We start from the raw sequence: 137,099 nt of genomic DNA on the forward strand, positions 1-137,099 counted from the left end.
CGCATATTAAAGGGCAAGGAGAAATCGCATAAACTTCTCTATTGAGGAACTTAGAGAAATGAAAATGAGCGGACGTTTAGAACACAATTCTTCAGTTTTCTTTGCCTCACTAAACAACACACCGGTTCTCAGTTTTTCCACTTTTTTTTTGCCTCAGCGGACTCCTGTTTTCGTCGTTGAAGTAGAAGATGGCTCTTATCTGAGCCCGAATTCAGTCCCGCCGGCGCCATCGTTCCCATTCCTTCCCCTACTTTATTGACTGGGAACGGTGCCAAGCAGACTGCTTCCAAGAAACGTCTTGAAGGTCTTAATCATCGGGTGATTAGTTACGCGAAAGGCAATTTGTGGTCATCACAACACCAATATGCGAGGTTTTTATTCATTGCCTTTCTTTGCCTGGAGGGACTGGGTGCTTCCCCGCACGAGTTTGTTTCGGACGCCGCAGAATGCGCGTGCAACTTTCGTGCCATTGCGTGTGCAGAAAGGTTAAAAAGGTTGGTCATGTCAAACGCCCACCGCACGTGATGCTTACTTTCTGTGATGTTTGATGCTATAGATAAACGCCTACTATGAAGAGCCAAGCATTTACGTCGCTGTTGAATAGCAGCGTGGAGCAAAACGCCGTTCAACTTTCAGGGCACAGGAAATACGCGGAGAGAATGATGCTATGGTTCTTTTTTAAATTATTTTTGTGTGCTGCTCTTTAACATATGACGTAATTGCTGCACATACCATGTACAGGCGCCCAAATCTTTAGCTGGCGTGCGCGAGCGGCGACTTTTCTGTTCGTCAGCGCCGTATGACGGAGCGAAGTTGGAAATAGGATGAGGCTAAGCGCATGCTCACAAAGCACGCTCAGCTGGGGCCGTCGTCTGCTAAGCTGTTCCTTCTTAAGGACGTCACCCCTTATTATCGCGTTTCGACTAGCAGACAGCGTGAGTAGGCCAACGGTTTTGCTCGCATTTTACGCTGCGAAGAACAGCGTTGTAGCAACCAAGCGACGAAATAAAACTGAAAGATATGCCGAACACGCCCAATCATGCGATGAGCCGGAGAACATGGGTCGTTATCATAATGAATGGAGAACATGGGTCATTATCGTTATGAAAGGGTTATCACTAGCTCAGGCAACAATCTGCAAATCTTCTTCTTTTGTTTTCCTGATGAGGTAGCGAGGAGCATATTCGATCCGGCTTTCGTCCCAGTAGGCACGTATGATTCTGCCCACTGAAGTCCCAGCCACTCCAGTTGCTTTAGCATCTCCTTCTGCGATGAGCCGCCCAAGGACATCCCTATAATTCGGAGTCTTGTCGCTTCACATACACGGAGTGGAATCTTGATAACTGTTCCGAACTTTTCGAGCACGGCTGCAGAGCAGCTTCACTTCAGTTTCACAGCGGCCTTTTAGTTTCGTCGCCACGCTGAAGCATAAAGCACGCTGAGTGTTGATAAGCGCCCTTCGTTCAGATGAAAAAAAGCTTTCGCGTCAGCAAGTAACACATGAACGATCCATGTTCTCCGGCTTATCGCATGACTGGGAGTGTTCGGCCTATCTTTCGGTTTTATTTCCTCGCTTGGTTGCTACAACGCTGTTCTTCGCAGCGTAAAATGCGAGCAAAATCGTTGGCCTACTCACGCTGTCTGCTAGTCGAAACGCGATAATAAGGGGTGACGTCCTTAAGAAGGAACAGCCTAGCAGACGACGGGCCCAGCCAAGCGTGCTTTGTGAGCATGCGCTTAGCCTCATCCTGTTTCCAACTTCGCTCCGTCATACGGCGCTGACGCACAGAAAAGTCGCCGCTCGCGCACGCCAGCTAAAGATTTGGGCGCCTGTACATGGCCTTACAGGTTTCAGATTGCCTTTTACGAGCATTGATTTATTCATAGTGAGAATTTAAGACACTGGTTGCAGAAGCAATAACGTGACAAAAGACTAGATTCACTATATTCCTAGAGAAACCCGCGCATCTCATGACGGAAGGGTAAGGCTGCGGCGAAAGGAATTGTAGATGAAGGGCAGCTGTAGAGAACGCCTTCGGACTAATTCCGGTGACCTGGTGCCGTTTAGCGTGCACTCATACTGCATATCTCTATCTACGTTCCAACTAAATGCGGACTCTGCTGCCGGGATTCGATCTAGTATCCTTTTGCTTACCAGCTGAGAGTTAAAAAGCCACAGAGGCTCTGTATTATCAACAAAACTCTGCTTGGCTACCTTGAATGGAGCCTAAACACTGTACATTTTTTTCTGCATTGAAGGCTTGCTCTCGTGTCAATTAACTAGTGTAGTGGTAGCTTCAACGATACCCAAGCAGCTCATGCAATCGGTCCAATATTGCAAATGGATGGCTCCACTCTGTGCCTTTTTGGTCCCGCCTTTGCCGTTACGTTTCCAATATTGCGCCAATTAACTGTGCTGCTTGGGTACGTCCCGCTTTTATACAGCAGTTACGGGCTTTCGAGCCAGTACCTCAGTATTTCTCAGGGACTCTATGTGTAGCACTTGCGACGCACACCACAAGATGGACCGGTGCGCCTGTAGACAGCTTCGACTTTAAAAGTTTCTGCTGCAGAATTCTTCTGAAGTAGAATGCTGCGGAATAACCTAAAAGAAGCATTTTCTTTTGTTTACTGATGGTGAAAGCTGCTAATGGTATAATGCAGGATTATTCATCGAAAGATATAGTGTTGTACATGCTTTCACTTCTTAATGTATTAAGCTGCACTCCAGTGAAATGAAATATAACGTCCGTTTAAACAAACGCCTAAAAGATTGCAAGACTAGGTCGTAGGCCCGCTAACCCTTCACTGATGTTGCACAGTTGAATGGGATTTGTTTTTGCAAAATGAGAGCAATGCGACTGCAAAGCGCAATTTTCTTGTTCCCTTGGGTACTATCAATTGAAAGTGAATGGCAAGCTTAACATGGCAGAAGGTTTCTCTCACACCGCTGCTGGCCACAGTTGAGCTGCCTTTCCTCCTTTGTAGTGCGCTTGCGCATCGGGGGTGACCCACCGCAGAACTTAGGTTGTGTATGCTGCAGCTTCTGAAAGATAAAATGATTAATGGTTGGGTCTTACCCATCTAATTTTACATTTTTTCCTGTTTTGCCACTTTTCCTAATCCCCTTGAATCTCTCTTTGCGCCTTAAACGCTTTCGTGGCGCATCCACTACAACTTAGCGCAGGTGATAAGAGCATAAATTATTTGCTTAATATGCGAGGTTTTACACAATCTCCTTACAATTGATAGAACTGTTTAAAGCTTAGAGATTCAGCAGGCGATGTGAGGTTAGAGGAAGCTTAAAATCATCGCTTTGTTCTCAGTTGCGGCGCTTGAAGGCGACTTTATTTTTCTATTAGAAGCTAATAATACACCTTTTGCGTCCTTTTTTTTAAATCAGTTTTTGGTTACCCCTCTACGCTGGAAGAGAACTGACCACTTCTGTTCACAGGCATATCCGTTTATGGTATTACCAATTCTTTTAACATACACACTACAAATGCGTCACAGCCGCCGCGGTGGCTCAGCGGTTATGGTGCTCGGCTGCTGACCAGAAAGACCTGGGTTCGATCCCGGCCGCGGCGGTCGAATTTCAATGCAGGCGAAATTATTGAGGCCCGTGTTCTGTGCGTTGTCAGTGCAGGTTAAAGAACCCCAGGTGGTTGAAATTTCCGGAGCCGTTCACTACGGCGTCTCTCATATCCTGAGTCGCATTGTGTCGTTAAACCCCATAAACTAAACTAAACAAATGCGTCACTGCCACTCGGAGAGCTTATGCATTGTAAGGCGAAACCCCTTTAGGACTTGTCGCCTTCCTCGCTTAAAGAAAGCGAAGGCGGACGATGCATCGTACGTCTCACGAATGCACGGCCACCTAAGCCCTTGCAACATATCGCCAAGAAAGGGACGGGGTGCAACCAAGCTCTTAAATGACAGCAGCCGCTCCCCGGTTACATTTTCTTGTCAGTAAACAAAGCTGCTAATGGGGCTACTCTGGGAGGCTCCATGGGGTTAAAACTGTGGAGGTGCATAGAACTATGACTGCATGTGAGAATGACACACAGTGAACAGGAGCAGAAGTTATTACAGATGGCTAAAGAAACTCAGAGCGTTTCGTTTGATGTCTTCATGAACGCTGCAAAGAAAATACTAGTATTCAGTTATCACGATCATCTTTTGACAACGTATCTGCCCGGAATTCCACGCGTCCTCGTGCACATTTCTCGGTGCGAGCTATGCGTTTGTTGTAGCTGTGCTTCAAAAATAGCTGAAAAATATTGAAAAATAGCGGTCACGTTTAAGTTTGTACAGCTCAGTTAACTATGAAGTGATGTTTTAGCCGCAGTCTTGCGCTTCGCGCGTTTTGCATATCATGCTGAATTTTCATATCTAGGTCTTATATTTAACTTGATACTTGCTGAGTTGTTTTTCCTTGTTGGTTACTATGTCCTATTATTCATATGTTAGTCTTCTGCGGTCTAATATGCCCTGTTTCTTTTTAGGTAGTTTTTGCACCTCCTGCTTGCACCCATCTTAGGCTCTGCAGTATTCTTTAAATGAAATAAATAAGTAACTATACTAATTCTTTGAAACTTGTGAGATGCCCCGTTGCGCTGCAGCGCTCTTTCAAAATGTGTAGGACGCTCATAAGTTCTGCTGTAGATCTGAAAATTTTCTCCGTGCTTGTGAATCCAACATCGCATACAAAGTTCTCATGAAAAATTTTGCGAATAAGATTTTAAGAACCAAAGTGTGGATGTAGATGAGGAGCTGTGTGGATTATTTGACTTCAAAAGCTGAGGAATAATGGGGCACACAGGCAACTGGGATGACGTATTTCTTTGGTGCGGAGTCTCATGCGAGCAGCGCTAGTAAAGGTGTCATTACTGAGTGTTTGTACACCAAGTGTTTGTACACCAGTTTTTAAAAGTGGGGTTTGAAGCTGAGAGAAAAATTTTACGACATAGTAATGCGAGACCAGAAAAGATGTAACCAATGTTGCTTTAAACTGATTAACTAAATTCTAATAATAATATTTTTTACTATTACGCCTAGGCTCCGATTGTAATTAGGGATTTGTGGCCGGCCGTCAGTAACAGCGATATCTGTTTTTAAAACCTCGAAAACGCAAATATCCTCACCTGTGTGGCTCAGCAAATTTGAGCCATTTCTAGAGCACCATTCGAAAACTGTGCGCCTGCGGGAAGCAAAAAATGACGTTGGTTAAATCGAGGCATGTGTCGTACTAGCAAGTGTGCAATAACAGTCACTGCCGTACCCAGCTGGAGAAATGAAATGGGGAGCAGCGAGGAAGAGGAAGATGAGGATGAATATTTTTTTGAGGCCAGCACTAAGGCTTAGTGAAGAAGAGTTCTTGCTCCGCCAATGCATGCTGATTATCTGCCGAACCCGAGTGACGCCAAGCACTCCTGCAACGACGGGGAGGGTAAGGCAAATAAGGGGAGGTATTGGCAAAGTTACATGAGTACAGTTTATGCTCTGTGTCGGACGTGATCTCTGGACAGTTGGGAAAGTGAGCTATGTCACGCGATCCGAAGTTGTAGAGCGTTAGTGGAGCGAGTAGAGCCTTGGTTTGATCTTTCCGAAGAACATATGCTTATTTCGTGTTCATTGACGGCCGCGGTTGGGGTAGAATTGCGTAATTTTACCGGGTCTTCTAGTAGTGTTCAGCTATTTGCTGTTTGTATGTGGCGGCGTCTTCCACTGGCGTTGGATTCGGCCAGGGGATTGCAGGCACCCGGATGTTGATTTCGCGGGCCCGTTGATGAACAAAGTAATTTCCTTCCATCCCACATGACAGGTGTCGTGGAGCAACGAGGTGCATCGCAGCCTCCGAGGGGAGGAAAGGGGGGGGGGGGGGCACAGATTATCACGTGGTATGTGCGCCACGGAGTGAAGCAATTTGATAGGCGACGGTTAACGCTTTCGCGAGGCGCAAGATTTTCGCGGCGGGAGGAATGGCCAAATTTGTTGAGCCCGGTTTCAGGAGTAATAGTATTTTAGAATTGCTGTTAGTAATGGCCTGCTACAAACCTCTAATAGCAATCAGGCGGTTATCGGTAAGAGTTAATAAGTTGACTATGAAAATTTTGCTTATAACTTTGAATCCAATTAGATTGATCACTTTCGTTTGTTACAGTATACCCATGAGCAGAAATTACATGTAGAAATTCCTGATAACAACTCAGTAGGATACGACCTCCGAATCCACAGAAAGTTTATTGCTAAGTTTCGAACATACTATGGCAAACAAACACTAATTTACCAAGTTCCCTTTGTTCTCAATAGGTTCAAACAGGACATTGTCTTTTCTGTCAGCAATGCTACATTTAAAAAAATTAAATAATTCCTAATTGCCAACAATGTTTAATTCCGTTCCCTCTAAAACTTCCATCGGATGACTTTGTTCGTGAGTCAGAGTAGGACCCCGATCCACCCACATATATGTACTAATTGTGCTGTGATGTATGTTTTGCGTCTATTATTTTACTCGTCTTCTCTGCCAAACTGTTAGGGTGCCTAGGCATCGTCAGCCTTTTCAGCCTTTTGTCTCGGCTGCTGCTTCTTTCTGTATAAAGAAAAAAATAACGACAAAAAGTTAACAATTTCGCCTGATTTATGATGTCCGCCACCACTGGTGTTTTTGTGGCGCGAACAGGTGCTCTTTGCTTCGAAAATACACTTTTAAAAATTAGTGGCGGGCTTGGCTGAAACACGGGGTATATATGGTTGATGGCACATAAGGTGAGTTTTTTAGAATTTCGACTTTTTTCCTTGGCGGCCGGATGTAGAAGGCGGCGCTACTTTAAACACCAGTAGGAGGATGACAGGTAAGGGCGAAAGTATGCCGACGATACGTAGCAGCGCAATTCCAAGTGTATGGCTTTCATACATTGTTCTTATGCTGTGTACCGCGACGCCGTTACAATTGCCTTGTGCCGCTAATCCGATCACTGGAGTCGTTTAATTCTGTAAGGTACGGCGTTCAATGCTTACTGGGCGCGTAAGTGCTCTATCGATTTCCTCGGATAGACGCGGACGCACGCACACACACACACACGCACAAGGTTTTCCTATAAATGTTTGTGTGTGCCCTAGAGATGACTCAGATATGCAGGGTGACGACATGTGTTTTTGGTTTCGTTCAGCGTTTGTTTACTCATGGGCTGGTTCCATTCATGGTCTTTATTTGCCACAATGAATTGTTCCGTTGGCAATAGGCCCTGTCTCCTCTCTTATTTTTTTTTGTTGCTATATATTTCTTTGTTTGACACCAAAGCATCCTTGAACTGCTCGTGTCGATCGAGTAAATCTACTTCCTTGTGATGCGAATACACGGGTAGCAGGCCTACGCGCTTCTTTCCGAGTTTCCTCATGCATTAGGACTCCATTATCTCTCTCTTTAGTGTTATTCACTTGTGGCGTCGGGGTCCGGGCACGTCGCTAACTGCATCAAATTGCAGATATTCCGCTAATACTACGTTGGGAAAACTTCGGAGGGCTGCCGTTGCAGTTCGCCGCTCAACCACGGGCAGGTTCGTCTTCGCGCAATCTTTTTCGTGGACCACCTGCGCTGGCAAAGCTGCGCAGTTTGAACCTGAATGATTTGCAAGGAACAGACAGCTTTTATTACAGCAGTGAAATTCGTCAGCCATCGTCACAAGCAGTCATCGCAATACATTTCATCAGTTTCACCCTGGTAGTGAAAGCAAAGGAGAGACCGCAAACCGCTAACTGCATCCATTGGAAGGGTGAGTCAAAGTTTTTCAGTTTTCTGGGCATGTCTTTTATACCATAGCCGAATACAACTCAAGAACAAAGCACCTTTTCCCCGTCAGAGGACCCATCTCCAGCCAATGATGTAGGCCGATTGTAATGAGCCTGGAAGCGTGACAATGCAAGGAGTGGCAGATAAAAGGGGCATATTCTCCTCCCTGCAACGTCACGCCGCTCCCTTCATTGTGTGTCCTTTGACCGGGAAAAGCCGCTTCGTTCTCGAGTTTTATCGGACTGTACCGCTGCTGCTCAAATCACTTTATCAAATGCGGTGGTGTGCTACATTCGTGGCAAAACGACGAAGTAATGAAGCTGAGAGGTTGCTCGCAGCGAAATTCATTATGCATGTCAAGTCAGTAAATGTTCTCGCACAGAGGGCTTGCGTATTCCTTGTTAAGAAAGTACCAGGGATAGTACTGAGCATAATTATGCAAGATGCAATGCTGTGCATGGCGCAGCGGTTCTTCAGTTAGAGTGAACAGCACGATGAATAAGGCAGATCCAGTGGTGCTGAAATGAGAGTTATCTATGCAATGATAATACCGCTATCGTATTCTGATTTCAAAATTTTTCAAAATCTTCTTCAGTCTTGCACTTTCTTAAAGGAGGCGTGAGTAGTAATGCAAAACTATCGGGAAATTGATTGTCGCTAGTAGCGATAGTTTTCTTGAAACTATGAGTAGTGTAATATACTATCGATAGTGCTACTATCGATAGTATTATCGACAGTAATACTATCAACTCTACTATCGATAATAATAAAATTGATAGTAGAATCGATAGTATTACTATCGATAGTATTTCATTTCATTTCGCTTTATTTTTCGAGAATGTAAGTTACATCCTAGAGAGATGCAAGGGCTAAAAGCTGCTAAAAAGCAGCTTGACGGGGCCCAAGCACCTCAAATGGCAGTACACGACAGAACGCAAAAAAAAAGGTTTACAAAGATATATAGGTTAGAACAGGCAAACACAACGAAGCAAGTGACATATTGATTCAATACAATGAAAAACAATGGCAGTTTACAGACGCATGAAAACAAAGAAAGGACCCCCCCCCAAAAAAAAAAAAACTCATTGTGCATACATGGCACCTGCAGACAAACACACGCACATAAAATGCAACCTGGCTATATAATAACAAAATACATTTTTAACTCACCTTATTTAACACCAGCCAAAACTTTGTACTTATTAAGAGTGGTCGGTAAATTGTGTTCAATCGTTTGAAGCTTATAATTATTTCGAAAATATGGAATATACCAGGGATCGGTGTTTCGGGTGTGGGTTCGATTCGAAGCGGTCCTTACATGGGCAGTATGTATGAGGAAAGCTCTATAAGCACGAGAAGAATGGTAAAAAAACCTCAAAATCCGAAAAACATACATATGTTCAAAACGAATTATTTTATGATTAATAAAGGCACTTCTTGATGGAGAGAGATAAGGAAGGTTTGCAATGTAGTGGATCATTTTCTTCTGCAGAACCTGTATTTTTATCACATTTGTTTTTGTGGTAGTTGCCCAAACAGAGTTACAGTAATTCAAAACGGAACCGAAAAGAGCATGATAAATTTGAATTTTCACGTGAGTGGGAAGAAGCCATCGACATCGTGATAGAACACCTGCTACTGAAGAGAGCTTTTTACAAATATTTTCCACATGCTGATCCCAGCTGAGATGCGACGAGAAAGTAACTCCAAGGATTTTGTGGTTGTCAACAATTTTAATTTCTTGACCTGCGTATTTAGGAGCGCGTTGTAGTTCGAATGGCTTGTTCCTTGCACGGAAAATTATTATTTTAGTCTTTGTAGGGTTTATTTGGAGGCAATTAGAAGAGGACCAGTTTTCTAGTTTCGTATTAACTTGTTTATGTCGTGACCAGATATAAGTATACTGCTATCATCGGCGTATATGATAAATTTCGCTTTATCATGAATGTGCACAATGTCATTTAAATAGATGTTAAAAAGCAACGGGCCCAGAATGCTGCCTTGAGGCACACCATTTTGTACCGCCAGAAAAGAAGACTGATGCTTGTCGATATAGACGGACTGTTTTCGATTTTGTAGGTATGATTTGATCAGGTCTAAAGGTGTTCCACGGACTCCGTTTTGAGAAAGTTTATGTGTTAAAATTTCATGGTTTATGGAATCGAAAGCCTTACTAAAATCAATGAAGAGTCCGACAGTGAGAATACCGGCTTCAATGTTTTGCAGGACACATTCCTTCAGTGATAACAGTGCTAATTCTGTTGACTTGCCTTTTCGGAAGCCAAACTGAGCCTCAGACAGGATTTGTTTTACAGTGAAAAAGTTCACTAGACGGGAAAAGATTACTTTTTCCAAGCCCTTTGAAAAGACTGGAATCACAGATATTGGTCTATAATTGGACACTATATCTTTATCTCCACCTTTAAACAGAACTGTCACTCTTGCTTTCTTCATTTCTTCCGGGTAAACTCCCGTTTCAATTACCAAATTGAAGATGTATGCAAGCACGGGTGCAATAAAGCATAGTACATATTTGACTGGTTTTATCTGAATATTGTCAACATATAAGGCTTTGCTATTATTTAAATTCATAAAGGTTGTACATACTTCGGTCTCATTGGTGGGCTCAAGGAAAAGGCTTTCGAAAGGGCTACAAGATGAAGGAACTTCAGGTAGATGCGTCATAGGAAAATGGGTAGTTAAAAAATTGCTGTTAAAATGGTCAGCAAGAGCCTGACCGGATAATTCAGAGCCCTTATAGATTATTCGTTGAGGTGGCGCATTTTTCGTATTGCGATGTAACAAGTTATTGACAACTTTCCAGACAGCGTCTGAATTTTTCATTCTAACATCAGAGAACAGTTTTTGATGATACACAATCTTAGCACGCCTAAGCTCAGCATTTTTATTTTTATTTCTAGTTTGTTTTTTTTTAATAAGCTTAGAGATTCTAGAGAGCGGTTATTTAAAAAGGCATGGTACAACTTGTTTTTGCGCTTTATCATTCTTTTGAGCTCTGGCGTGATCCAGGGCTTTCTTATTCGTTTAGACTGCTTAATGTTCTTGAAGGGAAAGTGCTTAGAGTATATGTCTACAAAAACCTTGATAAACTCTGAATATGCATTATTTGAATCTTTTATATCGAATATAAATGACCAGTCGTATAAACCAATGTCGCATTTGAAAGATTCAAGAGCCTCGTCTGATATGTACTGCACTGTGTAGGTTTGAGTTTCGTCATTTTTGTATTTTGTTTCTCCTTGATAAGAAATAAAGATGGGGCAGTGATCGCTAAGATCATTTGCAATTGTTCCAGCATCTGAAATATTGGATTCAATATTTGTAATCAAGAGATCGAGACATGATAACGTAGACACTGTGATCCGAGTAGGGGACGTTATTAAGTTAACAAAACCAGTTGACTGAAGTATGGCGGCAAAATTGCGTGCTGTGGCCGTATTATCTAACATGTCTATGTTAAAATCTCCCCCGCATAACAGCTGTAGTTTGTTTATGCGAACATAATCCAAAAGTTTTCGAAGAAGTTTAAAAATTGGGTAATATTCCCGTCGGGAGGTCGGTACACTACAGAGATGATTTCTGAATTAGCTTGTATTGTCAGTATTTCATAACTTTCATTTACCGTGGAAAATTCAGGAATCATATGACATTCCAGGCGTTTGTCAATGTAAATAGCAACACCGCCTCCTCGCCTATTAGTCCGATTTATAAAGAAATTGTTGTACCCAGGAAGATCTAGCCTTTCACTGTGACTGTTATACCATGTTTCAGTAAACATGAGAATGGTAAAGTCGAAATGGAATTGCTTAATAAAAGCATGAATTTCGTCATTTTTATTTTCTGCAGAACGAGTATTTAAGTGCAAGAGTGAAATAAGTGACTGTGGTTTAAGCCTGAGACGGTGGGGAAGAATGAGATCATGGTACCTCATTCTGAAGGACTAGTTAAATTTGACTCCTGAAATTCGGCAGATGCACCTCCGCTTATCTTCAAAAGGTCCCGTTCTTCGGAAATGTATACCATTGTTAGTCCAAACCGACTTCCATTTGTATTCGTGCTTCCTTTTCACAGCCATTCCGAGAAGTTTCTTTTGAGCTCCACAAAGATGCTCATTTACATAGATAGGGGTCATGTCATTCAGTCCTACGTCACTGTTGTTTAGTCTTACTTTCTTGGCCTTCTTCAGAGTTGAGTTTCTTTTTGCCCGTGATTTAAATTGTACAACAATACTCTTTTTGTCGGAATTCCGCGCAGGCACCCGGTGGCAGACCTCAATGTCGGATTCGCTGATGGGCTCATTGATTGCAGTTCCAATGTGAGACAAAATGTCAACAATGCTTTCATTTTCGGTTTCAACGACCCCCTGGATTTCAAGATTTGAATTCCGCGAGTATTGTTCTAAATGAATCAGTCTTTTTTCCATGTCCGACGTCTTGGTTTCTAGCATCTGACATTTAGAACTAAGTATCTCGTTTTTCAGTCGCTCAGCTTCGAGTAGCTTCTGAAATTCCTCGATTTTCTAGTGCGAAAAATCAAGGCTGTCAGTCATACTCCGCTGTTCTGTGCGCAGCTCTCGGATTTCGTTTCTCAAGTCTCTCTCCATTGCCTCTTTAAATCCCTTCATTTCCTGTCTATGTTCTTCTTTATACTTAGCAAACTCAGCCTTTAGCTCCTCTTTCAACTTCGTAAGCTCTTTCGACATCCCTGAAACACAGTGCGGGAACCGTTCCAAACAAGCAAGAAAAACTCAAGAAAAAGTAAGAAAACTTGGCAGCAGCGACGACCAAAAAAAATGCAAAAACTGATAATTCAGAAATGTACTGACACCAACCTGTAGCAAAGAAATGCAGCACGCTGTTAGGCGATGTTGCTTGTACGTCGTCGCTACTGCCAAGTGAGAGGAGCAGCAACGGTGGCTTCTTTATGTAGTCCAGTGGCCTGCTGATAAGTCGTCAATCGCAGCGCGCTGATGGCAACGCCTCCTGGGCAGCTGATCGGGCGAGTCTTCCTCCAGGCACGTGCAGATGATTCTTCCGTTTCAGGCGTTAATGCAGGCTGCGCATGCGTCGATGCCAACACCACACCAACACCAACACCAACCTGTAGCAAAGAAATGCAGCACGCTGTTAGGCGATGTTGCTTGTACGTCGTCGCTACTGCCAAGTAGTGATAGCTACTATTACTAGTGATAGCTATCCAGCTATCGATAGCTAGACTATGGATAGTGAAACTGCCGATAGTAAGACTAATGACAGTAACAATATTGATATTAGGCATTTGCTGACCAGCGATATAACCAAAACATTTGCAGTATCTGATTGGTTTCACGGTGTCATGCGGCTTAACGTCCCAACGAGACTGATGCCGTACGGATGCATCCCAACAGATGCCGTAGTGGAGGTCTCCTGGTAAATATCAACCAACTGTGGTTCTTTAACGTAGCACTGGGACAGTTCGAATAAATACCTCGAACTGCATCCGATGAAAGAAAAAGCACTGTAACAGTTCGGCAAAATACCTGGAATTGCATCCGACGAAAGAACAAACTGCAGAAGTTGTGCTGGCTTACACGACACTATCGTGCACTGCAGACGTCGTCTTGCTGACGTAACCGCTGAAGAAATGCTTTTCGCGCACATGCTTCGCGACTAGAACATTCGCACGCTACTTTTTACCCAGCAACTTTCCGTAGGGGACGTCTGCAGAGCTCGGTGACGCATAGGCCGCGAAAACGAGCGAGTCTTGTCAGTTACTTATACCATCAGCTCCATATGACACATTCGGAAAACCTAGTTTAGGATGCAGTGGTTACGCGTGGTTGACTTTATGGAATCGATAGTACTATATACCGGGCGTCCCAGCTAAATGTAACCAAACTTTTAAAAAAGGCGAAGTATCCTAGTCCAGTGATACCAACTGATGGTTGTTCATAGTCGCGTGGCCTAGTCTTGAGTATTTCTTTCGCTCTTTAAAGTTAATTAATTATTGAAGTATAATTGGCTAACGTTCTAATTATTGACTTCGTGAAGGAAGTGTCAATGAAATAGTTTTAGATCGCCCAAAAAACGCTAATAGTGCTGCTTCCGTCAAGTTACGATTTACGTAGCTCCATTTATTGGCCTTAAAAGAAAGTTATCACGTGACCAGCTGCTCGCTCACTTCTCTGCCCCAATGGGCACCTAAAGTCTCATCGAGGAGAGGACGTCAGAAAAAACGGATTTTATTCTTTAAGGCCCGTCTTGGGACCCTGAAGTGGCACAGTTGTCATGTGGAAGCTTTTTCTTTTTGTGCGGGTTATGGTTAAAGGCCGGTAAAAAAAACTACTTTGAGTAAATATTACTTTGCTGCAAATGTCTCAGTAAGCTGTTTCTCAAAGCGATCTCCAACTTTTGCATTGTCACTTTGTTCCTCAAGTCTATAATTAAAAACGTAGTTAATTAAGCTTAACTAATTAGTCAACGTTTAAGAACGAAAAAAATACTGCAGACTAGGTCACGCGACTCTAAAGAACCCTCATTTGGTTTCAGACGGCTATGACATCCCGTGTTTTTTAAAAGCTTGGTTACATTTAGCTGGGACACCTGGTATAACAAGTAGTACAGATAGGGCTATCAATAGTACCATCAATAGAAATATGGAAAGCACTATCGATAGTACTATCGATACTACTATAGAAAGTACTAACTCTCCATAGTACTATCGATAGCGCACTCTCCATAGTACTGTCGATAGTCTTTTTTACCATCGATAGATCGATAGTGACTCAACTATTGATAGTATCGATAGTACTATCGATAGTTTTACATTACTAGGCGTGAGGCCTACACTGTCCCTCAGTGCGAGTCAGTAACAATCAACTAATTCGGGGCTTAGCTTCATCCTGGGTGATTCGACGCCAAACGTCCCAGACGTTGCGTTTGACCATTTCCAATTTGTTCAAGAAAATACGCGGATACTTATCCCAATGTGCGTGATCAAAACCTCGCATATTTTTGCCAACAAAAGTTTATTCGCGTGGCGAGCGCAATTTGAACATTTAGAAAAGGCCAAAAACTAGGCACTGCACAATAATTAAGAAAAATTGAATATTTAAAAAAACACTCCACAACTTTATCCATGACATCTACACAGCTTCTGGCTTTCGATATAGTTCTGAGAATGCAGCTTTATATAACACAATTATTTGAAAAAAAAATGTCATGTGAAAATGTTTCATTTTTGCCATTTTTTTAACGTGAACTTTCTCTCGGAAATTCAGGAAGAGCATTTTTGCTTCTCTAGATGTCTAATATCGATAACAAATGTTACAGTTGACGAAACTGCGAACACAGAATTGAAAAAATACTAAATTTGCAAAAAAGTTCGTTTTGAGCTAAAAACGTTCGTAAATTTCACCCTGAGATGTTCCTAGTAAAATACAAACAATAGCAGGTTGCGTGAAACTGCTTATTGCCTTGCATTTGTGAAATTTTAATCAAGGAAATTTTTGTTTAAAGCGAGAAAAGAATTTTTGAAGTTGAGCTCTTGGTCCACAAGCTGCGTCGTGTTTTCACGCCTCTTTAACACAGAGCACGACACTTGGCATAGCGCGATACTTATGGCCAGATAACCACTTCAGTTAGCCATCGCTTGCTGTCGTTCATTTTTACGGCTAAAGCTAAACAAGATTTCGCGTAACATTCGGCGGGGAGTGGTATGCAGTAAACAAGATTGTTTTCGCTTTTGTAGTTCGAAGTTCGAAGAGACTCGCTTTGGTGCCGCGAAGCCAAGAGAAGAAAAACGACGGTATTCAGCGTGCTGTCTCGCATGGACCACGAGGAGGGAACGGCCAGCCAGAATTGCAGGAGTATCACAAGTGTTTTATTTTTATCCGAATAAGATCCCGGAGCGCACATGACGGTGCGAAGTACGCACCGCTGCGGCGAGTAACGCGAGACTCGCTGGCGGTGAGCGCGGCCCGCTAGTGCGTAGGCGCGTCGCTCGCATGAAGGCGCTTCACCAGCCTGGAGGCTCGACTGCACTTGCAGTCGGGTCTCTGCTAAGCAAGGAAGTTTTTTTCTGCCCATGGTGCACTAAGGTGATAGCTTGCGTTGCTTAAATCTAGGTCTACGTATTATGTCAGCATTTACTCCTGCTTTACGTTTTTTTCGTTTTACCTTTTCAGTGAGACAAATAAAAATAAGAACGCTGCTCGCTGTAGAATGAAGGCTCGTTCGTGGTATATGAGACACAGACGGACACAAGTTAACCAGCGCAAGTAACCATTTAAAGGCGAATGCAGTTACATTATATAGCTGAGCTGTAGAGTCATATATGTATTGCGTAAAACTTCCATGTGTCAGACATCTATCGGTAAAGGTGTTTTCATACGTGCGCATGAATTTCTGTTACGGTTATAGAAACCGAACGCCCTCCGTGCTCGCTTGATCCAAGTGGGTGCCACATGCTAACACAGATCAAGAAACGTTCCCTCATCATTTATGAAAAACTCTCACACACACAGGCGACTTCTTTCTCTGCGCTCAGCGCGACAACAAGGGGCCATCAATACCTCGCGTGTTCATCACTATCAAGCTTTCCTTAAGAAGTATTCATCGCTGATTGCACCTAAGTGGTGTTCTAGCCCTTTCTTTAAAAACAGAAACAACTACCGTGGAACCAAGCTCATAACATTAGCTCTGGATGACGCACACCCCAATTTTATTCTTATTGCTGGTAGCCGACTTTGCTAGGCATGCTGGCGGCATTGCTTCAGCTTGAAGAAGAGTGGTAGCTGTGGCGCACCTCGTCATGCTCGCGATGCCCAGTGTGAGCCAGATGATGTCGTGGAGGAATTTGAAGCTTGCAACGACGTCCTTGCACCCATTGGAGAGAGCCCGCTTCAAAGAATACGTGGGCGAAAGAACCGGGAAACCTATGCGCAAATGAAGGTTAGAAAGCTTAAAGCGAATACGAAAAATAGTATTTTTAAATCATTAGGACTGCCCCACAAATCAAGCCTCCAGCGAGACCGGAGCGAAAGTTTTGTTCTGGGCGATTACGTGAAACTTCTGCAAGATGTCAATGACAAGTTTCACCTAGAAGGAAGTCGAGAAACACGAGTACAACTTCTTACAATGGCTCCCTCGTCTTGGTCTCGACAAAAGATGATGGACTTTTTCAGGGCCTCCGAACGGTAAGCACGTCAAGCTGTGAACATGAGAACAAAAAACGGCGCATTACGCACCCCAACAAAGCGTAGAGGCCGCCCGGTGAGTGAAGAGATCAAGGAGTCCATCAACAATTTTTATGAAGATGACACTGTTTCGTACTGCCTTCCAGGTGTCAGCAATCAAAGTGGCCGGACTCATTAGAAACAAATTGGTTTAATTGCATACACGAATAAAGCAAACTGGATCATTAAAATTTAAGGAGGTTCGGAGGATCTACAGAACGTCGGAGCACCGTGCTGACGCGTCTCGTTCCGTTTGCGTCTCGTTCGTCTCTCCTCGGACTCGCTCGAAGTTTGGTCGCTTGGTGTTCTCCCCAGCGCGCCTCTCAGGAGATCACGTTCTTCTCGGAATTTCTACCTCGTTGCCCACCTGATGCCGAGGCTTGGGGAGTTTAGGAGTCGGGAGTCCGAATGCGGGTGCGGGTACGTCTCTTGAAGCGTAGTTTATGTGCCGGAGCGTCGAGTGCCCTGGTCCGCGGAGTCTGTGTTTTGACAGGCTTCAGAATGAATGGGCAGCCGATTCCCAGCCCCCATGCGTTGTTTTGCTCGGCGCTCACCGGAGAGGGAGTGGATATGGGGCGCATCGTGGTCGCTTAGCAGGAGCGTTAAATGTCCTGTGCTGACATGTTTGGACCGCATGGCTTGTAAGAAATGCTAATGCTGACACAGGAAAGAAGGACGTGCTAAAGGGTCGTCAGAAGGGCCTCTTGCTGCTAAATCTGAAGGAAATGCATGAGGAGTCGAAAAAAAGTTCTGACTTAAGGTGCGGCTTCTCGACATTTGCTAGTCTTCGACCTTGACATTCTCTCCTAGCTGGAGGGAGCGCCATTCACAAATTTCGTGTGTGCATGCAGCACAAAAACTTCAAGCTAATGCTCCAGGCCGCGGGTTTAAAGGATACTGCCAAAGAACTTCTAGCCACTGCTGTATGTGCACTGGGCGATGATGAGTGCATGCTTTTTACGTGTGCCAAGTATCGGGGAATCAACTGAGTAGATACTTTGCTCCGCAGCCCTTCAGTTCTCGACTCGGAACAAACAGACTACAACCAAGGGAAACAGTGGATTTGCGGAGTGCGTTTCCAACTTGAGACAATTCTACTAACACCAGACGAGTTCTGTGATAAATTTTTAGATATGTCTAAAGAGCTGAAGGCCCGCCACTTTGTTTGCAAGCAGCAGGTGCGCTATTTGCGGGAGCTTGAACGGAAGATCGGCACACATGAGGCAATAGTCCTCATGGACTTCGCCAAAAATTCTAGCGACTTTTTGCAAGACGTTCCACAGTCCTATCAATGGGTGGATACTCGGCCTCAGTACGTTCTGTTGTAATTTATCTTCGTGGGCACGAGTACACCGCAGAAGTTTCTGTAAAATCTTTCAGCTTTATTTCTGATCGTCTAGACCACGACACGGTGGCCGTTTCTGTATTTCAGAATAAAATAATTAGGATACCGAAGCAACACTTTCCACAAATTTCGAATATTCATTACATCTCTGACGAAGCATCATCCCAATATATGAACAAGCAGAATTTCGCAAGCCTTTGTCAACACGAAAACGACTTCGGAATTTGCGCTGAGCGTTTTTTTTTTACGATTTCCCATGGAAAGAGTGCTTGCGATGAAGTTGGTACCGTGAAGCGTTTGGCAGCAAGGGCGAGCCTTCAAAGCGCCCACAACAACCACATCATGACACTATGAGTTATTTTCCTCTCCCAAAAATAACATCAAATGTGCTGTGATCCTTTGGGTGGCAAAAGAAATGGTTGAAGAAAAATCAATGCAGCTCGCTACAAGATTCCATTCAGCGGTGCCTGTCAAAGGAACATCGAGTTTTCATTATTTCAAGCCGACATCACCTTTCAGGCTACGAGCTGGCCTTACGTCCTACTTATGCACTGTAGATTTTGTAGTTATAAAGCCGATTTCTGCGCTGAAATATTAAGGCAGAAATTGCACCATTTAAAGCAAATAAAACCAAAACAATCGAGCATTAGCCTCTGGCGGCCGCAAGGGTCAGGTATCACTTGGTGCTGCTGCATCGCGGAATGCTTCAACAGTGGACCGTTCTGGTCATATCCAGATCGGCGTCTCAGAAGCTCTTTGCTGGTGCTTACGCTTGTCATGGCGCTGACAAAAATGACTTAGTGTGACAGGATCATACCGAACAACTAGCTCACTGCAGCATGTTCTGCCCCGGAAGCGTTAATAAAACCTTTTCCCTCGCATACCGTTAAAACTACTCAACGTTCCCATGCTTGCCTGCAGAGAAAATCTCACTTAAGAACAAGAACTCTGCGTTAACGTAAAAGTTGGGGTAGTTGGCACGCATTCATGGTTCATGAGCGCAAAAAGACGAAGGCGAAGGGAAGAAGACGAAAGCACGACACAATCGCTCACTCGTAACTGAAGGTTTTTTGGGAAAAAAAAAACAGCGATATGTTCACAAAAAGGCGAAAATACAAAGAAGCAAGAGACTAAAGTTCAATGACGCCGCACCAGAAATCCGTTCCTGATTAAGGTTCCTAGTGCGGCGTCATTGAACCTTAGTTTCTTGCGCCTTTGTATTTTTGTCTTTTTGTGTACATATTGCTGTTTTTTCCCAATAAACGGTCAGTTGCGAATGAGCGCTTGATGTTGTTGTCCTCAAAATAATGGCGCGTACCCACTGCAGGGGATTGGCCAAGACACAGGCGGCGACTGACAGGTGCTCGAAAAGTTAAACAATGAAATAAATCACGGAAGATATATAATGGTAATAATGAAAATAATAATAATTAGAAAATAAATAAAAGAAATTCAGATTTGTAAATTAAAGTAAGCTAGACAAATACTATGAGATCGGTGTGTCTTGTGGTCGTCTTCTTCTCTTCGTCTTTTTGTGCTCGTTAACCATGAACTCTGCGTTTCGTCTGGCCACAGTGTCCAACTCTGTGTCGAAGAGGCGTTAAGACACGACGCTGCTTGCGGTGCAAGAGCTCACCTTCAAAAATTGTTTGCTCGGTTAAAACAAAAATTACCCAGATTAATATCTCAGAAATGCAAGCCAGTGGAAAGTTTTACGTAACCCACCATTGGTTGTATATTTACTAGGACCACCTAGGAGTAAAACTGGCGAGTGGTCTTGGCTGAAAACGCACGTTTTTGCAACTTCAGACCTTTTTTTACTTCTATATTCGCAGTTTCGTCACCTGTAACGTTTGTTATATATGCTAGACATCTAGAGAAGCAAAAAGGGTATTTCTAAATTCCCGGGAGAAAATTCATATTAAAGAAACGACAAAAAGTAATCATTTTTACATTTTCTTTAAATTAAAAAAATTATATAAAGCTGCGCACAAAGAATTATACCGAAATACAGAGTCTGTGTAGATGACATTGAAAAAATTAAGCAGTGTCTTCCAAAATATTCAGTTTTTTTCATTACTTACTCAGCAGTGCCTAGCTTCTCGCCTTTTCTAAATGCTCAAATTGCACTCACCACGCGAATAATTTTTTTGCGCCAAAAAAATGCTATGCGTTGATTACACACTTTGGGATAAGTTTCCGCGAATTTTCTTTTACAAATAGGAGATGGTCGAGCTCAAGATCTGGGACTATTGGCGCGGAACGACCCCCCAGCAATTGTCGAAGGGTGAAAAGAAAAAACATCGCTATAATAGTAACTGTGAGGAGGGAAGCCTACAGCCGGTGCTGCCAAGGAAAAGCACAGGAAGCGTTGTTTTTGCGTGGTGTTCATGGGTTTAAAACTAGTATTGTAATCATTCATTAACGGAAAGACCTGGACGATAGTTGATAATAAACGAGAAAAACAACCACATGCCGTCAGAGAAATCTGAACACACGACCTCTGCGTGTCACGTCCGGAGCTCTACCAACTGAGCTACGCCAGCGCTCTTCAACCTTCTAAGCACGAGAGAAATTTTGTGGCGGGTAGCCTAACCTTGAAAGTTTTCACCAAAACCACCCTCGATCGTAGCGGCTGGTGTGGAAAGTCAGAGAGAACCACTTTTTGATTGTACCAAGAGCTACAGCGGTTTATGAAGTAAAGAGCGAGAAACCGATTTGAATGAGTGTACTGAATAGTGCCGCCGTTCGTGGCTTTCGTGTTTTTGGTGACGAACTCAAGCTGTTAGCAAATGCGCATGATGTCACGTTTTTCTCTGATGACAATCCAAGCACCGAAAAATTCTTCGCTTAACAGAGGAGCACGTATCAGTTGTAAAAATTGTGGTTGGTAGTTGGTTATGTGAGGATCTACAGGTACTAAATATGCCGGTGTTGCATGGACGCGTAAGACGACCAACTACATTGGATCTCGACTGAATGCCTTAAACAGTGAAATCACCGCAAAGAGCACGTGCGAACTCTGCAGTGCTACGCGCAGACTTGCTTCCCATTTCGTATATCGACCATCTTTAGAACAACGGGCTATATCCTGCTTCTGGCTGCCGAAAATTAAGACCTTTTCCAAATTAATCTGTTTGCTGGAGTTCATATAGAGCGCTTTCACAGAATGTTGCATACTCCTGTGTGGGATTCGCTTTTTGTGTCTATGAGACGCTGTAGCCTTTTCCGCCCTGTCATTGTTGGTGGTCTGACTTTAGTGCAGCCTTATGCGTTCTAGATTGTTTCGCGTTTTGTTTTTTAGAGCAAAACCTCTATTACCACTTGTCTCCCAAGATCAAACTTGATGCGCGTTTGACCTTGGGGCCCGGAGCGCAGGTAAGCCACGTCACTCGCCAAGCAGAGCAACTGCTGGGCGCGCTTGTCCGCTCTGCCGCTATGATACCACGTGATTAAGAGAGGGCAGGCTGTGAGAGGTGCTGCTGCGCGCCCTAGCCGCTTCACTATTGTGATACCAGATGACTAGGAGAGGGTATGAAAGTTCCTACGTCGTCGGTTTCTCCTTCAGTTTCGCCATGAATGAGGCGCGCCCGGACCGAGTGTGTCAATTCTTCGGCGTTGCCGCCGCCGAGCCGCGTCCGATGATGCAGTCGATGTAGTTCACCGAGAAGTTGTACTGCAGGGGACGCGAGCCACTGAAACCGAGGAGCAACGAGAGGCCAGAATTGCGAAGCAATGCAACAGACTTTTCGTTCTTTACAACTAGGCTTAGAAGAGTTAAATCTCAGCAGTTTCTTTTCCGATCGAGGGACTTCACACCTGATAGTTTCTGCGTTCTTCCAAGTCAGTTTCTTTAACGTTTGGGACGCTATTATTGCGTCATCTAAGAATAATCGTCCTTGTTTAGGGGCTTAAATGCATGAAGTATCTCTGGCTATTTGTTGTCTATTGGTTTGTTTTCCGTGGCAAGAGAGTGGCAAAAGCAGTTCCCATTCCTCTACTTCTATCTTGCCGCGAACTCATTAAACATTTGCCGCCTGAGTGGTTTCTTGAGTTTCCTATTGAAGACTAGGCTCATTCCAGACCTCACCATTCTGTCGGCGCTTCAACTCACCTTTACGAGGACCTCCAAATCCTGCACCATGCCACAGTGTGCGTCCTGTATTAAGTCTATTTCACATTGTGGAACAGGCTCCTACTTGAGGAACGCACCCAAAAAATAGGCACTTTCAGTCTATCGCAGACCTCCCGTGTCCACTTCTGGGTGTGTTATGCTATGTGTTCTGGCAGTGCGGAAGTTTTCCACTTTCTTTTTGGCTGGTCTGCAACTTACATCACTTCCTGCCGTGGCAGAGGTACTAAGGCAGCAGAGCAATGTCTACATAGCAATTCGAGTAAGGGTGCCACCTGCTCTCTGTAAACATATCTTCTAGAAATCACTTACTCAAAGATTTACTTTCAGGAAATTCGTTCCAGGTATGTTGCCTACGCTGTAATTGTAGCGCTTCCTACTGATATCAAGCTGCGGTATCCTCGGTGTGAGACTGCTTAGTCTTAAGCAGAAAAATGACATGATAAGCTTTTGATCGCTGTCTCTAAAAACTTCATTGCAATGAGGTAGTCACCGAATTTCTGCGTAACCCAAGACCAGAGAGAGTACGCCTCCTTCCCTATCGGCACGTGCCGCTTTTTGGCATTACTCAGAAGCCGAGAGATGAAGCCAATGACCTGCGATGTACAACTCAGCCTGCCAGTGGCGATGAACGGTGTCAAGTCTTAAGTGACGTTAGTACTATTTTGCTGGCTCGTAGAAGACAACAACTGCTCTGCTTGACAGCAGCTTGCTCCACTTGACGAAGGCATCATGTTGCGGTGGGCTCCTTTAAACTCCTGCATTTTGTAGCGCAACATTGCAAAATGCTGCCGATATGTGGAAGCTTTTGAACTAACTAGTAAGACATGTCGGCACGCCAAGTATCCATTGCAGCCTAGTTTTTCTTCGACGACTTTACTTCCGTTACTTACTTAGCTTTTTTTATTGGTGCGTTCATTTGCGTAAATCACTCACCTTTTTTTGGCGGCTTCACTTCCGTAATTGCCGCAGTTTTGTTTTATTGCCGGCTTCACTACTGTAATTGCCGTAAGTTTTCCTTGTGGGGGCTTCACTTCGGTAACTGCTTTCGCTTCTTTTTTTAATGGCCTAACTTCGGCAACTGCCCTGGATGTATTTTGTTGGTGGCTTCGCTTTCGTAACTGCCTTAGTTTTCAGATCGAAAGCTCTACTTGGTGAACAAAACTGCAAAAGCCGATTAATCGCTGAAGCCTTTACATTGACTTTGAATAAATGAATAAAATCATCACTGCGCGATTAGGATTCGAACCCGCATAGGCGCGAACAGCCAGAAAGCACTATGATATTTATTTATTTATTTATTTATTTATTTATTTATTTATTTACAATACCCCTGAGGGCCCTCGTGCGAGGGTATTACATAGGGGGGGGGGGGGGGGCGATACAAGCATAAAAATATGGCACAGGCACTTGAAACAAAAATACACGTAATATTGAAATAAAGATAGTAATGTACACAAATAACACAACAAAACAACGTAAAATAAAATGCTCAGTAAATGCACATAATACAAGAAAAATACCAAATCTGTTAGTCCATGGTTTGTTGTAACGAATGCTAAAACAATTGTAGGTTAACCTCAGTAGCTATGTGTGATGGCAAGTTATTTCATTCTGTTATAGTGCGAGGAATGGACGATTTAGAGCAATGAACGGCATGTGATGCGTTTTATTTTGTTATCGTGGTCGCGGCGAGGAAAGACTGCAGGGTGTGGCAAAAAGAAGTCATCGTGGAGGGTGGGATGGTGATGCAGTTTGTGAAGTAAGGTTGAATTGAATTGGCTTTTTGTTTGCAGGAAACAATACAGATAAATATCCCTGCGGGTGGCGTAAGGCTAAAGGCTTAGAAGCCTGACGAGGCCTTAGCCCCCTCACATCAGTTACAGCCTGCAGCAGCAGACACACATTTTCTGAATTTAAGCATGTACTCGGTTGCAATACGATAACATGTTCACGCTTTTCAATTACAACACAATGAAAACGAGAAATACACAGTACAATGCCGCAATATAACTAAAGTGCAGTTCGAAAGTTTTGAGCAGGAATGACGGTACATATGCATCCATGTACACATGAAAAGAAACTAAGCCATAACTTGCGTACGTTGCGTACGAACTGGCAGTCAAGAAGTTTTTCCCTCTTTCTCTCTGATGTTGATGTTGTTGTTCTTGATGTTGATGTGGAGTCGTAGAGGGCGGGTCTCGTGAGTGACCCTGGGGACGTACTTCGCTACGGGTGAGATCAGACAGGTGTGCAGGTCTTCGGATGATAAGGCACTTGGAAGGCTTTCTTAAAAAAAGTATTTATAACAAATGTATACACAACTTATTTACATATGCCGAATGATTTCGACCTCTCCACTTTAACTAAAAATAAAATTTCAAAACTTCCCCGACTGCGGACCACCCCTGGCCACCACACGGCCAACCCGTCCGGCAGCCGCTCAACTAACTCGCGTCTCCAACTCTACGCTCTCGACCCCGGGACCACCACCGGCCGCACACGACCGACCTGTCCGGCTGCCACACACCCAACCTCAGCGCTCTCCTTCGCGCGCCCCCATCTCGTCACATTCGCGCCCAAAACCTCCATCCTCAGCCAATAGACAATCCTCCAGCCAAAACTTACTTTTTAGCCAATAGATGACTTTCTCGCCATCGTTTAGAAGCAAGAGATCACAAGGAAATAGACAAGTACACAGTATAAAACACACGCCTCGCTGTAAGCCGCCGTGGCTAACTAGAAGCTATTACAACAAGAAGAAACAAACACAGTTTAAAACACACGCACCACGGTTAGTCGCTCTGGCCAGCCAGCAGAAACGAAAACAAGCACAGCACGTGTCCATCCCAGCCGTTCTGTCGCCGTCTCGGGTTTCGAGCCGACTTCCGAGAAGAAACCATTCCCCACTCGCTGGGGCCGAGAAGCACGACACTCGCACTCGACGTCGTTTTCATTCTTTCCCCTTTTGTCTGCGCATTCCCCTGCTCCCCTTCGGCGGCACTCCTCCCACTTTACCACGACGCACGCTAGTTGCGGCGTGACACTGGCGTTGCGTACAAACTGCAAGTTTCTAATAACACAACTGAGCAGAATTGAGCATTAGCGTATATCACAGTCTAACGAAGAGCAGTACGAAAGGGAAACAAAAGAACAAAATTAGGATAATAGTTGCAAATGCATGATAACCATGGAGATGTTTACTGTATTTGTAATGCGTTTATGGTTCTAAAATTATATTTGAGGAGAATAGGAATGCTCGATAATTTCGTTTGAAGGCTCTGAATGGTTGGTGAAGCCAACATAAGATTCGTGTATGTTAAGCAGTCTAACTATTTGATAGTCTATAGCCTGTTTGCCATAGTTCGTTCTGAATTTTTGTACCTTTCTCTTAAAATTCCTGATCTCATATCTCATGGAGGCATGCTGGACGTTATCGGCATATAGCTGTTTTTTGTATATTAGTTGCATTATCCGGAAATTGTACACTTTTTTAACTGGAAGGATATTATGTTTGAAGAAAAGTGGTTGCGTAGGCAAGTTTCTAACTTCACCTTTTTGATTCTCTAAGATTCGAAGTACGCGCTTTTGCAGAACTAATATTCTCTCATAATTCCCTTTGGTGGTCGTACCCCATACTAGCATACCATAGAGCAGTTTGGAATAGAATAAATAGAATAGGCGAGCGAAATGGCGTCGACATGATAGCGGTTCCAACTCAGCACGTTTTTTTAATGCTGTGACACTGGTGCATTTAGAGACATTAGCTAGGAGGAACACCAAGCCGTTACAGCGTCAAGATCAGTTTGAAGTGAGTGGCGGTCGGTTTCATTAGTAAAATTACGATATATTACACAATCATTCGCGAATAACCTAATTTGAGACGATAGACACTTGGATAGATCGTTAATAAAAATTAAAAAAAAGCAGAGGGCCAAGTAGACTTCCCTGGGGGACTCCAGATGTTACGGGGACAGAAGACGAGTTAAAACCGTTGACAGAGGTGAATTGTTTTCTGTTATGGAGGAATTGTTTTATCCATGAAATAACGTTGGGATGGAGATTTAAGTTTGTCAATTTGGTTAGGAGCCTGCGATGGGGAACGCGATCAAACGCTATAGAATGGTCTAAAAATACTGCGTCAACCTGTAAGCCAGCGTCTACTGCGGAAAATACGTCGTTAGTAAATCCAGCGAGTTGGGTGTCGCATGAATAACCCCTGCGAAAACCGTGCTGGTATGTGAAAATGGTATCGTGCTCTTCTAGATAATTAATTATTTGAGTATGCGTTACGTGTTCCAGAAGTTTACAGATGTTGCTGGTTAATGAGATAGGGCGATAGTTAAGTGGAATGGTGCGGGCTCCGGATCTGAAAATGGGTATTACTTTCGCTGTACGCCAGTCATCAGGAATTGTACCAGATGATAATTTTTGTGCAAAAAGTGACGTGCATACTTGATAGAGGTTTAGAGAGGCATTCTTTAGTATTTTGTTGTTAAATACAAGGTGATCAGAGCTAGTAGTAACTTTGAGGTTATTCAAAAGGGCAAGAATGTCTGATTCACTAATGATAATTTCTGGCACGGAAGTGACGGAAGATGGCTGTAACATGGGCGAGGAAGTGGTGTCTTCATGGGTGAACACTGAAACGAATGCGTCGTTAAGAAGCTCTGCACACTCAGTTTCACTGACTGGATCATCGTAAGAATTAATTAGTAGAATTTCGGGGTGGGAACTCGGATTGATGACGCGCCAGAATATATGAGAGTTATTGGTTAACATGGTGGACAGGTCGTGACTGAAGAAATGATGACGAGTTGTTTTAAGCAGTGACTGATACTCGTGATCGCAATGCCTGTACTTTGTCCATGACGGTGGAAGACCTGTTCTGACTGCTTGGCGGTACAAGCGTTTTTTCTTATTATTAAGACGACGAAGGCGATTTGTGAACCATGGTGCATTTTTATGGTATCTGATGGTGATGACTGGCACAAACTTGTCAACAAGATTGCTCTTTGTGTCTTTAAGCGATTGCCAATTTGTTTCGACTGAGCGAGATGAATAGTGAGCTAGGAAGTCCTCCGAAAATGATTGCAGTGCAGAGTTAATCCCATCGAAATTAGCGCGGTTGTAGCAATGAATTCGCTTAGTGGATCTTTTCTTTCTACCGAATGGACGAGTGATGTACCCGGTGATGATGTCATGATCGGATAGGCCTTGTAAATGCAAGATATCGGAACAAACCTCAGGGTTATTTGTTAGGACGAGATCAAGAATATTTGCCGTTGTGGTGGAGCGGCGGGTAGGATCAGGGATAAGTTGAACAAGCGAAAAATCTAATAAGGTATGAAGGAACATGTGGGCTTCCTGATCACTGGGGTTAACCGTAAGATTAGGCCAATCATTGTTTGGGAAGTTAAAATCACCAAATACAAGGAAAATGGAGTTAGGAAAACGCACATATAAGTCGCTCAATAATCTATGAAATTCAATTGAAAATGTGGCAGTCATATCTGGCGGTCGGTAGAAGGCAGCAATAATAACATCAGCAATACCGTTTTTGCACCGTATCCAAACACATTCAAGAAAAGTAGTGACAGTGATGTGGACAGCAGATATTTGTTTCTTTGTAGCAATAAGGACGCCTCCCCCTTTTCTATTTTTCCTATCACAACGAAAAAAGCAACATTTGGATTCACTTAGAAGAATGTTAGCATCCGGAATAGAATCGTCCAACCAAGTTTCTGTTAATATCAGAAGTGAAGCGCACGTTGAATCGACGAGGGAAGAAAGGGCAACAGATTTTGAAAGTACACTTCGGATATTAGTGAAAAGAAATCTACTGCTATTCTCTGAATTAAGACGAGTGTTCAACGAGGATGATGAAGACGCTGGAAAAGATGAGGTGGCTGTGATCGCCGCAGCCGATCACTCCTCATGTTAAAATACAACATAGACTCGTGCTATGTATTGCACGTTGTCGTCTTGCATAGCGTGGAGGACATTGGTGTGAGTAGGCTTTTGAAATTTTCGATGAGAATTGAAAACGCAGAAATATAGGCTTAAAGTCTTTAATGTCAGTCATCAAAACGCCTAACTAAACAGCCTATTGCCAATTACTGGGACGTCGATGAAATTAGTAGAGCATAAAGGTACTGCATTGAAGCATTCATAGCCGAGGCTATAAAAACAATTAGAGCGTTTAGCAGTGTTAGCAGGCAAGCTGTCTTGAAGTTCAATCTAATATCACCCATAATTGTGTCTTCTTTGTTTTGTTTAGATAATGTTTTCATAATTTCATATAGGGCGGTAAAGATAATAACTGTATAAAATGCGGACGAAAGATAAACGCCACCAGTAACTAGGTTTTCTTTTCTGCATTAGAAAGTTCACTTTTGAGTTCAAGATAGATGTGTTCGCCTTCCGTACGTTACGTTGAGAACAAAGTCGTTCCTTTTTTTGTGCTCAAAATCTGAGGACATCAGATTGCTCCCCCCCATGGCAGATCGCCCGACGGTTTGAGTATTCAGCAGAATAGTTGTCAAAACAAAAGAGATGCTCATCATGTCATTTACCGAGAGTCAAACGTTTTATACCTCTTGTCACATAGCGCTGAACAAACATGTACACACAGGGAGACACACAGGACGGGCGCTATTTGTCCGTGTCTGTTCGGCGCTATGTGGCAAGTGAACCGTCACCAAATAGCCCAAGCTTCCACTCTGGCAAGTTCTATATCTGTTCCTGTTGAAGTTGTGCTCCACTATGGGCAAGGAGGGGTGTGCATTTCACCACTTTCTAGGTGTTAGCAATAAACCTCAACAGCAAACACTGCTCGTGCCTCTGACGCTACCTGTGGCTTAGCAACCTTGAACACCGTGGCTCGTAACGCGATAAAGAACAAAAACGTCTAGCTCGGCGTGTTACGTAATGTGAGACAAGAAAACACTAATTATGCTTGGCAAGTACTGGTTAAAGGAAGTCGCACTGGTGCGTACTGGTTCGCGGATGCCCGTAGCCTTGGCCTTCGTTGTTTGTCTACGGCGACGGCACTATCATGAGCAAGAATATTATGCCGCCCGTGGTTCCTTCGAAACGTGACAAAACTACTATGCAAAAGAAGTGAATATAAAGGAAGGAAAAGGGGCAAACGGAAAACAAACAAGATCTACCGCGTGAGGCTGTTTTTCAGTACCGTCGAGTGCGCCATTAACATCGGTGATTGATCTCTTATTTACAGACATATAAATGACATCACATAACTGCGCAAATTGGCATTAGTGCAGAGCGTACGCTGTCCTTAACCTTTTGCGCTCCGCTACTGATGCCCTCCCAAGTCGAGAACCACTCACCGGGCGTCCTTGGCATACGGGGCGGCAGCAATCGTCCGATGTGCGCCAAGTATAGACGCACATGGACATGCGCAGGCCCAGCGCAGACGAGCATGGCTCTGACTGCGAGCAGCCACAAAATTGTCCGGCTCGACGTGAAAGCTAGGAGAGAGGAGCGCGATCGTGGTTTACCGGCAGCGCACGTGAGTAGTCATGCGACGTTTGTTGTGTTGCTCGAAGGCGAGGATTATTGCTTGTGGCTTTATGAAGATAGAGAAAGAAACGGAAAAAAAAGAGCAGCTGTCTAGCCTTCTGTAACGGGTGCTCGTGTATCTGCGGAAATCAAGGTTCCATGTTGCCTCGAAAGCGGTCCTTATGGCATTGGACGCGTAGAACTACCTGCGGGTTTGTCTCATCCCTGCTCTGATAAAAAAAGCACTTAGATAGTTTGTGGTGCGGGTTAACGTCTAGTTGTGGACGTCCGCGTAACTAACAGGTATTTCGAGGAAACGATATGATGCGCATGACCCGTAAGAAGTTTCTGTCAGGTGTTACACCACTCGGCAAACGCGCAGGTGCAGTGGAAGCGAAGACAAGTTTCTGCCTCCTTTGATCTAACAGTAACCTTAATCAGGTGTCAAGAACTGTGCAAATGTAAAAATAATATATAAACGGGTGGAACTTGTAGCTTTACCATAATATCAGTAAAGCTAGATGTGAAGAGCTAAACAAAATTTCTAGACAACTATTTAGGGGAATCTAAACAAGAAAACCTACAAATACAGTGGTAGCAGGAGCAGCATAGTAAAGGTATGCGCAGTCGACGCCACCCTTGTGTAGAGCGCTCGAGAAATGCGCCCCAGATAACAAATGCGGAAATTTGGCTGCAGCCCATGGTTTTCTCCTATAGGTCTTGAATCGCCGCGTCTTGAAAGCTTATACAGCTCTAAATACGTAAACGCTCGGCCCTTAAGAGATGTGCAGAGGTATCGTTATGTTAGCACTACAGTGCGTCGCTCTGGGAATGTCCACAGACATGACGCAGACTTCCGTGCTGGGAGATAAAGGCAATCATTCCATATCAGGTTAGGCTAAACTGCATGATTTTTCTTTTCTGCTTCTTTTGTTTTTCTTTCTGTTTCCTGAATACATTTCATATAGACTTTTCTTTTCTTCTGAACAAATGAAGTTCACTTTGAACTGTCTTTGTTTATACTTACTTTCTTTTCACAAAAAGGAAGTTCACTTTGAACTGACATTATTTAGACCTTCTTTTGACAAAAGGAAGTTCGCTTCGAACGGCTTTGTTAAGGCTTCTCTTCTTTTAACAAAAGGAAATTAATTCACTTTGAGCTTCCTTTGTTTATACTTCCTTTCTTCTGGCGAAGCAGTTCAAATTGTACTGATTTTGTTCAGACTTTCCTTCGTTTCACAAAAGGAAAACAACTTTGAACTGGCTGGTCACACTTCGTTTCTTCTGACAAAAGGAAGCCCAATTTAAGCTGGCTGTTAATACAGTCCTTTCTTTTGACAGAAGCAAGCTCAATTTCAATTGAATTTATTTTGACATATTCGCTTATCTTCCTTTGTCCTCAAGTAAATAGAAAGCATGTATAACATTTAGCGTTTTTCTTCCTATGTATTTCCTTCTGCCTTCCTACTCCCGTGCGCAGTACGCTTAGAATGGGGTTTTCATGACACCCCTGTGTACGGAACAGCATTTAGTGTGAACGGCAAGAACTGGGTGCGAACAAAAATATTTGCACGGGTATATTAGGGAGGCAGCTCGAGGATGCTACTATAGGATCTTATAGAAATAAAATTAAATAAACTTCTTCACCATACATAAAGAGGTGTAAAGAAAGGTGGGCACGCTGCCGCTCCTGGAGAAAAGCTGAAGGAAACAAAAGTGGCAGACGAGGGATGCTCCCCAAGACTCGTGTGTGGTTATCAGTATCTATGAGCCGTCTAAGATAACGGTGCGCCTTTCCTGCAGTGCATTTCATGCTTACTCCTGCTCCTGTGACGACGAGACAGTCTGAAATTTTTGTGTGTTGCCTTCTGACTTCCCAGGTGCTTGCATAGGCTTAGTTTAGTTACTTTTTCTGACTGGAAGAGTTTCAGTTTCAGCATAGACTTGAGCCTCACGTAAAAAGAAGTACACATCAGCTTCCTTCCTGTGTCGTCCAGACAAAAGAGATGTGCTTCACTGAAGAATTACTCGCCATGTGAAGGGAACATCGTAAACAGCAACACACTACCACATCTTATTGCCGCTAATATTAACTGTACGCGTCAAGAGATTCCGGCAATGACATGAACAGCTGATTGTGCACATCTGGCTCAATCGCATACTGCGTAGTCCCCAAGCACAACGAATGTAAGCGCGATGTATTCGCGTCATCCTAAGCTCAAACAGCGCGAAGCGAGCGAAACACAGACAGAAAAAAAAGGAGGCCAACAACAAATCAACAAACTTCCAACAAAAAAATAAAAACTGTACCACAATTTCTTCCCTCTTTGCTCCTGAACTGTTTCCTGCTTCATTTACTTGGTACCCGAAGTGTCGCATGTTTACATTTCGAAACTGTTTGGCAGGAAATTAATTACGTGAGTTACCGCGCTGTTAGCTGGTCATGAAGCTGCTAGGATAGGATATTGGTAGGAATTTTTCTTACGCCACAATGTGCTCAGCGATACGACCACTTTAAACAGGACCAACGTCTCATGGACCTATAACTGGCGCCGTGGAAGTTCTAACTCGAAGGGGACGATGATTGCACTGCTTGTGAAAATTCCGAATGCTGATGCCACTCACAGGAAGCCTGAAAGGACCTGCAATTTATGCTTCGCGACAAACATCTAACTTCAGCTGGAGATTTTGAACGCGATGAAAACACCCAAAAAGTGGACAGCTCTAGCAGCAGTTTTCATGCGCATAAAGTGCTTTACTTCGAAAGGTTTAATTTGTACGTTAATCCCTCGCGCCCATGTACCACTCTGTGTATTTTGTTTTTTTTTGTGATAGGACGTACTCAAAAGAGTACGTAATATGCCCCTCTCGCCGTTTACCGAGACATTTTTCCCATGAGCTACATAGCGAGAGATTGCCTGTTAAAACATAGTTAGCAAAAAGGGCAGTTATCTGCCCACAAAACATTACCGCCTTCGTGGTGTTCCAGAAAAGCTTGAGCATTGTTTCATCGATTGCAAAGATGCAATATGTTTTTGGGATGTCTTGTAACAGACACTGAAAAAAAAAGACAATTTGATTCTACATTCTGTACGATATTTCACTGTACTGCCAATTTTTGATGAACGCTTAGACATGTTCGTTCTGATTGGACTGCACAGCCTCCCGAAAACGCACATGATGGACCTACATTGTGAATCTCTTGTTTCTCCATAAGTCCACTTCTGCTGAATGATTGTTCATCTAAACGAATTGTGCGAGCAGACCCAATTTTAACCGGAGTGGCAACCACTCCTAGTTGTGTGCTCTGAATTGCCCTTTTTATAGAGCATCGTTGCATAGTTGCGTCGTGTTGTATCTAGTAGTGAGCTGACCTTTGTTGCCTCTTTTCTGCTTGGATTTGGTGCGTCGTATTGTACATTGTGTTCATTAGCGATTGTTTTCTTTATGGTTTGTACACAGTTCACGTACATAGCACATAGTTCCCGTACATAGCACCGTGCGTAAAAAAAAAGCGCCTTGTTGTAGGGGAAAGCGCGTCAGGTTAGCAAACAGAAAGTCCGTGGTTTGAAGGTTTTTATTCTATCTGTTGCTTTTATCTCATTTTATTTTGTTTTCTTAAGCAATTTTTATTGCACGCTTTTCTTGTGATTTTTTTAGTATATTGTGAAGAAGTCCTACGGCAGTTCAAAGAAAGGAGTTGAGCCTGAACTCAGAGGAAAGGACAAACTTTGGTTCACAGGGAGTTCGAAGGCAGCTGCCTCGTACTGCTTTCGGCAGTTGGCTTTGAATTCAAAGTTGATTCGCATTTTTATAAGGGGCGCCATGTTTTTGGTGTGTTTTATAAATAGGATGGCGACATGAAACGGAGAAATGTTATATCGACGCTACGTGCGGCTGCGACTTAGCGATATTATGCAGTTTAGTTGAAGTTCGCGTGGCATACATCGCTTTTCCTTCGAAGAAACCGCTCAAATTGGTGGTATAGTGGATGAGAGTCAAAGGGGAAATGACACATGGTGCGTACGCTCCTCTGCTCATAAAAATAAATCAACTGGCGAGATCGACAAAATAAAGCCACTAAGTAGTAGTATTAGTAGTAGAAGACGTTTATTCGACCATAATTTACAGGCCGAGCATGTCGACCGCCTGGGCTGTTCTTCCTCCCCTTCAGCGCCAAGCCAGTCGAGCCAGGTGGTGATGGATAGAGACGGTGGAGGGGTAGGAACCCGACTGCTGAGCATGCGGGCAATAGAAGAGGCAATGGGCCAGGTCCGCATAGATACAGGGGCAGTTGGGACAGGAAGGGTCCGATCGATAGCGATAGAGGAAGAGGCGGGAAGGGGTGATAACTGCATTCATCTGGATGTGCCGAAGAAGGCAAGCCTCCGGCACCGTGAGAGATGGATGACGGGGAGGGTAAAGACGTTTGTCGAGGCGGAGCTCGAGGTAGACCTCTTTTATAGTGTGGCGAAGGGTGAGAGAAACATATTTTAGTTCTGATCTCCTGGATGATGGCCGGCACATATTTAGGACATGCTCGATCGCGCGACTCTGCGCATCGAATTACATGTACTGTTGCACCAAGTTACCAGATGAAACCAAACCACCATATGATGGGGGCGCGTACTAAAGACATGCTCGATCGCGAGACTGTGTGTACAGAATTACATGTACTGTTGCATCAATTTACTAGATGAAAAACCAAATCACCCCGCCGCGGTGGCTCACGGGTTACGGCGCTCGGCTGCTGACCCGAAAGGCGCGGGTTCGATCGTGGACGCGGCGGCTTCATCGCCTTCATCGAAATTCTAGAGGCTCGTGCACTGTGTGATGTCAGTGCAGGTTAAAGAACCCCAGGTGGTCGAAATTTCCGGAGCCCTTCACAATGGCGTCCCTCATAGCCTGAGTTGCTTCGTGACGTTAAACCCCAATAAACCAAACCAAAAATCAAATCACCATGCGCTGTTCGAATGTCTCTGGACGTTAAACTGCTCGGGAGCACTCGCTAGTAGCTCCTGCGACGCTTGTGGATGTTAAACCTGGCGTATCATAAGAAGATGCACTGCAGTAATATTTCGTATGGAAGGAAGGCAGTACGGCTCAGAAATTTCGCTGAAGAGGCAGCGAACCTCGGACTGGGACCGTGCCTATATAGTTCAGAAAGACAGGTAATACTTTTTTCGATGGCAAATTATCTCACTGCCAATGTCACAACTTTTAGCCTTGGTCTCGATAGGCTAAGTTTCTGCTCGTGTTTAGGCAGTGGTATTTAAGGCAGGCGCTCCTAAAGGAGGGCAAAAGCATAAATGTAGCCTCCTGGTGCTTGCCTGCCGTCTTGCAAATGCTCACACAAAATATCGGCCGCCAATCCCGCTTCTGTCGAAGGCGAAGAGATGAAGGCAAAGACGTAGCGTGACACGAGCGGTGCTTACACCATACGAGACGCGAGCGGGGCTCTGCAGGAAGAATCGTTTTGTTGCATCTAAGCTGCGAAACTGGTGAAGGTGGCTACGTGCATCAATATGAGAAAAGCACAGAGATTGGAGTCGATAAGTTGTAAACAAGGACCGCAATAGGGGAAGTAGCCGGGAAGAAGAGAGGACTTTTCCACTGGATTGCTGATCAGTCGATGCGGAGTGAATTTAGCTACATCAACTAAATCGCAGAGCCATCTACAACTGCTATGTTTCAAGTTCGTGCAACCAAGTTCGTGTTATATGAAAATCAAGTTTTACCCTTTTTGGCGATGCTTTCAAACATCAGATGAAACTGGAAGTCTTTGAAAACCAAGGATGTCATTTAATGCTGCGTAGAGGCTTTCCGAACTCAACTAGCATCACCAATCCTGTCCTCTTCTCATAGAGAATTTGCGTCTTTAGAAGCTGGACTTCAGCAAATTTCGCGCTCTTAATACTGTTTCGCCTTACTTTTTAACTTTGACCGCGTTGGGGAATGTGCCAATTTTCTGTTCTTAGTCGCATATTACATTCCTCCAATATAACTAAAGAGATTCTGGCGTTCTGTAGTTTACATATTTCTGGGTCGTAGTAATGGTATCCAGCATATAAAGGCCAAAATGAGCAGTTTATATTACTTCAATACCATTTCATGTGGCTGCACAAAGCTAAGTGTTCCAAACATCTTGCTTAGTTCCACACGTAGAGAGATATAATCTAAGCATGCATTAAACGGCCCTGACACACGGGGGTACTGCCACTTTACTTGTGCCACCGAGGGCTGGGAACTGCAGCGTGGTATTAAAAAGTAGGTGCTTATCGCAGAATCTCTTATCAGAACGCTACACGCTTGAAGGAAGAGCACAGCAGTCTAGAGTATTGCTTCGCAGAACGCAAAAGCTGAGGAGGAGGCGCTCACTCTCTTGACCTGAGATATCAGGTAGATAATATGCATTAGAGGCTCGCTACTCCTGATAAGGATAATAAAAGAATTGCGTCATGCCCACCGACATACGTGCCACGCACACACACTTGCACGTCGGGTCGCCACAAAAGATGAGATTTAGGAAGTCATAAGTGATACTCAGAAGCATGGCTGTCAGATAGCGAAATATAACAACCGTAAATAAGACTGCTTCCAAGGAGCACATCGGCCCTGTATTCCTGAGGCAAGTCGTTGCTGCTGTATTCCGGGGCATAGTCGACACCGCTGTACCCCGATATCCAACAGTATTAACCATACTGAGGAGAAATTTGTCGGTCAAGAACGTTATATTGCCGAAGTTTCCAATAGCAGTGCATGGAGCGCACTTGTATTCATTTCCATTACGATAAAATGCAAACTTCAATAAAAAAAAGCTTTCCTTCTAAGATTATTGTATTTGTATAAAGCGTTCACTCCACCATGAATTTTGCGATCATGCCCCGTAAGTTTCGAGCAGATGTGCACTACCCTTCAAAGGTAATGGTAAATCGTAAAACCCCATTAGTCTGAGAATAACGCCGCATCGCACGCAGCTGTTCGTGGAAGAAACAATTGGTAATTTTCAAGGCTAGAGGTGCAAGGTACATTGCGTTTGAAAACGAATAGCGTGAAAACGGAGCGATAGATGCCCGACGCGCACTTTAGAAATATTATAGAATCAATGAAATCGGTTATGAAGACTTTTGTACAACTAGTGAACAACAAAACTAAAAGTGCATTTTTCTCGATAGAACTCAGGCAAGCAAGACTCCCCGAATGCCACGCTACTTGCTACATGTGATAAATAATGCTACCTCTTTACCAAGCTTTTCTATCTCATTGTAGGAATACGCTTAAATAGCTGTTTTGGTCTTCCAACTTCAGATTTGTTAATATTAGTAGGGGAGCGAATTAATTGTCATGCAATTAATTTGCACGGCTTTGCCTCAATCAACCAAGAAAGTGAACATCGAGTATTTGAAAAAGCCCGTGCAATTTAGCTCGGCCCTTGTTGTGAAGTTTCGATTTCTCCAGAGTAATTCAATTAACCGCATGTTAGGAACATTGAGCTGTATATGAATGCACACCCCTTACTCAAGAAAGGCATTCTAGGCGTATGTGCGCGTGCTTCCCTGCTGGAGCAATATAGAATACAGCTTGATTTATCCCCCCTCCAAAAAAAAACTACAAAAAACTTCCAAAGCGGCTTTACTACTTTCTGTGGCAATCTGATTAGGCGCGACAGCGTTCGTAGAACGAGAAGCCGGCAAACATGGACAAGAACAACCCGATGTAGCTTCTCATTGAGTCTAAGTTAACTTGAAGGACGCGACTCCTACATTAGGGGGCCGTCGTAAAGTTCAACAAAGAAGGAAATTTATTACCCGCTATGTAAACATGGCTGCTTTTATCACCATTCCCAAGGCTTTTTGAAGAATCACATGAAAACTGAGTTACCACATATCAACTTGAAGGCCGTCTAACTTTATAACAAAGGTTAGGTTCCTCCCATTCCTCGCTGTCCTACATCAACACCTGTTATTTTTTTTAACTTACCAGCTTCAAGTGTTGCAGCGAAATAAGGTAACCGGCATCCCATGGGCTGATTTGTTGGTGTGGACAAATCATTTTTTATATAAAAAAAAACTTGTTCGCTTTAAGACCGACAACTAGATAGCGTAGCATTGCTGTGCTATGCAGTAGTTAACGTAAGTCATGGGCCAGGTCGAAAGAAACGCTACTAAAATTTGTTGGGTTGGCTGGTTTGAAACGCCCCTTGTGACAAGCTGCATAGCAGCAGAAAGAAATACTAACAATGATTTCATTTAGACATAATTACTATTATTTGCTCCTTTGAAGACAAACGACACTAAAGGTCGCATAATACTCAACATTTTCTATGCATAGCATCCTAGAGTATGATGGAATTTAAAAAAAAACAGTTGCTAATATTTGCAAATAGTAAACGGCGTCCTGTATTACCCGGCTAGCCAAACAAAACAGTGAACGAAATCGGGTTTTTAATATTTTACATTAATTCGTAAGGCTTGTATTTCCGTTCCGTTCCGACCACCCATTGACGTGTGGTCGGCTATACATCGGACAGACTGGCAAAGGCCTGAATTTAAGACTAGCGTAACACCAGCGTAATGTGGCACAACCAAAAATGATCCCCTGTCAAAGCGCTGCCCATGGCTGTCTCAGCAAAACTTACGAGCCATGGTTCAATAAGTGCACGCTTGGAGCGTGGAGAATGAACCGATAAATGTGAGAGATTATAGAAGCAAGAATTGTCCGCAATGGATGCGTCAATACGCTGGCATTTAATCTCTCGGATAAAGAAATGCGGTGCCTGGCTATAAGTGGGTCGTGTATGCTTTGAGTTCTTCCTTCCTTTGTTTTGATCGCCTCAATATATTTAAGCTTCCATGTCGCCAATAAAATTCAGTTGCAAGTTAGCAATGAGTCCTGTGTATCTCTCCTGTTCCGATCTTCTTGCCCGCCTACATCTTCCTCAAAATACTGAATCTTGCAGCAATACAGATTCTCGCGCCACCGTTGTACCCAAAGGTGTGAACACCCAGTAGTTCATTGCGCGTTCAAAGGAACAAATCACCTTTTTCGACGTGCCGATCTAAAGTGCGACTCTCTAGTTATATTCGGATGAGGTAGTATTTTTTCTTCCTTGTTTCGGTGAGGTTACCCGGTACAGAAGTAGTATTGCATTCAATAATTTCGCAGTTATTAGTGGTAGTGTACAGGCCATTATAAGCTCAATTTTTATTTTCTTTTTCATTCATTGAGAGATAATTTAATATGTCGCAGCAGTTGCGGTAAAACAGGTGCTTAATACTATTGTGACCTACGCGACATAATCTTTGCACACCATGTGCTCATTAATATTTGCAGCTTGCACGTAACTACTCGTGCCTACATGTTCTGAGAAGACAGCCCCTTCCGGTTAGGACCTTAGGCGTCACAGTGAGGAAGCCGCTTAAAGCAAAACTGGGCGGAATGTGCGTCTTCCGGCCAGGCATCGTCGAATTCTCCTTTCACATTTTCCTTAAAACTTATGCGTGATATATAGACGAACGTTTCTTTGATAAGAACTGTCGTCTTTCCCTCGAGCGTTGATATGGTCTTTAAAAAACTCAGATTATTGGCTCAAAACGCACTGTCATGATACCATTACCTTACAGCTCCTCCCCGTCTCTTCTATCTTACTGTTATAACCGCACTACTTTAATAGTTTTCGCAATACTAGTTTTTAGGGATGATTTTAACCCAAAACTTATCTTGCTCTCGTCCGCTGTGTTGTGTGGAAATGAGGCTGGAGAACGGGTGGCGGGGTATAAAATGGGTTCGCTCGCTTGCCGGCTTAGTCGTTATGCCGCCTGGTAAACAGAAAGAGGGGTACGTCTGCTTGACCAATCCAGGAAACGACAACAGGGTCGGAGACATATGAAGAACGCGAACAGCGCCTTACTAAGCGGCGCGCTCAAGACGCTGCTAGACGGGCGCACCGCGCCTCTATCGAAACCGAGTCGTCTACAACCGGTGATGATCCCGATAGGAACGCTATGGATGCTTACGCAACCTACCAGGTTTAACCAAAGCTAAACCCCAGTTTATTTTTTTTTTCGCCCACCATTGAAAAGTGGAATTTATTGTCTGCTCAAGTCCGCATGCTATAACAAACTTCCAGTGTCTCTTAGCTTTCTGTATTCTATTTATTATGAATTAAATTCATGTGTTTTAATGTTAACTTTGCTGTTACGTTTTGTATTAGATTGTGTTTTAGGCTGCACTCTGTATAAAGGAATCCCATTTCTGCGAAAGCCCCCTTGTGGAGTTGCGTAATGTATAAATAAAAAATAAACGTTTTTATCTAGGTGTATACTGGTTTCTTACATTATAGAAGCGAAAAAAATTCCACTATTGGCTTTCGAACGCATATGCATTTGCTAGCATACTGTAGAGGTAATGATTAATTTTGTTATTCATTCATAATTTACCGAAAGGCGATTAATTTCAAGACGCTTGAGACAAGAGCGCAGTCATATATTTAATATGAGTGCGTGGGCCCACATAGGGCAAGGACCACATACGTTCACTAAGACCGAGGGCTAATCTTGGTACCTTTCAGCCCTTCTTGTGGGGGAATTCTCAGCCAGGCTAACCATATCCGAGAGCGAAGTGCCCCAACGTCTCATCAAGCTTCAGATTTCTTTTTTTTTTGTCGTCCAGCTTTTCATACGCCATCTCATATGCTCTTAAATATGCTTTTTTACGTGCAGCCAATTAACGCCAGCTAATGCTTTCAAGTTACAACCGTGCGTAGGCCAAGGCAGTCACAGGGTACCGCAGAATCCTTTGCCGTATTCCTCGAACAAAGAACTTTTCCTTTATTTTTTGGCAACTTTCTGGTGCCGCGTCACTGCTCAAGGATATGGTGGCAACTCTCAAGGAAAACCAAAGAGGTGATCATGCGCTAGAAAGACTGTATCTGCACCTTTCTGCGAAACGAGCTGCTTGTTTAACGATGTTATCTCTTTTGTACGATAAGATAATGACCAACGTCCTCAGCTGGTGCGGGTCTTGCCCCACCGAAATTATTACACGAAACTTGGCACGGAGCTCTCCTTCCAAGGCATCGAGCTGTATGATAGGGGTGCCGTTAGCATTAAAAGATAAAGAGAAATTACCGTACCATTAACGTTTGACCCCTTATATTCTGTCTCTCAGTGTGGCTCTATCTTGAATGCTGACCCAGGAGGAGCTAAGCCACACGCTCGTTCCATTGCGGGGTGAGAAATTAAGGTGAGCACATTTCTCTGTCACTCTATTGGTTTCCCACGTGTGCAGAGTCGATCACACTTGTCTAGAGCGCTGGAAATGTGCAGTTCGGGGAGAATGAAGAGAAATTAAGAAGCACGAATTGACTTTCATTAATAATGCTTGCGCTGGAGAGCAGCTGAACAGAGACGTGAACGAATAGGCACCAGCGACTTACCGCTAGCAAAGCAGCTGAGTACATTTGTTCCGCAGCACACAGTCCGAGCACTGTAGACAAGTGTGATCGGCTCTGTACGTAGTAAAACTATTTTCCCTTCATTATATGCCAGATATACGCTTTTAATATAAACCGAATCCATCAGTGTCTCTCACCGGTTCACATATCAACAGCATAATTTCGGACTCAGTTTTGCTGGCCCCGCCGCGGTGGCTCAGTGGTTACGGCGCTCGGCTGCTGACCCGAAAGACGCGGGTTCGATCCCGGCCGCGGCGGCTGAATTTCTTGAAGGCGAAATTCTAGAGGCCCGTGTGCTGTGCGATGTCAGTGCACGTTAAAGAACCCCAGGTGGTCGAAATTTCCGGAGCCCTTCACTACGGCGTCTCTCATAGCCTCAGTCGCTTTGGGACGTTAAACCCCAATAAACCAAACCAAACCAGTTTTGGTGATTAATTTAGAACGTACTAGTTTTGCCTTGTCTTGTGCTCTAGTACCGTACTGCGGAAATTGCGTGGAAGTAAAGGAATGGAAAAAGGTCAGCAGGCTACGGTTAGTGCAAACAGACTGGAATAAAAGTGCCACCTACAAGCTGCCTGCCTTTTTTTGCGCTATTGTGGTAGCGGCTGCGTATGCAACTCCCGTTTTCTGGTAGCGTTTCCACCAGTTGGTGCCACGCTAATCTTTCGCGGCTTCTTATAACGGGCAATGTTTCACGCTTGAGCACTTCCACTTCAGGTGTGACCAGTGATGTTCCACACAGTAACGGAAAATTTCTCATTTGTACGAAAAAATAACTTTTTCAGGCCCTTTTCATCTTCAGCAGCTTCTAAGCCCCGTCAACTTGGAAAAAAATGTGACAATTTAGGTTCCAAGGGTTGCCTGAAATTTCGCAAGAGATTAGTTTCGCCAATTTCCATTCATGAAATTTACTGAGAAATGGAAGGTATCCTCAGAAGGACACAACGGTCGGTGACTTCTCAGGAGCTCAATGCTCCTGCATTCACTTTCGGGACGCCAATGCTCAAGGTTTATTGTTTTAAGCGGGTATAAATGCGCCAGGAAGAGTATCGGGACTCAAATTTGTGCAGGCATGTTGACCCAAGTAGTGCATTTTCAGGTAACAAAAAGCAGGGGTGCACATTCATTTTACCGATATAAGAAGCGTAAGCACACACTCACGTATTCGGTACGTAGCGGGAGTAGCCTTACGTAGTCACTTTACATGACGTGGTGGCTCAGGGGCTTTAATGACTTTGAGACACCCGACAGGGTAAATGGCATACCAAAGCTTTACTGACAGAAGGAGCAGCTGGTGTACTGTCAGCGGCCGAAGTTGGCAGGATCTGCGAAACGTGGCGGAGCGAAGCGAAACTGCATTGCTGCACCAAGTGCCGTCGCTAGGCGCGGTGAAGGGGCTCACACACGGTACTGCCGCACCAGGAGTGCCGTGGGCCTCAATACCACGCTCTGTGACGTCAGATGGCGCAGCAACCCAGTGTTGCTTCGCTCCGCCACGCATTGCAGATCCCACAAACTTTTGTGGCTGACAGTACGTACCGTCTTTGTCAAAACTAACCAGGCTGCATGGTTTGCTTCTAGCTTATATAGTGGAGCGTTTGTTGCTTCCCTGAACCTTAAATGATCGTTAAAGGGAAAAACTGGGGGTCTTATTACCTTCCAACGCCTTTTGATCCTTCGGAAAGCCACAAGGGCTCCACTGTACAAGGTAGAAGCAAACAATGAAGCCTGGTTACTTTTGACAGAGGCGGTACATAGTGAAAGCATGTTCTTGCGGAAAGGGCATAATTTATGTTCCTAGGAAATTGTGGCTGAAAGTAATTCCTAACTTTATTAAATACCACATAGGAAGAGAAACACAATACTTTATATTAATCAAAAAGAAAGGAAATTGCTCTAAATTCATGGCAGTATTTAATAATTTCTATGTATACACAGAAGTAAAATTGCCCTCGACCATATTTGACGGCGCTTCTTGCATTCAGTTGCTCTTTACCCCGTGCGATACAGCCGTCGGCTCCCTCACTCAGCACTTCAATGCTGGAGGTGCACGTATGGCGAGTTCCAGACACTCAAACGCGGGCAGATCCACGCTGAATGTTGTCCTTGGCTCATTTTATCTCTTCAACGGAACTGAAGGCAACGCGACATATTAAACGCTGCAGAGTAGCTTTTGAAAGTTTCTTTCCCTTCTCACTGCCAGCTCTCCGTCAGCTTGATGGAGGAGGCTTTAGGCATGAGTACGAGGTAAGAGGGTTGTGTACAATAGTAACCCTTCAAAAGGTCTTCTAATAGCGCAAAGGAAAGCAACTTGTTACTCATGGTGGCCCAGCGAAAAGCGTGTTGCGCTCAGAGCAAGGGTTGGAGTTTACCGCGACCGACTGGCTCAAGAGGACCGCTATGTTATTGTTATGTAAAAAACATTTTTGCCCGAAATAGCACTGTATGACGCAGCAGTAACAAGCAGCAGTGCACCACGCATGGCGATAATGTGTCAAATGCGTTATACTTGGTTCTAGAGCGCACTTAAAGCAGAAATTGGCTTCAAAAATAAACGAGAGTGTTGTTCTTTATGCGGTTAAACTGACTGATAGAACAGTCTGCAAGTCATGAAAAGAAAAGACATGATAGCATTCTCCTCTCTTTTGAAGTCTCCTATCGCAATGTTGTAGCGATTAAAAACAAAATTATGCGTATTCAAAGAAGGTTTTTTTGGTATTGCCCAATAGCATGGCAACTCAACATTTAGTTTTTATCTGTGCATGCACGCGAGTATAGGAACAGTTGGCACGTAGAGTCAAAGTGAAGCCTTTTGAATTAAACTGCTGCTGGTAGATGTTTTTGCCCTGTTACATTGCCTTGAAGATGAAAGTAATTGTTTTTTTTAAAAAGCTGACCCATATTCGTCACAATCTACCTCTCTGAGTATCACGCGTATGTTTCCGCTCTGCCAGCTGTCTTTCACAGCTGTTCCGATGTTGTCTTATACGGGCGGAGTGTCGGAGCAGCCATTTCTGCCCAAAAGGGTCTGAGAACAACAGGTACCGGAAGGGCCGCAGTTGTTGGACAATGCTCTGCTGTTCCAACGTCATCAACGCCTTCCTAACAGCGATTCAAACTCAGCGGTGAGATTATGCGCAAATTTTCTGTGTATACTGTCGCGAAAACGCCCCCAGTACGCCTAATGTAGCATGAACAAAGTTAGACATTAAACGCCCAGCGGCACGATCGGATTCTGTGTCTATGCGCCTACGCACCAACAATTCTAAGCTTGGCATACCGGTCCATTCAGAGGCGGCTGGACCTAGGCTGCCTCAATAAAGCGCTCCTTAACTAAACACAAGATCGAGAAACGTCGCAACCATGCGACGAATCGATGAGCCCTCCTTAGTGTGGGTAGCCCCTCACGCCATCAGCTACAAAGCAATGTGTGCGCTCACACATAAAGTTGCATTTCTGATGACTTTAGTTTCTTAAGTGGTTTCAGAGCGCTCCTGTTTGCTTGACCACCTCTGCGATAGAAATTTGAACGAGCTCTCATAGCACGCTTCAATTAGGGCCGTAAATGTTCATACCGCTTACGTCATGCACAATCATCACATCCATTGTCGACCGTCGGCAGTCAAGGTTTTTTTGCCGCGTGGCATTTAAAACACCGCCGATGTTCTTTCGTGGTGTGCAGCTCAATGCAGCAGTCCAGAGATTGTATATCTCAGTCAGTTATTAGTTAGGATTCGAGAGATATTGACTGGCACATCTGCCTAAAGATTTCTGCAAAGCAAAATACAATTTGAACTTCCCATATTTATTGTACTTATGCACGATTATGATGTTCGAGTATTCGTTTCTCGCTGTGTCATCCGCTTTTTGAAAACGGTACGCAAGGCGTTTATATATTCTTTTTTTCCAATTAAACTTGAAGCTACTGCACACCCGTCTATAGGAGCAGTCCGCAAACTTTCTCTTAGTGAAACGCGAAAATTTCCGGTTGATCATGCACTGCACATAAATACCACAAAAAATTCTTATACGGTTATTATCAAAAATATGGGTGCACCAAAAGTAAAACGGAGCGTGCGAGAGGTGGCCAAACTGGCCAAAAAACCAAAACTGCATGCTAGCGCGCTCTGTCGATGCGCAGCAAAGAGCGAGTTGGCGTCGGCACATCCGGCTGACCCATCTCGATTATCTATGCCCGCCTTATCGTCGGGTCGAGCGAAGCCACGCTGCTACCAGCACTGCTCGCCAGAAGCGCTTGCAGAGCTTCAAGCAAGGGTTTACTGTTTGCCCGCATCATACCGAAACGCTGGCCTTCGGCGGTGTGCGCTTTCTTCTTTGTCAGTAAATTGGTGAATTGGTTTTTTGGGGGAAGGAAATGGCGCAGTATCTGTCTCACATATCTCGACACCTGAACCGCGCCGTAAGGGAAGGGAGTAAGGTAGGAGTGGAAGAAGAGAGAAAGAGATGCCGTAGTGGAGGTCTCCGGAATAATTTCGACCACCTGGGGATCTTTAACGTGCACTGACATCGCACAGCACATGGACGCCTCTTGCGTTTCGCCTCCATCGAAACGCGGCCGCCGCGATAGGGTTCGAACCCGGGTACTCCGGCTCGGTAGACAAGCGCCTTACCACTGAGCTACCGCGGTGATGGCACCATTCTCAGCCTGCGTGACAACCGTGGTTTGCGCTTTACTTGGTCGCGACTTTGTTGAACTATGGAGTATAAAAGCTGGTGCATCGATTTGGCAAGTACGGCCAAAAATTTGCTTGCCACAAGAGAACAAATAAAAAAAAGAATATTATGCATGTATTTACTGTGTTGTCTTTATGATATAAATAGATGCTCAAAATATAACCGATCTAAGACGACTCAAGCAGAGACAACCTTGTTTGTTTGTTTTCTCCAGTGTAAGAAAGGTAATTTGTGTGGAAGCAAGTGGTCTTCAGTTACCTCGTTTGCTACGCCGCTAATCATCTATTTGTATCACGAAGACAATGGAGATAATATATGCATGCTCTTCTTTTTTGTTCATGCGTTCCCTTTAGGCAAGCAAAATTTTGATCGCACTTATGAAACCGATGCAGAAGCGTTTATGCTCCACAGCGCAACGAACATGCCGCGAAGTACTTACACCATAGAGTAATATAGAAGTAAAGAGCGGACACTCCCGTAGACCCCAGCGGCCGACTTTCGTGCGCAGCGCACCTAGCGGACCCGGGGAAACGCACTGGCCTCAGAGATGATAGACTTACAGGAATCTTGGAGGCTCTACTTTCATTTTCGGTTTCGTTCTCGCATGCATATCGGTTCGTGCAGGTTTGGCCAGGTGTCAAGTGCACAGAACTTTGCATTGCTATTACCCTACCGCTTGGAGTCAGGCAAAAGAACGTAAATCCAACGACACAATCACACAAGATGATCTTGACTGAGGTGTGTTTTTATTATGCAAAACATGCTTGAAAAACATACTTGAGAAAACTTATTGGCATGAAGCTTTTGCTGAGTGCTGAAGCTGGCCTCGAAAGAAGCTCGTCACGCCTGGCCTACTGCACGGCGGTGTTGACTGCACCCATGCTTTTGCCCTGGGGAGAGAGATTATTCTTCAGCAATGGTATCGGGCTTGATGCTTGTTGAACATATCTCCGCAAATTTGGCGTAAGTGGTGCTAAAGTGCAAGTACAGATCAGAATGTCTAGATGTACGCACAACACATGGCAGAAGGTGACACCAAGGGTGATTTTAACCGAAACAGCACTGGATCGGTAGAAAATATTAGCAGGCAGTAGTTGTCCCAAGACGATGTTTCAGCTATCAGGCGTGATGGGTGCACTTGCAAGATGTGCAGCGTCAAAAATAAATTCGGCTACGCTTGAAGTTTGCAACGGTATTTTAAACTGAATGTGGATGCTTTCGACGATTACAACTGAAAGTAAATGAAAAGAAATATAACACATGTGTGCACAGACTGACGTGTCCACAGAAATTCAGCTTACGTTGAAAACAAGTGGCAACATTAAGCAATTAAAATGTATACCTGCTGTCTCGTGGCAAACAGAAGAATTTTGTGCCTGGCTTCCTTCGAGTTTTTTCATTGTTGCCGCACCACGTGACACAGCAGTACCTGCCGTAGCCCCCACTTCCCGGTGGCATGGCCTGAGAACATAGAAAAGCCACACTTTTGCATATCGGCAAATTCCTGCGTTGAGATAAACCTAATGAACACTAACAAAAATACAAAATACGCAATTTCTCACAACGCATGCTACGCGTAGCTAACCAAATTCACACAAAGGCGATATCATAGTTCAATTCACATGTCCTGAAGCCGCCATGTGCAGCTTTAGTAAATAAAACAAACGGCCCTCGCGCCGAATGCTACAGTTATGCGCTATTTCTTGTTCGAAATAGGCGTATTTAGGGCTATGCCCCCCAGCGAGACACTTAGAGGAATATTTACGTGCAGACAGTACAGCAAGAATAGCGAACTGCGGTCTTACCAAGAAACAACCGTCGCAGCACCACAGCAGTACGCAAAACGGACGTGCCCACGAAGCTTGCAGACGCCGCAAAAAAATACAGCCGCTCACACCGTCGGTCCGTCGCTCACTGCCGCCTGGACGTGCTTGCCCGTTGGCTTGACGCACTTAAAAACGCCGCTGTTGCTGACGTAACTGCGGCCGTAGGCGCGCAGCGCACGTCACTGCAAGCCATGACATGTCAATGCCACACTCTTTTTCTTTTTATTATTTCCACGTTCATTGCCATCTGGCGGAAACGGGGAAGCGCCGAACTCGGCCGCGAAAGGGCCCGAGTACCGCTCTTTACTTTTATGTTACTCTATGCTTACACCGCGAACCACGGCGGCCACGCTGATTGAAAATCGTGCCATTCCTGACAAAGCACTGAAAGCGCTCTCGGCGAGCAATGATGGGTGCAGAATGGCTTCGCTCGACCCGAAGATGAGGCGAGCGTCAGATCATCGACATGGGTCAGCCGGATGTGCCGACGCACCCTCGCTCTCTGCTGGGCATCTGCTGATAGAGCGTGCTGGCATGCAGTTCTGGCCAGTGTGGCCGCCGCTTGCGTGCTCCGTTTTACTTTTGGTGCACCTGTACATGAATACGTGAATGACATAGTCTGCCTAAGCGTTCCCTCCCGTGCAAGCTCATATTTCTGACAAGCAAAAATTACGAAAAAAAAGAAAGAGCAACATGTGTCAGTGTCTAAACGTTGGGTGGGTGACATAGCACAGAATGACCTATGCACATAAGTGTCTTGCTTCCCTCGTGTGTGGCGGGTCAACTTGACGAGGAGTTATTTGTGTCGGCAATGGTAGGAATGTGAAGGCAATGAATATTTTTTTCGGGGCAGTAAATTCATGTTGAATGTTTCATTTCAGATATCTCTTTTGGAAATGCCGCAGTAGTGATATTTGCATCAAACTGAAGTCATATCAAAGGGCTAAAGAAAGCTATGATCTGTACAAGATCGCAGTATCTATAAGTGAATCTTTGTTCTCACAGAACATGCGCAAGTTTAATCGCATTTATGGTCAGTATTCCGCAGCGCCTCCATGATGACTATTATATGACGTGCGCCGCGGGAAGCAATACAGGATAATTTGAAAAAAAAAACCGTGATATTTGGTGTTGTGGGTATATATATTGTCACGACCAGAGGAGCCGTGAAGGTAGACGTCGAGAAGAACCCAAGACTGGGAGCCCTTTTTTAATTATGGAGCCAGCTTCCACGACACAGAACAGAACAGCGCGCCACGAGAGCCCACTGCCGCTTCGTCGTCGTCTTCGACTCAGCGCGGAGGCCACGCGGCGCGTTAGGCGCGTGGCAATATATATATATATATATATATATACATATACATTCTGCTTTTCTAATCAATTAGCTTTAAGCGATGACATATTAAGTAATATTCTAAATTGATCAACACCACAAAGTAAATAAATAAATTTTAAAAATCCCCTGTGCCCCTTGGTTTCTGTGGCTGTTGGCTTCTTTCATATTTATAACGAGCCCCTCATCCCCTTCCCTTGTTTGCTTAATTGCTTAGCGAGGGCCTCGGTTCTGGCAGCCTTGACGCCATAGGAAGCATAAGAGGGTTCTCACGCAGCTTCTACCCTCTCCGTTCGATGACGTTGTACGTCACACCTGCGGTAACTCAGGACGTTCTACGTCCGCCGCTTATGAACGTGGGTGGCGCTGATGAACACTCTCAAAGGTAGGTTACTTGTAAACATAAATACCCCCGAAAGCAGAAGATTTGACAGCCGTCGCCGTAGCTCAGAGGTAGAGCACCAGACGGGTAATTCGGAGGTCGTGGGTTCGGATCCCACCGGCGGCAGTGGTTGTTTTTTCTTCTGCTTTTCTAATCAATTAGCTTGAAGCGATAACATATTAAGTAATATTCTAAATTGATCAACACCAAAAAGTAAATAAATAAATTTAAAAAATCCCCTGTGCAGTTGGTTTCTGTGGCTGTTGGCTTCTTTCATGTATATATATATATATATGCCGCCGCGGTGGCTCAGCGGTTATGGTGCTCGGCTGCTGACCCGAAAGACGCGGGTTCGATCCCGGCCGCGGCGGCTGGAATTTCTTTGGAGGAGAAATTCTAGAGGCCCGTGTACTGCGCGATGTCAGTGCACGTTAAAGAACCCGAGGTGGTCGAAATTTCCGGAGCCCTCCACTACGGCGTCTCTCATATATATATATATATATATATATATATATATATATATATATGGTTTGGTTTGGTTTATGGGGTTTAACGTCCCAAAGCGACTAAGGCTATGAGAGAAGCCGTAGTGGAGGGCTCCGGAAATTTCGACCACCTGGGGACAGATAGTAGCTCGCACACCGATGAAGTGGCCAAATAAAAGTGCAAGTACGGTTAAGCAAGTCTGACGGAAGCAAAAATAGCAATCGTCTTAGCGGGGCCCAAGCGAGACGCATGCATAACTTCGACAGCAAGCCACAGAATAGGCGCAGTATAGTGTCGTACCAGTCTTGTGTTTCCCTGCAATGAACCCTTTTTTTGCCCTGCGCTGCCACAGAATATATCCAAGCCTTATAAATAGCCTTCATATGTTACGAGAAAGCATTTAACTGATTCGAAAACTTGACAGTTATGCAGGCATTGCGGAATCAGGGTGTAAAAGTGCCTTATTCTTTTCTATAAGATTATGAACAACATGGTACATATCGATAAGCAGCAATACATAAGCGAAACTACTTCACGTATCACTCGGGGTGAACATTGCAGACACGTAAAAGAACAAAAGTTTTCTAAGCACTGCTACAAGCATTCCTTCTTCCTGTCCACTGCGAGAGAATGGAACAGACTGCCAGAGAATGTGGTGCTCGCATCGGGTGTGGATGTGTTCTCTGCTGGAGTTCGTGATTGGTTGGTATAGTGCCTGATATAAAGCGCCTTGCATTTGTGTTGGGCATGGTGTTTTCACATTGTTTTCTGTTTCGTTGCAGCGATATTTTGCGCATTTTTATTTGTTGCTTAGAGGTCAGTTCCATTTTTTATATGTTAAATCTTGGCACCGACTGGATGGTGCTGGTGTTTTGTTTGTCGTGTTCCACCTTTGTAATCTGTACCTTGTGTCACTCCTATCTTGGTCCTGACCGGACTGATAGTATCTCTAATAAATAAATAAATAAATAAATAAATAAATAAATAAATAAATAAATAAATAAATAAATAAATAAATAAATACTGAAGACATCTATAACGGCTGCACAGCCACCATAATCCTACATACAGACAGCAATAAATTCCCATAATTAAGGGTGTCAGGCAAGCAGACACTATCTCCCCAAAGTTATTCACCGCCTGCTTACAGGAGGTAATCACACACCTAGATTGCGAACAGTCTGGGACAAGAGTTATTAGAGAATATCTCAGTAATCGCCGATTGGCTCATGATAGTCTCTTGCTAAGTCTCTCAGGGGATCACTTGCAAAGCATTTCCAATGATCTCGACACGCAAAGCAGAACAATGAGCCTACAAATTCATGCGCAAAAAGCTAAAGTAATGTTCAACAGTCTCGGAAGGGAACAGCAGTTTGCGAATCGCAGTGAGACGCTGGAAGTCGTGAGGGAGTACGACTACTTAGGCCAGGTTTTGGTCGCCGATCCCGATCACGAGAGTAAATTAAATCGAAGATTAAGGAGGGAGTAGAGCACATTTTATACGTGCTCTTATTTCATGAATGGCAGTTTAGCAATATCTCTGAGCAAAACAGTATTTAAGAAGTGTATCCTACCGGTGCTCATTTATGGAGCAGAAACGTGGCGGCTAACGAAAAGGATTCAGCCTAAATTCAGGACAACATAACTAACTACGGAGGTTAAAATGATCGGTCTAACGTTAAGAGAGCAACAGAGCAGGCTTGGTCAGGAAAGAATCGCGTATTAATTACTGCATAGTCGACGTCAGGAGCAAGTGATGGGCTTGCGCAGGGCACGTAATGCGAAGACAAGATGACCGATGCTCGTTAAAGGCACCACGCTCAATTCTAAGAGAAGTCGAGTGTAACAAGGCGTGGTAGGATGTTAGGTGGGCGGATGAGAGTAATAAATTTACGGGGACAGGGTGGTAGCAGCTGGCACAGGAGAGGGTTATTTGGAGAGACAAGGAAGGGGCATTTGCCCTGCAATGGGCGTAGTCAGGCTGATGAGAATGGTGTATTACAGAGGGCATTCTTTATTCGAGAGGAAACCCTCCGTAATCTTCATAGCGAACCTGCACTGCGTTTCAGAACAGGCGGCTGCTACTTGTGCATGGTAGCGGAGTAACGTTACCGCTACCGGTAGGGCCATCTAGCGGTCAATAACGGAATTGAGCTACTCTCCAGATTGAACTTCGTCAAAAAAGTGGTGTCACTGTCATAGCACGTCATAAAGGAAAATTGCCGGCGGAATTGTGACTCGGGGCATGTTGTGATGTCATTGAGTTGGTTCAATGGGTCATATTCTTGTGTGACATATCAAAAGGTTGTCTTAAATGGCGGCCTAGATGATGTGGTACACCAGAGCTACATCACCCTCACTTTGTCTTCGCGTACGGCTGAAAGTTTCTGTTTTTTTGCTTTTTTCTAGAGTGCATCCACAGCGACAGTATTTTTTTTTTCTCTTGCTGCCATACATATCGAGGGGCAGCAAACCGTGTCCGGTTTCGGCGGTCATTGAGGCCATTAAGAGAAGAAACGGAAGCGCTTTAAGTACAAACGTTCATTTCTGCCGTTCGTATTTTCATTAGGTTGTCTATGAGGAAACGCTGAGCGATATGTGGGCACGTATGTGTGCACTCGTGATTTCGCTGCACCACCACCGTCTTGCCTTTCTTATGGCATGGATATTGTGCACCTGAAAGCCAAAGCCATATTGCGGCTTCTCCTAAGGTACTGCCGTATGGGGAAGCTCTGCTCGTACTTAGTGGGCGAGCGCTGGTAGCTCATACCCTAATGACCTTTGACTCATTGTACCTCGACTTTGAGGCCATGCGAAGGAACTGCCGCGTGCATCTGCAGTTTCTAAGGAGCTTTCACGCTATCGTTTTTCGGTTTCCAACATGTAGATATTCTTGCAATACCCCTGAACATCTGCAAATGTTTGGCAAACGAAAGATTGTCATTCAAGACGTTGTACCTATTACTCATAGAGCAGGTTTTGTACTATGTTTGTTTCGTGAAGCCAGTTATAACGTCGTTTATACCCTTATTTTTCAGCAACTATGCTCCCGCCGTGGCTGCTTATGCCGTGTTTTGGCGTTAGGCTGCTGATCCAGAGGTTGGGCATTCGATGTCTGCCAGGACATCCGTATTTGGATGGAGGCAAAATACTAATATTCTGTGTGCTGTGCGATGGCAGCGTAGGATGATGAGCTTCAGATGCCCTAAACTGATTCTGTGCCCTCTACTACGGCGTCGCTCCTGTCTAATGTGCCGCGATCCGAAACGACAAACCCTACAACTCACAATTCAACAACTACGGCGTGCGTCAATGGAGCCCCATTCTGAGTTCTTTCTTCGTGCTGGGAAAGGGCTACGCTTTTTATCCCGAATCTAGCATTCTGGCGCTCTACATTTCTTGTGTCTGTCCCGGTAGGGCTAATTCAATCCACTCTAGAGCATTATCTGTTTACATGTCCAGCAGTGTACACTCTATCCTTCTCTAGTACGACCCTCCATTTCCTGGAGCGATTGATGTATCTCGGACCAACATGATCGCACAATACATCCAAATGGATATGTATGTTTAAAAATAATTCGATGCAAATTTATGGCAAGTTATGAGTCCGCACACTTAATTGACTGAAAATTCGATATTCGTCTTTGTGGTGGACGAACAAGTCCTCTATGTTATGTTCCAATAGGCGTTATCCCGGCAGAGTCATATCTTTAGAGCTGTGCTATGCTATGACCTTCACCTTGTCTTTTAAATTTCAAAAGCCATCGTGAGAATTGAATTGCTTTAGGCTGTCATTTCATGCTCGAATATGCAGCTTCCTCCCCCAGCACCGTCCTCCAAAGGGACATCACGTTTGTTGCAAGACAGGCCACTCCCGCTGGTCTACAATTACTAGCGGCTTGTGGGTTATTTTAAAGGCTTTCGTACGCAGGCGCTTTGGACAGATGCATGCGGGTTTAAGAAAAAGGCACGAACACATCAACGATGAGTGTCATCGCAAGCAAAGCAACACTATCTGTGCAATCAGTAGGTCCTTTAAGCTCGGTGAATAAATTCCCATAATTAAGGGTGTCAGGCAAGAAGACACTATCTCCCCAGTGTTATTCACCGCCTGTTTACAGGAGGTAATCACACACCTAGATTGCGAAGAGTCTGGGACAAGAGTTATTAGAGAATATCTCAGTAATCGCCGATTGACTCATGATAGTCCCTTGCTAAGTCTCTCAGGGCATCACTTGCAAAGCATTTCCAATAATCTCGACACGCAAAGCAGAACAGTGAGCCTACAAATTCATACGCAAAAAGCTGAAGTAATGTTCAACAGTCTCGGAAGTGAACAGCAGTTTGCGAATCGCAGTGAGACGCCGGAAGTCGTGAGGGAGTACGACTACTTAGGCCAGGTTTTAGTCGCCGATCCCGACCACGAGCGTAAATTAAATCGAAGATTAATTAGAGAGTAGAGCACATTTTATACGTGCTATTATTTAATGAATAGCAGTTTAGCAATATCTCTCAGCAAAATAGTATTTAAGAAGTGTATCCTACCGGTCCTCACTTATGGAGCAGAAACGTGGCGGCTAACGAAAAGGTTTAAGCCTAAATTTAGGACAACGTAGCTGACTACGGAGGTTAAAATGATCGGTCTAACGTTAAGAGAGGAACAGAGCAGGCTTGGTCAGGAAACAATCGCGTATTAATTACTGCATAGTCAACGTCAGAAACAAGTAATGGCCTTACACAGGGCACGTAATGCGAAGGCAAGATAACCGATGCTCGTTGAAGGCACCATGCTCAATTCTAAGAGAAGTCGAGTGTAACAAGGCGTGGTAGGATGTTAGGTGGGCGGATGTGAGTAATAAATTTACGGGGATAGTGTGGTCGCAGCTGGCACAGTAGAAAGTTATTTGGAGAGACAAGGAAGAGGCATTTGTCCTGCAATGGGCATAGTCAGGCTCATGAGAATGGAGTATTGCAGAGGGCATTATTTATTCGAGAGGAAGGCCTCCGTTATCTTCGTAGCGAACCTGCACTGCGTTTCAGAACAGACGGCTCCTACTTGTGCATGGTAGCAGAGTAACGTTGCCGCTACCGGTAGGGCCATCTAGCGGCCAATAACGGCATTGAGCTACTCTCCAGATTGAACTTCGTCAAAAAATTTGTGTTACTGTCATAGTATGTCATAAAGGAAAATTGCCGGCGGTTGTGACTCGGGGCATGTTGTGATGTCATTGAGTTGGTTCAGTGAGTCATATTCTTGTGTGGCATATCAAAAGGTTGTCTTAAATGGCGGTCTAGATGATGTGGTACACCAGAGCTACATCACCCTCACTTCGTCTTCGCGTACGGCGGAAAGTTTGTGTTTCTTTGCTTTTTTCTGGAGTGCATCCTCAGCGACAGTATTTTTGTTTCTCTTGCTGCCATACAGATCGAGGGGCAGCAAACCATGTCCGGTTTCGGCGGTCATTGAGGCCATGAAAGAAAGAAACGGAAGCGCTTTAAATACAAACGCTCATTTCTGCCGTTCGTATTTTCATTAGGTTGTCTATGTGGAAACGCTGAGCGATATGTGGGCACGTATGTGTGTACTCGTGATTTCGATGCACCACCACCGTCTTGCCTTTCTTATGGCATGGATATCGTGCACCTGAAAGCCAAAGCCATACTGCGGCTGCTCCTAAAGTACTGCCCTATGGGGAGGCTCTGCACGTACTTAGTGGGCGAGCGCTGGTAGCTCATACCCTAATGACCTTTGACTCATTGTACCTCGACTTTGAGGCCATGTGAAGGAACTGCCGCGTGCATCTGCGGTTTCTAAGGAGCTTTCGAGCTATCGTTTTTCGGTTTCCAACATGTAGATATTCTTGCAATACCCCTGAACACCTGCAAATGTTTGGGAAATGAAAGATTGTCATTCAAGACGTTGTATCTATTACTAATAGAGCAGGTTTTGTACTATGTTTGTTTCGTGAAGCCAGTTATAACGTCGTTTATACCCTCATTTTTCAGCAACTATGCTCCCGCCGTGGCTGCTTATGGCGTGTTTTGGCGTTAGGCTGCTGATCTAGAGGTTGGGCATTCGATGTCTGCCAGGACATCCGTATTTGGATGGAGGCAAAATACTAAAATTACGTGTGCTGTGCGATGGCAGCGTAGGATGATGAGCTTCAGATGCCCTAAACTAATTCTGCGCCCTCTACTACGGCGTCGCTCATGTCTAATGTGCCGCTCCGAAACGTCAAACCCTACAACTCACAATTCAACAACTACGGCGTGCGTCAATTGAGCCCCATTCTGAGTTGTTTCTTCGTGCTGGGAAAAGGCTACGCTTCATCAAGTCAAGTAAAAAAAATGATTTTGCACAAAATACAGGAGAGGGAGACTTTATTCCGAATCTAGCATTCTGGAGCTATAAATTTCTTGTGTCTGTCCCGGTAGGGCTAATTTAATCCACTCTAGAGCATTATCTGTTTACATGTCCAGCTGAGTACAATCTGTCCTTCTCTAGTACGACCCTCCATTTCCTGGAGCGATTGATGTATCTCGGACCAACATGATCGTACAAGACATCCAGATGCATATGTTTGTTTAATATTAATTCGATGCAAATTTATGGCCAGTTATGAGTCCGCACACTTAATTGACTGAAAATTCGATGTTCCTCCTTGTGGTGCACGAACAAGTCCTCTATGTTGTGTTCCAATAGGCGTTATCCCGGCAGAGTCATATCTTTTGAGCTGTGCTATGCTCTGACCTTCATCTTGTCTTTTAAATTTCAAAAGCCATCGTGAGAATTGAATTGGTTTAGGTTGTCATTTCATGCTCGAATATGCAGCTTCCTCCCCCAGCACCGTCCTCAAAAGGGACATCACGTTTGTTGCAAGACAGGCCACTCCCGCTGGTCTACAATTACTAGCGCCTTGTGGGTTATTTTAAAGGCTTTCGTACGCAGGCGCTTTGGACAGATGCATGCGGTTTTAAGAAAAAGGCACTAACACATCAACGATGAGTGCCATCGCAAGCAAAGCAACACTATCTGTGCAATCAGTAGGTCCTTTAAGCTCGGTGAATAATGCGTTGAATGTCTATTTTTCGTGTTCAGTTTTTCAGGTGCAATATGAAGAAACCTCAGATTCAGCCCGCTGCTCAGAGAGAACCTGTCAAGGGCAGCGGACCGCAGCGATCAGAACAGCTGCAGTCGAACGGTGTAGACACCCAGTGGAGCATCGCTGTGGCGACGTGTCTGATTGCGTTCTTCGCTGTCTCGACTCACTCAAACCTTGGCTTTTTCTACGTGTCCTTCCTGGAAGCGTTTGGCACAGACCGCAGAAACGCTGCGTGGCCCGGAAGCATTTATGAGATTGTAGGACACCTTGCCGGTAAGGGACCTAGAAGTGAATTACATGGTATGCACGTATGTCAAGTATGGCCGGTGTTCACGTCTCTGCGTGGATAAGGCCCACGCGAATGCTTAATGCCGCAAAATTGCCTGTGATTTCCTTTAGTGCTTAGTTCAACCCTTCTTCACATCGTCGCAGTGTTCGTAAGATTAGTGGCCAGGATGCCACGATTAAGCCTTAAAGCTAGCTGTCGGTGAGGAAACTACGTTATACGCAGCGAATATCTTTTTTAGCTCGTAAATCTTGATATTTTTGGATATTTAAGATTTTAGGCCATTTATACTGCATCTCAAAAGCGACCGAAAGCAGAGCAGCTTTCTGTGAACGCTGCCAAAACCAATGTGAAAGTCTCGTCCAATGAGTAGGACGTTAATAGTTTGTGCCCTGTTTGAACCATCTTTAGGAATTCTATGGCCTTTATGACTGTTTTGCGCCATGTATAAATACATTTACGATACCAAAAGATGGTGATTGTCTACGCAATTTGTTCGTAGCTGCCGCATTCTGTGTGCGTGGTATTAGAGCGAATGCACTCTTTTCTGAAGCTGTCTCATGGCGCGAAACCTTGTTTCAGTCCCATCTTTAGTTTGCTTGTGATTGTTTTATTCACGCTTGGCAGCGCAAAACCTGTGTTCTGAGAACCGGAGAACTACCTTACTGCAATACTGGTGTGCAAGTAAACTTTAAGCCTTAGAGCTGCCTAGGCTACCCGCACAAATACTTGCCGGTCTATTGATTTGGAAGAACTGGCAGAACAGACCATTATCCTGGCGTAAGGAGGACTCTCGCAGATATGAATTTTAAAAGAACTGGCGGAAATGAAAAAAAAAATGTTTTGTGTGATGAAGCATAGCACACCATATTTTGCTACTGAAGAAGTTTGAGAATTGGAAATAACAGACTTTTTGAGTGAGTGAAACAGCAGATTTATATATTATGCCCTGCTTCACATGAAGAAAATTAGAACAAATGCTTAAAAAGCACTGCTATACTAGCACACTCACTCTGAACCAGTGAGAAAGCCGTCAGAGGCGTGTCAAAGCCGTTAGAGCTTTGACGCACCGAATCTTGAGTACCACTAGACTTTAAATTTTACAAAGTTCCTGTCCCGCAGATGAAACAGGGCAATGATGACGTCATCGTGCTCAAAGTATCGGCCTTGACCAGAAAGAGGTCGCAGACAAATAGACAATACGGCTACTTCCTGATCATAAAAAGCCAGAATACATCAACCAGAAATGTTTAAAAACTAACTTTGAGTATTAATGAGAGTTTTAAAGCAATGTCGCAGGTTACTGTGCACTTGGGAAGGCAGTATTCCTCAAGGAACAGGGCAGATTACTCAGCATGCCTTCGATTGAGTAAAAGGAAATCTCACGTGCTTTGATATGTCACCGGGAACGGCTTTTTAGAGCTACTTAAAAGGGTCACATTGGTAGCTCTAAAGAAAAGTGATAGCCGCTGCAAAATTGTTTCCGAAGCCGTGACTTGGTCATAACGTGCGGTTAAATACGGTCCACCTTTTTTTTTGACATAACTGAAACTACAGCGATTTATTGTAATGCACGAGTTTTACTTTTACTCACACTACCACTCTTCGTTGTACCGAACCGCCGTTGCAAACACTGTGGGGCGTCATACTCAGCTGTGTGCAACGGATAGGTTTACAAGGACTACGTGAATCCCCAGTTAAAGCCGAAAGTCAATCAGTGCCACCAATTGATTGCTCGTTCTGTCTTGCAGTCGGCAACCTTCGAAATTTTTCTAATTGACGTTTTCAGGAACTAATTTCTTTCGTAAACTCTTGCATTCCCTTGAGTTATAAAGCTCGAAGGTAACAGCTATCTTCGGCAGTGGTTCAACAAAATCCTATTACGTTTTATTTGTGGGCATTTTTATTAGAGCCCCGGCCAGTGTCCCTAACTCCTTAAGCTATCTAACGCTCTGATTTTCCACGTGCCCAACTGAAGGCATGCCCGATAATTAATTACTAGTCTCGCTCACGGGAGCAACAGTTAACCACCAGTTTTTTTTTTTTATAAGCGCCCTACATCTGCCTTGAAGTGAAATCCTGACAACAAAGAAGGAATAATCGTTGGCGAGCGTTTTGAGCGAAGTGACTCGTGGTATGTATTTTCTCCGCGGCCAGAAGAAATTCGCTTTTTTTTTCAGAGGAATCACAAAAGGGGCCATGTAACGCGCGCCTGCTGCGCCGACGCGACGCAGAGACTGCATGCATAAAACGCATCAATGGATTCCGAGAACTGGCCATTCAGTAACTTGAAGGTTCGTCTGGACAAAACAAGCTCAGCTTAGACAAATTTTTACTAGGCGCTGTCGTTCACAGTCGTGCATATTCGGTGATTCTGAAAACACCTCCATATCACTCCATTCGTTTTAGCCAGAAATGTTTTAGCTGCATTGCACTATAGTCGAAAGTTTGACAGAATACCGTCTGGCGAAGAGCGAACATAGAGTAAATAACAAACATACTCTCGCCAACAAATTCTTCAAAAGGAAACGACGTTTCGGGGACCGTACGGGTCGCCTTGATCACATAGAGCGCTGCATGAAACGACAGTGGCTTATATACGATTAAAATTTTCCAGTGAGCGATTGTAGATTTCTGGCAGATTAACACGTGTTCTGTTAAGAGCATGCTTTGTGCTATGTATATGGAATGATCCCAAAAAGGAGGCAAGATGACAAGTTTTTCTCAGTGGCATTGATAGATGCATCTATCTGTGGCCTCCTTTTTGGAATCATTCCATATACATAGCACAAAGCATGCTCTTAAGAGAACACGTGGTAATCTGCCAGAAATCGGCAATCGCTCACTAGGAAATTTTAACCGTATATAAGCCACTGTCGTTCCATGCAGCGCTCTATGTGATCAAGGGGACCCGAGCGGGCCCCGGAACGTCGTTTTCTTTTGAAGAATTTTTTGGCGAGTGTATGCTTGTTATTTCCGCTGCATTGTACTGCATGAACACTTGTAATATAAGTTTTCACTAACCGTATAGTGTATCTCCAACCATCCGAGCTAATTTACGTCTTGCCCTTATGCGTTCCACCACCCTTTATCGCAGGAATCCTGGTCGCAGTTATGCGCAAGTTCTTCTCAGTCTTCCACATAGGCCTCATGGGCAGCATCGTCCTGTGGATGGGGCTATTAGCTGCCGTGTTCGCCCCAGACATTCCCTGGATGGCGGTCACTTTCGGTGTCGTTCATGGTGAGTTTCCGGCAGTACGAGAAAGAAATGCTGTAACTCTCAGCTGAGGCTCGCAGCAAGCAATGCACCAACTACAAAGTGTGTCGATATTTTTACACTGTTTAGCCATGAGCTGCCATTAACGTTGCTCGTTCATGGAAGCAAATATGCACCCGCTTACTGGTAATTTTTGGTGTCTCAAACCATGGCTGCGCCATTTGCTAACACTCGTAGGGCGCTGATAGCGCGATAGACAAGCAGGGTTATGGCCCTTTGCTTCGAGGAAATACAATGCCAGAAACCTTGGTGAAGTTTCTGTCACGACAACAGGCGGTGTCGTTTCTTTTCTGCACTAAACTTTTTATGGTCGATTGCCGCGTTTTTTTTTATTATTCATATCAAAAACAATCCAATATAAGAATACTCTTGATACAGTTCTCCTTGAAAGCTAGTAAGCAGGGAGTTGTGAGGCTTTTTTGTTGATTTGTGCATCGTTCAGTTCAGAAAGTCGTTCTGCTCTACAGGTTAATGAGTGCCTCTGGTTGTGCTATAGAGTGAATAACTAGACTACTGCCAAATCACCCCGGTGTTTAATGCTCCCTTCCGCAGTTGCTGTCTTCCTTGAAATTAAATGCATGTTGGAACATCCATATAGCGAACACTTTAGGCCTTTCTTTACGTCTCCCCAACCGCAAAAAGCGCTCTTCTTTAAAGTGTCGGCATGGTGCTGTCATGTTAGCACGGCTTTTGCAGTAAGCTTTACTGCGAAAAAGAAACCGGGCACCAACTCAGTTGGAGATAATACATTCGAATCCGGATACATCGAACTCAAAGGAAATCGCAAAATAGCTTGACATATCATAATTTGACGTATAAAAAGGCAATATATAAGCTTATCTGAAAACTTAAGTGCGGCTATAAGCACCCACGCTAGTGACGTGTTTCTGTCAGCGGCATGCCTCCCGCCGTCGTGCCGGCAACGCACCGCTCATTACTCTTTGATAGGCCTAACGTGCTTCGCATCGAAGCCAGCGGAACTTTGCTGCTTCCGCTGTTTGAACAGCGCTGCTTTGGAACTAGCCAGTGTCTGTCATACGATATGTAATCCTGCTAACAAGTTACTATTAATCGAAGAACCGCTCATTCAAAACATGGATAAAATGGTTTACGCAACGCATTTGACAGCAATGCGAGAAAAGCAGGTGAGGCGAGGGCCTCCGGTAGGCTTACATTAGCTGTTTCACAGCATGATAGCGTTGTGCCGTAGAAAAAGAGGCAAGAGGCCTAAAGCAGTTCTACAGCACACCCTTAGACCTCCGCGTTCGGTTTCTCTACACAACGTTGCCACCAAGTACGCAAGACCCCGCAGCTAAGCGGTCTTTGCACGCGAAGAGCGCCGTTAGGATATGAATAATGGAATTGAGTGGACGAGTTGGTTTTCCATCTTGATAGTGAAAGCACTCAAAAGGACAAGGACGACAGAAAAGGAAAGACATCCAAAACGCTTTGTATGTCTTTCCTTTAGTGTCGTCCTTGTCCTTTTCAGCTCTTTCACTGTCAAGACGTTAGGATATGTAACACTGGCAATGGCGCGGAACGGTTTTTCATATGTTGAACCTTAGATACGTTTAACTTATGCTAACGTTAGACTTGTTTTTGGATGTAGGAACTGCAGGAAATTGAAGTTGTATACACTGCGCGACTTTGCTATGCATTATAATGCGAATTTCAATGGTGATAATCTGTGTGTCCGATATAGCCTATAACTCGATATACCCAGGTCCGATACTTCCGGCCTTGACTGTACTGAGTTATTTAATGTTTAATTGAGACGAGTTTATGCTGTGCAAATTTTGAGGCTTGTGCGAGTTGGTAGTAGGCAAGTCTAAAAAATTGCAGACTGTTTAGCATGGCTAAGCGCAGAATATCGAGCCGTAGTACTAGCTAGAGCTTTGTGGGAATCGAATCTCACACATGCCGTTGTACTTCTTCAGCTCTGCGCGATGATTAACAGCGTTTTCATCTGTCTGGAAATTGAAGTGCGAGTTCTGTGAACGGGAACGTGCGTCCGTGGCATCGTCAGAGTGTCATGATCGGGCGAGACGAAATGTTCTGCCATCTGTACAGTCGGTTTAGCGCAGGTAGACGAAATGCGAATTTTGTGCACTAGGACATTGCTTTCGATTTTCACTCAGGTTTCGCTTTCAGAATTAGTTTTCTAGGTCAGGCAGGCTTCACGCTTAAACTCAAACTTAAGCTTCGCCACAAGAGTATGTTGCGATAGTGCCAATAGCCGTAGCGTCCGTCGCAACTTCACATTCATAAATCACTTCCAGTCTTCATTCCGTTCTGCCGAAGCCGTTCGGCGATGCGCCACTGCTGTGCGATGGCAGGTGCTGACATCGGTTGGGCTTGTGAGACCTAGGTTGCTCTTCCCTAGCAACCTCTCGCGGCCAATGATTAATTCAAATTCAACTGCCAGTCGCAATGATCGGCTATATATACAGGGTGTCCCAGCTAACTTAGACCAAAATTAAAAAAAAAACCTAAACGTTCTTCAGAACTGAAATCGCGTGGATGTTGTTAGGGTTTATTTAAAGTTACAGTACCATTTCTTGCCCGTCATATTTGAATAAATAATCCAGATAAATAAATTCCTGTATATGTAACTTCACTCTTAACTAAGGCATTATTTTTTTGCTGGAAAGCACCATGCTCAAAATGCTGTGTTTGATAGTACAAGAATGTATATTTCTACAGCAGCAACTGGAATTTATGTTGCTGTCATGCCGAGTTATTTTGCACTGAGTGTTCTTTCCATTTTATACTCCTAAATACTCATACGCCAATCAATCTTTATGTATTTTTTGTGCATCATGTGCTGCTGCCAACATTCAGGTGCGGCGAGCTTGTCAAGCAATGGTGAAACACTGCTTTTTCACGCCGCCCCCAGTTTTTTTTATTGCGCGAAAAACTGGAGTAAAGAAATGAAATTAAATGAATAAATTAACTTTTTAAATATAGCATGCAACATTCAGGCATTAATAGGAAAGTTGTGGAGCTGCACAAATATTGTCAAACAGGTCACTTCCAACGCGGTAGACTTAGCGTGGCCGTTTTTATTCGCGAAAAACAAAAGCCCGTGGAGTTTAAAAAATACCACGTGACAGCGCGCTTCGTGCGCCCGGATGCGCGCCTCTTCTTCGGCGCACGGTACTCGGCCAGTGCAGGCCGTACGTCGTGCGCTCTTTCCCGCAACATATTTCCATCGGGGGGGGGGGGGGGGGGCGGAGGGGATCGATGGGAAGGGGAACGAAAGAAAATCCAGTGAGACCAGGGCGACCGTCACTGTGGGCGCTCTTCATGTCACTGGCCAAAGGCGACGGAGACATATCTCTTCATATTCGAAACATGCTCTGGAAAAATGTGGTGCGCACCGCGTGGCGACGCTCAGGCGGGTGTTGGAGGGGGTATGTCGCGTGGCCGAGCCGGGAAACGACATGGTGGGCCCTGCGGTATCGGGTCAAGAGCTTCGCGGCACAGCCAGCAGCACGGATGGTGCGGCGAATAGGGACCATGCCGTCGGGTCGGAAAGAGGGAAGTGATGGTGCTGCCTCATTGGCCTCTTGCACACGCGCATGAGCCGTGAGAAGGTTACACTGTGCGTCGAGGCGGGCACGACGAAGTTGATGGGCGGAGTGCGGTGGGTGCTCAATAGCATTAGGCAGGCCCAACTCCGTATCGAGGGGAATGGAAGGCGTTCTACCATAAACGACCGAGACCTGCGCTGCAGCGCTGACGCAAGAACGGCATCAGGAACAAAACGATCCCATTTTCTGTGGGATGGAGCGACGTAGGACGCAAGTGTACCTATTAGTGTTCGGTTAACACGGTCCGCGAGGCCATTGGACGCGAAAAGATTGACGGAGGTAGTGGAATGAGCAGGACTCGCTCAAGAGCGCAGGACTCGTTCAAGTTCCTCCTACATAAAGGAGCTCCCACGGTCCATGATGAGGCTTCGGGACACACTGTGCCACAGCACAAGATGCCGTTCCACAAACGAGACATCATGGGAGGACCGCGTGTCAGGAACGGGCAGTGCTTCGACCCACTTGGAGAAGTGGTCGATCGCAACCAGAACATACCGTTTGCGGGCGCATGTCATTGGAAACGGGCCCAAATGGTCCAGTGCAACCATATCGAAAGATGATCATGGTGGCGGAAAAGCCTGCAGGGGTGGCTTGAGTACCCGAGTGGACGGGTTACTCTACTAACATCTCCGACAGGACGCCACGTGTTCCTTGATGTCTCTGAACATATTGGGCCGCCAAAAGCGCTCGGACACTGGTGCGTAAGCCTTTCCGCTACCAAGGTGACCAGCCGTGGAGGCGTCGTGCAAGCTGCGCAAAAGCTACCAGCGCAGCGCTATTGGCACCAATGGTAACCCCGCGGGAGGTTGATCATGGAGCCCTTTCACGTGGCACTAGAGGGTATTCTCCACCCGATAGACCCGGCGCAGTTTCTGGCAAGTGTGCCGGCTCCGGTGCTGAGGGAGTGGATTATGGCAGTAATGTCGGGATCTTGTGTTTGCGCTGTCCTCAGCTCCGTCAAAGCCGTCACCGAACAGGGATGGCGAGAATGGAAGTCCACATGCCCAGGGGCGACCCGTGACGCAGTACGAGAGGGTGACCACCAATGTTAAGTAATAGCAAGTGAGCCTCTCCTTTTACCGCCGAAAGAAGGCTCCGAGGTGAGGTTGTCTCGCGGCCTGGTCCTGCACATCGGACGGGTTCGAAGAGAACGTCGGCGGTTATCTGGTCGCCAAGCTGACCCAGGACCCAAGTTGCCGCTATGGTAGGGTCACGTCAGAAGCCGCCAACACTGGGCACGGCGTACAGTGGAACGTGACGTCGAAGCTTTGGTACGACATACGCGCAGAGAGGCGGAGGCACGTTTGGCCGCCGACAGCAGGAAGAGGAATAGGTAGAGGAAGAGTGAAAAATCCTGCGAACCCAACCTTGGTGACGGGGAGGTCAGTACGCCGGCTGTCGTAGGATCGAGAATTCGACAACTACCTCCGCTTGCTGGCACCAGCCTCACCAGAGAACCACCGGTGAAATTAGGCTGTCCCGGTGACCCCATACCCGGTAGTGAAGGTAGTGCACAAACATCCACACATCCACGTCCTAGTTGGTGGACTAAGGTGCCATTGAATGTTAAAAGCTCGGTTTCATGGGCCGGCGAAAGCAAGTAGGGCACGCCGGTCACAAGCGACTTGTTCAATATGTTCACAGCAGTCCCCATGCCGACTGGAGCGTTCACGTGCTGGCCGAGTAGAGCCACGTCCGTAAACACGTAAGGCGCAGCACGGGAAAGTGAAAGCCAAACCTATCAACGCTGCGCGAAAAAAGTCTTAATTTTCACCTTCAGTTAGAATTACGCTGCTTCACAAAAACGTTGGCGCAGATCTCATCAGTTATGGGCAGCAGTCATAGCCGTTATTGACTGAATTCTGGGGATAGAGTGCATTAATGTTGTGTACTGAATCTTGCATATGTAAGAAGCCTTTAAAGGTGTATGTAAGGGCCAAACAACTCGCACACACTCTGTCTAGATTAAAACAGTGTAGCTGTAACGTAAATGACGCTGAAACGATGTGCTCCACATTTTTTGTGTGCAAGCACATGGACGATGCATGTCTACAGGAGTCTAGTAAGAAAGGGCATGGTTAAAATTTTAGGGGAATCCCCCAAGGTGGAGCTAGATTGTTATAAGGGAGTAATTAGTCACTGCCATCCACCCGAACGCAGCCGTACGGCTACAGAGGAAAGCTATACAGCTTTCTCAGAAACTTCGTAGTTAAAGGAAAATACGTCCTTTTAAGAAAAAAGAAAAAAAAAAATCATCCGGGGTTCAAACCTGGGAACACTGCTTCACCGGAATAGCCACTCTTCCAAATGAGCTAACCGGGACGATGGAACGGTGGTCCCGGGTTCGAAACCAAGACCAGGACGAATTTTTCTTTAACTACGACGTTTATGAGAAAGCTGTACAGCTTTTCTTTGGAGTCGTGTACGTACGGAACACTTGGCTCATGCCGTGTGTTGGTGTACGGAAACAATTTACAGAATAACTATTCAAGAACATTGCAAAAAAAGAAGTGTTCTGAGTTATTTAAAGTCTGACTACGTTCTCTGTCCGCTCCTTCAGTTGTTGATCTTCCAGTCCGTAGGTCTACAGAGAGGCGTTCATGCTACCTAATATTTATTTATTTATTTATTTATTTATTCATTTTTTTAGGCAATACAAGTATTGCCCACGAGGCAAGACAAAAGGAGACTATTGGTCTCCTGACTAGGTCTTGGCCTCGCCGGGCGCAGCAGAGGCAGTAGTACATAGCATATCGCCATAATCATACATCCTAATCACGATCAGATCAGATGATTATATAATTCTACATGCAATATACATATGCACAAGCTGCGAGAAATAAATGGCACTTTGCTTAATAGCGACATGAAGAAACATAGGAATATTTAACAAAAACAAAACAAAGACAAACCAGAACATCAATGACACAATAAGGCACGTGCTCTTTGCCTAAACTGATGTACAGATGTAACATTTTTTGCAGTAGCTATTATATCTGGATAGGAATTGCAGAACTTTGAAATTTGATGTTCGATAGTTTGAGTACCATAATTTGTTCTTGGCCTTTCTGTCAGTAAGGTAGTATGGCGCAATGAATAACCGGTATCTCTATCAAGGTACTGACTACAAAACGACGCAGAATTTGTTGTCATCTCTTTATATATATACAGACTCAGTTTCAGGTGATATGAATACATGAAAGACGGTAGATTGTGGCGGATCATAAGCTCAGAAGCACTAGCTTGTCCATTTGCTGGCTGAAATAAACGTGCAGCTTTCCGAATGAGCACACATAGTCTTTCGCGATCAGTTTTTGTGGTAGTTCCCCATACCAACAGACAATAATTTATATGAGATTGAACAAGAGAAAAATACAGTCGCTTCTTGAGCCAAACGGGCAACAGATTACGAAGCCTGTATAGAATGCCAACTGATTTTGCAACCTTGATGCGGACATTATTAACATGATATGACCAACTAAGCTTCCTGTCAAAAGAAACTCCTAAAAACGAAAGATTTTCAACCTGTTCAATCTCAGAAGTTCGAAACGACAGTCGCATAACATGGGATATGGGCTTATTTTTTGCACAAAACAACATAAACTTCGTTTTATTTGTATTTAATTCAAGTTCATTTAGGAAAAGCCATGTGCTAAGTTCCAGTAACCAAGTATTAGAAATAATTTCAAGTTGTTTAAGATTTTCACCATGAAAGAAAACGTTAGTATCATCGGCATATAAAATTATATCATTGGTTAAAGGAATGTTTACTATATCATTAATGTAAATAATGAAAAGTAAAGGCCCTAGTATAGATCCCTGTGGAACTCCATATTTTATAACACTCATTGCGGATGAAACACCGTGCACTGATGTATACTGCAGTCTCGACTGTAGATAACTACGCATTAGTTGGTGTGCAATACCTCTTATTCCATATAACTCAAGTTTTCGTAATAAAATGTTGTGTTTAATAGAATCAAATGCTTTTCGAAAGTCTAAAAAAATTCCTACAGTAAAAAGCTTGCTCTCTATATTGCTAAGAATTCTATTTTTAACTCGTAGTAATGCGGATTCAGTCGACTTAGCTTTTTGGAACCCATATTGACAGTTCGTAATTACATGCAGTGACGAAAGAAAGCTAGTCAAACGGACACATATAACACGTTCTGCGACTTTCGAAAAAAGCGGAAGAACCGAAATAGGCCTATAATTACTTAGATCATTATATGGTCCTTTTTTGTGAATTACAGCAACCCGAGCGATTTTCATTTTTTCTGGAAAACAACCGGTCTCGAACATACGATTGCAGATGTGTGTTAAAGGTCCTGCTATAAATTCAGCAACTGCTTTGATTGGTATCACTCTTATTTCATCTTCGCCAGCTGCCGAACTGTTGTTTAAGGAATTAATAATAGAAATAATCTCATCCTCTGACGTGGGTTGGAAGAATAAAGAGTCGCTGATTGTTTGCTTAATATACCGTTCACAGCTGAGTTGTGAAGAAACATGAAAAGTGGAAGTCGATGCCCCCGCGTCTAAGAAGTGGTTATTAAATGCGTCCGCAAGCGCTGCACCTTTATAAGCCTTTCCATTAAGAAAACTCAAGCAACATTGCTCACTACTGAGTCGCATGTGTAGGAGACTTTATAAGATCGTTTAATCCATGCGCTTTGAAGTTGTAATAAGCGATTGCGTGCGGTTGACTGCTGCTTTGCATTTGGACTAGTACAATCGGAGGGACCTTGTTCTAGACGTAAAAATTGCCACCTGAGTTTGGACGGGCGGTGTATTAAAACTTCTGCGTGCGACTACTGCGCAATTATGACTAAGTGCTCCAGGCAACGTGTCAAATGCTTCCCGAAACATTCCCAAAGAACATAATGAAATTGCCACTTGCGCACGCTCCAGCTTATTACAATTGGATATATGCTCAGTGTGGCTCTGAGCCTTTAGGTTATCTATAAACTGCGCAATTTAAGACAACTTGCGAAGTTAGCTAAAAACCTTGAACAAACAAAATTGCACTGTTCACTTGCTGTCAGGCTAAAAAGTACTACTTTGATCACAAGTGCCGATCTCATGGGCCAGAACTCGTGTCTGTCCTCCGAGCTAATCATTAAAGAGATCGTGTCGGGCACTGCTGTATGCTTTCCCACGAAACCAGAACAACATTTCTTTGTGCCACTGTATGCACTTCAGTGTCTCGAACATCATCGCAGGCATTGGAGTGGGCGTGGTGCTAATTTCCATCACCGTGGCCATCATGACCCATTTCGACAAGTACCGAGGCCTGGCAGCCGGTATGAAGTACACGGGCAACTCACTCTCATCCCTGATATTGCCCAAGGTGCTCTCAATGCTACGGGCGGCCTACTCGATGCGCGGGACCATGCTGATCTACGCTGGCATTTGCATGAACACCACGGCGCTCATGTTCTTCCTCAGGGAGACGCGCCGCCAAACGACCAACGTCACAACTTCAGTGAGTGCGGTTGAAAATACCATTGTACAATATTTTACTACAAACAGCACAGCTGGCTCTGAGGGAGCGGCTGCCATCTCTGTGGTTCCTCGCGAGAGTGTTTACAGGCTTAAAGCCCTTGAGACCACTTTGAAAAAGCTTCGAAAATTCCACCATGAAAGCCGCTCTAAAACACAAGCTTTGCGCTTTATTAAAATAACGCAATTTCAGGAAGGAAATACGGTGAGAGGGGACTGAGTTGATACCTCATTTTAGTTATCGCTGAATGATGAGCAAGTCTCTGACTTATGCAGTTTAAGAAATTTTTCTTTGCGTCCCGAACAAGCAATCTGCTTATTAATCATATAACCGGACTCAGCGCAGAGCTGGAGGATTAGAATTCGAGCCCAACGTTTATACGTGTTCAGTGCAGCGAATTTGATGTGCTATATTGAGATACTTTTTATTACAGCGAGCTGCACTAGTTTTACGGAGTAACTTTTGTTATTAATTCTCGGTCATACGCAGCATCATTTTCGGAGAGGTGGCATTTTTTGTCACGTGATTTCATCCCACGCCTCACTCCTTTGGTGCATATTCTGAAGGCTCATTAACGAAAACTGCACCCCCTCTCTTTTTTGCTCTGTGTTCGTGCAACGAAAACTGTGAAGGATTTTTCCTTCATCAAGACGCAGTCCAGGGTTTCAGCACAAAGCCATAAAGCTTAACTGATGTAATAGGCTAAATAAACCGATTTAATATTTCATGAACCTTAAATTAAAAAAGGTCAACATTTCTTCGAGAGCCACGTACATCGTTATTTTCAGCGTAAACACTTGTAACCGTTTCTGCTGTCTTCGCATGATGTCCCATAGACTGCTATCATGCGTAGGGGCGTGCAGAAAATCCAGGAGATCGAAGATGCGGCCAAATATCTTTCGTATGCAAGCAATGACATTGGGTTCAGTGCTTTGCACCACAGTTGATACTGAAGCCATGGTGTTCAAAAGTCATGAGGTGAATTTAAAATCCATTTTTTTCATTTTCTTTAAAGCGCGCTGGCTTCATTCGACTTTTATAAGCAGGATATATACCATGGAAATTATAAGACGATGCCTTGGATTTATGCAAACTTCAATGCCATTGCTAAGGTGTTCGTGTTATGTTGGCCGTTTCCTATGGCCGTTGCCCCACACACCAAGCAGTTGTTTTATTTGTTTCTTTTTTGCATAATATGAGGGAGCTTTATTTCTTGTTCAACTCTCACAAAAACTAATCATCTCGCTCCTCAGCGTTCTTTTTTCTTTCCGTCTACTTCACCCTCTACACGGAAGAGGTATTGCACCTGACAACAGAACTCCTCCAACTTTCTCGCAGAGTCCACAAAAGAGCCAGCCGCAGCTGCAGCGTAGGCGACAAGAAAAGCAGGACGCGCATATCGTCGACAACGGCACAGCTGTCAATGATGAGGACGTGACAGTTCAACTCTGCGATAGCCGGCATGGATCCATTTCACGCAGGCCGTGCGGCGCGGCAAGCAGGCGCCGAGGAAGTATCGCGAGTTCTATTGGCGCCGACGCTGGCCTTACCTCGTGGTGCAACGAAGATGTGGCGTCCTTGGCACGCAGTGAGCAGGAGGAGAAGACCAAGAGCGGTGCCTTTGCGCTGCTCACCAGCCCCACGTTCTACGCCCTCGTCCTAGGCGCATTGACCGTAGACTACACGGTGACAGTGGTGCACGGCACTATCGTGGACTACGCGCGGGACAAAGGAGTGGACCGGGCCACGGCTGAGCTCTCGATGACGTACTGCGCGCCCGCCATTTTCCTGGGTAGGCTGCTGCTGCCCCTGGCGGCAGACAAGGGGCTCATCGGACGCACGAGCCTGGCGGCGTTTTCGCTGGCCTCCATGGCAGCCTCGGCACTGGCCCTGCCCCACACGACGTCATTTATCACCTACGTGCTCGCCCAGGTCGGTATTCCCGGCTTTAAGCTCAGACGACTGAGAGGACAGCAGACAAATGTCCCAGATAAAAAAGAACTGCGCACATAACGTTGCACCAACGAAAGATAACTAAGTCCATCATTATGCTCAAAGGTATTTTTGTCGCTCTTCCCTGGATAGCATAAAGTGGGTGTACGGTACTGCAGTTGCTGGGGCAAATTTGTATCAGTTAAGGCGGGCAGGAGGCAGATAAAAGAACCTAAGTTTAATGGAAACTGAAGACGAAATCAAACTTGTCCTCTGTTCGTCCTCTGCTGACAGATTGCTGCGTTCTAATAATAAAGAGGCTACATTAATGAAAAGGTGTATTCATCAGCAACAAGTGGTCAGAATATTCAATGCCCTTGTCGCCACCCACACCTTGTTTGTCAAGCTAGCTGTGTGGCGAGTCCGGTCAGTTTTTCAGGCGTAAATTCCCAAAGCCAGGCACCACAGCCGTTCACTTCGGAAATGTGTTGAAGGGTTTGTTTTGATCTTAACCTAATGAATTTAATTAAAATCACTGAAAAATGATACAGCTTTATATACAATTTTCTGAGCAGTATATTTGTGGACGCATGAAGTTGGGCTAATTCGTTTTGCATTTCAAGAATTTAGCGCACAAAACGGGACGAGAAGAAGATAGACGACAACAAGTGCGGTTGTTGCGCTCTTGTTGTCGTCTCTTTTCTTCACGTCCAGTCTTGTGCGCTAAATTCTTCGGAGTAAATGCAAGTTTTGCTCACGGCCCATTATCAACATATCAATAACTAGCCATACATTTCGTGTTTACTGAAAATGAAAAGTGAGTAGAGTTTTTCTGTGTGTCCTCTTCATATCTTCAGTAACCTTGAGTCCGTGCGCATGTCTGTCGTTTTAAGTTCGGTAGCACTACTGGCGCATTTTCCGATTTCGGCCATACGTACGTATGTCCCTGACGCCTGCTTTAATTGTGGTAGGCGGCCCACCGGCCCAACGGGATGTGAGCAACCTGTCACGTGCGTTGCTAGAATACGGTGGCCGCAACTGGCGAAGGACATGGCTAATTGGAGAGACATGGGAGAGACTTTGCCCTGCAGTGGGCGCAGTCAGGCTGATGATGATGATTATGACGTCACTCGTATACACGTGGCAGCCTTCGCCCAGGTGGAGGCCTTCAGTTTAAATACTTTCCAAGTAAACACCTTTAGGTCAAAGGTCTTTCTAGTAAAGGCCTCCTTGGTAAATGCCTTCCGGGTAAAGACACTTAGGCAGAATGCCTATATGGCAAAGACCTTTATTTCGAAGGCATTTATGGTTCAGGCATTTTGTGTAAACGCGCTTAGGTCAAAGGACACTTTCGCATTCATAGCGCGTAAAGACCTGAAATATCCAACGTAACAAGTGCTCCTGCACGATATTCTGCGCTTAGCCAAGTTCCATTTTAAGCTATGTTCGCAGCAGCATTTGCAGCGTTGTTTTGTTCAAACAGCACAATTTAGGCATCATTCGAAAGCTTAGCGTACACTCTATCAATTGATGCACACCGGTATCACGTAGCCGCGTTATCAACTGCACAAGAGGTTGTTTCGCAGGTGACAAATTCGGTATCTTCGACGATGTGACCTACTTCAGTTAACTTTTCTGAGGAAACGTCTTCACTTTGGACCGTTTCCTTTGGCCTACATTGAGAAGCGTTCGTTGAATAGTATTTGATCGGCGGCCTTTAGATTTTGCAAAATTTCTATTTGTACGTTTTCTAGTAAATTCGCAAAAAGCTTAATGATTCCAAGAACATAAAAACAAGAGCCGCTGTGACCTGTCAGGGTGAGTGAGGACTCATTTGTTCCTTCTTGGATGTCAAGGACAGAACTGGGCAAACTATGTCCATTACCACTCCCGTCGTTCTGGCTCTTCGTGTGCATCCTTCTGTGTTTGCACTGAAAACAGTTTTCAGCAGTTAGCGTGAGAATAGAAAACGGCGTCGACTGAGTAGTGGCTGTTGCCCGTGTGGTTGCGTAGGTATCCTTGGCACTCTTCCTGGCTTGCCTGAGCACCCTCAAAGCTGTTCTAGCGGCGGATAACTTCGGTGCTGACGCCGTTCCTGTGTACTACGGAGCCAACGGGGTCGGCCTTGTACCTGTTCTTCTCTTCAATCCTGTGCTTACAGGTAAGCAATATCATGTGTTTTCCGCACTCTGCTTTGGGCCCGCATGCATTTGCATATTTGGATAACAATCGAGTAAGTAAAAAAACTTTAAACTTCTCTTGCATCCTTCTTGATATGCATTTGCCGTGCACTCAGCAGTTTGTCTACCCCTTGACAGGCAATTGGAATTCGCCACTAAATTGATATCTTTCCTGCCTTCGCTTTTGATGTATATTTGTCCAAATATAGTGACCGCCTGTTTTTGTTGCTTTTCTTTTATTCCTTTTCCTTTCTATTTCCTGCACCCTTGCATTTCCGCCTATCTCTTCCAAAAGCACTGGGCATTGCAGAGTATCCTATGAATGCTGTTCCAGTTACAGCTAAATTCTCCTTCTTTCATTACAATTTCCCTCGCTCTCTCTATTGTTCTATTTCGCCCTTCCACGCATTTTGTCTGACGGTACCGAGGATCACCACTTGATCGGCAGCAGGTTATTGCATATAGCACGAAAAGCTCTAATAGCTTAAAGAGCTATGATTTCTATGGACAGCCTTACGCCGCGGACGCCGGCCCAAAAGATGCATTTAAGGGAGACTACCTTGCGTTTCAGCCAATTTCTTCTGGTCGTTGTTTCAACGAGTGAACGCGATCGATGCGACATAGACACACGGTATACATTGCTTTACTGAGAAACCAGCAGATTTTTGCTGCACTAGGAGACTAAATAGATAGCGGAAACGACAAAAAACGCACAAAGCAGTAGTGAGCCCCGTTCCGTCATTTCGCGCCCGTCTTGAGAAAGCTTATGTTCCTTCGACGGTGTCGTTGAGATATAATCCTTCTTTTTCTATTAAATTTACCTTGAAGTGCTATATTATGCTCACATGCATTACTTTTTTCTAACTTCTTTTCTCATTTTCTCATTGCTTCTTTAAAATGAACCGAATGTAGGAGGCCCACGGTTTTTGGGAAGCTGTCAATGGACAGCTTTTGCTCCGGACCGCTGTCATTATGTACGACGTGATGGTCGTCTAAAAAATTATTATTATTATTATTATTATTATTATTATTATTATTATTATTATTATTATTATTATTATTATTATTATTATTATTATTATTATTATTATTATTATTATTATTATTATTATTATTATTATTATTAATGGCACATATGCACTTCTTTTTTTCTCAGTTGCTGTGGGTGCTCCCTGGCGTCTTTTTTATTGATCTTCCATTTCACCTCTACAAAGCTTGCCGACAGTGAAAAGAATGCTATAAACTGCGTCTTTTTTGCTGGCTCTATATCTCAGCTACTCAGTTTTGCCCCCTCGGTTTCTCTTCCGCCTTCGTTAACATGGAGGGAGGGACATGTGTAGAGCATCTTGGTGTAGTGTTTTTCTTGTTGCGAGCAGGCACCACTGTACGCACTCGCCTATGGTTTTCTTGAGTGTCTTGAGTCCGTGTCTCGAATCGAGCGCCTGTACGTTTTCAAGACCACACTGACTACATGCGGCGTGGAAGTCTCCTTAAGATTATGGGTGAATCCGTGAGCATTTGAGATTGTTAACAGCTGTGTTCATTCCGTTCGCTCTTTCTCTCTTCAGTTTGGCCGCTTTCTTGAGTTTTGTCTTATGAAGGAGCTTTTTGCTTATGCTATTCAGGTGCTCTCCTTTGCAGCCAGCTCCTTCGAATTCGGTAGCGGATGCTTGCACCAATTTGGCGTTGGAATGACTTTTCCAACACCGATTACAACACCATGAGAGCAGCTGCTGTGTTTGTAGCCTAGGACTGTGTCCCGTAAAAATATAGAAGCCAGCCTTTGTTCTCTGGTGGATTACATAACCAGCGAAAATTTCCCTTCTGACAAGCGAGCAAGGTATTTGGGCAAAGCAATGCTTCTGTTCTTGCGAAACTCAAAGATGAACACTTCTATGTGCGGTCGCACAAGACAATCACTACTTCTTGTCCAAGCTTTCTCATGTCCGCATCGTTTTCGTCAAAACATCCTATCATGAGGTAAATGTCTACTTAAGAAGAAAATGGTGGCTCCATTTGAAATGGCGAAGGAAATTTACTGCGAGAGAACAGTTCACCAAACTGTTTTCTTCATGGCTGTAGGATAACGAAAACTGCACGAAGAAACAGAGGAGTAAGCGTGGCACACAGAATCAAATAAGCGCGGCGCACTAACAGATCTATACTTGCGTACACAGGCAGCGCAAAGAGTGGTACGTTAACGCCATTGTGCATGTCAAACTTGGATGTGTGAAAGTGCGAAATGTACGGTAAATTAGAAACGCAAGGTGAAGCCAAATTTAAATACACTCTGTGGTGACAAATCAATTCTAAAGGTGTCAAATGCGAAATCCTTTCACGCATAACCTTCATCCCAGCTCTCGTTACGGTGCGTCACTAAGGCAGCCAGCAATATGCCGTCAACGTGTTTAAGAGGGAAGAGGGGAGACAAATTTTGAGAACTTAATTTGTTTTTTTTTTTATTTGCAGGCTACTTCCGCGACACAATGGGATCTTACGACAACCTCTTTCGACTCGTCGCAGGCCTGCAGCTGTTCACATCAGCGATATACTTCGGCCTTGCCTACAAAGAGAGGAGGCGCAACATCGCTGCGTCTAGTGAAATGCCATGCAGCGTTGTTACCACTGCTTCCTGATAATCACCGTGCCTGCCTAGGCACATCTCAAATGAAACGTTACTTTCGCACACAATGCCCCCCAGCAAATGTCTAGTCAGAAACCAGATGAGGAGGTGTGACACAATCGGAGGCCTATGTGATCGAATAGGAATATGAGCATCTTAACGACTTAATACCTTTTAAAGCGGCACCCATGCCAGCGGCTGGCGCTTTGTCTTTCAAGTGGCAAAAAGTCGGTATTTTAATGTATTGTTTGGGCATCATGTGACGCAGAACCTAACTGACCGTTCTGGTACTAAGCGGTTGCTTTCAGCAGGTTTCTGTTCTCCACGTAAGCATGACTTGCAGTAATTTCTTATCTGTTTGTCTTTTTAGTCACTATTGAGGCTTCGGGCTTTAGATACAAATATTGTTGGCGCGGCGTAGTCTAGATAGCGGTAGCCATCAGAAACATGCCGTTACTGGACACAGCCTCAGCTTCAGTTTTGTGGCTTACGTTCGGTATGAATCGAGCTAGAAAAACGTCCTGGTCGGCTTATCGTAGTAGAGCGCCAGCTCGAACACTTACACATGGAGTAGGATTATAACCTAAAGCAATGCTATTTGCGTGTGCTGTTTGCTCTTACACTAATTTTCAACCCTGTCACCGCAGCTTGTACACATTTCCAAGCTCTTAAATAGCGTGCACAAAACGTCTAAGCAGGCAGCGAAAAAATCACATGGTGCAAGCTTAAGATAAAACGTATAATTGGGGCTCATTTTTTCTAGAACCATAGCACTCCAATGGGCGAGTTGATAAATGGAGATTTTGAAAATAATTTTTAAAATTAATCATTAAAGATGCATTTAACCTGTCCTGCAACATATAAAGCTGATACGAATGTCTAGTACCTCTACTAAAAAATACACTCGTGAAGGTTATGTTATTCGGCAACGTGATACACTGCTCTCTATATAAAAAGCCCACGTATAGACCAAAAAAAGATCATGCCATATTGTAAACTTTTTGTCTCATTTTGAATTATTCCGCTTGCTGGAACCACATGCGTGCTTTTTATGTGCCTAACAGCCACCTGATCAAACTCTCTTGATTCGCTGTAAGGAACAACAGCATTTGAGTTAACAAACAATCTTCTAAACATGATACAGTACAGAGTAAGAAATCTGGTGCAGTGAATATGTTTCATTTATGTAAAATACGCACATCACCAAACTGTTTAGTAGTACTAAACGTTCAATGCAGTGAGTACATCGGCCTCAACTGCAGGTAGCCAGGGTCTGCGCTGCTACCGATTTGCCTTATGACATTTGAGTTGCTTGGACCTCGGTCAGTTTCTCTCATGACCTACCCTGTGCTCTCAATACGGCCTCGTGGCTAGCACGCCCGAAGCGCCAGGAAATGGTTGCCCACCTTGTCTGTCCTTTAATATCTGTTTAATCGCTAATGTAAACAGACTGTCAACTGCTGTTTTTTTTTTGTTTTTTCGCAGCATTCTCGCAACTTTTATCAGCAGTGGGATATTTTCTGTAACAAAATATACAGCAAGGTATTTCGTACGCACATTGGGAATTACTTTTCATGTAGTATCTTTATAATCATCAAGCGCCAAAAACATCGATTACGTCCTTTAATAGCGCGAAAACTATTTGCACTGTGATATATTTTCAATGACGGCCCCAATGCAACGTGAGATAGAAGGTGTGTCATCTGTTTGGTTGGTTGGTTGGTTTATGTGGTTTAACGTCCCAAAGAGACTAAGGCTATGAGAGACGCCGTAGTGGAGGGCTCCGGAGATTTCGACCACCTGGGGTTCTTTAACGTGCACTGACATCGCACAGTACACGCGCCTCTAGAATTTCTCCTCCAAAGAAATTCAGCCGCCGAAGCCGGGATCCAACCCGCGTCTTTCGGGTCAGCAGCCGAGCACCATAACCACTGAGCCACCGCGGCGGGGCGGTGTGTCATCTGGAAGGATATACTTCAGTAATGCTCGTTCTTCTGGGGGCGAAAGAGGAATCACGATCGTGTCATATCAGCAGCCGAAAGTACTTCTATAATATTTCCGTCAAACAAGCCTCTCTAAGCATGACCCAGGCTAAACAGGGAGCATCCTATGCGTCTCTGTTTGGCCCGGATATATGAGTCCATAAGGAAGGCTTTCGAATGTGTTATCTACTGAAAATATGTATCTGCAAGAGTTCATTTTCATTTCAAGCTACTTGTCGCTAGGGCATTTTACCCGTGCCTAAGCAGTTTTTTCATTGACACATGCACATAACAAAAAAGGCTCATTCCACAAGAAAACATAACCGATAACGTGCTTCCCAGGTCTAGGCTCTTCGTTTCAAAAAATTAAAATATGTTATTCCTTCAACGCCTGCTTCTTTGGTGCATCGTTTTGCACAAATATTTTAACGCTTGTTCCACCCCCTCCACCATCAAATAAAGTTCATAGTCACCAGGCAATCGAGTGTCCTGTTTTATTCTGGAGCTCACTGTATGCAAAAATCTGAGTAATAAAAAGTTCAATTTTCATGACGCCTGCCAGAGTTTTTATAACACTGCGTGCAATACACTGGACGCCGGCCAAGACTGACGCATTCTTGTAAAGAAATGGTTCAGAGCACCTCGGCCGCACTAGATCCTTCAAATAAAGCGGGTTGGTTGGTTGGTTTATGGGGTTTAACGTCCCAAAGCGACTCAGGCTATGAGAGACGCCGTAGTGGTGGGCTCCGGAAATTTCGACCGCCTGGGGTTATTTAACGTGCACTGACATCGCACAGTACACGGGCCTCTAGAATTTCTCCTCCAAAGAAATTCAACCGCCGGGGCCGGGATCGAACGAATGCGCCGTGGGGCATAAGCGAGCAATATTACTGGTTTATGGTTTAGAGGCTTTAACGTCCCAAAACGACTCCGGCTAGAATTGATTAAAAATATCAGCGCATTAGAATGGAACAACGGGGTAGAAACAGACAGGACGAGGGCCCGTACTGTTTGTTTCTACCCCTTTGTCCCACTGTATTGTGTGAATCTTTTGAATCATTCATGAGCCACCACGTAGTCGAGCTTTCTGCCTCGACATCCGGCTATGAGGGACGCCGTAGGGAAGAGCTCCGGAAATTTCGACCACCTGGGGTTCTTTAACGTGCACTGACATCGCACAGTACATGGGATCCTAGCATTTCGCCTTTATCGAAATACAAACGCCACGATCATAATCATTTCGGCTCCTGGCCACCAGGGCTTACGAGGTAATGGGGCCGCTGACGCGGTTGCCCGAGCGCTTACTCACCGGGCTCCTCATCCGAGCTCTTCTGGCTCGGAGACTATCCAGCCGCTGCTGGTTACCGTATATTCCTTTAAATCGATGTGCCTGAGAGTATGGCATACCTGTTTTAGAGTGACGAGAAAGACAAATTTCTTTGAAAGTGTAAGCATTGCTGACGGTCGTTCGGTTTTCTATATATACGCTTGTGGTAAGTAAGCCTTCGTTTACCGAAATCTCAACATCTAGGAAGTTAATTGTGCTGTGGGAGTACGCGTGAATGAACGACATGTTGGGGTGGGCTTGGTTGAATTGTTCAATAATATTTCCGCGTCTACAACCAGAGCCGCTCGGCAGCTGTTCGGCACGCAGCTCGTGCGCCACGCTGTTCGCTGCTGAAGAAGACGAAACTGGACGTTCCATCCGGGCCGTCTCGGTGTGCTGTCGCATCTTCTCGGTGTTGGCGTTTCTCTGCCGTCTAGACGCGGCGCTACCTGTACCAACTGCTAAGTGACAATATGTAGGAGTTCTTGCTCTCTGTCAGTAAAAACTTAAAAAAAACATTTTGACAAAAAACATGACATTTATTTAATTTCGACTAGTGCCCCGCTACAGTGCGATATCAGGGCACATTAAAAATTACCATTTGGTCGAAATTTAAGGAGCCCTTCTCCACACCGTCCCTCATAGCCTGAGTCTCTTTCGAACGTTAAACCCTCATAAAACATACACATACCCCTAGCAACCTGACCAGCATGTCAGGCGGCAGCTCATTTAAACATGAGAGGCAGCACGGGAAGGCGAACCTATATCGCAACCCAACCCAAGTCCCACTAACGACAGCCCCAGCCCTAGAATGGCAGCGTCGCATCGCTGCACTGCGGCACCACTGCGCCAGGAGTGGTATAAAACACCCACGCATATATGAATGAAGAGAATAACCAATTCCGCATATATAGACATTAGACCATTACGGATACACTCCCTTATTACTACCAGCATCTCGAAATTGGTAGCGAAGTTCTGGGAGCCATAAGGGAATGTGTCTACTTAGGGCAGGTAGTGACCGCTGATCCGGATCATAAGAAAATAACTACAAGAATAAGAATAGGGTGGAGCGCATATGTCAGATTCTCTAAGATCATGAATGGCAGTTTACCAATATCCCTCAAGAGAAAAGTATACGACAGCTGTATCCTACGGGTACTCACCTAAGTGTCAGAAGCGTGGATGCTATCGAAGAAGGTTCAGCTTAAGTTAAGGACAACGCAGCGACCTATAGAAAGAAATATGATAGGTGTAACGTTGCGAGATGGGAAGAGCGCGAAGTGGGTGGGTGAACATACCTCCTATTCGAAATCAAATGGTGGAAATTGGCTTGAGCTACCTATGTAATACGAAGGCAAGATAACTGCTGGTCCCTAAGGGTAACAGAGTGGATTCCAAGAGAAGGCAAGCGTAACAGGGGGTGGCAGAAAGTTAGATGGGCGGATGAGATTAAGAAGTTTGAGGGAATAGGGTGCCGCAACTGGCAAAGGAAAGTGTTATTTGGAGAGACATGGTGGAGGCCTTTGGCCTGCAATGGGCGTAGTCAGGCTGGTTATGATGATGAACGCATTATCGCTATCCGAACAACTGCCATCCGTGAACACTGGATCTCAACAGTGCAACAGAAAGGAAAACTGAACTGCCTGCGCACCTAATTCGAACTTGGCCTAACTACGCAAATATACCATCATTTCTTTTCTCAAATCCGTTGGAGAATTGCGTGGCACCTGGATTTCAATAACGCTCTCTTGCTCGCGAAGCAGATGCTCCAACTGTCATTACTGTGTCATCTAGCACGGCGCACGGATACTGATAGCCGCACATGAGTCTTGGCGAGCGTCCCTCATCAGCCATTTTTCCTTCCTTTAGCTTTTCTTTACAAGTGACCGCGTGCCCGGCTTTCTTTTTCGCTTTTTATTACTTTATTTTTTCCCCATCATTTATTTACTTGTTTAACATTCTGAGTACCTATCAGTTGACGCCTGTGTTATGGCCGATCCCCCGCAGTGGGTACGCGCCATTATTTAGAGGACAACAACAACAACAATATAGGACACTCAGCTGAAACTGGCGTCAGGAAGTACGTCACGACTACTCAACTCTCTACTGTTCTTACCAAACGCCAGAGTACACAAGAGTGAAAAGAAATGTTCTAATATTCAAGCGTACGGTCCTCAACGTCGCTACTTCAACGTCACTGTTTTAACATATATATGAAGATACAATTTATCTAAAAACGGTCTATAGATTTTTTTTGGCTGTCGACAATCCTTTTGAAGCCACAGCACGCCATTGCTATGGCCAGGCCAGACCAGCAGTCGTCTGTATTTTCAGCACGTGATTGTGGGAGAAGAAGAAGAAGAACCGCTGGTGCGCTGCTCATACACACCCACAGTAATGCATCAGGACAATCAGTCTCGGAGCCGAGCCTCCATCAAGGGGCAGACGCAGCATGGTACGCTGCCCCAGGCGGCGCCTACCACAGCGCGTGCCTTGAAGGACGCCGCATTGAAGCGTCCTGAGAAGCCGTCTCCTGTCAGCAGCAAGGCTGAGTTTGAACCGAACGTAGACTCAAAGATCCTCTCTTTAAGGTTCGGAGCCTCAGAGGGCAGCAGGTGGGGCAAGTCCTGGATGAGCTGTCGCCCCATGCCAGTGACGAAGCTTATCCCTTGCTGGGCTGGTTCGCTGTGCATGGGTACGGCAATGGGGTACTCACTACCCGCTGGCCGAAGCCTTCGCGAAGCCAGGGACCGCGGCGCCGTGGACATCACCCATGCAGGAATATTCTGGTACGGCAACCATGCGAACATCATGCGAATATGAGACTGCAAACGTGGCTCTTGGCCAGTGAGAACAAATTGAATTTGGCATGTAGGAATTGGTTATCGCTTTATAATGACCAGGAGGGTACCGCGGTTGGTTGTAAGGGTAAAAATTTTATTGTTAATTACGCTGAGAGGGGATTAAAGGGGCTCATCGCGGCAGCCCATGCCCAACTGATCTTGCTCTGTACAGCCGGGACCAAGCTGAGCGGCAAGGCCTCCCACATCTTGTTTTTGAGACCACTGCCGCGGCAGAGGCATTATATAATTACTGCAATATTAAGTAGTAGCGGCATACTCGGCATTTATCGATGTATACGGAGGGGTAGATTTTATTTAGTACCTTAGGTGAGGAAGGCGATGGTTTGTAGTTGTTCCCAGTGAACTTATTCCGATTTATGTAGAGGGCAGTGGGTCAGGCGAAATTACTGCCCCCGCAAACTAAGCTTTTAGAACATAGAAAAGGCCAATTCATTGAAGAGTTATCGCCATCGTCTTCCATTTTCGCATAAAAGCTGCGGTTACCAGAAAGGTTTGGTTTGGTTTATGGGGTTTAACGTCCCAAAGCGACTAAGGCTATGAGAGACGCCGTAGTGGAGGGCTCCGGAAATTTCGACCACCTGGGGTTCTTTAACGTGCACTGATATCGCACAGTACACGGGTCTCTAGAATTTCTCCTCCAAAGAAATTCAACCGCCGCGGCCGGGGTTGAGCCCGCGTCTTTCGGATCAGCAGCCGAGCACCATAACCACTGAGCCACCGCGGCGGCGGTTACCAGAAAGATGCGGTTACCAGAAAGATAGCTTCTATTACAATCAAATCCTCACAGGTAGGCTACATAGCCGTTCACTTCCAAATGGTGATAACGGCATTGTCTTGACGCCACAAATATGAATCAAAATGCTCGAAAAAATATGTTCTTAAATTTAATTTTCTGACAAGCAAATGCTTCTTTTCATACGTAACTAGCATCAGTATTGCCAAAAGAGCCATAAAATTGATTTCGCTTTAGAGTAATTGTTGACTGCAGCTGTCCCCAATGTCCCGTTAATCCTACGCTAGGATGCCTTGCCTACTCCTATGTGCATGGGCAGCGTCTCCATGCAGCACCTATGAACCGGTTCTTTGTAACGGTTCAGTGGTACGCTGGTGCAGGTTCGGTTCGCTGATGACGCTGGGCGCTGTGTTCGGTTCATTGGTTGGGGCGGTGCTGACGCAACGCTACGGCCGACGCTGGAGCTTCCTGACAGCGGCGCTCGGCCTGCTTGCCACATGGTTGTGCATGGGCTTGGCTGAGCACGAGTACCTCTTTTACGTGGCACGCTTTGTCAATGGCTTTTTCACGGGCTTCGTCTCGCTCGTCGTGCCAGCGCACATCGCCGAGATGGCCCTCGTAACACACCGTGGAATGAACGTGAGTAGCGTCAGGAAATAACGCTCTTACTTGAGCTGACTGTCAGAATGGTATTCTGCTATGTCCCCCCGTCCCAGACATTAGCAGATTTTTCCACATACATTGTTCCTCATGGTCGTGACACTTCGGCGGGAAGCTTGCCATGTTGGCCATTGCCGCAAAATTATCAGCACTTTCGCTGAGGCTTTTAAGAACAAGTTCAATTACATTGCCACAAACTATCACGCTTGACCCTTTTCCATAAACTTTACCATCATGTTCTGCTCCATGACGATTTTTTTCAATCACCTGAATCTTTTTTTCCACGTCGCGACCACCCGCTGAAAGTTAAACGCATATCATGCCACACTTCTTCGTTTGCTAACTCTTTCATACCACGTACTATAGTTGCCTGGAATAATCTTCCATCACACATCGCTTCTGAACGGGATCTTAATAAGTTTCAGGACCTTCTTACCCAAATGTCTGTTTAGCTTCACTATTTGATTGTACCACATGCTGCATTCAGCTTTTTTGTTATTTTGTTTTGTTCCTGCGTTTGTTATGCCTCTAAAACACTATCTGTTTTTTTTGTGTGTGAATTAGAATGTATACTACAGGTTTTTGTTTATTTCTTTTGTTTTCTACATGTGCTTTCTGTTCTTATGTATAGCACATTGGCGTTTGCTCAATATTATTTTGTGTTGTGTGTCTTCGCTCCCCCCTATGTAATACCCTCGATTGAGGGCCTTTAGGGGTTTATTGAATAAATAAATAAATAAATAAATAAATTTGACTCTTTCGGTGTATTAAGGGGCCATATGTCATCGTACTTCTTTCTGTCGTTAAGACGAGAGATTTGTTTTGGAAAATGGCACCAAACTGAGTTCACGAATAGCATGCAAAGGACACTACAAAACAGGAAGCCTTGTGGTGTCCTGACACCCATCTTACAATGGTGGTTTCGCACTGGTGCGTTATATTTGGAGTACCCCCTATCCAAAGCTTTTGCTACTTATTTCTTCAGTCAATGTTTTACGGCCTTGTACATTTCTCCCGAAATTTTGTACTTGTGCTATAGGATTGCCTATTCTAAACAAGCCAGCCGCATTCCCTGCTCACTGCATACTTTGCGCATGCCCAGTACTTGTTCAATTAAGGTACGATATCATTAGCTCCATTTCTGTCGTGACCCTCTCTGCTTTCTTCTTGTCTTTTAAGGTCATACCGATCACTTTCCTTTGCATAGCTCGCCGCGCTGTCGCCCACTTAATATGAAGTCTTTTTATCTCTATGTTAGTTGAATTTAAGAATCCCATGCGGCAAACTTTAGTCCGAAACAGTGACTCTTCGTGTCGTACCTTGCACCCCTTACACAAGTTCACTTTCTACATCGGGACTCGACGTCGAATTCTCTCAAAAGATAATATTTTTATTCACTGACTACTTTTTAATCCGGCGTGAGTGGAAGAGGCGCATGGTCTTCCCTTCCTTCGTAACCACTCAAGCTCACCACACATTCCTCGCCAAGCGGATATTGTTGAGCAGCGTTGACCAAGAGGCGTCAAACTTTATGCAGCCGCATTTGCGACCAGCGCACCTCCATGGTTTCCAAAGATCACTTGTAAGGCGTTGAACATCGCTAGGATTGTATTGTTCACAAGTGGCCCAATTTATGCTTGTAGCGAGGTTACAAAACATCCCGCATTTTTTCGCTTGTCTCGGTATAGCTATTTTTGAAATTTGCTTACTACGAAGTAAAAGAAGTAGGTGATGTCGTGCAATATAAGTATTTTGCACTCCCAGAACACCTAGCTGCATATTATAATTATTGCTCTCGATACATCGGAGACGTTGAATACGTCGCGGTTTTGTACTACGTGGCCGATAGCTATTCTGAAACTTAATACAATTTTTCTCGGCATGGTTTGAAGGGGACAGAATCTTAAAATGTGCTTCATACTCATGAAAAAACAAAAGAACATATATCCACAACATATGTGATTGATTGATTGATTGATTGATTGATTGATTGATTGATTGATTGATTGATTGATTGATTGACTGCCTGACTGATTGATTGTCGGACAGACGGACAGACAGACAGACAGAGGAGTGTGCGTGTGTGTGTGTGTGTGTGTACGTGCGTGCGTGCGTGTGTTTGTGTGTGTGTGCGTGTGTGTGCGTGTGTGTGTGTGTGTTTGTGTGTGTGTGCGTGTGTGTGTGCGTGTGTGTGTGTGTGTGTGTGTGTGTGTGTGTGTGTGTGTGTGTGTGTGTGTGTGTGTGTGTGTGTGTGTGTGTGTGTGTGTGTGTAACTTCTCTGCTTTTGAGCCACCAATCCTCCAAACGCTTTTGCAAACTTCAACGGCAGATTTGTTTGCATGAGCATTGTTATCTCTAAACCCTGCGGCCTCAGGGAGATTGACTATGCCCGCATCGACATCAGGATGGATGCCATCAGAATGGCGTGTTCAATTCTGTCTACAGATTTACCACACACAGCATTTGTGTCATCTTCGTTAAATTTCTTTTTGAAGTAGTGCGTCGTAAGACACCGTGATCTAGCTTCGAAAAGTAGGGCACTGCCTCTTGTGTTAGCAGCGAACGATTCCTTAGTGATCTGCCTTTATCAATATCGATATAATTCTATACGCTGTGTCTTTTTCATTGAAAAAATACGCTTTAATTGAAATAATTAACTGCCGCAGGGCGCAACGCACCATCTGGTGATCACGCTGGGCATGCTGTACGCGTACGCTATCGGCCGCTTCCTCGATTGGGACTGGCTGGCGCTGTGCTGTCTGCTGCCACCTCTGCTGCTGCTTCTTCTCACGTGGGTGGTTGTCGAGTCGCCTCGATGGCTGCTGCATCAGCACAGGCACCATCGCGCCTTCGAGGCGCTGCTCGAAGTGCGCTCCTCCTGCCACCAGGCCAGTGTTACTGCACGGATCGTCTCCGCGCCTCAAAGATTGTATTTGTATACGCAGCCTCCTATTCTGTGGATTTCATGACGGTTGCCATCCAAGCAAGCGTCTCGCACGCTGATCATTAATCAAGTTATCCTCTCTTTGGAGCGAACAACATGGGCTCAAGTGGACAAAACTCCCGAAAAACTAAAGTACCACTAACCACCTGTCTAGGGTTGGCGTTGTACAGTTTGAATACAGCGCAGAACTGACATTATGAACAACTACGAACTCGTTAAAGTTTTACCTTAAGACTTTTGTTTTTGACGAAGCATGCATTTGATATGGAAGAGACTAGCAAACGGAACTAGAATATTTTATCGTTTCTCAAATAACTATGCCATGTAGATATAGACAGCATTAGCAAAGAGTGTGTCATGTATTCTAATTGAGAATTATGGGAGTAGCTCAGGTTTATTGTTGGATTGTGTAGTAGATTTTGCTGAGATCCGTCCAGAAAAGAAAAGGAGCAGTGGATGTTTCGAACCAAAATAAACCGAAAAAAGGTCAGGACCTAGAGCAAACAAAGGAAATGAATGCCGGATCAAAATAAACATGTTAGTTAATTTACTCATTATACTCTCATAAATTGAACCGCCGTTACAACATTCAAAAGTATTAAAAAGTTAACCAAAACAGCAAACCGCAGTTGCAAGTAGTAGAGAAACTTAATGAACCGGTGAAAACTTACACAATCTTACAAATTCCTGTTGAAGCGTTTAACAAACAAGGCATTGGTTCCAGTATAATTAATAGCATCGAATGTTTTGCTAATCTAATTATGACCTCTAATTGCAAGCGTGAACTGTTATTCGACATTTATTAATAAGGCGCCTGGGAGTGACAATTCTTTGATAACTTTGTGTAACCCGGAAATATAACTTATGCGCAGAGGTACATTTCTCGTACCTCTCAGCTCCTAATTTCAATAAATAAATATATAAAACTAGATTTTGATCACCGTGTAATACGAGAGTGACATGTGTGTGCCCGCACTTACACGCACATAACTCTTCTCTACAAGCCGCTTTTGGCTCAAGTTTTATGCATGATATTAAAACTGAATGCCAAATGATTATAATCTCATCGCAGGTGAGATGGAAAAACTCGCGTGTACAATTGATGTAGTCGAGGGTTTGACGGCATACCGTCTGGTCAGGAATGATGGTGATGAGGATTGCTGGTCACTGGCCAAAGTCAATAAAGATTTCTTTATTGACTTTGGCCAGTGACCAGCAATCCTCATCATCGCGTGTACAAAGATATGCGTTATTGCTCATTAGGTCCAGCTGGTCAAAATTACATCTTCGATCCATCACCTGTTCCATAAATCCAATAATGTCTTCATAACTTTATTAAATTATAAGTGATCCCACCATATCGACACATAACTATTTTATCGCTCTTGGATCAAAGTAATACACTGAGTAAATTACACTGATGCTACCAGTACGCCTGCGCACGATCATGGCCGGGTATTCTGTGCATGCGCTGTGAAGTCGCGAACTTAGCGTACGCTGAACGAAAACGCAGCTATAACACGCCAATGATATACTGTCTGACTTCTCTGCTCGATCCCATTACAAAGGTGTAATATTCAGTTGTTCGTGTGTGGCAACCCGAGTCTTGTGTTACCTACAAGAAACAATCTGAACGATACTGCCTGCCTAACATTCGGCCCAACTTCCGGACGCTGCAAAGTCAGCTCCCGTGAAAACGTTGTCTTCCCGTGTCTTTGCAATTTCCTTGGTGTGGGCGTAATGTTCTAGGCACCACATTTTCATAAACTGCACGAAATTGCCAGCGTTTACGCCTTGGCGCATAATGACGTGATTTCAATGAGAGCTGTGTTCTAGGTACACGCTTTGTCTTCGCATGATATAGAGGATGAGGGGATGCCTGGGGGGAGGTGCCCGAAAGACGGGGGGTGGGGGGGACTTGATGAATGGACTGATGCGTTGCTTGACAGGGGCTGGGCCCCATCAAGAACCTCGCTGTAACGTGCATCTCGCGCGCAAGTTGGAGAAGGTTTGCATTGCAGAGGCAATATGATTTTCCAAGGCGCTGCGAATAGTTCCGGGAGCCTCGTGACACATCTGCCTCTAAGCATCAGACTAATTAAAGCGGCGCTGTTCTTGCTAGTCAGTACACTTTGCTTCTGTTTCAGTTGAACCTTTGTCGTCCCAAGTACATACACTTCTAAATGGTTTATGGTTTATGCGGAATGTGCGTCTTAAAGTGACTCGGGCTGTGAGAGACGCCGTAGTGAAGGGCTCCGCAAATTTCGACTACCTGAGGCTCTTTAACGTGCACCGCCATCGCCGCACAGTATACGCACCTCTAGAATTTCGCCTCCATCGAAATTCGACCGCCGCGGCCTGATCGAACCCGAGCTGAGCGCCATAACTACTGAGCCAACGTGGCGGCCACTTCCAAAATGTTTTCAATGATTTCATTCAGTTTCAGTATTATACATGAATGTACTCTGAATAGCCGGAGAAACTTTCACACAGCGTATGGTGTAGTCACACCGCTGCGACCAGCTTCACAATGGGTGGGCTGGCGGAACACTTCTAAATGGTTATTGTTGCGCCAGCGCTTCCGTTGTGAAGCTGGTCGTAGCGACGTGACCACACCATACGCTGTCTGCAAGCTTCTCCGGTTGTCCAGAGTTCGAGTGGCAAGCGACAATGCCCCCTCACCTTGCTTTCTACTACGTTTTGGCGCACGAATTCCGCAGTTCTTACAAAATTGTTGCCTGTATTCGTCATCTCGCCAACAAGACATGACAGTGTACGCGCTCGTCGATGCCATAAACGCAGGCCGAGGCGGAAGTCGAGTTCGATGCCATCCGCGCAATCTTCACCAAGTACAATACTCCGGTGACGCACTACGCTATGGCGGTCCTAGTGATGGCTGTGCAGCAGGCAAGTGGTGTGAACTGCATCATGCTCTCCGCCACCAGCATAGCGTCCACTCAGCAGGCCACGAACGGCCTCGTGCTTCTAGCCATCCTCCAGGTAGGTGTTGATGATGCCGTGTGCTGATGCAGAGTTTAGCTTGTGCGCTAGCGTAGAGGCGTGTGTAAGGTTATACGCGTTTTCTACACGGAGCGATCTTGTACCCATGGACGGCTACTATACTCGGCGACCACTTTTCTTCTTAGCAATAAAGGAAAGGTGCAGGAATGCAGCATACGTAACTCTGTCTCTCCGCCATTAGTTCGGCTGCCTTGCACACGTGGTTGCTGCACGGTTATTCGCTGTATCGCTGAACCAACTGCTTCCATCTATGGAAGCTTGTTAGAATCGAACCCACCTAAACCGACTTCCGTTAATCAAAGAAACCGTTTTTTTCCTCTCACCTTGTAATGTTCAAAATGAACCTTTATGTTAGCCTTAAGCCTTTAATAACTCATGTTACCAATATGCTTGGTTCTCAGAGGAAATTAATAGCTAAAACCGTGGACTATATTCGAAGCGTGGCGATAAGGCATGTTTCAGCTCTGCTGCCGTGGCTCCATAGCCGAGAAACATTGTAACGGATAATTTACAATTTTCATGAAATCGACACTATGATACTGTAGTGCCATCAACTAGTACAAGAATGAAGGCTGCAATTTGGGCAAGTTACTGATAAACCAGCAGCAAGTCAGCAATAAAATTTTAATAAGAAGGGTGTCTGGCAGGAAGACGCTATCTCGTCCGTGCTATTCACTGTCTGTTTACAGAAGATGTTTCGAGGCCTAGATTGGAAACAGTTGGGGACACGAGGTAATGAAATATATCTAAGTAATTTGCGATTATCTGAAGGCATTGCCTTGCTAAGTAACTCAAGAGATGATCTGCAAAGCACGATCAATGAGTTTAGTCACGCAGAGCAAAACGGTGGTCTTAAAGTTCACATGCATAAAACCAATCTAATGTTCCCGTCTGACAGCAGTTCAGAATTGGTAGTGAGATTCTGGAAGCAGTAAGGGAATACGTCTACTTAGGGCAGGTAGTGACCGCTGATCCGGGTCGTGAGAGTGAAATAACTGGAATAATAATAATTGGGTGGAGCGCATATTTCAGATTCTCTGAGATCATCAATGGCAGTTTGAAAATATTCCTGAACAGAAACGTATACGACATCTGTATCTTACCGGTGCTCTGCAATGGGGCAGAAACGTGAAGGCTGACGAAAAGGGTTCCGCTTAGGTTAAGCACAACTCAGCGAGCCGTGGAAAGAAAAAGCATAGGTGTAACGTTAAGAGGCCTGAAGCGGGCAGAGTGGGCAGGGAACAAACGCGGGTTAATGACATCGTAGTCGAAATCAGAAGGAAGAAATGGGCTCCGGCAGGGCTTGCAATGGCAAGGCAAGATAACCGATGGTCCTTAAGGGCAACGGAGTGGATTCCAAGAGAAGGCAAGCGCAGCAAGGGACGGCAGAAAGTTACTTGGGCGGAGAGCGAGGGAGAGAGACTAATGAATAAAGGAGAGGTTTGCCTGATTATTAGCCTAGCATGCTACTCCAGGTGAGAGTTAAAGAAGACGGTGAAAGAGAGAGGAAAATAGAAAGAAGGGGATAAATAAAAGGTGACATCAAGCATACTCGTCCCTCGCGCAATCACAAACACGCACCAACATCAAAGGGTGTCCAACAAACTCGTCCCTAAGAAAAACTGAGGATGCTCTTGTCCTTCGCGCAGCCGAAACCGCATCACTCCAGTGTCCAAGAACATGTTGCGGGTGCACGGGGTCGACCTTAAAGGTGCACTGAAGAGGTATCTAAACTCGTATTTTTGCCGCGGGAACTCGATCTACACGTTCCGAGCATTCTTATAAACTTCGACTTATTGCCTTGTGTGGCCGATTTCCCTAATTAAATCGAATTAACGTCCCGCTCCCCGCCTTTATTTTTTGAATTCTCCTCGTACGGTGGGCGGAGTCGACCAACGCGTGGAGTGCCTTTCAGCTAGCTCCGTGGAGGCTTTGCTTTCGCTTTATTTTGTTGTATAGGTTTCCGTTAATAAGTGGTTTCATTCGCAGATAATATAGCCGCAAAATAAGGCCGCAGAAATAAAAATACGCGTGGACTATTTGCTTCTGCAGATTACTACGTATTACTCCGTCGATGGCAGAGCGGCAAGCCGCCACGGGACTGGGGGAAAGGCACTCCATGAGTTGGTCGACTCCGCCTACCGTACGGGGAGAATTCAAATAAAAAAGGTGGGAGCTGGACGTTAATTCGATTTAATTAGGGAAATCGGCCACACAGGGCAATAAATCGAAGTTTCTAAGAATGCTCGGAACGTGTAGATTGAGTTCCCGCGGCAAAAAGACGAGTTCAGATTCCTCTACACTGCACCTTTAACACATAACAGTATCTTACAGTGCCTTGTGATGGGTATTAAATATTTGGCAGCGGAAGATCAGCTGTTGAAAATCCTCGCGCACACCACATGTTGGGCACGAAGGGCTACTTGATGCACCAATTTTATGAAGATTGAATTTAGTGAAGGAAACGTCCAGGCGAATTCAGTGCCTCACGTCTATCTGAATTGCATGGCATGCAGAAATCACAATTGGGGTCGGTACGAAGAAGGGGCCTATATTGACTTTGCGGATCACACCACAAAGAGGTTGGCGAGGGCCAGGATTTAGAATCCAGACGTCTCGCGCCACCACTACGAGAAAAAGGGTATGGGTAGCAGCAAGGAGGTGTCGCCATGCGCCTACCTCGCTGCACCATCAGCACGATCGTTGCCTGCGAGACCGCAGTGAGCGGGTACCCACTGCAGCACAACGCGGTGACTTAGCTCACTGGCCTTGGTATGTAATATATTCAAGTCGTCGATGATATCTGCTCCCGATGGCTTCCTATTGACTTTATTGATTTTAGTGCAGCGCGAGAGCCACTAAAGAGAACCCACGCTTTTGAGGGTCGTTGTAGAATGTAAGTAAATGCTGCTCGCAGAGCAGCCAGCTCGATATCATAGTGGAGGTGCGGTGACTCAGTGCCGCTGAAATTCTGTTGCGCGTTGACAGAATCGAGGCGCCAATCTCTGATGAGATGTTTGTGACAGAACCATCAGTGAGAGAGCCATTAGAATGGATGTGGCGGTGCGCACTGTAGCAACTATAAATGTGCTCAAGGGCAAAATATTTAAGTGCAGGATCGGGGGTGTTTGTATTTCTCTTAATGCCAGGGACTGTGTTCTTTATTTTCCACGCTGCGTACCTTCAAGGTCAGGAGGAGGTTGTGACAGGGCTCTGGTACTGCGATGGGAGAATGCCAGAAACTTTATGCAGTACTCTGCGAGTTGATAGTTAAGTACATGAGCCACAAACCGCACCTGGGCCCGATGCAGCTCTTGAGTTAACAGCACTGATACAGATAGACCTCTGCTCTCCGCCAGAGCACCCAGGTGGAGGTGTTCTAGGAAAGCCCGAGGCAGATTCACAAGGCTTTATCTTGCATAGCTTCAAGGATTTTGATACTTGTTTGCTAGATACCCGGAGTAGCTGAGAGAATAGCGCAGAAGGCGTTCACATAGCGGTCCATACAACCGTAGTAATGAAGGTGTAGAACAGCCTCTTATGATGATAGAGAGCATACGAAAGATAGAGACGTAAGAGCAGAGCTTGATTTTCAGCTGTTGTATATGTGGGGACCATGACAGTAACCTGTCAAACGTCACACCCATAAATTAATGGCTTGTGACGTAAGGTATTGGGGTACGACCAACTTTGAGCATGTAACGGGAAAGAGCGCACCTGGAAAATGCAATTGCTTAGCTTTTCTCTGGTGACGTTATACAGGCCCTGTTACAGCATAGAGTTTGGTGGCATGGCGTTTCGTTATCCATTCAGAACGAAGGGTGATGAAATGATTTCATTCCTATTTGTTCTTATTTTTTTACTCTTTTATTGCGTCAAAAGATAAATTAAGGAAAGTTGCAGTCATGTGAAAAGAGGCTTCTCATATGCTGTATGTAGGCGGCAGGAGACTGTCACGATTATTTAATACCTTCCCTAGCTGATGCTCAATCAGTCAGTCACACGAGCGCAAGATTAGAACAGAATGAAAGGGGGGAACAGAATTTTATTATATAGACTATACATTTTGTTATTCACCTTATTTCCTTCCACTATCTACCTACATGCCGAGAGCACTAAGCACGGTTAATTGCTCCGTGAAACGAGTGCTCCGGAAAAGACGACCTTATTGGCCCCGTTTAGTGTTGCATGGAGGTTTAGTAGAGAAGCTGTTTTGTGAAGCCAGCCACTAATTTTTAAAAATAGCATATTTGAGCTATGAGGAATCCTGTGGCAGAATAACAACAGTGTTGCCGTACGTCGGAAAACGGGAATAAAATTAAATATCAAGCCAGCTAACTAATTTCGCATAATTAACTTCTTTTTTTCAGTTAGATACATGGCTGAAATGAGATATTTGTAGATTGTCGCTAGTAATACAAATATCACTTGATAAAATTTTTTTAAAATTATGCTTTTCCCACTAGTCACGTGCACTTCAGGGGTTGCTTTGCCTGCATGCTTTTCGAAACCACACATATTTCGGCATGACCTAGCCACAATTTTTTGGGCCACAGCACTGAGGGTAATGGTTGGTTGGTTTGGTTTATGGGGTTTAACGTCCCAAAGCGACTAAGGCTATGAGAGACGCCGTAGTGGAGGGCTCCGGAAATTTCGACCACCTGGGGTTCTTTAACGTGCACTGACATCGCACAGTACACGGGCCTCGAATTTCTCCTCCAAAGAAATTCAGCCGCCACGGCCGGGTTCGAACCCGCGTCTTTCGAAACAGCAGCCCAGCACCATAGCCACTGAGCCACCGCGGCGGCTACTGAGGGTAATCGCGTTTTCGCAACCGCAAAAACTCATACAGCTATTACGACCGGCTACAAATCCCTTATTGCACCCAGGTGCCTACTTGTGATACTTCAAAGTTATTAGCACAAATTAGTTAATAAGTTAACCGCCCAATCCACTTTGTTCACCTGTTTTGTGATGTCCGCCGAAACTGGCATTATTCTGCCGCAGAAATAGTCTTCATAACTCAGAAAGGCTATTTTTAAGTATCAGTGGGCGCATTCCTTGAAACATTTCGTATATATTAAAATTTGAAATACAATGTTCTTGCAAAAATCATGAGTGACAGAAAGACCCACATCTTTATCAGTTAAATCAGAACTGGCAGTGATGTGACGAAATTTTATTTATTTGTTCCTACTTTAAGCATGGAGGGCTATAGCATAACAGGCTGTAATAGCTTATAGCAAGCTGTAATATAGCAGGCTGTAATAGCATGGAGGGACAAAGAGAGAGGAGGGGTTGTGAAGTGCCCGGATAAATGAGGTGGTTTCAATTATCCTGAGCGTAAAGTACTGTCACACAACTTTACGATTTTTGTGAAGCATGGCCTTCCATGTGCTATTTCTCGGTCCCGCAGTTTAGAATGGTCATTGTTGCCGAAAAACGATCGTCTTATTCGTGACAATATACGCAGTTCAGACTAAGATCTCTAAGGTGCGAACATTGCCAACTGCCAGCGCAGAAAGGCCTAACCTGTATATTTTGATGGCAGTGATGCTGGAGCAGCTCTTAGCAAGGCTTCGGTTTTGCAACCGATCGTAGCGCGGATTCTGTTCTGAGGCTTGATTTTCGTGAAAAAGTGGTCGTTAGAACGGCGTAACACGCTGATTCTTATAGCAATGCCAGCCGAATTTTTTTTCCCTGGACTCTTGATCGCACTCTGCGCACTTTTGCAATTCTAAGGCCGGTTCTAAACCAGTGCTTTCCCTTCTCAGGCTCTCAATTGGCCTAGTTGGTTGTCGTTATCACACATGTTAACTAGCGCTTATACAGAGACACGGACAGAGAGACAGGACGCACGGTGCAGTGACTAGCGTCCGTCCTGTCCCTCCTCTCTCTCTCCTTGTCTGTGTACAAGCGCTAGTTAACATGTGGATTTCCCTTCTCGCTCTTCTGTGCAGTCTTTATTCTCAGTCCTGACCGTGCCCTTCTTAGATTTGGTTGGTCGCCGGAAGGTGATCGTCGTGTCGGTAATTGTCTGTTCGACTAGCCTCGTCTCACTGGGCTTCGTCTACTACACCACTCCGACAGCGCTGCCAGTGGGTGCAGGTGCCGCAACTTCGCCGCATCATTTACACTACGTCGAACCGACGGCCACTGCCTCGACGTTGAATATGACGAGTCCGCTGACGTTTGCATGCATGGTGCGTACGCCGCTTCACTAGTGAATGCGAAGAAGCGCGCTTTTATTTGGTTCTCACTCGTATATAAGGCCAATAGGAGCACCTGGGATAAATGTAGACCATGCTGCATTTACTTGCTGTGTGCTGCGCTCGTTGAAGCTCCTGAAGAGAATAGGTGTGTGCTCGAAGTGCGTCGTTGGCGAAGCGACTACAAACCTTTTCGTACGCTTCGACCTCACAGCAGCACATTGCACGCTTCCTTGTTGCCGATGCGCAGTGCTTGTGCTGTCGATGCGCCATCGTTGCTTCACCGAGTGTTGTGTATACTCTTCCCGCCATATGAACAATTTTTTCAGTGCTTCGCGGACCAAATGCATATCCTCAAGTTCACACGCAAAAGCAACTGCAGCTACACCCTAAGACCTGTTGTATCTACGTCGCAGTAGTAGCGATGCGAGAAACTGTGTTTACGTTCAGAGTGCCGCCGAAACAACGACTTGTACAGTTTTCCGCACACTTGTCCAGAACATTCGAACGGCGCACCAGAGAGCAGACTTCTGTGTTTTATAAGTAGCCTTTGTCTCTAAGCTTGACTACAACGTGCGGGAACATTCTCATGAACTTTTTTATCATATCTGTAAAAGCTGCATTTGGCCCGGCCGTCAGCAGCAATTCACAAAAATGCAGAACAGAGGGCGCCGATCAACTGCTCAAGACACACCTGGAGGACTGTACGTGGGTGCACGACACCTTGACTGTAAAATTGCGGTTCATCGCGTTACATTTTTCTCAGATGAATGAAAAGCTATACCGGCCTGCGGCTCACCTGCGGTATGGGTTCGGCAGCTGGGGCGAGGTGCTCTACTGTTCCATTACCCCGCTTCCTTTCAAGGCAACGCACAAGCACGCATGATTTGTGTTGGTACTTGTACACTTCACGAAAGCTAGGACCATTCTAGGTTTACTTTGGTTCTTAAGCAGGCGCAGGGGCTCTTCTCTGAGTTCTCAGCCTTGACAAACGCTACGCGCACTATTAGGAAGAGATTTCAGTGACCCCCGTGGGTGCTACGCAGTAAACACGATGTGAAACTGCCACATAAGTTCTCGCTTCATAGGTTCTCGTTGGCGTCCGTCGTTGCCAATTCCGCTGCAGGCTTTCTTCGTGGCCGGTTACTCTATTGGCCTGGGGCCGGTTCCATGGATTCTGGCCGCCGAGCTGACGCCCTTGCGCAACACTGGAATGGAGTTGGGCAGTGTGTGCGCCGCCAACTGGGCCAGCTGCTTCGTCACGGCGAACTTCTTTTCGACCGCGAGCACCATGCAGCTGCTGGGGGTGACGGTGTGGCTCTACAGCGGCGTCACCCTCACCGGAGGCCTCATCTTCTTGGCCTTGCTCCCGGAAACGGCTCACTCGTCCATCGAAGAGATTCTTCTCATCGGCCAAGACGTGCAGGTCAGGGGAGGATAATGGAGCACGCTCCGTGAATTCCGGAGCTCAGCTCTTTTATTCATGTCCACCGAATGATCGTGGCGATTGTGAAACATTAGCTATTCCTCTCCGTCCTTTTGTGCACCTCAGGATTTAACAAATTTGAGGTAACGCGTCGTATATACTAGGCATAAAAGGAACGGCGCATCTTGCAGTTTTGATAGAGAATTGATACTCCTCAGCATGCTTTCTCAGAATCTAGGGTGCACGGATTTGGCCTCTTAAATTGACAACACCAATGGGCACAGGGAGATTTTTTTGCTTTCTGCAGCATATCTGTTGCTTTTCTAATATATGGTCTCGAGCATGCGCACACGTTTTTTACAGATCTTTTTTTTATACAAAGATATTCTGCCGCCAGTCCGACTCAGTTTAAATTGATGAAATAATGTGAACGCATTAGAAGCTTCTTCAGGAAAAAAAAGTTTTAGGAAGCTTAATTCACTAATTAATTGGAAAAAAAGCGACGTCTCCAGACCAGAGCTTTCCCATTGGCTGATTGGCAGGAGAGAATTAAAGTCATCACACCGGAGCTATCTCATGGGCTTGAGGAAGTGAAGTTACCAGACCAGTAGTAACGTCACTTCAGGGTGTAGGCATCAACAGCTGCTAAGGCAATCGCACTGCCAACACCTAATGACATCTGGTGCCCCTATAAGTTTTTTTTGTTTTCCTGCCTAATTTTTATTTCCTACCGCATCACATATGCGACCGCACATCTTTCAAACTTACCTAAGCGCAGTATCAAGAGGAAATTCAGATATATACCTTTCTGTAATTACCCCTTAGCAGTACTTTTTTCCTTTGCGCGCAGCAAAAGCTTTGCGAACAGCAGTGCTTTTTTCTGGGCGTATGAGTCATTAATACAGAACAGATATACTCCCATGTTCACGAGCAATCTCCATAGGTGCATGTAAAGTCCATTTTTTAATGCTGAAATGTCCCTTTGTCATGCAACCTTTATTGCTGATTTAGCACACCAAAAAATAAGAACAAGAGGGAATATATGACACGGACGCTGTCCTTCTTGTCCTTCGTATTTGTTGCGCAAAATCAGCAAGATAGATCTTAACCATATACCCCAATACACTGTACAACCTTTGTATTTATGCAGTCAGAATTGCATTCAGGTTTCATAAAAAAAACAGCGCTGAAAAGCAAAGAGACGCAGGAAGGCGACCAGCATGGGACTGCATTCCTGTATGAGCCCCACAGGGTTAACCAGAATCGGCAATTTCTGATGTCTGACTGCCTGATGCCAACCCTTTCTCTGGGTGTTCTATATGAATATATTCAAAACATACGGCTCTCTCATAAATAACGTTTTTTCTTCATATAACCGAATGCACAGTTTGAGCCTAATCATCTGAGTGATGATGTCATTCTAAGCGCTCTCAGTGCTTGACGTCAGGTTGTAGTCATTCTAAACACGTACTTCTCATTATCCGTCGTGGAAAGCTTGCAAGATACTTCAAGCAAACCTTAGCTCCATATTACTGTCGTTTTCCTTTCTTGATGCCCCGCCGCGGTGGCTCAGTGGTTACGGCGCTCGGCTACTGGCCCGAAAGACGCGGGTTCGATCCCGGCCGCTGCGGCTGAATTTCTTGAAGGCGAAATTCTAGAGGCCCGTGTGCTGTGCGATGTCAGTGCACGTTAAAGAACCCCAGGTGGTCGAAATTTCCGGAGCCCTTCACTACGGCGTCTCTCATGGCCTCAGTCGCTTTGGGACGTTAAACCCCAATAAACCAATAAACCAACCTTTCTTGATCCCTCGCCATGTGCGCAACGCTTATCCATGAAACGTTGCATGCCGGATGAGCCTTGGGTGTGAAAGGTTTTCAAGGACATTACGACCTCCACTTATTAGAACTTAAGGGTATTCGACTTTCTTCTCAAATGTTTTGAATGTCTGCGAAACCCTACAGCCATTCGTTAAAAACCTATCCTGCATTGTAGGGGTATGATTGCCGTTGGTGTGAGGACGGCGGTAAAGAGCATATAAGGCCATCTCTTTCAAAACTCCCGCTAGCGTTTCAGAAGCTGGTTTGACCAAATGTTTAGAGGAATCCCCGAAGGTGGAGTAGATTTGTAATAAGGGAGAAATTACTCATTGACGTCCACCCAAGCTTGGGTGGACGTCAATGAGTAATTACTCCCTTATTACACAAGCTGGTTTACATATTACACTAGGTATATTTCACGCTTATATGCACAGACAAATGTTGCCCATTTTCAGCGCCAGACTAGTGTTTGACGGCTAGTCAGAAAACTTGTGGCGCCTGTATCACCGCACAAACGCCAGGCCGCGAATACGCGCTTTATGAAACGTCACTTACACGCTGTATTTGAAAACATCTCCTGTAGCGTGGCGCCAAAGACAAAAGGCGACGTTCCAAGTCCGAACTCGCATCAGGGACGGAGCAGACTGCCGCCCCAAAGGAAGGCGTGGAGCCTTCCCTCAGACCGCCGCAACCACCGCAACAGGGCAGCCGTGCAACCGGCATTGCCTCAGGGCCCGCTATTGAAAACGCCCCCGAGCAGCCTCAGCCCCAGCGTCCGGCTGCCCCTGGTTTACGAAGATCGTCCACGGCCTCCTCTCGACGCTCCACGACATCTAAGTCCAGAGACGCTTCGAAGCGATCGCGAAGCAGCATCAAGGGGGCCCAGTGAAGCAGTTTTCCATTGCCAGGCCCGGAGCGCCACCAGCCACGCCACACGGGCAAAACTGGAACTGTGTGACTGTAACTGTTCGAATGGTCCAGCACACAAGCAAGCTTACCATTTCAATTTGAGCGCATTCCCTCCGGGTATCACCTATAGTTAACGATGTATGCCTAATTAGAAGGAGTAATTATTTCCTGTCTGTAGTCTGCTTTGTAATAGAGCTGTCTTGCTAAAGCATGCCACGTGTGTGAGCCCTTTGGCTGATAAGAGTCTAGAAAATGAGAAAGTTTTGCCCTTGCTCGCTCTTTTCTCAGCCGGTGCGCTCTTGACGAATGAACCAAAGCGCATACGAATAGAAATATAAATATAAGTTGGGGAGCCGTTTCTTCTAGGATTATTGAGGAATGCTTGGGAGCACGAGCGCAGGACTTAGTATTTTTTGCAATTCATTGTATTATGCCAGCATCACACTCCATTCGCACCTTAACTGCCCTTTTACTTGCCCTTTAAGAAGTGTGGAGTAGCAGGCCTGTGTCACCTTCCCGCAAGCCGACTTGTCGACATTACCTTTCATTAAATTACTTTTTCTCTCCTCAAAGATTTGCCTCACGAAGCAAGCTTTCTATGGCTGCTTCTGAGCAGGTACCTATTCGCGAGTTCCACTCAATTCTTGTTTTGTGTTCATGTATCGGTGTTTGGTGACCACTGATTCCTGAAGGCGACCCTCATTGGAATCATTTGTGGCTTATGTTATTGAGCAATCCCTTCTCCCCTTTCCTCATCGCCATAACAGCTCGGCTTTTATTGTGGACCATCATCGTCGTTTCTGGATCGAGAGCTCCACTACGCCATGTTTCGCCAAAGTCGTAAGATGTCGCAGTCCGACCTTGAGAAGGAGGAGCGCCGGAGGTGTGGCTGTGACGTCAGACCACGTGACTCGCCGCAGCTGCAGCCGCCGCGCCGCTGCTACGACCGCGGTCCCTCGACAGCCGCTTCGCCAGATGTGGTCATGCGATTATGCACGCGCCTATGCGCTCGCTAAAGGACGCGACGCATGCAGTTTCGCAATGGATGAGAGCGCGACTGGCAGTGTGCCTGAAACGCCTGCGGGGCGTTTCAAGCGTCTAATCAAGCGTAGCCAAGTGTATTAGACCTTTTGCGCTGTAACTAGGTTTGGAAGAGTTAAACCACTGCCAATTGTTCTCTGCACAAATCAAAGAAGGAAATCAGTTGCATATTGCAATGATTCCGATATAAATCTTCTTGCCGTCTTATTTTATTCCTAATGTGTCGCATCACTGCCAGACATCACACTCGGTTGCTTGTGCTGAGCAGTCATCACTGGACGGCTTGAGTATACAACTTGTACTGTTCACCAAGGTACGCATACTTGCCTTTTAAGTCCACAGCATGGTCAGAAATCTATGGGAAAATTATAAGTGGTATTGACCAAGCTTTCCGATGTACAGGCCCACCAAAAGTAAAACGGAGCTCGCGAGCGGCGGCTGAAATGGGAAAAACTGCATGCCAGCGCGCTCTATCAGCAGATACGCAGCAGAGAGCTAATGGGCGTCGGCACATCCGGCTGACCCATCTCGATGCTCTTGTGCTCGCCTTATCGCCGGCACCAGCAAAGCCTAGCCGCTACCATCTCCACTCTCCAGAAGCGCTTTCAGTGTTTCTTGCAAGGGTTTACTGCTTGCCCGCATCGTGCAGGAAAGCTGGCCTTCTGCTGTGTGCGCTTTCTGCTTCGTGAGGAATGGCACCTTTTCAGCCTGCATTACCGCCATGGTTCGTGCTTCACTTGGCGGTGAGTTTGTTTCACAAATGCGGCAAAAATTTTTCTTGGCTCCAGGGAACGCAAGAAAAAAATAGGATGCATGTATTGGCTGCGTTGTCTTTGTGATATAAATAGATGCTCAAAATAGAACCTATCGCGGACAACTCAAGCAGCGATAACCTTCCTTTCTATGAAAATCTGGTTAACTTTGTTTTCTCCAGTGTAAGAAAGATTTGTGTTGAAGCAAGTCGTCTTGAATTAACTCACTTGGTATGCCGCTGAGTATCTATATCATAAAGACAGCGGAGCTAATATATGCATCCTATTTTTTTCATGCTTTACCTTTAGGCAAGCAAAATTTTGATCGCACTTACGAAACCGATGCAGGAGCGTTTATGCTCCATAGCGCAGCAAACTTGCCGCCAAGTGAAGCGCGAACACGGCGGTCACGCCGACTGAAAACGGCGTCATTCCTGACAAAGCGCTGGAAACGATTCTGTCGAGCAGTGATGGTAGCGCCGCGGCTTCGCTCGTGCCGGCGATAAGTCGAACATCAGGGGCGCGATTACGAGTCGCTCAAAATCGTCTCAATCGGAAAGTGTCTCAAAAAGTGTCTCATTTGCCCCGTTCCTATTGGTCGGTCGTGACGAGCGGCCATATTGTTTTTTTGCGTCACCGGCCGACGTCATAAAACGGGCAGAAGTGTTGACGTTGCTTACCTAATTATGCCAGCCGATTGAGACGATTTTTTGCGACAGGAACGAGTGGTCTCAAACTGCTTGAGACAGAAAATGGCGGTTGTTTACATGGCCGGTGGCCGCGCGAGCAACGGTGTAAAAGGGTGCATGAAGACGGTTTTGACGTGCCGGACGAGTTGTTTCGACGTTTTGACATAGGAAGGAGCACAATGGCTGTGCGACGAACTCGCCGTTGAACTTGGAGGTGTGCGGGTGAGTGCGCGGTCAGTGGAGCGGCAAGTGCTGTGCGCGCCTTCGCCGCCGGTGGGTTTCAAGACACCGTCGGAAATGAGTAAACGTCGGCGTAGCCGAACCGACTGTGTGCAAGTGTTTGCGGTGAGTTGCGGAGACCACTCTCAAAGTTAAGTCGCAGAAGGTGCGCGCTTTCCGGCGAGACCCCCAAGACAAGGCGGCGGCGAAAGAGGACTTCCTTCGCATAATCTTTCGCCACCGCAGTATCCCCGGCGGCGTCATCCGAGCATCATCCGAACGGAACGACAACAACACCAACACGATTGTCAAGTGCTTAACCCGAAGCGGCCGGCATGAGTTGGTTACGAGGTGTCGTGAGTGATTGTTGGCGCAGTGACCGGGCGCGTGCCGGCTCTTAATTCCCGCAGTGAGATTGCAAGCTCCCAGCAGCTGCACCGGTCTGCTCCCGTGTGTCGGCAGTTGCTGCAGTGTGATTATTCATGGTCGCCTGGTATTTTCTGAATAAAAATAAATAGAACCACGCATCGCCCTTAGAGCACATTTGCCGTCGATAGCAGGCTAGGTGAGTTCACACTGGCGAGTCGCGGAGGTCGCGCGACAGGCTTAAATCGATTTATTACGCTCCCTCCCCGCTTTACATGTACTTCGGAAACCGCAACTAATTGACCGAAATCGGTCGCCTAGAATACTAGCGCGACGTTTGCAACTCGCCAGTGTGAACTTGCCTTGACGCTGCCTTCGCCGGTTTTCGAGCCAAGCGCTCCTTCCAAATTGATCTCGGCAGACTCGTAGCAATCACTGCCTTTAAACAGATTTTTCCGCGCACTTAAGACGTCTGCGCAATACTTTGATTCTGCGTAATGTGTAAAAAAAGAGGACAGCCGTCAAATCAGCTGATTTTTTTTGTGGCTGCCATGTTTACGATCGGTGAATATGTGGGTGGAGAGATAAGGCTGAATGTAGCTGAATTCTTTGAATCAGGCGGCAGCTCACGCCACCTAGCCGACGCTTTTCCAGCGTCAGTGCGCCCTCGCGGCAGCAAAAGTGACTGAAGAGCAAACTTAATTGCAGAACTGAGGACGCTTCTTGTTTTGCTTAATGTTGTTAGGTTTGAAACATAGTTTGTTGGGAAAATAAAGCATTGTTCATTTTATTAACGGCTTGTTTACAGCAAAACGTTTGCATACGGTCCCCTATTGCGCAACTAAATGCTTCCTGGGTGGAGCCCTGCTACTAGCCGCTAAAGCCCCTAGCTAGGGACTTCACTGGCCACCGCTGATTGGTTGACTCCGCGTTCGCATCTTGCGGTGTCATCATTTTGACGTCAGAGTCTCAATATTGAGACAAAAACTCGTAATCGCGCCCCAGATCATCGAGGTGGGTCAGCCGGATGTGACGACGCACCCTCGCTCTTTGCTTGGCGTCTGCTGACAGGGCGCGCTGGCGTGAAGTTTTGGCCAGCTCGGCCACCACTCGCGTGCTCCGTTTCACTTTCGGTGCACCTGTACAATGATGAAAGCAGAACCTACAGTTCATTTCGTGCTAAATTATGGTGTAGCAAAACGTTCAGTTGGGCGAGTTGGTAGATATTCATGATTTGAACAGCGCGAACTACAAGGGACAAGAAAAGAAGGGACACAGGACGAGCGCTGACTCGCAACTAAAAGGTTTATTCACTGAAACCTTCTTATATGAAGAAACAATCAAAGGGAAGAAACAACACAAAAAAAACTAAAAACCATGAAACGCAACATTCGTGAGGTGCTCCCGAGAAAATTCATCTCCCTATCGCAAAGGAAAACAGATGGTTTGCTGACGCAATTCAGTTGATCCCCTGCGATGTGAAAAGCCTCGACAACTTCTCGTGTCGTCTGATCACTGTGGGTGTGTAATACACGTGTTTGATTGAATAATGCAGTGCATTGTTTCGTTTTCTTTTTCATGACTTTACATTCTGGACAATGTTTGACCAAATGTGAAAGGTCATCACCATTGTTTAAGTTGTTCCTGTGCTCTTGTAGGCGCTTGTTATGGCAACGCCCTGTCGTTACATTGGTCAGACAGGGCGTTGCCTTAACAAGCGCCTACAAGAGCACAGGAACAACTTAAACAATGGTGATGACCTTTCACATTTGGTCAAACATTGTCTAGAATGTAAAGTCATGAAAAAGAAAAAATGCACTGCATTATTCAATCAAACACGTGTACTATACACCCACAGTGACCAGACGACACGAGAAGTTGTCGAGGCTTTTCACATCGCAGGGGATCAACTGAATTGCGTCAGCAAACCATCTGTTTTCCATTGCGATATGGAGATGAATTTTCTCGGGAGCACCTGACGAATGTTGCGTTTCATGGTTTTTAGTTTTTTTTTGTGTTGTTTCTTCCCTTTGATTGTTTCTTCATATAAGAAGGTTTCAGTGAATAAACCTTTTAGTTGCGAGTTAGCGCTCGTCCTGTGTCCCTTCTTTTCTTGTCCCTTGTAGTTCGCGCTGTTCAAATCATGAAATTATGGTGCCATCGTGTTTGCCAGACCTGAAGCTTGGAAAGTCATTACAGGCGCAGGGACTTGTCGCTACTGGCAGTCCGCTTTGTGATGTCGAATGGGGGGCCTAACCTGTGTTCACCGCCGGAACGCAAATATGTATATCTTACGGCATACTCTCGATGAAAACTGCGAAATTTTCCTGCAAAATTATTTCATACAATGAAGTTCGTGGCTTAATATTACTATAAGGTTTATTTATGCTAAACGCCTGGCGCCTTTTTTTCGAAAGCCTTCCAAAAGTATTCCTACTTTCATTGGGGCGGCATCTGGAAGTGAACAGTTAGGGCCTTTAAACGGGCAAGTGACGCGGTCTTTTGCGCATTATGCATTTGTCGTTGCACTCTAAATATCACTTGCGTCGCTCAAAAAAAATCGCTGAAAAAGATCTCTCTCGGCCTAATCGCTCGCTCTACATGCTCAAATTTCGGGCAGAGGTGGCATTTGGCGGTCAGTATTATGTCATACTACGCTTGAGTGGCGTATCTGCCTAATTATGTCAGAATGAATTGTAAATCCGTATAGTTTGCGGTGACTAACAGCCAAAACAGCATTCGCAGCAGTGGTTTCGATGGCGCCATCTCACACTCACCGCAGAAACGAGCGCTCTACCGTTGCAGCTTCGGAAGAATAGAATGGTGAAAAAGCGGCTGCACGGTTGGTTTTAAATTACGACCTCCACAATTTTATGAAGCGAATGAAATTGTTTGCTCGCGGCTTCCCCTTTCCCTCACCTAGCTTCGGGCGCGTGATGGCGCTACCGTCACTACTGCCACGGAAGCTTGCTCTTTTGTTTCGCCGTCGGCGCAAGTACCATACCAAAACGTAGTAAGAAACAAAAGAGACTGCCAAATACGATCTGTGCGAAATCCCAGCCCGAAGAAAGGAACTGTTAAGCCGCGAGAGTTTTGTTTCAATTTTGCACGCGACAACGCAACGTCCGTTTTTTGTCAGTGCTTCCTGTCATTGTTAGAAGCAATATTAAAAAATTAACTAGGCCAAGTTTTAAACAGCAATGCGAATCAATCGTAAGCGTTAGCTTGTCTCCATAAGTATGGGCACAGCTTATTAGGGTATATAGATGAGGACACACACAGTATCTGAGGTACTCATTAGAACTCACGGGCGCAGTTTTGTGGACAGCGCGCAGCTGCGGCACTGGACACAGGAGTGCAGCCTTTCCTCGCTATACAGACACCCCAAAATGCCCGCCACTGCGATGTTGAGGCATATTCCATATTTTTCTATCACACGTACGCGCATTCAATGGCTTAAGCGGCCGATATAATAGTTTAACCTATGACGTATCTGAATTGTTCGCCATGAAGCCCCATTTTATTTTATTTTTTAGGGATCATGCAGCGAACATCCCATTCCATTCCACCATTGTGGCGTGGGAAACGAAGGGATCGTTGTTGGTGCCAAAACCCAGTCTAAATGTGCAGAGCTGCATAAGTTAACAGAAGTAGCCTAGACGGCGAGCAGTACCTCCACAGAAAGTTTCGCGAACCTGCCTGAACCCCGAAAATCTATCGCAGAATTTGCTTACAGATTGCCATTAGTCGCATGACATGACAAATTACGCACGACGAAAGCAAAGAAGATAGGGCCTGTAGTTTCGCTTTTCGGATTTTCGCCGCAATAATTTTCTTTTAACAGTACCTTTTGCTGGGCTAGTTGGTGTGACATTGTGTTCAGAAAAGAAAAAACAGCGCTAAATTCTACATAGACCACAAAGAAAGACGGACAGGACGGGCGCTGACGAACTTTCTTCTACAGTGGGCCCTTTCTTTTGTGCACCATCTGTTAAGCCCGACCCTTTGAAGATTGTGAGCGCCATCGCCTTTTCCACCTGCAGAGCAAGATTCATCGCATTTAGTCTCAAGAAAGGACTTGTACCAGCGGAAGTGAGTGCCCTTTTTGGATTTGTTAAACCTTCATTAGGACACGCAAGACGAGTGAGCAAAGTGCTAAGGGCGGAAATATGGAGGCAGGTGCGATTGTTGCATGATTGGTTAAACTTGGTTTGCTTAAGTGAAGACGTCAGCGCCCGTCCTGTCCGTCTTTCTTTGTGGTCTATGTAGAATTTAGCGCTGTTTTTTTTTTTTTTTCTTTTCTGAACACAATAATTTTCTAAACAGATCTTAGTGCTTTTGCACATAAATATTCTTCGCCCATTTTCTTCGCATCTTATTCTCCTTTTTTTTTCAGTTACGTGTTCCCTTTGTGTATTGCACAACGACAACAAATACACTTTCGTCAGCAGTTGTGTCTGCGGCGAACGGCAGCAGCTGTGCAAAGAGCCACCGACGCTGCTTTTCAAGTCAGCTCTGTCTCTTGCCGGCTCAAAAACGCGTGCTGCGGCAGGCAGCTTGCCAGCCGGTCTCGAGCGTCGTTGAAGGTCCACAATGTAACCTAAAAATCACGATGTGTCGCGTGCGGCGGCGTATTCCCGAGAATACCAAAAGGACCTCTGCTAACTTCTCCAAGCTGACTGCATAAAATGGTAAGCCAGTTGTATCACGTACTTTCGGCATCTGACGCGATTAGCAACATAATAAAAGCAGCATAAGGTCGCAACCTTCGAAACTCTCTGTAACAAAACACTGGATTTCGCGTGGTTACTCACAAAAAAAAAAGAATTTTTTATGAGGAAAACAGGAAGCTGCGCCGTTACAGCAATTTTCAAGTGCTCTGCATGTATACAGGTCGCTACCCGTGATGTGCACCGGCGAGGATGGACTAAATTGTCCACAGGGTTAGGTCATACTGGTTCTTGGTTTAAATTCACGTCTTTTGTGGAGGCAAGGGCCATAGTAGAAACTAATACTCACCTATGGGGCAGAAACGTGGAGGCTAACAAAGAGGGTTCAGCTTAAGTTAAGAACAACGCAGCGAGCTATGGAAAGAAGAATGATACAGTAGGTGTAACGTTAAGAGAACGCAAGCGGGCGGAGTGGGCGAGGGAACAAACGTGGGTTAATGACATTCTAGTTGAAATCAAGACGAAGAAGTGGGCTTGTGCAGGGCATGTAATGCGAAGGCAAGGTAACCACTGGCCCTTAAGGGTAACTGAGTGGATTCCAAGAGAAGGCAAGCGTAGCAGGGTGCGGCAGTAAGTTGCCGCACCCTGGCCGCAACTGGCGAGGGAATGGGTCAGTTGGAGAGACATAGTAGAGGCCTTTGCCCTGCAGTGGGCGTAGTCAGACTGATGATGATGATGCATACTACTAACAATAGTACACAGTGAACGAGCCGCTATTCAGTGAAACACATTTAGCCTCCCCCGTGATCGGTTCTTCAATAACATTTATGTGTGACGTCGGAAGCAAGGCAGGCAGGATGGGTCCAGAAGCTTATTCTTTACATATTTTATAAGTGCTGTCTGCCACCTCGCCAGCTCCCCTGCACCCCTCTCTGCTAACAAGCGCATGGCATGGCCCCCGCTCCACTGGCATTGGTGCAACAATGAGTTGATAATGCGCCTGCGTGTAGGAAACCAGTAGGCGGAAGTGTTCTGGAATGCATGCATTTTGGGGAAGACTTCGCCGGACATCGATTTTTCTCTCTCCTTGTCTTCTCCTTGCGTCACATCTATCTCCCGCTCAGTAACGGCCACTGCCAAAGGGTCAGGACACACATTTTTTTTCTTTTATTGTTGGCGCTTCAACACAAAATATCCCTGAAAAAGGCAGACAGACTGTGGAACTTACATGCACCCTCCTTGTTTCAAGTAGTTATACCAATATAGTTCGATCAGAACTCTTAGGTAATATAAAATGCGTTCGAAATGGCGTGCTACAATAGCCAAGTTGGAAAAAATACTGTGCAAGCGGTACCTATAGACAGCAGTCCACTGAGCGGAAAAAATTATAAGGTTATATGTTGCAGAATCTGTGCACTGTACACCAGAATTAACAATAGATAAAAATACATCGCACTCGAACAAACGGAGCTGTACAAATACAGCGTCAGCCCTTCGATTCTTTGGCATCCCGAGTGTAGCCCACTTTCTGGATTTCTTTTACCTTGACAAGGTTGCATTTTCGATAACTGTAGCATTCGTGCAGTCTGCGGCATGACATTCGCCCGTTACTGAGAGGGGGGCGGGATCCACTTGTAAGCCAGATTAAGTTTTCTGTCTGGTTCAACCGGCCTGCGCCTGGGCTATATTTGGCCGGATTAGGCTGCTTCGAGCCTTGTACACCATGATTTTCTGCTGGGTGCCTGCCTGGTCTTGCAACATGGCAAGCGTATGGTCCTTGGCGGGGAGAGGCATGAAAAAGGGGTCTCGCACAGAGGTGCAGTGAAGATTTAGGATGTTTGAGCCCAAGACAATGTACCGGCTACCGGTCAGCGTATTCGCCAACTGTAGTCAGTACAGCCACAGGCCTAAAACCGTAACTGACAACTCAGCTGAGGGGCTGTTATAAATATCTCAACGTACCCTACAAATAACGTATAATATTATCGCGTCGATAACTTAAAGTTTAAAGTGCCACAATTATAGATAAACAGTGCCCAATATGTAAAGAAGCGCTCCCAAAATGGTCACCTTACGGCTTCCCAGGCTGCATAGTAAACTTGTAAGCATTTCAGAAGATCAACCTAAAAAGGAAGAAGGAGGTGAAACATTTTATGTCACAGTAAAAAATGAGGCAAAAAGCGGGCTGCAACTGCCGTACTCTATGGCTAAAACAAGCTACTTAATCGACGGCTCTAGAGCGCCTTTTCCCAAAATGTTATATATTACACGCGCTTGTGTATAGGAACGAGTGATACGCAGAAATCATTTACAGAGTAGATAGCTAGTGGCTGCTCTCCAACAACTTATAAGAAAACACAGCTTAACACTAACACGAAAATGAACTCATTTGACATATCTAAAAAGGTGTCAAATAAAGACAGTACGTTGATAATGGAAGCGAATCCGATAGAAAGTCCCTTTAGTAATAAGTATCCTTTAGCTGGAATATCATTTGGCCAAGTTGCTTCTGAGGGCAACTGCAGGCTCAGCGTACCGGTCTAGCATAGCGTTCTTAACAAGATGCGCATTCCAAGCAGCCGAAACGTGTCATAGGGTTGTTGATAATGTTGATAACGCCCACAGGTATCTTGGGAAACTTTTTAACAACAGAATGGCAGCTATCACGCAAAAGGCAGAAAAAGCAACTAATTACCTCATATAGAGGTACACCAAACCCTGCCCGTCAGCAGAAATATGCTTGCAAAAGTTTCCGCACCGCATCGGTTCCAAACTAGGGAACCATACAAACGACGTAAACGTTCGCTGAAAGCATCGAATGCAGTCTGTAGCGCACTGGATTAACTACAGCAGACAATATATTTTCATTGCCAGAAACATCTCTCAGGCCTGGGTTCAGCGAAAGTTTCAAAGGCGATGCGGAAGTCTCAGCATGGCTCTGAAAGGCCAGGACCCAGTCCTTGTATATAATGTGTGCTTGATCTGAATGCACATGAAAGCCTAACGGCGTGGTATTCAATCACATGAACTGAACCGAGACTCATACTCTTCAACAAATATAGTTGAGCACCACAGTCGATGCCGAAACTGACCTGTCGGGGACATGGCTTTGTCATGCTGGGCCTAAAAATTAGAAAGAAGCAACATATTCACCTTATGCAGGATCCTCGACTTCAGTGATGAAAACAGTTAAACCATGGAAATTACAACTGTGTACAACACACAAACAAAGTGGCCCGAGGTGTGTTAAGGCTGCTCCCAGACTGAGGGCGCAAAGCCGTTCATTGAATAAAATTTTGTAACCACCACCAGGTAAGGAACGAAAAATAGCGGCGACAGCGGACAGCCCTGCTTCAGGTTTGCCGGGTTGGTACAAGCTCAGAATAGTTACCATCATTAATCCAGCGAGTCAAACAGTTACTTTTGGAGAGTTGCAACCCATAAATAAGCCAAGAACTAAGATTGGTGCTCTAAAAAAGAAAGCCAGAAACGAACAAATCATGGACACTCTAAAATTCCTTCGCCAGGTCGAGCAGAAGTAAAGTAAGCCGCCCAAGTTTGTAATTGCATTCTGCACAGTACTTTGAACGAAGCGGCCACTCAAGTTGCATATCTGGAGAGGGCTCATGAGAACCAACGTTGCATATTGTAGACGATCCGATAAAACAATGATTGTCACGTGCGGCCTCCCACTTCAAGAACCTAAGAAAATGTGGAACGAACTGACAAATTGTTCTGAAGACTGCTGACTGAGTGTTCGAAGCATATCAGAAGCAGACAACAATGATAAATACGCCACGTGGAAAATATTGTGTGAAGTGTCAGCGAAAAGAACCTTTCTGCCCCGATAGTCTCTTTGCTCCTCACACCAGCTCAGCAAAAATGCCGTAAATTTGCGTTCGCATTCTTCCGTACGTTGAAGTGGACCCAAACTTGCTTTCAGAGATCACAACTTGGGACGATACCTGGATCTTGCATAATAGTCCAGAGACGAAGCGATAGTTCATGTCCTGCAAAACACCATGATCACGAATGAAAAAAAAAAAGCTCGTCAAAGCTAGTTGAAATTCAAAGCTTTTCTCAATGTTGTTTTCAAAATCCAGGTCATGACACTGAAGTATAAATTCGAAAAGGTAGAACTGCGCATCTACATAGCTGTAATCATGTTTTGGCGAAGCTCAGAGAGACGGTGAGCTAAAGCAGAGCCACAACAGTGAAAAAGGGATTTCATTCTTCATGAAGATAGTGCGTCGTGATCTCGCAGCTCTTTCTGTGCACCCTTTTTTTCACCGACAACTACGCTAATACACTTGCGCGTCCTCCTTATTTGGTATATTTGGCTCAGTGTCATTTTTTTTATTCTTCCTAATGTCAACATTTTCATTCACCTGACGCAATGATGAAGAAAACGGCAGACGTGCTGAAGCAGCTGTCAGAAGCGATACGTCAGGGTGAATTTTTCTCCGGCCTGGATCTGAACCAAACTCTGGCCAACCCCCCCCCCCCCCCCCTCCCCACCGTGGTTATGAGCAATTCCTTCAGACGCTACAACAACAACTGATCTCCTATATGTCTTCGTTGAGCGGGAAACAAGACGGCATTGGTGAGTGAGTGCGAATGGGGTGAATATTGAATGTTAAGAGCATCATAGGTAACTTGCGCTGAAGTTTTTCGTGCCGATTGCAACGACGTAACACACAGCCTAGCGAGTGGAGCAAGCAGTTTTTTGGTGAGTCTGCGCCACCTTCATGCTCTGATTGAATTGAGCTTCCGTACTCGGTCGAAGCCACACGTGCCGTGCATCAGCTGACTGAGTTACGTCGAGAGAAGCTCGGCAAATATGTTATCAGCCAAGCACCGGCCTCAGAATGTGCTCGCACGTTTGTAGGGGCCAAAGCGGCTTACGGCAGCAGTTTTTAGTCGCCGAATGTAACAAATGTCATGCCACCTGGGCAGCGCACGCTCCAAATGAATTATTAATACATAAAAATAAAGCCGACTTATTTTATTCGCTTTGTTATTTATTATACATACCTTTTAGTACCGATTTGCTTGAAATCTGTCCCGCTCTGCAGAAAGCTCTGGATACCGCTGCCTGCAGCTGAGAGTCTTACTGTTTTCATATATGACGGGGTGGTGATACTTACGCAACTTCATTACATCGTTACAATTCCTACGTTACATCTGCCGGCACTTGCACCGCATGTGTGTGAAAGTAAAAGCAGAACACTGCCGGTGTACCACGTGCGTCCTCGCGAACATTACACAACATTTAGAAATCCGCCGCTGTAGGAGAGCCTTATAACTCGCCTTGTATGGTTAAAAATAGCGTTTAGACAGCGCAGGTAAAAAAGAAGCAACAAAACTGCAAAAATGAACAAAACTAACCTTCGCAGCGCCAAGCGCACACGTGCGTTTTGAGTTCGCCTGCCTGTGCTCGTGCGTGCGTGCCCGCTTTCGCGAGCCAACTGTTCTCTCGCGGCACTGCGCGCGCTGTTCCGTACAAGGAGCACATCATCTGCGAATATTGCGAACTAGTCTAGAAAGAAAGAGCAATGACTGTCTTGTGAAATGGAATTGAATGTGACAAAGGGCTTTCTTATCATTTCGGTCGAATTTGGTGAAAACATATTATTTCCGAAGACAACATTTTTGGGCAAAAAGTGATTCGGTTAGAATTTTGAGTGTGGGGGATAGTCGAGACAGCATACAGAAGGCTTCAGAAAAAAAGCAAAAAAGTAGGTACAGGCTAAATTTTCGAGGAACGCATCCTGCTAAGCTCTTCCCATACACCACCTGCCACCTGGCACGGTTGGCAAGTGCCAACTACCCAGCAAGTACCACCTAGCCCAGCAAGAAGTTCTCTTAAGCAAGTGGAGGTTTCACAGAGACGAACCTGGACTGTGGCATCACTTCCTTCTAGCCAATGGGCAATCTCCGTTCTGGTGACGTTACGCCCCACTCTCCAATGAGATTTCTCCGCTGTGGTGACGTCAGTCATTGCCTCAGTGCCTATCAGCCAATGAGCACTTTCTGGACGATGCCCGTCGGCGCTGGATTTTTGCTCCGGTGAGTGTTCTATTACATCGCGTACGTAATACAGACGTCATTTCTTAGCGCTCCGTTTGAGCCTTCTATCTCTCTTTGTTTCGTGTTATTCGTGCTGCCGTAGAATCACTATTGCTAAGGTCCTAGTACAGGGGCCTGAAAAGACTACTTCCCGACGTGTGTCATCGGGAAGCAAGATGCGGTGTCAAGGTCGAAGAACGCGGGTCTGGGAGAGATTACTACCAGACGTGGGTCGTCGTTAAGCAAAGACGCGGCGAAGGCTAAGCACCGGCGTAAGCAGCGGCGACTGCGGCGGCGTCCAGTTGCCGAGTCTACCCGGGGTCAAAGAACTACGGAGCGGTGCTCACAAGATCAAGCTGTTGCTGCTCATCGAAAGACGGCTGTGTACTCGACAGAGGCCTCGTGCTTCGGACATCCGGCGGAGGAATACGAGGACAGTCGTTCACCAGCTGGGAGGGAGCGAGCAGAGGACTTGCCGCAGTGATCAAGGCCGCACATCAGTGTTTATTGATCTACCCCTTCCCATCCCCCGAGCTGCGAGAGAGCGAGAGAGCCCGGCACCGCCTCTGCCATGGGTGTTACCACCAGCGTCATCAACTGCCTATCCAATTGGACAGCGTGCTTCAAACTTCTTTCCCCAGTCAGTGATCTGGGGAATGCAAACGTTATTTAACGGGATGTTTTTTGGTTACCAGAGCACTCCCGTCACTCCCGTTTCGACTGTAAATATGTGAATAAACCTACTGTACAGTTTCCTCCTCAATGGAGTTCGCCATCGTCCTTCCGAGTCGGGACATGCGTACCTGACCGACCCCACGCAACTCCAAGGGCCCCTCCGTCCGCAACAACTGGTTGGCAGTGATTGAATCGACCATGCTTCGTGGTGCTGCTTCTTTGGGTGAGTGCTCGGACTTTGCTTAAGATTTGCCAGGCTTCAAATGTTTGGGTTATAACTTTGAACTGCTGGGAATCGAGGGAAGTTGTTCGATGAGGCGTGTGTGTGTTAACCTCACGACAACAGTTGAACAGCAAAGCCGGGGCTAGGAGCAGCAAGCATGGATCTCATGACATGGCCGGAGGCGGATTTTCTAGCGCTGTGCGAGGAGTTGGGTGCGGTAGTACAGGAGGAAATAGAGAAAGCTGATATTTGTAAATCGCTTTTAGAAACTGCCAATGAGGAAACAATCAGTTTTACGTGGGAACTCCTCGAACCTGAGCTGAAAAGAGTAGAAGAGCAGCGGCTAAAGGCAGAGCAAGAGGAGCGGGAGTTGAAAAGGTTGTAGCTTAGAGTTGAGATGTTACGAGGCGCAGTTAAGAATGAAGGATGCAGAACTCCGACAAAGGCAGAGAGCGAGGAATCACAGTGCCAAGAACATGCACAAGAAGGTAGTCTTAAACTGCGCGAAAAGGCGGAACACGTAGAGCACAAACGCATAATAGCAAAAGTAGACCAAAGCATTGACAAGGGAGACTGGGATGTGACGCGATCTCAGCTGCGAATATTCAAGAGAGGCGAAAGCATTTCAAAATTTCTTGACAAATTTGAAAGTAGCTGTGAGAGGCAGAAATTAGACAAAGAGGTTTGGAGCTACATGCTAGTATCCCTTTTGCCGCCTCAACCCGCTAATGTCGTACTGAGCCTGTCCGACGAGTATATGGATGACTACGGCACAGTGAAGACAGCTTTATTCCGTCACTTCGGTGTTAAGACAGATTGCCTGAATGGCCAGAAGCACTGAAACGCTAGAGTGAAGGAAGCAGGCAGACGCGATGTGGCTTCTGTCCAGAGAAAGCCCGATAAGCACCAGACTGTCGCGGAATGTAATCTCAACGCTGCGAAAACGAAACAGGCGCGGGATCGGCCCGAGTGCGAACCAAACGCGACAACTCCAGAGAAACGTTCCAAAGAGGCCAGAGAGAGTTGCCGAGCTGGATCGACGCGACGCTCGGATAGAGAAAGAAGGTGCAGGAAAAGGAGAGAACCTGACACCAGAGTGTACGAAAAAGGCACGCGAAACCGTTGCCGAGCCGTGTCATCGCGATGACATGAAACGGGGGTCAGTGCAAGTGTGTGACCGGCAAAGAGGTAAAGCTGAAGAAGGGGAACACCCGACCCGACAGCTTAAGGGAAAGACACGCCAAACCGTGGCCGAGTTGGCCAAGCTCGACGCCACGAGAAAGAAGTTTGTTCGCGCGTCCAAGCGGCACGCACGTGAAAAGAAAGAAGTAGAGGTGCCCAATCTACAGGTTCCGAAAGGGAAATTGAGGGTAGCCTTGAAAAGTGTGCACAAAACAGTGCAGAACGGTCCCACCGCAGGGTGGTTGACAAAGATGAGCCAGGTGTGCTCAAAGGCAGTGAAGAAGACGCGCAAACGACAGAGCACAATACTCAGGGGAATGAGTCGCCTAAACCACAGGCAGTGAAACGTCCCGCGGTCGATTGCGTAGAGATAGTGCGTAGCTGCGAGGCCAGCGAGATAGCTCGACAACCCGGAGAGAAGTGTACCCTTAGTGAGTGCGGGAAACCTAAAGAAATGGTTGTAGATCCCGAGGGGCACGCGGGAGGCTCGCAGCTAGAAGGAAAGAGCGCGCCACTGCCGGAGCAAAAAGGACTGAAAGGCTCTCGTCTTAAGTTAGCAGTGCTAACTGCCACTAACGTAGAAAGAGATGGGGTTGGTTTAAAGTCTAAAGGAAAGAACCGCATTGCGTGTCAGAAAGCAAATTCTGATCGTGCGACGCGTGCGGATAGGTCAGAGAACAACCCCCCCAAAATTGCCAGGAAGTTGTCGTCTAAAGATGAAAGTGGCAGTAAGCCCACAAAAAGGGCGCGACGTGCGAAAGAAGCAAAATCGTGTGGTCTAAAGACAAGTGTGGTCGGCTCTCGAGGAAGGAGAGAAGTAAGGGTAAAGTACTCTCGCTGCAGAAATATCCGACCCCACGATTCCCTGAAAATGAGCGGCACGATCCCCAGGCGAAAAAAATGGCTGAGGCTTAGCTTAGGTTAAGCCTAGTCAGATGCGAAGCATATTGTCGCAGAGTTGCATATCGAGCACGCCGCTTGGCTAGACGTTCTTCACGCTCTTCATCAGTCTCTGTAGCACGCCGCAACTTTTGCTTCTCATTCCAACGAGCAGCCCTGTCTCCAGGAGGCATCTCTATCCCGTGTACGCCTAGCAGAGGCAGGCGCACCCCCTTGTATACCGCCGCTCCAGCATCAGGTGTTCACTACAGCGCACCTAGCCGCAGAAGCAGGAAACACATTGGTCGCGACGCCTCGCGCGACGGCGCGAGTTGGGCCCCCGTCTTTCATCTGCTGTGACGTCACGCATCACGTGGTATGACATGGAGGTCACGAAAGGTCAATGGTAACGACACCGCCGCGCTCGAGGAGCTGGGTTGGGCTATTTTAGTATGCTTCGCATAAAAAACGATGTCGAAAGCTATCACGGAAAGTGTGTGGTGCCAGGCTACTGAAAAGGGCGCGGAAAACTCGTTTGCGTCTGCCGTGTCAACAGACGGGTAAGAGGGGGGACAGTGCAGCCAGCTCAAACTGTGCAGGTGGGGACAGGCCATCCTCTTGCTCGCAAACCATTGTGTAGTATGGTTCCGCACTGCGCGCGCTGCCGAGGCTTTCGCAGTGTCTGGACGGGGCACACAGACGGAGACAGTGGTCGGGAAGTGACTAACGCGAGGGGCGACTTCATTCGTCACGCTTCAGCAGCTAGAGAGAAAGTCAGACGGACGCGACCCCGAAGGGCGCGGCTGAAAGGTTAATCCCTGAACACAAGAGGGAGGGTACTTGCGCTTATCCTTCTTTTTTTTTGAGGTTTTTGAACAAGGTGGTTGTGTTGACTACACACGCGACGACAGGCTCCAGCTCAGTGAAAGTTTCTGCTGGGTCCTGGACAGTAAATTGTTAGGACCAACGACGGTCTTTTTAGTTGTGTTTGCGATTTTCCCTTACGAGGAAAGGGAAACGAGTGAAATGCAAAGTTAGCTCATTTTGCCAAGAACATAGTTGACTCTCACATGTGTAGTACACTGGCATGCTCAGACAGAATGTGATGTTATGGCATGTCAGGTAATTGAGAATGAATTGTGTCTGGCGAGTGCATTTGAGGTGCAGTTTTGCAACACTGCTTTTGCAATTTTTAGCCAAGAGACTTCATCGGCTCTAACGGACAGAAGCCAGTCGAGCGTAGCGTATAGGCACACGGCGTGAATAACCGAACGCGGAGTTGTTATCTGCTCGTTTCAGGGTAGTGTCTCAACTTCGAGATAGCAATCTTTTCGACAGTGTTTCCTCGGAAAGATAATGTAAGGATGAGCTGGGCAAAATTTTGGACTTCCTTTTCATGATCCTTTTAGTTGACAGAGGATATTGAGGTGGTTTAAGCTTTGCGGTTTCAAACGAAATTTTAGTTGAGGGACAGGGCTTTGAGGGACCACACCTAAATCCTGCTACGTGGCGGTGTGACTTCGGCCGTTATGAGGTTATATATAGTTTCGCTTTACGACCACTACTATCGCTGTCAACTGCAAAATTTTGAGTTCAATTTTAGGCTTCCCGTTTGTATTGAATAACAGCCTGGCGGATCTCGAGTGAATTTCCTTGCACTGCCTGGGGAGTGGCACTATGTTGGGTGGTTGTTTTCGACTAATGCCTCCCTTGTGCGAGGATTAGGACTCTGCTGTGTGCACGCAGAGCAAATCAAGAGATGCATCCCACTCTACCACTCAAGCCCATCTCTCCTCGGCGAGTGATTGTGACCACTGGCCGGTCGAGATTCTCCTGGCCGCGGAGGAGCTGTTAAGGTCCTAGTACGCGGGCCTGGAAAGACTACTTCCCGATGTTTGTCATCGGGAAGCAAGATGCGGTGTCAAGGTCGAAGAACGCGGGTCTGGGAGAGATTACTACCAGACGTGGGTCGTGGTTAAGCAAAGACGCGGCGAAGGCTAAACACCGGCGGAAGCCGCGCCGACTGCGGCGGCGTCCAGTGGCCGAGTCTACCCGGGGTCGAAGAACTACGGAGCGGTGCTCACAAGATCAAGCTGTTGCTAAGACGGCTGTATACTCGACAGAGGCCTCGTGCTTCGGACATCCGGCGGGGGAATACGAGGGCGGTCGTTCACCTGCTGGGGGGGAGCGAACAGAGGACTTGGCGCAGTGATCAGGGCGACACATCAGTGTTTGTTGATCTACCCCTTTCCATCCCCCGAGCTGCGAGAGAGCGAGAGAGCCCGGCACCGCCTCTGCCATGGGTGTTACCACCAGCGTCATCAACTGCCCATCCGATTGGACAGCGTGCTTCAAACTTCTTTCCCCAGTCAGGGATCTGGGGAATGCAAAGGTTATTTAACGGGATGTTTTTAGGTGACCAGAGCACTCCCGTCACTCCCGTTTCGACTGTAAATATGCGTATAAACCTACTGTACAGTTTCCTCCTCAATGGAGTTCGTCATCGTCCTTCCGAGTCGGGACATGCGTACCTGACCGACCCCACGCAACTCCAAGGGCCCCTCCGTCCGCAGCACTATTAAGAACACTAAGCCCCAGTTGTGTTCGGCAGACAATTTCTTCTACATTACGGTCTTCGGTGATATTTACGACTCGTTAAATGCACTTCATAACGACAAGAAATTACTTCGCCTTGTACCTACACAGACTGCCCAATTCTTGTGCTATTGGAGATTTCCTTTCTTTCATAAAGTTCTAATCTTGATCTCGGATCTCTATCATTTGTGATAAGCCAGCTCCTGAATAGGATAGTTTCTAAATTCGGCTCGCCAACACTGATCGCCCGTTCCATCCGCCATTAGCTTGACTGCGTATCCCACTGCTTTGACAGCCTCCGCTTTTTCCCTTGTTTGATTAAGCCTACTTGAATAGCATAACTGCCCTTTGCTGGCAATGCCGCCATCGAGGAGCCTCAGTCTTGTTCCTAAGAGCTTCAACATCGGCAGAATAGAAGCGTATAGCTCTTGAAAAGCATCGCAACGAAGAGCGCAGTGACATGTTTGACGCCGAAACCTACATTCAATGCGCCTCCATCCAGATGACATTAATCATTATGCGGCAAGCTGCCATATAGTGTGATTTTGCTTTCATAGTTTTCGAAGCGGGCGGAATGGGTGAGGGAACAAACACGGGTTAATGAAATCCTGGCCGAAATCAAAAGGAAGATTGGCTTGGGCAGGGCATGTAATGCGAAGGCAAGATAACCGCTGCGGCTTAAAGGTAACGGCATGGATTCCAAGAGAAGGCAAGTGTAGTAGGGGTCGACGGAAAGTTAGGTGGGCGATGAGACTAAGAAGTTTGCGTGAATACGGTGGCCTCAACTGGCGAAGAACAGGGTTAACTGGAGAGAGAGAGAGAGAGAGAGAGAGTGAGAGGCCTTTGCCCTGCAGTGTGCATAGTGAGGCTTATGATGATGATGGGTTTTCGAATAGTGTTTATAGAAAATGATGCATTATGTTCGCTGAACTCTCTATACATATTCTCATTCTGAGGTCATATAGTTCAACACACGCGCTTTACGCGACTGCTCTCGAGAGCAGGCGTAGCCTCATAAATGAAATGTCTGCTATTTTTTCCCCTCGGTTGTTCTGTGAGACACAAGAATTTGAAAACTCATGGCCATTATTGTTTCCGTGCACTGACTTTACGTGACTTCAGAAGCCATGAAGTCTAAAAAGCGCAGTAAAAAAAAAGCTGTTAGCACCAAAGCTTGCAAAGGAATAAAATACAACATATAAAAAAATCGTTTAGCGCTGTGCACGTTTGTTCATTCGCATTGAAATTAAAAGATTAAAATCTACTTTTTCACATAAATGCATAGGTTATTTATGTCATAAGAAACCACGCTGCCATGTAGCAAAATTCATGTTGTCAGAACCACAATTAAAGTCTCGTCGATACAGTGTTTACATCCTAACGTAACGTATATCTAACACTATAAGCTGGCCTATCTCGTTCAGGAGGAGAAGGAGCTAGGAGAGGAAAGGCAGGGATATTAACCGGAATAATAGTCGGTTTGCTATCCTACACGGGGGGAAGGGGGTGAGGGGATAAAAAAATGAAAGAAAAAGCGGAGTAACAGAAAATTGAAGTCACTCTAAGAAGTCAGCGTTCTTTGACGTCACAAGCTATCGTGCAGGCCAGAAGTCCACAAGAAGTGGAGCAGTGCCTTGGAGGCCTTCACCGCCTACGATCGCCGCGGCCAGTGGCCGAAAACCTTCATTTCCGTCAGTGGGCGTGGACCTAGGCGTCCCAGCGCACGGCTGAGGGATTGCCTTTCGGAGCTGTAGGCAGGGCAGTCACAAAGAATGTGGGTTATAGTTTTATCATACCCGCAGATGGCGCATGCAGGGCTATCAGCCATACCAATTAAGAAAGAGTAATAGTTGCTGAAAGCTACACCAAGCCAGAGGCGACACAGCAATGTTTCTTCACGTCGTGGTAGGCCTGATGGAAGCCGGAAGGATGGAGGCCGGATGGAATTGCAGAATTGTTGTTGTTGCGTTCTGAATTAGTTTCACGGAAAAGAGGCACTTTAAAAACGCCAGTTTTTCAAATGCATTTCCTAATCTTAAAGGGATCATCTCTCTGCACTGACACAAAACCATCAATAGATTATAATAATGCAATTAGTAGTGAGACAGTTCAGTTCAGTTCAGTTTATTTACCTTAAAGGCCCCCTTGTATCGGGGGTATTACATAAGGGGTATTACATAAACCATTAACTATTCAAAGCTTTTGCACTGTGCCCCAACCCAAGCTGTTGTTCAGAGTTGTACCTGAAATGCCTGTCATAATTATAGAAAACCAAGCAAGTAGCCCACGATAACGAGAAATCAAATTTTGAAGTCCAAAGCGGTGGTAAACTTTCCGGTCTTGTGGCACTGGATGTTTTTAGCTGTTCTAACACAGACCCGATTCCCCGCTGATCAAATACAAGATTGGTCATAAGTTCGACAATGAGAAATTCTGGTGAAACGCAAGTGCTTTTACGTGTTTCAGCAAATACAAAGATACGTGTTAGAAAGAGACTCCAGGCGTTAGACACGTGTTCAAGCAAATTCTAGTGAAAATCGAGTGTTTTTACGTGTTTCAGAAAATAAAAAGTTAGTTTTAGGAAGAGACTCTCGGCGTTCAAACATGTTCAAGCAAATTCTGGTGACACTTAACTGCTTTTACGTGTTTCAGAAAACAAAAAGTTAGTTTTAGAAAGAGACTCCAGGCGTTATAAACGTGTTCAATCAATTTGCCTTCTCCTGATTACAGTAAACAATAATTCCATCATGATCGAGTGATATGAGCGATGGCCTGTCCTTTCTATATTTCTAATATACTGGCAAAACTATTTAAGGAGAATGGTAATCCGCACGTCGAATGATTGAAAATAGGCTGATTTGCCCTTTTTAACCGAATGATTTTATCTCCTTACCCTGCGCGAGATGCAGTAAATGTACGAGTGCTCAGCCATTTCGGTACCGCCAGCACCACGCCCCAAGGGTGGTGTGATGTCTCCCGCCTTTTGTACAGAGTTATGAGGATCGCTGTAAATCCATAGTGGGATGACGGGCAACGTTCACAGTCCAAAGCTGCCAGGCACACTCCCTCGATCATATGTACCGCAACTGACACAAGTGAGATGCCGATGAAAGAAACACTCTGCAGAGTCGAGGAATCTGTATTGGCAAATAATCACTATCCACAAAAGCGACGACTTCTATAACTACCAATAAACACCTGAGCGACAAGAAGCAAGTGCATGAGCAGCAAGGGCAATTCTGTATCCCGGTAACACGGAGGATAGAATACCACTTAAATGTTTTGCTAATTCATCGATAGGCCAGGATGTTTCGCCGATCCAAATTTATATCTTTGAAATGACCTTCAAAAAGCACCCATGAAATTACTTTACAGAAAATGTTGCCGATAAAAAGTTTTTCTGCTGAAACTTCTTCGTGCGCTGAAACATTCAAAACGCTACTGTTTTATATTGTAGATGGTTATTCCAAGAAATAATCATTTCATCATTAACTACCAATTATGATTTAGAAGGACGTTTAAGCATCAAAGAAAACCTCGCGCATAGTATTTTCAGAATTGAAGCTTCGGATACAGAACGAAGTAAAGGGTTTCTTTTCCGGGTTTCCAGAGCTTTTGCTGACGATCATTCTGTTCGCTCATGTGCGTTGAACTTTGATGTATCATCATTCACTGTAATACGAATAACCAGTTGGCCGTTAAAGGGACGTTAAAAGGTTAATATCAAATAAGGCAAAGTTATTATCGCTTATTCAACGGGAACACTACCAACGTTTGGCCGCCGCGGTGGCAAATTGGTTATGGTGCTCGGCTGCTGACCCGAAAGACGCGGGTTCGATCCCGGCCGCGGCGGTTGAATTTCTTTGGAGGAGAAATTCTAGAGGCCCGTGTACTGTGCGATGTCAGTGCACGTTAAAGAACCCCAGGTGGTCGAAATTTCCGTAGCCCTCCACTACGGCGTCTCTCATAGCCTTAGTCGCACTGGGACGTTAAACCCCATAAACGAACTACCAACGTTTTTTTTTGTTGTTTTTTTGTGCGTGGAAAGGTGTACGCGTTTCTGAAAAAATTCCAAATGAAAGTTTCGCATCCTAGTCGAATTCAGGGCACCCCCACCGAAAGGCAGCTGTACTCGGCTGCATCGCGTGCGGCGGCGTTTCGCTACAACCCATGCGTGCATTAGAAGTAGGATCCATGGGTGGGAAAGAAACTAGTGAAGTGAAGCTGCTTTCGATAACTACTGACAGCGCTCACACAGAACAAACTGCTGTCAGCGCTTACACAGGTATACATAGGCGACGACGAAGCGAACATATGACCTTCGTTGCGTTGCTTGCTCCCGTGAAGTTTGAGTTTTATGGATCCTCAAAAGTATGCGAAGAGCAGTTCCATTCTAATGTAATTCATTCAACACCAGATCTGAGCGAAAAACTGCACGCGCAGTGCTCCCTAAACGGTGCTCTGAGCCGTTGCGGTGGTTCAGTAGATAAGGTGTTCGGCTGCTGACCCGATAAACATGAGTTCAGCCCCGGCCGTGGAGGTCGCATTTTCGATGGAGGCGAAATGCTAGATGCCCGTGCAGTTCGCGTTAAAGGGCCCGAGGTGGTCGACATTATTCGGAGCCTTTCACTACGGCGTCTCTCACAGATTGTCTCGCTTCTGGACGTTGAACCTCATAAAACCTAAAACCAAGACTCAACGGCACGTTGTGCTGGCGATTATTCGTGCTTGTTGACTAACCACACCATAAGTATGATGGCAGGCGGCAGCAGCGATTGACTCGGCTAGGGTCGTGGGGATTTCTACATTCGTCAATTCTTTCCTCTGGATCGTAAGCTGAAAAGAATCGGTATGTTGCACCCCTGCGGCTATAGCTGTCGGCGCCGAATACACGCATGGTGTTGACGAAGACGTATCAACTGGTTCAAGATTGATCTCGCAGAAGCACGAGTGCGAATAATTGCAAGTTAGCTGCGTAACGCATCTATGCTACAGCTTCGCCGTAGAGAAAGAACACTCGAAAGAACGGCGCTGAAATGTCTCACGTACTGCGCGCATGATGGAGTGTGGTGTGAAACGTTTTTCTTTAATGAGCGAAATTATAGATCATGGTGCATGCACGTGGTACTTCTCAGATATTTTTCAGGACATCTCAAAGCATATTCGCTTTTCAGGTGGACAGGAAACATGGAAGACCATGCGCTCTCGTCGTAAATGACAAGTTGATTATATGCATGCATGCGCGTGTCTGCATGACTGGGTACTAAAAAATATATATACTTTGCAATTTCACAAACGCTGTATACTGCACAAAGTAGCCGATTAGACAGCTCAACTGAGAAAGAAACTGCTTCACCAGCCGGCGTAGCAAGCGCTATAGAGCGTGAATGCCGTGAAGTGCTTGTGGTTTGGAACTCGCTGTGAACAGTGGCCACGCACAGCCTGAGTACACCGAATGAGAGGCGAAAGATGTAGCCCTCGTGTTTACGCATACACCGTCTGTTTGCGCAGAATTCAATTGCGAGGCTGTTCGCTTGCTTGAATACGCTCGACACGCTAGTGTCCTTGTGTTTCGATGGCGCCTGCCCATCGGCGGCGAAATAGCGTTCCGGGAGAAAACGCACCAAGCACATCACAGCCGCCGTGGCACGTACCCGTGCGTGATGGCACTATGAGTACTTCGATGTTACGCAATTTTCGGGTTTTTAAAACATCTTTAAAGAAAATGGCAAACCTGCTAACACGTGACGCTAACCTATCAGTCTAGCCTTTTTTTCTTTAATGTTTTTATACTAACTATACCGGAATGCGCGCCGGGCCAAGCCTTTATAATCATTCTTGGATCAAGTAACATGAAACACCCAGTATGAGCGTTGAGTCGAAAAGTTTGGACACGTTTTAAGGATAAACATCTCTTAATACCAGTATCACCAAGCACTCTATACATGTCGTGGAGCTTCCCTACCGTAGAGAGGTAAGCTCTGATTTTTATAAGTCCAGCTTTCTCAAATAATGCAATTCATGTACGATGAGCAAAGTTGTTATGCTTTGAAGTAAAGCCTCTCATTCGTACAAAACCGCTTTTCATGACTCCGTGTTAGTGCGCGCTGAGCAGCATTAACTAGTGCCATTCACCACGCCCTCCAAGGCAATATATATGAGGTCTTTGAAACATATTCTTGAATTACGTCCATTATAATATTAAGTAAAGCGCGGACCTACGGTCTTGCTTAAGGTACCACAATAGAACCAGTCATGTGTGTAAGTGAAGGTCGGAACATGCTAACTGCTATTTCTGCCGGACACAGGCTCTTATTTCACCGGCTGCGCCGCAGCTGCTTTGCCTTCTGAGAATTCTGGCAAAGTATCGATTAGAGCGAAACAAAACTGCGCTCTAACCATGAACCGACTAGCCCAACATCATGTCTTACTTCAAAGTATCGAGCCGCCTCTTCTGACCTGTACTATGCTATATTGACCTTCCTATAAGTATTATTGCTCGAATACAGTTACCGCTAAGCTAAATGTTTACACGTTGTCTTGAGGCAGTAGAACCACCGTCCATATTTTTTGAGCATCACTTTTAATTTTGAGATCAGTGAAAAATATTCTACGGTACTGCTAAGAACAAACCAAAGGGAAGGGTCTAACCTCCTGATGAGAAGCGAAACCTCACACCGAGCATTTAACGCGTCCATGCGACATCAATGGGGTGCTTATCGTAGAATTATTCTGGGGAAAGCATGAAAAAATGCAAGATCATGTTATAAACATCTTGATGCGAATTGTATAATCTTGCACTGCTCAGCGAAAGCTTACTTTTAAAGCTTGTCCAGCGTTCGCACCGAGCAGTTGACGCTCCGATAGAAAAAGAATGAGGGGCGTATATTGACATTAAACAGCAGTACAGTACAAGCGTCCGAATGAGGGACCTTTCAATGTACTGATTGTCAGGTGCAATATTACGATACGCGGAAAAACTGCGGTTTGTGGTTTGTGGGGTTTTAACGTCCCAAAGTGACTCAGGCTATGAAAGACGCCTTAGTGAGGGGCTCCGGAAATTTCGACCACCTGGGGCTCTTTAACATGCACTGACTTCGAACGGTACACGGGCCTCTGTAATTCGTACAAAACCGCTTTCCATGTCTCCGTGTTAGTGCGCGCTAGGCAGCATGAACTAGTACCACACGCCACGCACTCCAAGGTAATATATATGAGGCCTTTAAAACTTATTCTCGAATTACGGCCATTATAACATTGCGTAAAGCGCGTACCTACTGACTTCCTTAAGGCATCACAATAAGTCCAGTCATGTATGTCAGTGAAAGTCGGAACGTGCTAACTGCTATTGCTCTCGGAAAAAGGCTCTTTTTCACCGGCTCCGCTGCAACTGTTTACGTAAACTGCGCACGTAAACGACTCCTCCTTTAAAGAATGCCCTCTTCCAGATTTTCTGGGTATGATACCGCATGAATCACTTCCAACAAACGCACCTGCGGCTTGAGTGAGTGTCGTTGATACGAGTATTCTTCTATCATTTGTACCATTCCATTCTTCGCTTTATGAAATCACCGCCTTCTGCGAGAGCACAACCGAAACGCGAGGTTCGCTTTCACAAAGTTGATGCCAGCTGCCTTTTTCGCAGCCATTTATTCCGCTCCGCCGAGCGCAGCTACTTTTCTTCGCCGCTGCGTAGTTTCTCCTTTTGTGGGAAGAATCCGGAAAAAAAAACTCTTAAATGTTTAGTGCATTCGCGCAAAAGTACAAACTGATGAAAATCTCCGACCACAGCTGATAAAGCCGCAGGCTGTGCAAATATTACGCGACGGAAGAGGGAGTAGCCTTGCGTGTCGGCGTGACAACGTCGCTTTGACAACAGGAAACGTCATTCCGTCGCGCTTGTTTGGAGTCGATCTTCAGAAAAAGTGCAGCAGATGATCCCGCTGCTAGTGTGGGTGTATTCAGGCAGTAAGATAGTTTTCTTGCGACCTTACGCTCCTGTTGGGACGCTGTAATATTTCAATCTTTTTTTTTCGAGGAGGTCTTCAGGATCATTTAAAGTGAGTACCCTATTATTTAGTTACAGCAGCAGTAGAACAATTCCTGCGCGGCTGTTGCTTCGTCTACTTAACTAAGTGATCTAATCCGTGCTACGACTAGGTTACTCCATTGCAGGAATGTACGAGTGGTGCTAAGTATTTTTATCTCATGCATCTTAAGGCACAACACAAGGAAGGTTGTCACCAAAAATATTGGTGCACTTGATTTGTTACCACGTTTCTGAGCACCCAGCGATGACGTAGCATGTGCGACGTGTGTACTTATAATCATCGCCTGTTATCGGCATCTCGCTGTAGGAACGTCTTTATAATTTCAATCAGTTTTCAATCGAATCGAGCGTTCCAAGCGAAGTCCGGACCGTGAATGAACAGAACGAGGAGATTAGACTTAGCATAAGCATATTTACAGACATTCTGTGCACGCAGCTAGCCAACCAGACATACATAAGCTATCACACTCGAAAAGGGAATGCGGACAAGGCAAGCACGTGGGAGTAAAGACAGGTGCATGTGCTAGGGAGGCTGCCAGCTCGCGCCCGAACGTAACAGAGAATGCATGAGAGAGAAATACGTTGTGCTCCTTCCAGAACAATGAAAAGCTGCAGTGTTCTCCAGTAGTCTCTGTTTGGTCGCATCGTGAGGATATTGCTAATTCATAAATGAATAAATTTATTTCTCGAGCGGTGTCTTTTATGTGAATCTTTATTTTCCTCCTTGTGTTTCGCTCCGTGTGAACTTAGAGCCACTTTTTCGCAACGCTTTTGTGGTTATTGCCACACTTCCTTCAAGCTAACTAATAGAAGAGCAAGCGACTAATGCAAAACCCTATATTTTTTTTTACAGGGGAGGGGGGGGGGGAAGAACAGGTTATCTGCCACTACAGCAATCACTCCCTTCTTTCCGCAGGTGGCAGTGATTGCGCTGAGCCAGCCTTGTTACCATAAGAAAGGAAGTTGTTATTTGATTATTTGCTGTAGCAAACACTTTGGCAGGCGTGGTCTGCTACTATGCTCCACTTCTTCAATCTTTACTTTAGCACCTATTTTTTTTACTGCCCTGTGTTCTTTAAGCTACAGTTTTAGTGATGCAGCTACATGTAGTCATTTTCTTGGGGTATAGATGGACGGAAAAAAATCTGAGGGCAAAGATAGCCGGTCAATGCATTCTTACATGAAACAAGTTCGGCAGACAGACTTAAGACTGCTTACTTGCGAGAATGCAAAAGCATTAAAGTGCTGAGTAACGCTACGTTGCAGTATGACTATGAGCCATGACTATGACTACAAGGCGTGATTATGCATGCTTTGTAAACAATCTATGCACCTATACTGCGATACTTGCGAAATTCTGATTCGTGTTACGTCGCAAAACTGAAGTGCTGAGTCTTCTCCAATGTTTGACACCAACTACACACGCACGCGCCACTCGTATGACACCACCCCCAGTTCTTTACGGCGAACGATTGCATCACAGTTTCACAATTTTGGTGCGAAAGTCTGGGAAGGCATACAATTGAAGGTGCATATGTCGTCGGTTAGAATCTCTGTCGCAAGCTAGCCTCCAACTTGACTAGCACATGAACGCTATATGATGCTATATGCGATGGGGCACTACCTGGAACGCCGTACCACGAACGATGGTACCTCATTGGTCATTGTTTGACCCTGTGGGGTGCGTAGTGGTGGTGTGCCACACTGAGGGAGTCAAAGAAAGCAGTCACCCTCGCTTTGACATTGCTTCGCACTTGGCGGGCCTTCTTTGGTCTTGGTGACGTGGAATGCTTCCACTTTGACAACTAGGGTTTGGTTACCGGGTCGTACCCGTACACCCAAGACTCGTCACCAGTGATGATGGGGTTCATGAAGTCGGGTTCACTGTTTGTGGAATCCAACATGTCCAGTGAGACTTCAACACGAAGCTTCTTTTGCTCCACCGTGAGCAGTTTCGGCACGAATTTCGCCGCAACTCTCTCCATGGCCAAATCTTCGCTGATAATGCAATGTGCAGCGAAATTGCTGATGTCGACCTCTGCTGCAATTTCTCGAATAGTCACACGACGGTCCCGCATCACCACAGCGTTCACTTCGGCAATGACTTGGTAAATTCGGCATGTTGATGGCCGACTGGAGCGTAGCTCGTTCTCCATCGATGTACATACGGCCGTCTTTAAACGAATTGTACCACTGCTTAATCTGTGTGCTGCTCATAGCATCCTCACCGAACGCCGTCCAAATATTCCGAATGGTTTGCACTTGGCTGTCGCCCAGTTTCTGGCAAAATATGATGCAGTAGCGCTGCTCCTGTCGCTCCGCCATTTTCCTTGCAGTAAAAAACCGACGAGAGCACTGCGCATTGCCTCACTCAGACGCTGCGTCCCAGCGACTGACGCTATCGGCAGGCAGGAAAAAATTCGTGCATGCGCACAAAGATTCAAGGTCGGCTGATGCAAGCGCGCTGGTTTCATATACATCGGGTGTTCGCAAAAAAAAAATAAAGTCAGATATTTTTCTAACAGACCTCGTATGTACGTTTCTTGCATGCAATAAGTAAGATGGAAGCGGCGCCTCGTCCTGCATTTTTCTACCTTCTTCCTGTCTTTGGGCCCTAAATAATTTATGCTGAAAAAGTGGTCTCATTGAAAAAAAGTTGGACGGTTGCCGCAAGTAGGCTTTTTGCGTCACGAACCAGGAAGATCATGATTCGTGAAGTCTGAAGACGCCTCAGCCATATAAAATCAGGTCAAAGTGCAGTTTCCTGGAAAAACCGGATTTTATCTTGCGCAGCCCGCTGAAGTTTTCATATATATATATATATATATATATATATATATATATATATATATATATATATATATATATATATATATATATATATATATATATATATATATATATATATGGTTTGGTTTAGTTTGGTTTATGGGGTTTAACGTCCCAAAGCGACTAAGGCTATGAGAGACGCCGTAGTGGAGGGCTCCGGAAATTTTGACTACCTGGGGTTCTTTACGTGCACTGCCATCGCACACTACACGGCCCTCTAGAATTTCTCCTCCAAATAAATTCATATACATATTGTCGTGTCCGGTCGCTGTGTTGAATGCAGCGAAAGACGCACACGGTACTTTAAGACTTCGTTTATTTAAAGCCGATGAGGGTGCGACCAGCGTCGACCGAGGCAGGAGCCGAACTGGCCGCCCGAAGAAAGGAGGGAGCGGAGAAGCGTCCACGGGAGGGAGTGGCTTCCCAAAACAGGAGGAGGATGCGGGGGCGCACCATGGGGGGGCATCTGGCGACAGCGTGCGACGAGGGGCAAGTGGTCGTTAGGAGGAGGATGCGAGTGGTCGTTAGGAGGAGGATGCGAGTGGTCGTTAGGAGGAGGGTGCGGGGGCGCACACACACAAAAGCAATAAGGGGACACAACACTTCCTTCCCCCTTAGAAAGTTGCCTGGTATCGTGCAGGGGGTCGGCGCTCACGCGTGGAGGCGCGCTGGCTTTGTGCGCTCGGGGGAGAAACACTTGTAGGCTGGCTGTTGTTCGCTGTGTCTCCTAGGTCTGTCCTGGGCGAAGTCTCTTCTTCCGGGAAGAGGTGCCAGGCTATGTGGGAAGATGGTGCACGTGTTCTCTCCGCTGGCGGACAGCTCTCAGACGGCGTCGTAAATCTACGCAGCTGGTTGAGATGTCGGCGTGCTACTGTGCCATGTATGTCGACGAGCCAAGAGCGCAGGCCTATGCGTCTGACAATTGTAGCTTCCTCCCAGCGTCGCTTTTTCAGAAACTGTCGGGCGAGGACGCGCTGCCCCTCATTAAGCGTGCCGCAGCGCGGAATTGCTTTTTCTTCCCGGGACGTCTCTGCCTTTGGCTCGGGGAGGATGGCTGTGAGCTGGGTTCGCATTTCACGCTCGAACATCATTTTCGAGGGGGTCTCGCCTGTTGTGCTCTGAACCGTCGTGTGCTGCTTGAAGAGAAAGCGCGCAAGGCGGCGCTGCAGCGAGCCTGTCTGATCTCTTTCAAGGCCGCGTTTTAGCTCGGCTACGTAGCGCTCGGCTTGTCCGTTTGTCGCTGGGTGGTAGGGGGCCGATGTAACTGATGAGATCCCGTTGTCGCGATAAAACTTGAGGATCTCCGCAGACACAAACGGTGTTCCGTTGTCCGACACTACCTTGCGCGGCAGGCCGAACGTTGCAAATAGTGATCGGAGGTTGCCAATGACTGCTGCCGAAGTCGTCTGTCCCATTTGCCTTATCTCAAGCCACTTTGTGTAGGCATCTACGACCACAAGGAAAGTGCAGCCCTCAATTGGTCCTGCAAAATCAATGTGCAGTGTGTGCCATGGTGTGTCTGGCTTTTCCCATTCTGGGACAGGAGCTTTCGGCGGGGCGCTCCGGCTGCTCTGGCAAGGCTTGCATTCTCGCACCACTGTTTCGATGTCGTTGTCAATGCCAGGCCACCACATGTAGCTTCTGGCACACTTTTTCATTGCAACGATGGCCCGATGTCCGGCGTGGATGAGAGACATAGCTTGTGCGCGTAGTTCTCTCGGCATCACAACTCGGGACCCAAATATGATGCAGCCGCGATGGGTGCTCAACTCTGTAGCTCGCCTGCGGTAAGCGTCGAAGCTGTCCCCTTTGAGTTTATGCACGTTGCCTTGTTGAACAGCTGTGTAAACTAGCCGGAGAGCTGCGCACTTCTGCGTAGATGCTGCAACTGTGCCTGCTGTAAGCGGAGGTTCTGGCAGTGCTTCGAACATCAGAACGTCTCCTGGTGGAAATGGTTCGTCAACAGTTGCGTCTAGTGGCAGACGGCTTAGCGCATCGGCGTTTTGATGTTTACTCCCATTGCGGTAGACCAGAGCGTAGTCGTACGCTGAGAGTTTGATGGAATGCTTCGTCGGCTCGATGACACCTTGCTGCTCCAGTTTGTCCAACTCTTTTTCAACTGAATCTCGGAGAGCAAACGGCACCGGCCTGGCCTTCAGAAATATGGGTTGCGCGTTGTCCAACAACTCCAGTGTGACCGGGGGCCCTTCGTTTCCTGGAATCTCTTCCGAGAATACTCTTTCGTATTTCTCTTGCTGTTGCTCAACCATGTTCTGGCTCGGCGTCTGGTGTATGCCGCATATCATCACGCCTAGTGGAGAAAACCAGTTTCTCCCTAGAAGGCTTGATCCTGTGCCCTTCACAACAAGCAGAGGTAGCGTATGGGTCTGGCCGTTGTAGTTAACCTGCACGTTGGCAGAGCCCAATAGTGGCAGATTCTGTCCTGACCACGTTCGCAGGTGCGTGTCGTCTTGTTGCAGGGCGGGTGCGTCAGATGGCCATGAAGTTCGGAACGTGTCCTCACTGATCAGAGTACAGGCTGCGCCGGAGTCCACCTCGAACTTAATCAGCTGGTGATGTACGCTTACTTCTGTAAAAATCTTCGGTCGCGTGCCGAGATTCATGGTGTTCAGGTCGTACAACACAGATGGTGTTGCTGATGTTGTTCCATGGAGATCAGATAGCGGCGTATTCTCTGAGGCGTTGACGCTGTGATTAGGCTGGGAAGGTGACTTTATCTTGGCAAGTCTCCGTTTCGTAATGCATGCTCTTTCGATATGCCCTCGCTTGTGGCAAAAATTACACGTGGCTGACTGGAATCGACATCCCTGGGGGTTGTGTTGGTCGTCACACCGCCAGCAGCGTTGTGCCTTTTTGACCGATTTTACAACAGAAGGCTTGCGCACCTGGTTGCTTGTCTGGTGTACCGGCTCGGTGTTCCGGCGAATCCCTCTCTGCTGGTGACCGGCGCTCTCCGCTCGAACGGCGATGTCGTAAGCTTTGCTGAATGTGAGGTCCTTCTCAGCGAACAGGCGCTGCTGCAGTGACTCGTCACTCAGTCCGCACACAAATCTGTCGCGTAACATCACGTCCAAGGGAAGCATGGTGGTGTTAGCAGAAGAAGCTGCGTCTCCCTCCTGCCCGGTAGCTGTTGTCGACAGCGTTCCAAAATTGCAGTCGGCAGCGAGCTTCTTGAGCGCGGCTATGTAGGCGCTCACAGTTTCTCCTCCCAGTTGATCTCGTCGTTGGAAGCGAGCCCGGCTGTAGACCTCGGATGGCCTTGGGTCGTAGTGCTTTTGCAGCGCTTTTACGATGTCGTCGTAAGACACTGCCGCTGGTGTGCTTGGCTGAATAAGGGCGCAGACAGTATCGTAGGTCTGCTCCCCGCACAGCGTCAGCAGGTTGGCCCTCTTCAAGGCTGGGTCTGTGATGTTGTTAGCTTCAAAGTAGAACTGAAGGCGTCCAACCCACGATGACCACGATGAGCCGTTGAATTCTGGTATCTGATTGGGAAACCCTCGCGTAGCCATGGCTTGTCAATAGCGTTGCGTAGCGCGGGTCGAATCCACTTTCTCGTCGCCACTGTCGTGTCCGGTCGCTGTGTTGAATGCAGCGAAAGACGCACACGGTACTTTAAGACTTCGTTTATTTAAAGCCGATGAGGGTGCGACCAGCGTCGACCGAGGCAGGAGCCGAACTGGCCGCCCGAAGAAAGGAGGGAGCGGAGAAGCGTCCACGGGAGGGAGTGGCTTCCCAAAACAGGAGGAGGATGCGGGGGCGCACCATGGGGGGCATCTGGCGACAGCGTGCGACGAGGGGCAAGTGGTCGTTAGGAGGAGGATGCGAGTGGTCGTTAGGAGGAGGGTGCGGGGGCGCACACACACAAAAGCTTTGGTTTGGTTTTGTGGGGTTTAACGTCCCAAAGCGACTAAGGCTATGAGAGACGCCGTAGTGAAGGGCTCCGGAAATTTCGACCACCTGGGGTTCTTTAACGTGCACTGACATCGCACAGTACACGGGCCTCTAGAATTTCTCCTCCAAAGAAATTCTAGCCGCCGCGGCCGGGATCGAACCCACGTCTTTCGGGTCAGCAGCCGAGCACCATAGCCACTGAGCCACCGCGGCAATAAGGGGACAAAAGCAATAAGGGGACACAACACATATACATATATATATATATATATATATATATATATATATATATATATATATATATATATATATATATATATATATATATATATATATATATATATATATATATATATAGTCACTTAGTGGTGACTGCAGTCCGGCGAACAGGAAAACAACGAGGATGTCTTCGAAACGGAACTCTTTATTTGGGCTGACTTGCGCCCGCAAAGAACTGAATCACTCGGCGGCGGCGTAGCAACAAGCGTGCTCGGCGGTCGTCGGACAGAATGACCGCCGCTGTTGACCGTGCTCTTTTTAAAGCTGATAGCGAACATTCGAGATAAAGCTTTAGAAGTTACTAGAACATTCAGGCGCAAACTAGAAACGGCTCCATCCGGTTGCGATCCATCGAGATAATTCTAGGCGCGTCTTGCGTCACAAACGAAGCGATAAAGCGGCGTGCCGGCAGCCTTGAAGCATGAACAAATAAACACAACATACAAACGCTACAAAGATTCGCGGCATTACTCCCCTCTCAAAGAAGCATCGACTCGATGCTTTAGAACATAATGCGGCTATCAACAATAAAAACGGTTTCTGCAAAAATAAACACCGAATGTGGAAACACGGCGTCCTTCAGCGTGCATGATAGGACTTAACGCGTACGACATGGACTACTTCGGGTCGTACGCGGCGTCGCTGGGATGCAGTCATTTGGTCAGGGACGACTTCATATCCAATTCACCTAGCCGACGAAGAACCTTGTACGGGCAGAAATAGCGTCGCAAAAGCTTTTCGCTCAATCCTCGGCGACGAATGGGCGTCCAAACCCAGACTCGGTCTCCTGGCTTGTATTCGGCGTTGCGTCTTCGTAGGTTGTAGCGTGTGGCGTCGGTCCGCTGCTGGTCTTTGATCCTTAATCGGGCAAGTCTTCGGGCTTCTTCTGCGCGTTGTAGGTAGGCGGCGACGTCGACGTTATCTTCCTCGGTAACGTTCGGCGGCATGGCGTCCAGGTCGTGGCCTCTCTGCCATGGACGAGCCTAAAAGGCGTCATCTGGGTGGTCTCCTGCACTGCGGTGTTGTAGGCGAAGACTACGTAAGGCAAGATGACATCCCCAGGTCTTGTGCTCGGCATCGACATACATGGCGAGCATATCGGCGATGGTTTTGTTGAGGCGCTCGGTCAGTCCGTTGGTCTGCGGGTGGTATGCAGTTGTTCTCCGGTGGCTGGTTTGGCTGTAATAGAGGATGGCTTGCGTCAGTTCCGCCGTGAATGGTGTTCCTCTGTCAGTGATGAGCACATCGGGGGCGCCGTGTCGCAGAAGAATGTTCTCCATGAAAAATTTGGCGACTTCTGCTGCTGTTCCGTTCGGTAGGGCTTTTGCCTCGGCGTAGCGGGTCAGGTAGTCGGTCGCTATAATGATCCACTTATTTCCAGATGTTGATTTCCGGAACGGGCCAAGTAAGTCCATGCCGATCTGCTGAAAGGGCCTTGAGGGGGGTTCAATGGGGTTCAGAAATCCTGCTGGTCGGGTTGGAGGGGTCCTTCGTCGCTGACATTCTCGGCAGGTTTTCCCATAATGTGCGACATCGGCAGACAGTCGGGGCCAGTAATACTTGTCTTGAATGCGGCGGAGGGTGCGAGAAAACCCTAAATGTCCAGCTGTCGGCTTGTCGTGTGAGGCCTGAAGAGCTTCTCCGCGCAGACTTACAGGTACAACAAGGAGGTAGGCTGTCCTGTTCGCTGCGAAGTTCTTCTTCACGAGGACATCGTTCTGTAAACAGAACAAAGGCAATCCTCGCTTGAACGAGGCGGGGGGTGAAGAAACCTTGCCTTCCAAGTATTCGATGACGCATTTTATGTCGGGGTCTGCGCTTTGCTGTCGTACGAAAGAGGTGGAGCTGATGGGTCCCAGGAAAGTGTCCTCATCGTCGTCCGGCGGCGGTGCATTTACAGGGGCTCGTGACATGCAGTCGGCGTCAGAGTGCTTGCGTCCGGACTTGTAAACGACGGTTACATCAAACTCCTGGAGCCGTAGGCTCCATCGAGCGAGGCGGCGGGAGGGGTCCTTCAAACTGGTGAGCCAGCACAGTGCGTGGTGATCGCTGACCACCTTGAACGGTCGTCC

At 45.9% G+C, this 137,099-nt stretch overlaps 3 protein-coding genes and 1 long non-coding RNA gene across 8 annotated transcripts; 3 read left to right on the top strand and 1 right to left on the bottom strand.

The window, feature by feature from the left end:
- Positions 1-7,452: 7,452 nt before the first annotated feature.
- On the top strand, positions 7,453-79,314 carry LOC149362293 (monocarboxylate transporter 12-like). Of its 4 annotated transcripts, none has more exons than XM_089572980.1 (8): positions 7,453-7,775; positions 41,198-41,272; positions 57,305-57,581; positions 60,692-60,835; positions 69,687-69,949; positions 71,306-71,899; positions 73,913-74,060; positions 76,549-79,313. In XM_089572980.1, exons 3-8 carry the CDS (start codon positions 57,320-57,322, stop codon positions 76,713-76,715), a joined length of 1,578 nt encoding a protein of 525 aa, XP_089429106.1. In that variant the 5' UTR covers positions 7,453-7,775; positions 41,198-41,272; positions 57,305-57,319; the 3' UTR covers positions 76,716-79,313. The 4 variants fall into 4 exon arrangements, with proteins under 4 accessions (XP_089429106.1, XP_089429107.1, XP_089429105.1 ...); XM_089572979.1 differs by lacking the exon at positions 7,453-7,775 and adding an exon at positions 29,849-30,038; XM_089572981.1 differs by lacking the exon at positions 41,198-41,272 and having other exon boundaries at positions 76,549-79,314.
- LOC149362294 (uncharacterized) lies at positions 46,903-48,129 on the bottom strand. Of its 2 annotated transcripts, none has more exons than XR_016288985.1 (3): positions 47,984-48,129; positions 47,521-47,639; positions 46,903-47,068 (listed from the first exon to the last, which is right to left on the bottom strand). It is a non-coding gene; the product is annotated as an uncharacterized LOC149362294 (long non-coding RNA). The 2 variants fall into 2 exon arrangements; XR_016288986.1 differs by lacking the exon at positions 46,903-47,068 and adding an exon at positions 47,088-47,409.
- A 3,403-nt stretch (positions 79,315-82,717) lies between the features above and the next one.
- LOC149362295 (solute carrier family 2, facilitated glucose transporter member 8-like) lies at positions 82,718-96,460 on the top strand. Its single transcript, XM_089568254.1, has 5 exons — positions 82,718-82,803; positions 83,992-84,250; positions 86,938-87,159; positions 90,018-90,215; positions 96,197-96,460. Exons 1-5 carry the CDS (start codon positions 82,718-82,720, stop codon positions 96,458-96,460), a joined length of 1,029 nt encoding a protein of 342 aa, XP_089424380.1.
- Positions 96,461-97,672: 1,212 nt separating this feature from the next.
- Positions 97,673-100,881, top strand: LOC149362296 (uncharacterized). The gene is made up of 2 exons (XM_089572982.1): positions 97,673-97,871; positions 100,272-100,881. The coding sequence occupies exons 1-2, from the start codon at positions 97,737-97,739 to the stop codon at positions 100,575-100,577; spliced, it is 441 nt and encodes a 146-aa protein (XP_089429108.1). The 5' UTR covers positions 97,673-97,736; the 3' UTR covers positions 100,578-100,881.
- Positions 100,882-137,099: the final 36,218 nt, after the last annotated feature.

Source organism: Amblyomma mixtum, chromosome 2 (assembly GCF_055824585.1).
Source record: "Amblyomma mixtum isolate Tamu chromosome 2, ASM5582458v1, whole genome shotgun sequence".
Taxonomy (NCBI): domain Eukaryota; kingdom Metazoa; phylum Arthropoda; class Arachnida; order Ixodida; family Ixodidae; genus Amblyomma; species Amblyomma mixtum.

Bases quoted from the DNA above. Each gene is read 5' to 3' on its own strand.
- LOC149362293 (XM_089572978.1), top strand. From the start codon at position 29,895: ATGTGCGCCAAGTATAGACGCACATGGACATGCGCAGGCCCAGCGCAG. The intron at 30,039-57,304 runs GTGAGTAGTCAT...TTTCGTGTTCAG, and splicing joins GTGGTTTACCGGCAGCGCAC to TTTTTCAGGTGCAATATGAA. The intron at 60,836-69,686 runs GTGAGTTTCCGG...ACATCATCGCAG, and splicing joins CACTTTCGGTGTCGTTCATG to GCATTGGAGTGGGCGTGGTG.
- LOC149362295 (XM_089568254.1), top strand. From the start codon at position 82,718: ATGGGGTACTCACTACCCGCTGGCCGAAGCCTTCGCGAAGCCAGGGAC. The intron at 84,251-86,937 runs GTGAGTAGCGTC...TAACTGCCGCAG, and splicing joins TAACACACCGTGGAATGAAC to GGCGCAACGCACCATCTGGT. The intron at 90,216-96,196 runs GTAGGTGTTGAT...TCTTCTGTGCAG, and splicing joins TGCTTCTAGCCATCCTCCAG to TCTTTATTCTCAGTCCTGAC.
- LOC149362296 (XM_089572982.1), top strand. From the start codon at position 97,737: ATGCAGCTGCTGGGGGTGACGGTGTGGCTCTACAGCGGCGTCACCCTC. The intron at 97,872-100,271 runs GTCAGGGGAGGA...CATCTCCTGTAG, and splicing joins TCATCGGCCAAGACGTGCAG to CGTGGCGCCAAAGACAAAAG.